Source organism: Scyliorhinus canicula, chromosome 13, assembly GCF_902713615.1.
Source record: "Scyliorhinus canicula chromosome 13, sScyCan1.1, whole genome shotgun sequence".
Lineage (NCBI taxonomy): Eukaryota > Metazoa > Chordata > Chondrichthyes > Carcharhiniformes > Scyliorhinidae > Scyliorhinus > Scyliorhinus canicula.
The window spans coordinates 70,904,461-71,041,070 of record NC_052158.1 but is presented as its reverse complement, the minus strand read 5'-3'; the positions used below and the strand labels follow the sequence as shown (position 1 = coordinate 71,041,070).

The 136,610-nt window shown below is 47.8% G+C and overlaps 1 protein-coding gene across 7 annotated transcripts; it reads left to right on the top strand.

The window, feature by feature from the left end:
* The first annotated feature begins 40,133 nt into the window (after window positions 1–40,133).
* LOC119976267 (vitamin K-dependent protein C-like) lies at window positions 40,134–120,784 on the top strand. 7 transcript variants are annotated; one of them, XM_038816637.1, is made up of 9 exons: window positions 40,134–40,211; window positions 82,319–82,416; window positions 83,461–83,621; window positions 87,204–87,228; window positions 90,650–90,769; window positions 94,949–95,089; window positions 103,664–103,818; window positions 116,549–116,666; window positions 119,807–120,784. In XM_038816637.1, exons 2-9 carry the CDS (start codon window positions 82,347–82,349, stop codon window positions 120,352–120,354), a joined length of 1,338 nt encoding a protein of 445 aa, XP_038672565.1. In that variant the 5' UTR covers window positions 40,134–40,211; window positions 82,319–82,346; the 3' UTR covers window positions 120,355–120,784. The 7 variants fall into 7 exon arrangements, with proteins under 7 accessions (XP_038672565.1, XP_038672567.1, XP_038672571.1 ...); XM_038816639.1 differs by lacking the exon at window positions 40,134–40,211 and adding an exon at window positions 40,231–40,400; XM_038816643.1 differs by lacking the exon at window positions 40,134–40,211 and adding an exon at window positions 40,460–40,628 and having other exon boundaries at window positions 90,650–90,763.
* Window positions 120,785–136,610: the final 15,826 nt, after the last annotated feature.

The window sequence follows — 136,610 nt, the reverse complement described above, 5'->3', positions numbered from 1 at the left end:
TTGAAATATTGATACTCATGTACTATTTCAAGACATTTCATATCTTGGTTATCCCAGATTATGTAAACCACACACATCACCAGCCATGGTCCAGAAGCTGTCATTAATAAATTTCTAATCCTCGAGTCCCATTAAACCCATTCAGTTAGAACTAACTCTCACTTACCTTAGGCCCACATTGCCTTAGTGCCAAACTCATATTCAGGTCAAGCACACACTTCCTTAACTTCTCCCAGCAGAAACATACTTTTTTTTAAAAGAAATATTTTTATTGAAGGCATTTTTCATATATACAAAAACCAAACCTCAGCAACAGAAACATGCTCTGTCAACATCACAGTCAGTCAGTCTTTTGGTTTGCAACCCTCACTATCCGACCTGCCTAAATCCAGGCAAGGCAGTTGGCGTGTGTAACTATTCCAACCAATGGGGCTAATAGCATAAATAAATTTGTCTTTACCTAATGATTATGTCATAAATTGGGCTGTCTCTTATTAATATACTGTTGTGATCAAAGTAAAAATTAGCTTTCATATGAAACCCATCATAATACATAGACTAAAACTTGACCACTTGTATGAAACAGGTGGGATAGCATTTCCACACGGCAGCAAATAGATTATTCTCCTGTTGTAGTTTTTGCTGCCACACCTATGGCCTACCCGATGTGAGTTTCACACCTTAGACCCCACCCTAGGAGACAATGTGTCTCAAGCTAAGGACTACCATTTGCCATCTTTCAAAAATTAAGTACAAAAGCAAGTATAAATTTGCAAATGAAATAAAAACATATACGTAAATTAATCATGAAACATCTTATCAAGAATCTTTTGAGAATCTGTTATATTGACAGTGTCCAGTCTCTCTGCAGTAACTCGCCATCTGATGATAGAATAGCAGGAACTGAACTGGAGGAGGGAAATTTGTTATATTTATCCCAGATTCAGACAGTTTCTGTCAATCAAAAATCAGAACAAAGACACAGTAGCATGAGATGTTTCACAATCCATGTCATCTCACTGTGTTTGCTATAGTTTAGGAGTTGCAGGTTCTGACAGTCTAGATGCACATACCCCCACCGACCTATTATCTTAATATATAATTCCATATTTTATCATCTAGCCTTAATACTCCCCCCTCCCCCCTCACTATCACCTTCTCAGCATATCAGCCGTTGCTACCTTTCTAATTTCTAACCATATCCTTCCCCTCACTGCCCACGTCCTCATGATATGCCTCTACACTACCTACTACCTCCAACATATCATTCCATCCTCTCTATCTACCTTCTGGCTCAAGTAACTTAATCTGTTTTCTCTTTGGAGACACATATCTCTGTTGACTCTATTTGTACTTAAAGTTCCAGTCCCATGACTTGGATGGAACAGTTTCTCTAATTCCCCTTCTTACTGCCAACTTCCATATTTTTCTAAAATCGACTGTGCCAACAATATCTGTGCCCCAGAAATGAAGCAGTGCATGTGTTCACCACCTTCATAAATCTTTGCGAGTCATTCATTCTGCTGCTCCTGAATATTTTCTACTGAATTGCCACATAAGTGACCTCTGCTGCTGTGCCATAATTGAAAACAAAACATCAATGGGGTAAGGATGTTTGAGTTTAAGATGTATTGATTTCATTCTCATTCCAGCTCCACACTGTAAATTCATCACTTTTATTTAAGAGGTAGGTAACTCTTGTATACATAGTGTGGTTTTTATAGCCTGATTCCATACTTGTAAAAAAACAAAATGCCATTTGAAGGATGGTTAAGGGTCAAATTATTTCTCGCATTGACGGGGAACCTATTTTGACTGTTTTGGGTAAAGAGTAAAGTCAAATTATTGAAGCAAGCACAAAAACATCACAGTCATAGAGAAGGAGAGACAGTATTCAAGAGAGAGACTATGTTAATGCAGTGTTAATATAGTGTTAGCAGAAAAATGGTGTATTGATGGGGAGACAGTGTTTTAAGAGGGAAAGTGACATGGTGCATTAATGGAGAGGCGGAGTGATAATGCAGAGTGATGATACATTCAGCGACACAGTGGGCTGGATTCTCTTTCATGATCCCAACTGAAATGAGGTGGGAGAGCAGCAGAGAATGACACAAAATCTGGTCCATCGCCACTCCATTGCTCTGATGTGGAGTTTCCATCCTTTGCACCAATGACTAACTATCCCCTCCTTGTCCACTGCATAGCCCATTTTCCTGGTGTCTTCCCCTCTTACCACAGCTTCCTGGTTGCGCCCCATGGAAGATGGTAGTAGTAAGACCAAGGAAACATTGGTAATCACCTTGGAGTCTACCAAAGCAAGGAGTAGGCCTTGTAGCAGTCTCCTCTACACCCATTCTGGATTCATTATCTTTGTTGTGGCTGGAATTCAATCAGAAGGCTGCCATTCATATCAGATGATCTGCCAAGCCAGGAAATGTTTTGGAGTTGGGCAAAATTGGAGAGGCTGGCAAGTTTCTAGCCCATCCATATCTGTGCCCCAGAGTGAAAAAAATAAATAACTGAATATAGCAACACTGCATTAACAGAGAAATAAATGGAATGATGAAGAAGCATGGTACTTAAACAGAGAGAAAGAGATGTTTGATTAACAGCCCTCTTGTTTTAAGAGAGGTTATATAATGATGCAATGGTCCGGGCAGTTATGCTTCTTGTTAGCAGTACCTGTTGGACATAAAATGCTTTTATAGCTTTTAATACTTCAATAAACAGTAACCATTTGACATTTATACAGACTGCTCCTCTGATCAGAGGGAGACCGGGTTTCTGTTGAATTGAGTCCATACCTTTGTTTATCAGGAGACTGTGGTTCTGCTTAATGGGAGATTGTGGTTGTATTTAAAGAAAGATTGCAGTCCTGTTTAAAGGGCGATCACAGCTCACTGCCCACAGGGAAGCCACTGCTCTATTTAAAGGTAGCTCCTCAGGACTGTTGATGTTTTTGTGTCTTGGTTAGCCAGCAAAAGAGCTGGCCTGAGACTCCAAGCTTGACACAGGTGAATGCAGGTTTCACTGCACCTCTGCCTTAACTCGCCAAGTGACAGAATCCTTGTTATTTACCTCACTCTCTGGAACACTGTTTTATTTAGAGACCCCAATGGATTGGGTTCTCTTGATTCTGTCTATCTTCTGCCTCTCCATGAGGTCTGCATGTTGTATTTATTCTTAATTTATATATAAATATGGTTGTGACTGTATTTTTTGTACATATTAATTGTCAATCGATGTATATATTTCCTGTAAATACAATGGGATTGAGTCCAGCTTCCAGTAAAATGTTTTTCTCAGTTTTCTGTTGCTCAGATTTCTGTGATTTGTTTTGAAAAATGTTCATTTATCTGGTGGTTCTAGTTCTTGATGTTTGGCAAATTTATTCACGTTCTTTGTGGATGTAACAATCAGGGTGGATAAAGAGCACCAGTACATATACTGGACACACAGGATGCAAATGGAATGTCGGTCTTTATTGTGTAGAGTATAAAAATAAGGAAGGCTTGCTGCAATTGTACAGGGTGTTGTTGGAACATCTGGAACACTGTTTTAGTCTTCTTATTTGAGGAGAAAATACTTGCATTTGGAAGCAGTTCAGAGAAGGTTCCCCACTTCGTTCGCAAGTTAACAGAGAAGGCTGGGACGTATCATCATTCTCGTCTGACCCTCAATTTGAGGATGATGACTACTCAGGATCTTGAGTTTCTACCACGGGTCTCCATGTGACTAAACTAGCCAGTTTTCAATTTGCAGCTCCATGGACACCTGAGGCAGCACATCACAGGAAGTAGTGGGACTTGTATCATTATTGCTTCATTCTGACTTGATCAAAACCCTGAAACCTCCTACCTAACAACTTTGGAGCATTCTTACATGGACTGCAGTGTCTTTAACTGCACAGCTTAGAGGGAATAATTGCCTTCTCAATGACAACTAAGTTTGGTGAATAAATGTTGACGTTGCTATTAATGCCCACATTCTGAGAAAATAAATCTCCATCGCACAGAATTTTCCCCCACAAGTATGAGAACCCTGTTATGATCCTGGACAGAGGACCCCAGGTTTTTGGTCCAACTCAGTTAGGGAACCGGTATCATTTTGTTTAAAGTAGACAAAGTTTGAGATCGAAGACACTTGCTAAGAGAATAAAGCCACTAGATTCCACGGTTTTTGAACAAACAAGCTTTTGTGAGGGCCCCTGAAGAATCCAGCACGAGTTTGTAGAGTCACAAGAAATTACTTTATTACAGCAGCAGTAGTAGTTCTTCACCACTGCTTCACTCTAGCTGGTACCACACTGGCCAGCTCTCTTTATGGAGGTGAAACTGCTAATGATTTCTCCATCCTCCTCATTGGGGGTGTTCATACTCACTAAGAGTTATGGGATACCCAATAGTCCCCAGCTAATAGTATTCAGGCAGGTTACAACACAAGCTTTACAAGGTCAGAATGATAATACAATTTACAATATCTGTCTTATACTTTTAACATTCAGGGTTAATGTTTAAAAAATTTTAAATGCCCAATTCTTTTTTTTTCCAATTAAGGGGCAATTTAGTGTGGCCAATCCACCTACCCAGCACACCTTCGGGTTGTGGGGGTGAGACCCACACAGACATGGGGAGAATGTGCAAAATCCACATGGACAGTGACCCAGGGCCAGGATCAAACCCAGATCCTCGGATCCATGAGGCAGCAGCGCTAACCACTGCGCCACCCATTCAGTTAATTTGAGGTAAATGTGAATTAACAGGCAGACTGTGGTCTAACAATCTACACTACACATTAAATAGCAAATGTGACCAAAACAGATCCCACGGATTTCTCAGCAGCCCACCCAGACTTAGTAAACGCTATGAGTCAGCCAGTCTTGAAACTCTGTCTCACTCACAAGGGATTTCAGTCTTCATCTTCAAAGATCTCTCCAAAAGTCGCTCCAACACAGACTGTCTCACAGAGTTTCAATATCATCTTCCGAGATTCCGTCCCCTAATTTCACAAGTCCACACTGCAGCACTGCTCTTTGGCTGTACTGAGCAGAATGCTATTACTCCAAAGGGGTACCTTTTCCCCAACATAGACCATGAAGTCACCAACCTTCTGCTGCCTTCTCAGTACTTCTGAGCCCCAAACATCTGCTGGGGCCAGTTTCTCTGCTTGTCTCTCTCTTAACGGGAACCTCTCGCGGAAATACTTGGGGTCAAAAATTTGGGTAATCCCCAAACAATACATTACTGTGGTGTCTCCATCCTTCCCTCCTCCTCTAACCAAAAAAAAGGCGAGAGAGTGATTAAGAGAGGCTGCTAGAAAATTTGTTGTAGCCCTGGAAGTACTGGGAATCTGACTACAGCTGCAAGGAAGACATCACATCCAGCAGGTAAGTGATTGGCTGATGACTGGTAAGTAGTTTTTAATGTTTTTTTTCTATTTTCTTTTCTCTTATTCTCTCGGTGTTGTAAAGTTAACTTGAGGGTTAAGTCATAGCAGGAGATCCCGGACCCGTGTCATGCTCATGTGCAATGTGGGAATGCAGGGGCCCTTCCAGTGACCCTGACTCCTTCACGTGCAGGAAGTGTGTCCAGCTGCAGATCCTGGCAGACCTCTTGATGGCTCAGCTGCAGGTTGATTTACTTTGGAGCATCCGCGATGTTGAGGAAACCGTGGATATCACGTTCAGTAAGTTGGTCACACCGCAGATAAACATTACTGAGAAAAATAGAGAATGGGTGACAACAGACAAAGGAAGGGTAAGAAGGCAGTGCAGGGGTCCCGTGCGATCATCTCCTTCCAAAACAGATATACCATTTTGGATAGTGTTGGGGGAGATGGCTCACCAGGGGAAGGCGGCAGCAGCCAGGTTCATAGCACCGGAGGGCTGTACAAGGGGGCAAGAAAAAAGAGTAGCAGAGCTATAGTGATAGGGATTCAATTGTAGGGGAATAGGCATTTCTCCGGCAGCAAACGAGACTCCAGGATGGTGTGTTGCCTTCAAGGATGTCTTGGAACGGCTTCAGGGCATTCTGGAGGGGGAGGGTGAAAAACAATAGGTAAAAAAAGGGAAGAGGTACTACAAGTTGAATTTAGGGAGCTAGGAGTTAGACTAAAAAGCAGGATCTCGAAAGTAGTAATCTCAGGATTGCTACCAGTGCCACGTGATAGTCAGCAAGGAATGGCAGGATAGCTAAGATTAATAATTGGCTTGAGGAATGGTGCAAGAGGGAGGGATTCAGATTCCTAGGACATTGGAACCGGTTCTGGGGGAGGTGGGACCAGTACAAACCGGACAGTCTGCACCTGAGCAGGACTGGAACCAATGTCTTAGGGGAGTGTTTGCCAGTGCTGTTGGGGAGGGTTTAAACTAATATGGCAGGGGGATAGACAGAAACAAAAGGCGGTAAAGGGGAAGGTGGAAGACAGAGAAACCAAAGACAAAAATCAAGTACATTACATCATAATTCAAAAAGGGCAATAAATGTCAAAAAAAAACAAACCTGAAGACTGTATTTCAATGCGAGGAGCATTTGCAATAAAGTTGATGAATTAACTGCGCTGACCATCATTAACGGATATGATGTAATTGGGATCATGGAGGGTGATCAAGAATGCGAACTCAACATCCAGGGGTATTCAATATCCAGGAAGGATAGAAGGAAAGGGAGGTGGGGTAGCGTTGCTGGTTAAAGAGGAGATTAACGCAATAGTAAGGAAGGACATTAGCCTGGGCAATATGGAACCTGTGGGTGGAACTGAGGAAAACCAAAGGGCAAAAAACATTCCTGGGAGTTGTGTTCAGACCACCAAACATTAGTTGTGAGGCTGGGGACGGCATCAAACAGGAAATTAGAGATGTGTGCAGTAAAGGTACAGCAATTATGACTTCAATCTGCATATTGATTGGGCTTATCAAACTGAAACAATGCAATGGGGAGGATTTCCTGGAATAAGGGATAGTTTTCTCGACCAATATGTCACGGAACCGAGAGAGCAGGCCACCCTCGATTGGGTATTATAAAGAACATTACAGCACAGGAACAGGACCTCCGGCCCTCCAAGCCTGCGCCAATCACATGACCTATCTAGACCAAATGCCTGTACCCTTCAATACCCCATCTGTTCATGTTTAAGACTCCAGATAAGTCTTAAATTCGCTAACGTATCTGCCTCAACCACCTCTCTTGGCAGTCCATTCCAGGCCACCACGACCCTCTGTGTAAAAAAAACTTCCCCCCGCACATTTCCACTGAACCTATTCCCCCTCACCTTGAACTTGTGCCCCCTTGTAATTATCAATTCCGCCCTGGGAAAAAGCCTCCAACTGTTCACCCTATCTAAACCTCTCATAATTTTATAAACTTCTATCAGGTCGCTCCTCAACCTTCGTCTTTCCAGGGAAAACAATCCCAATTAATGCAATCTCTCCTCTTGGCTAATACCATCCATACTAGGAAACATCCTGGTAAACCTTTTTTATACTCTCTCCAAAGTCTCCACGTTCTTCTGGTAGTGTGGTGACCAGAATTGGACACAGTATTCTAAATGTGGCCTCACCAATGTTCTATATAACTAACATAATTTACGAGCTTTTATACTCGATACCCCGTCCTATGCTTTCTTTGCCACCATTTCCAGCTGTGCTGCCACTTTTAAGGATCAGTGGACTTGCATGCCCAGATATCTCTGTGTGTCTACAATGAGAAGGGATTAATTAGCAACGTTGTGCGGGATCCTTTAGGGAAGAGTGACCATAATATCATAGAATTCTTCATTAACATGGAGAGTGACACAGTTACGTCTGAGACTAGGTCCTGAAAGCCAAGTTTGATGGTATGAGACGTGCATTGGCTAGGATAAGCTGGCAAAACATACGTAAGGGATTGACGGTGGATAGGCAATGGCAGACATTTAAAGAACTATGAATGAACTTCAGCAATTGTACATCCATGTCTGGCGCAAGAGTAAGACAGTGAAGGTGGCTCAACCATGGCTAACAAGGGAAATCAGGGATAGTGTTAAAGCCAAAGGGGAGGCGCATAAATTGGCCAGAAAAATCAGCAAGCCTGAGGAATGGGAGAACTTTCAAATTCAGCAAAAGAGGACAGAGGGTTTAATTCGGAAGGGAAAAAGAGAATACGAGAATAAACTTGCAGAAAACATAAAAACTGTCAGCAGAAGCTTCTATAGATATGTAAAGAGAAAACGACTGGTGAAGACAAATGTTAGAATCAAGTGAATTCATAATGGGCAACAATGAAATGACAGACCAGTTGAACAAATACTTTGGATCAGTCTTCACTAAGGAGGGCATAAATAACCTTCCGAAAATACTAGGGGACAAGAGAGTGTAGCATGAAGGAGGAACTGAAGGAAATCCTTATTAGTCAGGAAATTGTAGTGGGAAAATTGATGGGATTAAAATCCAATAAGTCCCCAATGCCTGATGCTCTGTATCCCAGTGTACTTAAGGAAGTGGCCCTAGAAATAGTGGATGCATTGGTGATCATTTTCCAGCATTCTATAGACTTTGGAAGAGTTCCAATGGATTGGAAGGTAGCTAATGTAACCCCACTTTTTAAAAAAGGAAGGAGAGAATTATAGACCAGTTAGCCTGACATCGGTGGTGGGGAAAATGCTGGAGTCAATTAGTTAAAATGAAATAACTGAGCATTTGGAAAGCGGGGACAGGATCGGTCCAAGTCAGCATGGATTCACTGAAGGGAAATTATGCTTCACAAATCTGGAATTTTTTGAGGATGCGACCTGTAGAGTGGCTAAGGTGAACCAGTGAGTTTTGTGTATCTGGCCTTTCAAAAGGCTTTTGACAAGGTCGCACGCAACAGATTAGTGAGCAAAATTAAAGCTCATGGTATTATTGGGGGAATGTATTGACCTGTTGGCAAACCAGAAGCAGAGAGTAAGAATAAACAGGTCCTTTTCAGAGTGGCAGGCAGTGACTAGTGTGGTACCCCAGGGTTCAGTGCTGGGAACCCAGCTGTTCACAATATACATTAATGATTTGGATGAAGAAATTGCATGCAATATCTCCAAATGTGCAGTCGACAGTAAGCTGGGTGGCAGTGTGTGCTGTGAGGAGGATGCAAAGAGGCTGCAGGGTGACTTGGACAGGCTGGCTGAATGGCCAAATACATGGCAAATGCAAAATAATGTGGGTAAATGTGCGGTTATCCACTTTGGTGGTAAAAACAGGAAGGCAGATTATTATCTGAATGGTGACGGTTTAGGTAAAGTGGAAGTGCAACTAGACATGATTTTCATGGTGGAACAGTCACTGAACGTTGGCATATGGGTATAACATGCAGTGAGGAAAGCAAATGGCATGCTGGCCTTCATAGCGAGAGGATTTGAGTACAGGAGTAGGGATGTCTTGCTGCAGTTATACAGGGCCTTGGTGAGGCCACACCTTGAGTATTGTGTGCAATTATGGTCTCCTAGTTTGAGGAATGGCATTACACTGAGGGTGTCCCGCGAAGGTTCACCAGACTAATTCCCTGGATGGCAGAACTGACACATGAAGAAGACTGGATCGACTGGGCTTCTACTCACTGCAACTTAGAAGACTGAGAGGGGATCTCATAGAAACATATAAAATCCTGATGGGACTGGACAGACTAGATGAGAGAAGGATGTTCCTGAGGTCCATCAGGAATTGGAGTTCCTACTCGAAGAGAAGGTAAGCTGGTTCTCATAGGCCCGAATTTTGCACATGTTTGGCACGACGTGACATCCATTCTCACCCGCTGTCGCAGCCCAATCCTAATTCCACACTGACGAGCCAATTATCACACTACCAGGGTGAAACGCTCGCTGATAAAGTCTGAGTACTAACAGAAAGGACGGGAAGATGGCAGGCACTGAGGAAAGGGAGGGTGCGGGCTGGTGCTTACCTTGGGCTCTCCCTCAAGATGGACAGCTGCTGCGGGAGCTGTCTCAAGAAGCCGCAGGTGTCTACAAATTTCAACTGATGAGAAAATGCGGCAAACTGTGTGTACACAACACAGCCCAACGCCTGACAGCAACATTCAGTCCACAGACCAGACACCAGGCAGGCAGCACCCCACCCCCATTTTATTTGACTCATTATTGGGCTTAATTGCCTACTTAAGTGTTGGCAGATCAGCTTTGGATGCCCAAGTGCCCGCTGAGCAGATTATCTCACAATTGCAGGATGATGTCTGGGAGAGCGCCCGATATCTTGCTTGATTTCGCTCTCTAGTTCAAACCACGTAACATTCTGGCCATATTATGATCGATTGCATTCAGTTGTTGTGTCCTTGTCCGCACCAAAACTATAGTGCAATTTGGAGCTAGGTGGCCCTTGTGAAACCAAGACTGCATCAATGAGCATGTTGACAATTCTTCCATCACTTTACTGATGGTTGGGAGTAGGACAGTAATTGAGTTGATTTGTCCTTTTTTTGTGAACGGGATACATTAGACACTTCATTGGATAGATGTCATTGTTTAGCTGCACCAGAACAGCTTGGATAGAGGGACTAGACATTATGGAATGCTAGTTAGTCTTCAGCATTACAAACAGAATGTCATTTAGATGCATAGCCTTTTCTCTGTTCAATACACTCATCCGTTTCATGGTATCACGTGAGTGAACCGAATTAGCTGATATCTGGCAACTGTGTTGGTGAGAACCTCCTGAGGAGACTGAGTAGATCAGCTGCGAAGCCTCGACTTTTGCTCCATCACATTGAAGGTGGAAATGTTCAAGGGAGCCACCTCCTTGCTTAATTATCCTTTCAAGGCTGGTGATGAGGGGGCTGCAGAGAGCACCTGTGACTATAGGATGCAGCTGTTGGAAATCGTGGATCTCTATATTGTACAGCTATAAAAGGGGTGGGAATGATGAGCACGCTCGTAGAAAGCTGACTCGAAGGAGGCTTTGGGCAGGCCAACCAAGGCTGGAGGGACTTGTCTTTAATAATCCTTATTGTCACAAGTAGGCTTACATTAACAGTGCAATGAAGTTACTGTGAAAAACCCCTAGTCGCCACACTCCAGCGCCTATTCGGGTACACGGAGGGAGAATTCAGAATGTCCGAATTACCTAACAGCACGTCTTTAGGTACTTGTGGGAGGAAACCGGAGCACCCGGAGGAAACCCATGCAAACACAGGGAGAGTGTGCAGACTCTGGACAGACAGTGACCCAAGCCAGGAATTGAACCTGGGACCCTGGCGCTGTTAAGCAACAGTGCTAACCACTGTGCTATCGTGCCGCTATTTAGGCCCTCAGGAGACTTTGTGTTTCTTGTCATTGTTTATATTGCCCCTCCCAGCTTTTATTGTTGGCACCACGCAGCTTGCCAGAAGAATCCTATGAACTGAAATGTTCGGAAAAGGGAGAGAGGCTGCAGTGAAATGCCAAACAGGTCAGGCAGTTTGAATGGGATGATATGTCTTCTAGTCAGTGTCCGCATTGTAATGATATGTAGACAGACATGTAACTAAAGGGTTAATCACAACACTTAGCTGTGACACGACCACGAGAGGGCACCACTATATAACTGAGCTCCCAAAGGCTCTTGGTCTCTTTCCACGCAGGAGTAGTTAGATAGCAGCCGTGTAGCAGAGTCAAGTCACAGCCTAGCCACCACGTGTAGTTCAGATGCAGTTTGTACAGTTATTTCTCATTACTTTATTTCTAGAGTTAGTTCAGTAGTGTCAAACTCATTTATTAGTTCTATCGTTGCTTAATCAATTTGTTTACTTTTCATCGAAGACTCGTGTATTCTTCAAGATCATTTGCAACCAGTAACGAAAATGAAATGAAAATCGCATATTGTCACGAGTAGGCTTCAATGAAGATACTGTGAAAAGCCCCTAGTAGCCACATTCCGGCACCTGTCCGGGGAGTCTGGTACGGGAATCGAACCGTGCTGCTGGCCTGCTTGGTCGGCTTTAAAAGCCAGCGATTTAGCCCAGTGAGCTAAACCAGCCCCTAAATACTTTAACCAAGTAATACAACATGCGACCAGGAGTAGCAATATAATATAACATGGTACCAAGGAGTGACTACTGAATCTACCTAATAAAATTTAGTAATTTTAGAGAGAAAATTAGATAGCTATTCGGCAACAGAAGCATCGCCTTCAGAACAAAACGTTAAATGATTCCCGGCACGATAGACAGAACACAAGCACCTTGTCACCTCCAGATCACCGGTACCTTAATGTTAACTGGCGGTTGTTTAGACAACAATTTCAACTGTATTTAGAAGCGTCTAACTTAACAAACGTGACAGGTGCTCGAAAAATAGCTCTTTTGCTGACTATGGCTGGTCCTCACGTGATAGAGATCGACAACTCTTTTAACTACACAGGTCAAGACAAGTATGAAACAATCCTTTAAAAATTTGATAGCCACTGTAAAGTACAGTCAAATGAAATACTTGAGCTCCACATCTTTACAAAGAGATTACAAGGGAAAGAGGAATCTTTCAACAGCTTTGCAACAGACCTTAAGCTGCTAGCACAATCCTGCAATTTTGTAATGCTGCATGATCCTAAGATTTGTGACCAAACAGTTTGGGGCATAAATGACGAGCACCTCAGAAAGAAATTACTGAGTGAACAGGATTTAACATTAGAAATCGCGATATAAAAATGCCTTGCTCAAGAACAATCAAAGAATCATTACCTAGAATATAAAATCCGTGAAAATGGCATGAACACTTACCACGAGGTAGAGGCAGTGTTGAAAGTGAAGATGGACGTTTTGAATGGCAGCCATTTTGTGCGCGTGCACTCTAACCAGTAGGCACATGTGCACATCCAGAAAAGATGCAAACCGGCAAAATACCGTTCTGCGCATGCACGAGACCCTGCGCATGCGCAGTTACAAAAAGCGCACTCTGGAAGAAAATAGATTTGCACATGCGCAATCGATTCCTACGCATTACATCACGAACATCATGACATCAGAAGACTCAGACCACGCCCACTTAAAGGGAAACTGCCTGAAAATTCAAAATAAGAATTTCAAAGCTACAAAACTCATTTTTATTACCTCGAAAGGCAGAACAATGCCTGAACTTCAACAAGCAGTTGAACAGAACTTTTGCAGCACCTCGGAATAAGCAATTTGCAGCATAAAATGTGAAGAGCACATTAACAAATCCAAAACCAAAGAAGATGATTTGTTAATAAAAAGTGATGAGCTCAATAACAAATCTGAAACCAAAGATGATTTGTTTATTGAAGAATAATACTCCGACATGGCTGAGTTATTCGGATATGATGATCATAGCATCAGCAACACGGTTGAAAAGCTCAATACGACTACTCATGGTAGATGAATCCAATACCATGATGGAATGGCAGATCGTTGATACATTGAATGACAGCAACCTGTCAAATAATCAAGAAAACAACATCACACAGAGAGTACTGACTGGCTCCGTTGAGAGAACACTGATCGACTCCACAGAGAGAACACTGCACGGCTCCACACAAAGAGCGATGAAAGACTCCACAGAGAGCGAAGGAAGCCTCCCAGAGAGGTCATTGACAAACTCCAGAATGGAAGCAAGTAAAGACTCCAGAGCGGCAACCATGCATGAAGAAGACTATGAAGGTCTGTCCACCTTATTTGAGACTAGAAGAAGACTATGAAAATCTACCCAGCTCATTTAATCAACAGCAAGAAGACAATGAAAGTTTACCCACTGTATGTGAGAATAGTGGCAATGTGATCACAATCAACATACAAGATGTACAAGATCACAGCGAGACTAGCAGATCTCAGCTCGACTATACAGAAGCACTCAACAATCAAAGTCAAACTACTCGAGTCCAGTGAGACTGCACAATTAAAACGTCATCTACTCTTGACACCTATAAGAACCTGAAATCTTGACGATGTTTGATGTGTTATCTGTGTTGGTCTAACATCGACTGCAACTGGATGCAGTAAAATGGGAAACAGGCTTCCGACACAGGAAATGATCCAACACTGTTTTATTGAACCTGTTGATTGCTGTAAATAATCTGCTGTGGTTTAACACTCTATTAACCTAACGGATAACCTCCTACTGACTTGACCAGACTAGCTCGCTGTCACATGGTGGTGATGTTCATTTTCCTGTGCACTGTGACTATCTCCCTAGCCGTGTCCTGTGAGAGAGGGAGAGCCTTAATGCCCTGTGAGCTTTATAGTAGTGGTGTCCTGTCTGGTGATTGGTTGTTCTGTGTCATGTGTGTTCATTGGTTATCCTGTGTGTCAATCACTGCCTGTCTGTATCTCATGATATACATGAGTGGATATTATGATCACGTCGTCCACAAAGACTCGCAGCCCCTAGATGCCCTCTATCATTTGCTCCATTATGCGATGAAATACTTCGGAAGCTGATATGATACCAAAAGGCATGTGGTTAACATAGAACAGTACAGCACAGAACAGGCCCTTCGGCCCTCGATGTTGTGCCGAGCAATGATCACCCTACTCAAACCCACGTATCCACCCTATACCCGTAACCCAACAACCCCCCCCCCCCCCCCCTTAACCTTTTTAGGACACTACGGGCAATTTAGAATGGCCAATCCACCTAACCCGCACATCTTTGGACTGTGGGAGGAAACCAGAGCACCCGGAGGAAACCCACGCACACACGGGGAGGACGTGCAGACTCTGCACAGACAGTGACCCAGCCGGGAACTGAACCTGGGATCCTGGAGCTGTGAAGTATTTATGCTAACCGCCATGCTACCGTGCTGCCCAAAGGTTGTAGCAATACCTGCCGAACGGAGTGTTAAACGTGCACAGCTTCCGACTGGACTCGTCCAGCTGTATCTGCCAGAACCCACGGGAGGCGTCCAGCTTGATAAAGAATTTGGCATGAGCCATCTCACAGGTTAACTCTTCACGCTTTGGGATCGGGTAGTGCTCGTGCATGATGTTGCGATTCAGATCTTTGGGATCAATGCAAATGCGGAGTTCACCAGAGGGGTTCTTGACGCAGACCACGGAGCTGACCCAGTCTGTTGGTTCCGTGACCTTTTAGATGATACCCTGGTCTTGGAGCTCTCCTAGCTGCGTTTTCAGACGATCCTTGAGAGGGGCCGGCACCCGGCGTGGTGCATGGATGACTGGGATGGCATTCGGTTTGAGCAATATCTTGTAACGATATGGGAGCGTGCCCATTCCATCAAACACGTTGTGGTATTGCATGAGAATGTCGTCTATCTCAGCCTGGAAATTTACATTGGGCAAGGCAGTCGCCGGTGTCGAGGACATGGCATGGACGCACTGGGTCAGATTTAGGAGTTTGCATGCGCGAGCACCGAGCAGCGATGCCTTGTCAAGCCGGACGCTCTGGAATCGTAATGTCACTTTGATTGCCTTGTGAGATACACCTAGCTGACATGATCCACTGGCAGCTATGGCATTGCCATTGTAGTCAAGGAGCTGGCAGGCTGGTGGAAGAATGCTAGGTTGGTCTCGGATGCTGTCGAGGTCCGACTGTGGTATGAGGTTTGCAGATGCGCCAGTGTCCAATTTAAATCGGATGCGAGACTGGTTAACCGTGACGACAGCACACGACTCGTCGTCAGGATCCACAGTGAGGATTGAAAGACGGTTTGCAGGCACGGTGGAGGCCAGCTCGCACGTGGTGATTATGCCCACCCAATATGGAGACTCGAGGCAGTCAGCATCAGGGTCCGTTGGGCTGTCGGGATCCGAATCCTGCATGCCTTGTACGCAACAGGCACGTCTGCGCTGCAGCTGGGATCACTGGCTGTTGGTTGGTGCAGCAGACCTGCATAAGGCTGTGTAATGCCCAAGCTTTCCACACTGTAGACATCGCCTTCCTTTGGCTGAACATTGCCACTTTAAATGGGCGGAGCCACAATTTGGACACGTCATGACGTTGACGTCAGCGCATTCCGTGCGCCATCGCGCATGCGCAGTGTGGTCAGCCGACTTTCGCACATGCGCATCAGGGTCTTCGGCCTTGTTGTCCACCCAGTCATGGCGCGCATGCGTAGGGACCCGGGAAAAGCGCGCAAAATGCCCACTCTCCTCGATGCTCAGGCCTTGCATTTTTGCGATGGCCTGCACCCTTTCTGCCTCGTGGGAGACTAGTTCTGCATTTTCTGCCGCCCTGATGCGGGAGTAACGATTCCTGGCATGCTCATGGACAACGCACGTTTCGATGGCAATGGATGCAGTAAAACGAGAAACGGGCTTCCGACACAGGAGATGGTCCATCACTGTTTTATTGAATCTGTTGATTGTTGTACATAATCTGCTGTGGGTTGACACACCATTAACCTAATGGATAACCTCCTACTGGCTTGACCAGGCTAGCTCTACATCACATGGTGATGATGTTCATTGATCTGTGCACTGTGTCTATCTCCCTGGCCGTGTCCTGTGCGAGAGGGAGAGCCTTAATGCCCTCTGGGCTTTATAGTGGTGGTGTCCTGTCTGGTAATTGGTTGTTCTGTGTCGTGTGTGTTCATTGGTTATCTTGTGTGTCAATCACTGCCTGTCTGCATCTCATGATATACATGAGTGGATATTATGACAACGTTGACTCCAGAAGAGGAGCACAAAGAGATCAAAGATGAAGCAGATCAACCGGAAATGACTCCAGAAGAGGAGCACCAAGAGATCAAAGATGAAGCAGATCAACCAGAAATGACTCCAGAAGAGGAGCACCAAGGATTCAAAAATGAATCGGATCTACCAGAAATGACTGATGTCACCAAGATCAGTGCAACATCAGATCATTCACACAAACCTCAAACTATAAACCTCCGTAAAACATCAGATATCACAAAGGATACTGGTACTGAAATGTTTGAGAATGACTCAAATTAACCATCAAGAACAGTCATTGAGCACAACAGCAAAAACAACAACGAAAACGACAACAGAAGCAACAGCCTGTACAACATGGTGCAACTCTACAACTACAGGACAATGCTACCGAACAGTCCAAAACAATGGCAAGAGTACAAATATAACATGGACATTGTTCAGACAAAACAAATGTCATGCCAATGAATTTCACAAATTCACATTTGCTCCAAGACAAAGTAACAAAACAATGTTTAAGGAAAATGACATACTGAATCGATACCACAAGCACAAGAAAAAGACCAGGTCAGAGAATAAAAGTGGTCCCGCCATTCGAATACCTGATGATGACTTGTTGGTACTTCAACATCAGCATCTCGTACACTGAAAGGGTCTTCACGAAGAAGAAGGCAACCCAGCAGACTGGACTTATGAACATTTTGTTTCTTATATTTCATGTGTATATAAGTCATACATATCATGTTCTTACCTTTCATATTATTATCCATTTTCCTTGTTACCAAGCAAGAAATGTAAAACAAAAATGGGATGTAATGATATGTAAACAGACATGTAACTAAAGGGTTAATCACAACACTTAGCTGTGACACGACCACGAGAGGGCACCACTATATAACTGAGCTCCCAAAGGCTCTTGGTTTCTTTCCATGCAGGAGTAGTTAGATAGCAGCCGTGTAGCAGAGTCAAGTCACAGCCTAGTTCAGATACAGTTTGTACAGTTATTTCTCATTACTTTATTTCTCAAGTTAGTTCAGTAGAGTGTCAAACTCATTTATTAGTTCTATCGTTACTTAATCAATTTGTTTACTTTTCATCGAAGACTTGTGCATTCTTCAAGATCATCTGCAAACAGTAACGACAGATATTACTTTAACCAGGTAATGCAACATGCTATTAGTAGTTGCAATATAACATAACACACACATCTTCAAAGATGGAGCATACCCTGTGATGAAGTTGTGTCAGCAGACCCTCCATGGTGTTACTGTGAGATGTAAATGCCTGCCTGCCCTACTCAAAGGCAGCCCATTCATAACGTGTCATGCATTGCCTGCTGCTGAAAACTTGCTTTTTAAAGCCCTTTTCCTAATCCCAAAATGTCTCAATGCTCTTCACAGTACTTTGAAACGTAACCACTATTCTCATGTACAAAGTAGAGCAGCTAGTTTGCACATAACAAGGTCCTACAAACAGAAATGAGATAATGACCAGACTCTCTCAGTGGCACTGGTTGAGGGATAAATAGCAGGACTCCCTTGTTCTTCGACATGGTGTCATGGCTTATTTCCCATTCAGCTGAGACTGCTGTAAAGCGAGCATTCAAGGGCAATCAGGAGCCAGCATTGTCTGCCTGTCCACATTTGTGAAGATTCACTAACCACTTACTCAGGCCCTGGCTAACCTACCTGGAAATAGCCATGGGGCTCTGTCTTATCATGTACGCAGATAGAGAGAAGCAAAAGCCAAGTAAACCTGCCAGGGAAAGCTGAAGCAGCCTTGCAGCATAGGACAGCGACTAATAGAACATAGAACAGTACAGCACAGAACAGGCCCTTCGGCCCTCGATGTTGTGCCGAGCCATGATCACCCTACTCAAACCCATGTATCCACCCTATACCCGTAACCCAACAACCCCCCCCCCCCCCCCCCCCCCTTAACCTTACTTTTTAGGACACTACGGGCAATTTAGCATGGTCAATCCACCTAACCCGCACATCTTTGGACTGTGGGAGGAAACCGGAGCACCCGGAGGAAACCCACGCACACACGGGGAGGACGTACAGACTCCGCACAGACAGTGACCCAGCCGGGAATCGAACCTGGGACCCTGGAGCTGTGAAGCATTTATGCTAACCACCATGCTACCGTGCTGCCCTTTAAAAAAAAAAAAATTGAGTACCCAATTATTTTTTTCCAATTAAGGGGCAATTTAGTGTGGCCAATCCACCTACCCTGCACATCTTTGGATTGTGGGGGCGAAACCCACGCAGACACAGGGAGAATGTGCAAACTCCACACCCACAGTGACCCAGAGCCGGGATCGAACCTGGGACCTCTGTGCCGTGAGGCAGCAGGGCTAACCCACTGCGCCACCGTGCTGCCCATAATGATCTGCCATGGTTGCGATGAGTTGAAATATCTTTTACAACGTCTCCAGAAATGTTCTGAATTTTTAGATTCTCTCCTTCGTCCATTACAACACTTGTCCCGTCCCTTTAAATCTGACGATCATGCAGTGCATCTCTCCGCCAAGTGGTGTCACCCCGAGTTTTACCTCCGAATTTGTGAACAATGTTGCCAATGTGTTTATCCAAGAGTGCACCTCGAGGACTGATCAGCAATCAAGGCAATAAATCTGCATTACATTTATCTATTGATCAAATTCCTTTTTTTTAATGTTACGTTTATTGAGATTTTCCAGACAGAAACATAAATTGTAAACAGGTTGCATTAGAAGACTCGTGATACAGAGAGGAGAGAGAACAGCATAAAGTCAGTGATCTTAGAGAAAAATCAACTTGTTTACAATGTCCCCTCCAAACAAATGCACATACTAGAAAAGAGAGGGACGGAACATGCATACTGGTCTGCTTGGTAAACTAACAAAAAAATATAATGGGAAATCGGACTAATGGAATTTTAATGAAAAACATACAGGCAATCCACTGTGGTGTGGGGGTGAGTTGTAATTTCTCTACATATACTAAGAACGGATACCAAATCTTGCCGGATTTTGTAATAGTCATACAGCGTGCACTTTATTTTTTCCAATATAATGAAATGTAACGTACCTTTATTCCGGTGGGAGAGGGATGGGGAGGACATGACTTCCATCTAAGTAAAATTAAATGCCTTGCTAGAATAGCCACAAAAGCGATGAAACCAGTCTTGTATTTGGCCAGTGGAAGGAAGGGTTGTTGGCATTTTGTCCATAATTGTTGGAATGATGCAAATTTATCATCAACATGTGGATCTTTAAGTGTTTTGATGCCATAAGTGGACCAGATATTCAAACCTCACCCAGGATAGAAGACAAAAAGAAGTGGGGAGGGCTTTGCTAATGTTTTTGCAAACCAAACTTGTGTCTGATTTAGAACCATAGAATCCGACAGTGCAGAAGGTGCCCATTTGGCCCATCCAGTCTGCACCAATCCTCTGAAAGAGCACCCGACCCAGGCCCACATCCCACCCTATTCCTGTAACTCCACCTTGTGTTATGCTTCCTCATGTAGCATAAGCTGCTTTCTTGATATATACTCTGACAAAGGAAGGTTTAGACGGAGATATTGAACAGTTAACAATTCTCCTACTTGAGTTTGACTCTCCTGCTGATCTTGCTATAGTAACTCAATCTAACTAACCTGTCTTCTCTAATCCATGCGGTGGGTGTGATGCTTCCTGATCTGCCCCTGTGTCTCTGACTGTCGCCTGTGGAAAGGGAAAGAGCATGTGTGCCCTGTCCTTTTATATGGTGATACCAATCAATCCAGTCGAAACGGTAGTTAACAAGAACTGTGGTTTTAATCAGCTAGAATGTGCCCACTAGTAGCTCCTCCCGCACTGAGAGGCTGTCCCGGATCGATGGGTTATATACCTTTTCAGAGGGGCGGAGCCAACAACAACATCAACACAGTAACAGTGAGTAAATACAATAATATATACAACAGCCATGAGTAAATACAATAATATATACAACAGCCAAACGTGGCTCACCACATTCACCCCCTGTTTAAAAAAAAGTCCAGCGGGGGTGAAGTAGACTCACAGGTTCAGTCTCACAGGAGGGTGTATTGTCCGCTGTGAACATCGCAGTGTAGGCTCTGGCGTCGAGACCTACGACTCCAGGAGCATGTCGTCCTCACAACAGGGTCCGTACAGGGAGACGGCGCAGGGGCGGTGCTAATGGACCCCGGATTAGTTGATGGTGTAGATGGGGAGGTAGAAGGAAGCGGTGAGGTGATGGTGGGCGCAGGGGTACCCACGGGGGCCAGGTCCCTGAGAGAGACTGTGTCCTGCCGCCCATCGCGGTGTGTCACATATGCATACTGAGGGTTCGCATGGAGGAGGTAAATCCTCTCAACCAAGGGGTCAGCTTTATGGCTCCTGACGTGCTTCCAGAGGAGTACCGGCCCAGGAGTCGTGAGCCAGGTAGGAAGCGAGACCCCGGAGTTCGATGTCCTGGGAAAGACAAATAGACGGTCGTGAGGGGTCTCATTAGTGGCAGTACACAACAGTGACCGGATGGAGTGGAGCGGGTCAGGGAGGGCCTCTTGCCAGCAGGCGACTGGTAGACTTCTAGACCATAGGGCCAGAAGCCCTGGTAACCAATAAAAATATTGGTTACCAGCAGACAAAGGGGGCCCACCCACAACTACAATGCTATCATTTAATTTTCATAACGAATAAATAAAATTTTCAAAAAATACATATGGAAAAAAGGGTACAATTAAAATTTTTGTGGAAAAAATGTGTATTTCTTAGTAATTACAGTGTACATGTACTGTACATATTACTGGCAGTAGATACCAAATGTAAATACAGAATGTTATAATTGAATTTTTAATTTTTTTTTTTAAATTTTAAGTAATTGGTTGATTTTTTAAATAGTTAACTGCACAATTTACACATTAACAGATAGTTCAAAAGCACAATAGAGCATTGCATGCAGTCCACTATATTAAGAGCAATCGTTTGTGTTCGCTAGATGATTGTGCAAATCTGCCAATAATTGCTTCTGCATCCAATTTATCTAACAATTCCTTTTCAATGGATAGCAACATGTATGATTCCAAATTCTCTTCAGACAGTGAATTTCTTAACCTTGTCTTTATGATCTTTAGCTTTGAAAATGTCCAGTCACATTGGACTTGAGTAACTGATAGTGTGCAGATGACTTTATAAAGTTCATAAAGGTTATCATATGCCTTGTCATGAAGTCTATTGGATGCCAGAATTTTTAGTACACACGATGGGCAAGTGCTGCAAATTTTACAATTGTTGCAACTGGAATCCATAGTCTCACCATCATTAAGCAATAGCTTTAATACATCAAAGTTTGAAGCAAAAGAAAACAATTCCAATATTACTTGATCTTTGCTGATTTGTGGAAACAGCTTAATAATACCTTCCAATGCTTCATCTTCAAGGCCCTTCTCTGCAATAGTTTTAAACTTTGCTGGGTCCAAGCAGGACAAATCTTTATACAACTGTTTGTGTTGTACAAAGCGTGATTCTAGTGACTGGACAATGCAATCCATTATTAGGTTAAACACATTTACTCGAAAATCAGCTAGAGAATCTGAGGAATTTCTTTCATCATCAATAAGCTCATCTGCCATTCTTTTTTTCTTCCTCTACCTCTTAACTGGCAATGCTGTTTCCAACGCATCAATTTCCAATGTTTGATTTTCATCCATATTCATCTGTGAAATCCTGTCATTACATTTATTTACAAATTCCAAAGCCTTGCTGTGAACGTTATCAAATGTTCTTGTCTGTTCCTTCAACTTTGTTGTAGCTGAATCTACCAAACTCCATGCAGTAAACATATCTAAACCACTTGTCTGTAGATAACTTGATAACGGGGTTGTAGTTTCAAATATATATAGTAAGTAAATGCTGTCAATATGGTTTCAAACTTTAGAAGACTTTGAAGTAAAACATTTGCTTCATGTTTTGTTTTTGCATCAAACTTTTCTGAATCTTGTAACATTGATAAGCATGTCAATAGATTTACGAAAGTACTGGCAGCGGCATCATCAAAATGTCCAAATATTGTTGTTGCTCCATTGGATTTTCCTGACCATCTGGTCTCACCAATTAGCTTTAATTGTTTCATTTTTTTCTTGTCCTAGATGTTTTCCAACAACTTCTATCCATACAGCCATTCTCTTGTATGATGCTTTCACAAAAGTTGCTATATTCTGGAGCAAATTGAAAAAAGAAACTGCAGGCACACAACATTTTGTTGTTTCAGTTATCACCAAATTCAAGACATGGGCATAGCACCATATATGAACATGTTGATCAGCCACATCAGCAATTTTACTTTGTAAACCATTATACTGGCCATGGTAGCTTGCTGCAGCGCCATCTGTGCTGTCAGATAAACATTTTTGGGGGTCAATTTTAAGATGCTGTAATGTTTCAATCAATAGATCAAAAAGTCCCTGTCCTGTACCATCATTACTTGGCATAACTGAAAGTAGTCGCTCACAGATAATACCTTTAATCACATACCGAATAATAATGCTAAACTGATCGATGGATGAATTATCTTGTGTTGAATCAACCTGAATAGAATAATATTTTGCTTGAGAAACTTCATGACTAATTCTTTCTTGTATCATATTCTTCATAATTTTGATTAACATGTTAATAGTTGTTTTACTCAGGTATGTAACAAGTCCACCACAGCCTTTACTTTGAGCCTTTCCTTGTTGCTCTAATCGTTTGATTATTTGTTTAGACTTGTTTTGCACTACAGAAACGTGAGCTGCCATAATGGGGTCATATTTTGCTATCAACTGCACTGTAGCTAAAAAATTGCCATGATTCAGAACCTCATTATCTAGAGTATAGGCCGATTCATTTCTGTGACCTCGAAAAGGAAGTGCTTGCTTGCCTAACATCTTTATGATGTCTATAATCCTCATGACAATACTTCTCTGCTTCAATACCTTCTTTCCTTTTAATTAGTGATGCTGCAAAAAATTTATCTAAGGTGCCATCATTAACCACACTGATATATTGCTGAGCATTTCTGACATGTGTTGTTGTCGATTCATGTAAAGTCAAGCTCTGGCTAACACGCCTGTAGTCACTAAAGCCACGTACAAAGAGTGATGGATTACAAGTGTTGGGAAACTCAAAGGCTAAGCAGTATGAACAATATAAGCATCTATTTTCTTTGTTATTTGTTAGCCATTTTCTTGGGACTGAGTCATTCATAATTTTCCTCTCATACAAACGAGCAGCAAATGGCAGATCATCAAGTGGCTGAAGTGGATGTTCAGCAAAAAACTGTTTTAGCTTTGCTCGCGATGGATATTTGAAGATTCCAGTAATTGATCTTTCATTTTCTTGCGTAGGTTCATTTACAGGATGTGCTTCAGAAACCAAGTCATTTATGCTTGAAGGAATATCTGATTCCCTGTCACTAGTTGAAGCTATGTGTTCAGATGTTGCAACTACAGGCAGTACAGATACCGGAACAAGGAAGCCAGAAGAAATATTGGGCCTGGGTTGATTAGTAATGGATGCACTTGTATTTGTCTCTACATTCAAAGTAGCTCTTCTCTGTTCTTGTAACTCGCATGTCATTGCATCATCACCATGAGCATTGTTTCTTGCTTCTTGATTATTTGTTACAGAACTGAATACTGATGTGGATTGTGCTTGTGGTATTATAAACTCTGTAATAGGCCTGCATTGTTTGGCTGATTCCTTCCTTTCTGCTTCTTTTTCTTCTTTGCGTTTTGGTGACCCAGATTTATGCTTTTTCTTTTCCATGCTGGTAGGGGTAATATTCCTGAAATAAAAACTTAATTAAAAATAGCCCACATTGGGAAAAATGAATATTGATGATTGCAAGAATAACTTGAAGGAACACCATATAAACCCCTACTTGATAAAAAATATAAAATAACTTACTTACACTTCAATAGGCTATGTTCATTAGTCAATACTACTGTGGCCTATGCAGCTTCAGAAGAGGAGACAATCCACTGTCCAGTGTTCACACCAGCAAACAACTGAGACAACTGTTGAAACTTCGAAGTTTGGTCCGACTATAGTAAGACATTAAGAATGGTCCCACGACCAAAGTTAGCATGTCCAGTTTGATACCAGTGTAGTGTTACAAGTCGCAACCCTTTGAGTTTACCGATCATGGCTTATCACTTCAATATCTTTGACCTCATGATTCACGGTCAAAGGTACCGCTTCTCCTTTTCGGTGACCTCACGACCCTATGTACTGCTTGATATCCTTTCAAGTTGCCGACCATCTCAAATCACGAACTGTAACTTTATCTTTAAATTCACACACTCTTGCTGAAAACGTGGATTTCCAACTATGTCCGACCCGGGTGAACCAGCCCGCTCCTTTTCGCATCCGTTTAACACTGCTTTGTTCCTTCATACACTGAGTGATTATTTGTTTGTTGCTTTATTGTATTTTTATTTGGTATTGCTCTTTTTAAAAACAATTATATTTTATTAAGTTAGAGTATAAATCTCAGGAAAGAAGTTGGAGATTTATTTATCTAATTAATTATAATTTTTAAGGGCCCTTCAGAGATTCACGGGCCCCTTCTTGGCTCTCCGGGCCCCGGACCGATGTACCGGCTGAACCAAGACTACTGCTTGATATCCTTTGAAGTTGCCGACCATCTCAAATCACGAATTGTAACTTTATCTTTAAATTCACACACTCTTGCTGAAAACATGGAATTTCCTTAATTATGCCCGACCCGGGCCCCCCTATTCCACATCCTTCCACTACCTCCCCTGCTTCGTTCCTTTTCATGCACTGCTTATTTGTGTCCTGTTCTCTTTTTTTTCTTATTCCTTTTGATTATTAAAACAGTTGTCTGTGTTTGTTTCTTTATTGCATTTTTATTTGATATAGGGGGCCCACTTCATCAGGGGCCCACTTGCCATCGGGCAAGCTGATACCCTGGCCAGTCCGCCACTGGCCAGAAGGACTGCCTACCAGACCGTAGCATTCTCCCTCTCCACCTGCCCGTTTCCCCAGGGGTTGTAGCTGGTAGTCCTGCTCAAGGCGATGCCCTTACTGAGCAGGTATGGACGCAGCTCATCGCTCATGAATGAGGATCCCCGATCGCTGTGAATATAAGTGGGAAAACCGAACAGGGTGAAGATGCTGCGCAGGGCCTTGATGACTGTGGCAGAGGTCGTGTCAGGGCATGGGATGGCGAAAGGTAAACGTGAGTACTCAACAACAACGGTGAGAAAGTACACGTTACGATCAGTGGAGGGGAGTGGCCCTTTGAAACCCATACTGAGGCATTCAAAAGGGCGGGAGGCCTTCACCAGGTGGGCCTTGTCTGGCCGATAGATGTGCGGCTTGCACTCCGCACAGACTTGGCAGTCCCTGGTCATGACCTTGACCTCCTCTGTGAAGTAGGGCAGGTTGCGGGCCTTGACAAAGTGGAGAAGCCGGGTGATGCCCTGGTGACAGAGATCATTGTGGATAGCCCGTAACCGGTCAGCCTGCGCGTTGGCGCAGGTGCCACGGGACAGGGCATCTGGGGGCTCATTGAGCTTCCCAGGACGATACAAGATGTCGTAGTTGTCGTTCTTAATTTTGCCCCGCTGCGTGTTGTTGAACATGAAGGCAACCGACCTTTGGTCAGTAAGGAGAGTGAATCTCCTGCCAGCCAGGTAATGTCTCCAGTGCCACACAGCTTCCACAATGGCTTGCGCCTCCTTTTCAATAGAGGAGTGTCGAATTTCGGAGGCATGGAGAGTACGGGAAAAAAGGCAACAGGCCTCCCTGCCTGGTTAAGAGTGGCTGCCAGGGCAAAGTCAGACGCATCGCTTTCCACCTGGAACGGGATGGATTTGTCCACGGCGTGCATCGTGGCCTTGGCGATTTCGGATCTGATGCGGTTGAAGGCCAGGCGGGCCTCAGCCGTCAGGGGAAAAGTGGTGGACTTAATGAGTGGGCGGGCTTTGTCCGTGTAGTTGGGGACTCACTGGGCATAGTAGGAGAAGAACCCCAAGCACCTTTTCAGGGCCTTGAGGCAGTGGGGGATGGGGAGTTGCAGGAGGGGGCGCATGCGTTCGGGGTCAGGCCCGAGAACTCCATTTTCCACGACATAGCCGAGGATGGCTAGCCAGGTTGTGCGGAAAATGCATTTCTCCTTATTATATGTCAAATTAAGGAGTCGGACGGTGCGGAGAAATTTTTGAAGATTGGCGCTGTGGTCCTGCATGTCATGGCCGGAGATGGTAACATTATACAAGTACGGGAACGTGGCCCGCAGCCCGTACTGGTCGACCATTCGGTCCATCATTCGTTGGAAGACCGAAACCCCGTTGGTGACGCCGAAGGGGACCCTGAGGAAATGGAAGAGACGTCCATCTGCCTCAAAGGCAGCGTATTGGCGGTCCTCCCGCTGGTTAGGGAGTTGGTGGTACGCGGACATCAAGTCTACCATCGAGAACACTCGATACTGCGCCATCTGATATGTCAGATATGCACGGGAGGGGGTACGCATCAAGCAGCGTGTAACGGTTGATCGTCTGAGTGTAGTCGACTACCATCCGGTTCTTCTCCCTGGTCCTGACGACCACCACTTGTGCTCTCCAGTGGCTATTACTGGCCTCAATGATCTCTTCCCTCAGGAGTCGCTGGACCTCTGACCTGATGAAGGCCTTGTCATGAGCACTGTACCGTCTGCTCTGGGTAGCGACGGGCTTACAGTCTGGGGTGAGGTTCGCAAAGAGCGAGGGAGGGGCGGCCTTCAGGGTCGCGAGGCTACAGCCGGTGAGAGGGGGCAGGGGTCCCCTGAACTTCAGGGTTAGACTACGGAGGTTGCACTGAAAGTCTAAACCCAGTAGGATAGGGGCGCAGAGATGGGGGAGGACGTAGAGTTTGAAATTGGTGTATTCGACGCCCTGTATTGCCAGGTTGGCGATGCAGTACCCCCGGATCTGCACAGAATGTGATCCGGAAGCTAGGGATATGACTTGTGAGACGGGGAGGACCCGGAGGGAAAAGCACCTCACCATGTCCAGGTGGACGAAGGCACAGGAATGAGGCACGCCTGGATCGGGTGATGGCTGCGCCTCCGAGGTCCCCGAGGATGCCGCTTGGTCGGATGGGAAGGCATTGAGGCTCTGGAAGGCCACTTCCAGCGAGGTAGCCAGCTTCACAGTCTCCTCGAGGGCCCCCTTTTCTAGAAGCCACTGCCGGATGTAGCTGGACCAGCCACCTGCCACATAGGTGTCCTGGACCATCAGCTCCGCGTGCTCGACCTCTTTGACAGTCCTGCAGTTACAACTGTGGACGTGCGCTGATAGTGCACGTGGGAGAAAACCGGAGCACCTGGAGGATACCCGCACAGACACGGGGGAGAAAGCACAAACGCCACACACTCACCCAAGGCCAGAATTGAACCCAGGTCCCTGGTGCTTTGAGGCAGCAGTGCTAACCGCTGTTCCACATGCTGCCTCAATTGTATCCAAATTCTGAGGGTCGCTGTAACAATGTTATTCCTGGTATAAAAAGAGGTTGCTGAAATAATGGGAGAGAAAATTAGAGCCACTAAGGAGGAAGGGGTGCAAGGTGAAGATTCTAAGTGCAACCATACTGGGGCAACAAGTTGAAAGTCTGTCTGTAGCCAATATGGGACAGCCCGAAAGCTGGCCACCCAGTAATAAAATTGGAAATTGGATAAACCCACTCCTCCCAAAGATGCTGGTCTTGGCAAATTTGCCCTGTAAAGTCTAGAGGCCTTCTTGTTCTAAATGAAACCTGAGGCAAGGTAATGGAGTTTATGAAAGAACGATTTAGGGATGAAAGCAGTTACACTGAGAAAGGTGTGAAAATTAGAGTAGGGAATTCATTTTGACAGCGCTAATGCGACCTGCTGGAAACAGTGGGAGGATGGACCAGCGCTTTAAACCTTGGTCAACGTGTACAAGGAAAGGGGAAAAGTTACATTTAAAGAGATGATCAAATTTGTTACATACACCCCAGATGGGTAAATTGATTAAAGGAGATCTTAACAGGTAGTGTATGCAGTGAAAATGATGCTGCGGGATTCTTCGTCGGCAGGATCCTCCGCTTCGCCGGCATCGCACCCAAGCCTGCGGGTTTCCCGACAGCATGGGGTGGCCACAATGGGAAATCCCATTTGCCAACCGCGGGAACGGAGATTCCGCTGCCGGCGGGGGTACGCCGCACCAGATAACAGGGCTGGCGGGACGGAGAATCATGCTCATGAGCTTCTCTATTCAAAGGAAAAACTTCACAGTTACTTAAATTGACTCTATAATCTTGGACTTGACCCCTCCCTGTGCAGCTGGATCCTTGACTTCCTCACCAACAGGCTGAAATCTGTCAGGATAGGCAACAGTACCTCCTCCACAATAGTCCTCAACATCGGGGCCCCGCAAGTATGTGTGCTCAGTCCTCTACTGTACTCCCTATACACACAAGTCTGTGTGGCAAGATTCAACTCCAATTTATAAGTTTGCGAATGATACAATTGTGGTGGGTCTTAACTCAAACAACGACAAATCAGAGTCCAGAAGGGAGATAGATCACTTGGTTGCATGGTGTACCAGGAACAACCTGTCTCTAAATGTCAGCAAGACAAAGGAACTGATCATCGACTTCAGGAAGCATAGCACGACACACACCCCCATCTACATTAATGGCTCCGAAGTGGCGATGGTCGATAGCTTTAAATTCCTGGGGGTCACCATCACCAACAATCTGCCCTGGTCCACTCGCATTGATTCAATAGTCAAGAAAGCCCAACAACGTCTCTACTTACTATGGAAGCTAAAGAAATTCGACATGTCTGCATCGACTTTCGCAAACTTCTACAGTTGTGCCATAGAGAGCATCCTATCTGACTGCATCACAGCTTGGTATGGCAACTGCTCGGCCCAAGATCGCAAGGATCTGCAGAATGTGATGAACTCAGCCCAACGCAAGCTTGCCATCCTCCCATTGATTCTGTATACACCTCACGCTGCCTCAGGAAGGCAGACAGCATTATCAGAGACCACTCCCACCCGGGCTATGCCCTCTTCCAGACCCTTCCATCAGGCAGAAGATACAGAAGTCTGAAGACCCGCACATCCAAACATAGGAACAGCTTCTACCCCACAGCGACTAGACTCCTCAACGACTCTCCCTCAGACTGATCTGTTCCTTGTAAGACACTATTTACCATGCCCAATGCTGTTCTTGCTCATGTGTTTGCTTTGTTTGGCGCTTGTTCCGCACTGTAACCAAACACTATTTGTCGATGTACTCTATTGATTATTCTTTTTGTCCACTGAGTATGTTCCCTTGGCCGCAGAAAAATACATCTCACTGTACTTCTGTACATGTGACAATAAATCAATCAATCAATTATAACATGAACTACGACCAAATTCAACTAGAATAGACAAAGCACTAGGCAGGGATTGTCATGTAAAGGAGAAGGTTGACTTCCGGTGGCGGCCATGGAGTGAGAGGTCGCTTATTTGGTGGCTCTCACTCATGGTGGACTTTTAGGACCTTTTCCCCTGATTTATGGGGGATTTGACTGGTAAAATTGGAGACTGGTGAGGCAGAGAAGAGGAATCACCCTCCAGTTTATGGTGTCGTGGACCAGCAGTGGTCTGCAAAGAAGAGATTGTTGGGCAAAGAAGAGTGTGGAGCCTGCAGCACAGGAAAACATGGTGGAGGTTGAGGAGCTGAGATTGCCGGCCCAGTGGTCCATGGAGCAGCTGGTGAAATTCCTCCAGGAGAGTTTCGGCAAGCAAAGGCAGGAGTACCTGCACCTGATTAAGATGGGGATTGATCGGGTGGAGCAAATGTTGGAAGCCCAGCGACTGGCGATCCAGAAGATGGAAGAGAATGTGGCTGAGCAAGAGGACCAGCTAACCGCGATGGCAATGGAGATGGATCTGATGAGGGACCATCAGAAAAGGCTGCTGGAGAAGGTGGAGGCTTTGGAGTATAGGTCACGCAGGCAGAATTTGAGGATCGTTGGCTTCCCGGAGGGCATCAAGGGATTGGACGCAGGGGCATACGTGGCAGGTATGTTTGAGAAGCTGCTTGGTGCAGGTGGATTTGCTCAACCCCTGGAAGTGGGCAGTGTACATAGAGCACTTGTGAGGAAGCCGTGAATGAATGGGCTGCCGAGGGCGATGGTGGTGCGAATGCACCGGTTCCTGGATAAGGAATAGATCTTGAGGTGGGCCCGGCAGACGAGGAGTTGCAAATAGGAAAACAGCGAACTGCACATTACCAGGACTTGGGTGTGGAACTTGCCAAAAGAAGAGCGAGCTTTAACAAGGTTAAATCAGCCCTCTTCAAGAAGGAGGTGAAGTTCGGCATGCCGTACCCAGCTCGTTTGCGGGTCACTTACGAAGGCCAAGAACATTATTTCGGATCGCTGGATGAGGCGATGAACTTTGCCAAGGACAGGAGACTGGCAGGTGATTGAGGACATTGAACTAGGGGGCGAGTAATTCTGTGCCTGTGCTGCTAAATTTATTTTCTTTTTGATCGGTGTATGTAGTGTTTTTGTACCAATATTTGGGTGGTTGCTCAGTTTTGTGTGTGGGTTAACTTTGTTCCTGTGGGGGGATGGTGGGTGGTATATTCTTTTTTATGTTTGTTGGGGATTGTGATGTTTTGTATATGTATGTTCAAGCGGAGGGAGGGAGATCAGTGGGGGGGTAGGATGCTGGCGCCATGGGCAGGGGCTACTAGGCAAGCTGGACGGGCTAGCTCACTGAAGCGCAGTAGGGGCGAGCAGGTGACTAGTTTGATATGGGTAGTTGGGATTGTTGTTTTGTTAATGGGAGGGAGGAGGGGAATTGTTCTGCTGACAGGGGAGGGACTGGCGTTTGGAGACAAATTGGAGACAAACACCACCATCCCCCACAACCCCCTACCCCACAACCCCAAAGCATCTCACCAAACAAGATGCATGTAATACCAACTCTTCTTTTTTTAAATATTTTTGAGAATTTTCCACTTTTAACAATTCAACTATTAGACATATAAAACAATAATATTTGCAGAATGAGATGGTTCTTATATACAATCTACATGTTTCATTTTTCATTTCATTTCATTTTTCAGTTCATTTCATTTTCATTTCATTTCTCTTTTATTGACCCTCTCCCCTCCTCCCCCATTGTTAATCAGGATCCACCTTGGCCCCATCTTCTGCCATGGGTGTTGTATTCTTTCTTTCATTTTGTAATTGTTGCTGTTGGCCCTGTAGCTTTGTTGGGGGGAGGGGAGGGTGCTCTCTGCAGGTCCCTTGCTCTTTTCCCATATCCCCACAAGGTGTTTCCCTGGGTTCCTTCCTTGCTGCAACCCCCACCCCCACCCCCCTCCTTGTTTCACCCCCTCCTCCAGCAGAGGGCAGCAGAGCAAAGCTACTGATCAGCTGTTCTGGGGGAATTTGCATACGTGCAGTGCGGTCAGCCTAAGTTGAAGGTGGTTTGTGGAAGGGCTGTTGGCAAGTGACAGTTAAACCTGAAACACTTTGTGAGTGTTTCCCACCCTACCTCCTCCTCTAACCAACCCCCCCACCCCACGGTGGTTGGGAAGCAGGAGCAGGGGCCTGTCGTGAAGGTTGAGTGAGTGCCTTTAAATTTGCTTAACTTTCAGCGGGAGCAGGGTTTGAGGTAATATCAGGTAAGCTCTTCCTTTCTTTTTCTTTTTCTTGTTTTTTTTTAAATCTAGAGGTGATGTCAGGGAAGGCAGTACAATGCTCCTCCTGCAGAATGTTTGAGGTGAGGGACGCCGTCAGTGTCCCTGCTGATTTCATCTGTGGGAAGTGCACCCAACTCCAGCTCCTCAAAAACCGTGTTAGGGACCTGGAGCTTGAGCTGGATGAACTTCGGATCATTCGGGAGGCAGAGGGGGTCATAAATAGGAGCTTCAGGGAAGTAGTTACACCAAAGACTGGAGATAGATGGGTAACTGTAAGAGGGACTGGGAAGAAGCAGTCAGTGCAGGGACCCCCTGCGGTCGTTCCCCTGAGTAACAAGTATACCGTTTTGGATACTTGTGGGGGGGGGACTTACCAGGGGTAAGCCATGGGGTACGGGCCTCTGGCACGGAGTCTGTCCCTGTTGCTCAGAAGGGAAGGGGGCAAAGGAGTAGAACATTAGTAATTGGGGACTCAATAGTCAGGGGCACAGATAGGAGATTTTGTGGGAGCGAGAGAGACTCACGTTTGGTATGTTGCCTCCCAGGTGCAAGGGTAAGTGATGTCTCGGATCGTGTTTTCCGGGTCCTTAAGGGGGAGGGGGAGCAGCCCCAAGTCGTAGTCCACATTGGCACTAACGACATAGGTAGGAAAGGGGACAAGGATGTCAGGCAGGCCTTTAGGGAGCTAGGATGGAAGCTCAGAGCGAGAACAAACAGAGTTGTTATCTCTGGGTTGTTGCCCGTGCCACGTGATAGTGAGATGAGGAATAGGGAGAGAGAGCAATTAAACACGTGGCTACAGGGATGGTGCAGGCGGGAGGGATTCAGATTTCTGGATAACTGGGGCTCTTTCTGGGGAAAGTGGGACCTCTATAGACAGGATGGTCTACATCTGAACCTGAGGGGCACCAATATCCTGGGGGGGAGATTTGTTAGTGCTCTTTGGGGGGGTTTAAACTAATTCAGCAGGGGCATGGGAACCTGGATTGTAGTTTTGGGGTACGGGAGATTGAGAGTATAGAGGTCAGGAGCACAGATTTGACTTCGCAGGAGGGTGCCAGTGTTCAGGGAGGTGGTTTGAAGTGTGTCTACTTCAATGCCAGGAGTATACGAAATAAGGTAGGGGAACTGGCAGCATGGGTGGGTACCTGGGACTTCGACGTTGTGGCCATTTCAGAGACATGGATAGAGCAGGGACAGGAATGGTTGTTGCAGGTTCCGGGGTTTAGGTGTTTTAGTCAGCTCAGAGAAGGGGGCAAAAGAGGGGGAGGTGTGGCGCTGCTAGTCAAGGACAGTATTACGGTGGCGGAAAGGATGCTAGATGGGGACTCTTCTTCTGAGGTAGTATGGGCTGAGGTTAGAAAGAGGAAAGGAGAGGTCACCCTGTTGGGAGTTTTCTATAGGCCACCTAATAGTTCTAGGGATGTAGAGGAAAGGATGGCGAAGATGATTCTGGAAAAGAGCGAAAGTAACAGGGTAGTTGTTATTGTTATGGGAGACTTTAACTTTCCAAATATTGACTGGAAAAGATATAGTTCGAGTACATTAGATGGGTCATTCTTTGTACAATGTGTGCAGGAGGGTTTCCTGACACAATATGTTGACAGGCCAACAAGAGGCGAGGCCACATTGGATTTGGTTTTGGGTAATGAACCAGGCCAGGTGTTAGATCTGGAGGTAGGTGAGCACTTTGGAAACAGTGACCACAATTCGGTGACCTTTACGTTAGTGATGGAAAGGGATAAGTATACCCCGCAGGGCAAGAGTTATAGCTGGGGGAAGGGCAATTATGATGCCATTAGACATGACTTAGGATGTGTTGGTTGGAGAAGTAGGCTGCAAGGGTTGGGCACACTGGATATGTGGAGCTTGTTCAAGGAACAGCTATTGCATGTTCTTGATAAGTACGTACCAGTCAGGCAGGGAGGAAGGGGTCGAGCGAGGGAACCGTGGTTTACCAAAGAAGTGGAATCTCTTGTTAAGAGGAAGAAGGAGGCCTATGTGAAGATGAGGCATGAAGTTTCAGTTGGGGGCGCTTGATAGTTACAAGGAAGCGAGGAAGGATCTAAAGAGAGAGCTGAGACGAGCAAGGAGGGGACATGAGAAGTCTTTGGCAGGTAGGATCAAGGAAAACCCAAAAGCTTTCTATAGGTATGTCAGGAATAAAAGAATGACTAGGGTAAGAGTAGGGCCAGTCAAGGACAGTGGTGGGAAGTTGTGTGTGGAGGCTGAGGAGATAAGCGAGATACTAAATGAATACTTTTCGTCAGTATTCACTCAAGAAAAAGATAATATTGTGGAGGAGAATGCTGAGACCCAGGCTATTAGAATAGATGGCATTGAGGTGCGTAGGGAAGAAGTGTTGGCAATTCTGGACAAGGTGAAAATAGATAAGTCCCCGGGGCCGGATGGGATTTATCCTAGGATTCTCTGGGAAGCCAGGGAAGAGATTGCTGAGCCTTTGGCTTTGATTTTTAGGTCATCATTGGCTACAGGAATAGTGCCAGAGGACTGGAGGATAGCAAATGTGGTCCCTTTGTTCAAGAAGGGGAGTAGAGATAACCCCGGTAACTATAGGCCGGTGAGCCTAACGTCTGTGGTGGGTAAGGTCTTGGAGAGGATTATAAAAGATACGATTTATAATCATCAAGATAGGAATAATATGATTAGGGATAGTCAGCATGGTTTTGTGAAGGGTAGGTCATGCCTCACAAACCTTATCGAGTTCTTTGAGAAGGTGACTGAACAGGTAGACGAGGGTAGAGCAGTTGATGTGGTGTATATGGATTTCAGTAAAGCGTTTGATAAGGTTCCCCACGGTCGTCTATTGCAGAAAATACGGAGGCTGGGGATTGAGGGTGATTTAGAGATGTGGATCAGAAATTGGCTAGTTGAAAGAAGACAGAGAGTGGTAGTTGATGGGAAATGTTCAGAATGGAGTTCAGTTACGAGTGGCGTACCACAAGGATCTGTTCTGGGGCCGTTGCTGTTTGTCATTTTTATAAATGACCTAGAGGAGGGCGCAGAAGGATGGGTGAGTAAATTTGCAGACGACACTAAAGTCGGTGGAGTTGTAGACAGTGCGGAAGGATGTTGCAGGTTACAGAGGGACATAGATAAGCTGCAGAGCTGGGCTGAGAGGTGGCAAATGGAGTTTAATGTGGAGAAGTGTGAGGTGATTCACTTTGGAAAGAATAACAGGAATGCGGAATATTTGGCTAATGGTAAAATTCTTGGTATTGTGGATGAGCAGAGGGATCTCGGTGTCCATGTACATAGATCCCTGAAAGTTGCCACCCAGGTTGATAGGGTTGTGAAGAAGGCCTATGGTGTGTTGGCCTTTATTGGTAGAGGGATTGAGTTCCGGAGCCATGAGGTCATGTTGCAGTTGTACAAAACTCTAGTACGGCCGCATTTGGAGTATTGCGTACAGTTCTGGTCGCCTCATTATAGGAAGGACGTGGAAGCTTTGGAACGGGTGCAGAGGAGATTTACCAGGATGTTGCCTGGTATGGAGGGAAAATCTTATGAGGAAAGGCTGATGGACTTGAGGTTGTTTTCGTTAGAGAGAAGAAGGTTAAGAGGTGACTTAATAGAGGCATACAAAATGATCAGAGGGTTAGATAGGGTGGACAGCGAGAGCCTTCTCCCGCGGATGGGGGTGGCTAGCACGAGGGGACATAGCCTTAAATTGAGGGGTAATAGATATAGGACAGAGGTCAGAGGTGGGTTTTTTACGCAAAGAGTGGTGAGGCCGTGGAATGCCCTACCTGCAACAGTAGTGAACTCGCCAACATTGAGGGCATTTAAAAGTTTATTGGATAAGCATATGGATGATAAGGGCATAGTGTAGGTTAGATGGGCTTTAGTTGTTTTTTCCATGTTGGTGCAACATCGAGGGCCGAAGGGCCTGTACTGTGCTGTATCGTTCTATGTTCTATGTTCTATGTGTTCCTGTCTGCCCTCACTGATCCCTCCCCTTTGTTCCTAATCGCTATTGGCTTTGAACAGGTCTTGGAACAGGCTGATGAATAGCCCCACGCTTTGTGGAAGCCCTCATCCGACCCTTGGATGGTAGTATTTGATCTTGGCCAGGTGGAGAAATTCCGACATGTGCCAGCCAGTCAGCAGCTGTGGGTGGTGCTGCTGATCGTCAGTTGAGCAGGATTCTCCGGCGTGCGATTATGGATACAAAAGCAAGGGCATCGGCTTTTTCCCCATCTGTAGCTCTGGCTGGTCCGACACCCCGAAGATTGCCACACTCAGACATGGCTCCACCCTCACCCCCACAACCTTGGACATTGACTCGAAGAAGGCCATCCAGAACCCGACAAGTCGCGGGTATGTCCAGAACATGTGGATGTGGTTGGTCGGGCCTCCCTGGCACCGTTCACATTTGTCCTCCACTTCCAGGAAGAACCTGTTCATTCATGTTCTGATTAGGTACGTTTTGTGTACCACTTTAAACTGCATGAGGCTTAGCCTTACACAGGAGGAAGTGGAGTTGGCCCTGCTCAGTGCTTTGCTCCTGAGTCCCAACCCTACTTCTGTCCCAAGATCGTCTTCCCATTTCTATCTTGCTCCTTTCTTAAAGTCGTCCCTAAATGTTCTCGCAGTTCCCTTTCTCCATCCTGCCCAAGACCAGCAGTTCCTCCAGCATTGTGTCTCTCGGGGCCCTCGGGTACCTTGCGGAGAAAGTTTTTGATTTGTAAATGACGGAGTTCCGGTCTGTTCAGTAGCTCCAGTCTCTCTGTCAGCTTGTCCAGGGTTGCGAGTCTGTCCCACATGTAAAAGTCCCTGAGCGCTAGCATCCCCCCGTCCTGTCTACACTTCTTAAAAGTGGCTTCTAGCATGGCTGGTGGGAATTTGTGGTTGCCACCGATAAGGGCCATAGTGGACACCTCGGTTAAGCCAAAGTGTTGTCTCATCTGGTTCCATGTTGTTAACGTAGCTACCACCACAAGGCTGGACGTGTATTTAGCTGGTGGGGGTGGGAGCAGTGCCATGGTGAGGGCTTGGAGGGTTGTGTCGTGATATGTATATCTGTTGGTATGTAAGGGGTTAACATCTAAGTAACTGCCAGACAACCACTAGATGGCAGCACCAGATCTATGTATATAAGCTACACTCAGAGGAGATTCCCGCCTCTTCGTATCAGGAGTGACTAGTGAGCAGTGTGCACAGTAAGAAGTCTTACAACACCAGGTTAAAGTCCAACATGTTTGTTTCAAACACTAGCTTTCGGACCACTGCTCCTTCCTCAGGTGAATGAAGAGGTATGTTCCAGAAACATATATATAGACAAATTCAAAGATGCCAGACAATGCTTAGAATGCGAGCATTAGCAGGTAATTCAGTCTTTACCGATCCAGAGATAGGGGTAACCCCAGGTTAAAGAGGTGTGAATTGTCTCAAGCCAGGACAGTTGGTAGGATTTTGCAAGCCCAGGCCAGATGGGGGGGGGGGGGGGGGGGTGGTGAATGTAATGCGACATGAATCCCAGGTCCTGGTTGAGGCCGCACTTGTGTGCGGAACTTGGCTGTAAGTTTCTGCTTGGCTATTCTGCGTTGTCATGCGTCCTGAAGGCCGCCTTGGAAAACACTTACCCGGAGATCAGAGGCTGAATGCCCTTGACTGCTGAAGTATTCCCCGACTGGAAGGGAACATTCCTGCCTGGTGATTGTCGCGCAATGTCCGTTCATTCGTTGTCGCAGCGTCTGCACGGTCTCACGAATGTACCACGCTTCAGGACATCCTTTCCTGCAGCGTATGAGGTAGACAACGTTGGCCGAGTCGCACAAGTATGTACCGCGTATCTGGTGGGTGGTGTTCTCACGTGTAACGGTGGTATCCATGTCGATGGAGCAGTGCTCCGAAAGCTAGTGTTTGAAATAAACATATTGGACTTTAACCTGGTGTTGCAAGACTTCTGACTCTGCTCACCCCAGTCCAATGGCAGCTTCTCCACATCATAATGAGCAGTGTGTTAGAGATATAGCTTAGTTATTCTTATTTGTCTAATCTTCAGTTATAGTTGTAGAAGAGTGAACAAACTCATAGTTATTCATAATCGTTACTCAAGAAACAATATTTGCTTAATTTGAAGACTGAGAGTTTTACTAAACATCAACCACTAGACTGTTCTGGAAGTAAGCAAAAGAGCAACAAGATATTACCATAACGTAATATAACAGGTTGTTGCATTACAAGAGGACTCCTCCAGCCTCACCCATTCCATGCTCGGTTCCCTTCCCCATCCCTTCACTCTCTCGTACCAACTCTTCTTAACTTCTAAGTAACACTCCTCAGGAAACATAGCTTATCTGCTAAGTCTCTTTGCTAACCGAGGTTGAGTGGCATTAATAAATCAAACAGGAAAAGGCATAATAACAGTAACTGGAGCTTAACAAAATCCTAACCGACATTGCGAGTGCACACAATGAAGATAAATGCATTTATAAAAAAACTCGTATCTTCTTCAGGGAACAGCCTGTTGCTCCGTATCTTTGGAATGAGCATCCAACTTTATTAAACGGCAGCAAACGGTTCTTCAAACGAATGCTCGGCTCCTCTTGGGAGGTATGATTCTCAATCGGGCAGGCAAGTAGAGGACAAACTTGATTCAGGGCAGAGGTACATGAGGTGCTTCACACTGCCAAAGGCAGCTCTTTTTGTGACTACAGCAGGAGTAAAGTCTGGACAGTCTCTTGTCCCGGTAGAGTAAGGGAACAGATTTTCCGACTTGGCGGGGGATCTGCTCGTGAACATAGTAGAGTGAACCCGGAAAGCGAAGGGGTCTGGATTCCTGCCATTCTTAGGTCTCGCAGTGACCTGTGGGCACGGTCCAATAGAAGCCTGTTCTCCAGTTTTACTACGTCCTGCAATAACTGTGTGCCAAACTCCGTAGAATGAGGGCTGTCTGCCCGCTCATCCACACCAAATAGACAAATCATGTTGAGTCGCTGATGCCCTGACAAATCGTCATGTTTCAACTTCAATGATTTGAATTCAACTGAGAGCTGAGTTACTGCAGTCTGAAGGTCCACGACGGTATTGCCACAGAACACTGCTGAGCCCTCAAGTTTCTCAAATAGTTTTCCTGAGATTTAGAGGCTGCTTGCAGTGTTGTTATGGAGAACTCCAATTCTTTCCGACAGAGCCAAACTTGGAATGGAGGCTTCTGGCCAGCATGTCGATTTTCCCACAAATACCACTGTTGAGCGACTCCAATGCATCAGTAAACAGGCCCCGTTATATGTGTGATTTATTTATTTATTTCTCAGCTTGCAGAGTAGCGTCAGCATAGCCCGAGGCTTCATGGCCTACTATCACAGTGTCCTTCTGAGATCTGGTTCCTGGCATTCCTCAAAGTTTTGTGAGCAAAATGAAATGCATTTGCACTTACAAACAAAAGATGGTGGTTGAGAGATAGCAAAATAATGAAACTACACCTAAAATAGTATAATTCAAGCACTATTTCATGGAGCATAGGGAAATCCGTTTTATATTGTCAGTGACATATATTTTCTGATCAACAATTCAATGAATCAAGCGACCTGACACTTACAAATTCATGCTAACTCTCCGATAAATCCAAACCTTCCTCCGTGTCCTGTCCCATATTATACAATCTAGACTTCACAAATGAGGTAAAACTGAAGTGGCCTTTAGCTTCCCGGCTTCTCCCTTTCCTCTCTTGAACAATTATGTGATACTTGCACCTTCCCATTCTCTTTTGAATTGATATTTGGAGAATTATTATGGATAATGCCTTTGCTGAATCCTCCCGACACTCATTCGGTGTGAGGCAAGAGGTTGTGTGGGGGGGAAGGGGGCTGCAGGGGGCGGTGTCGGGAATCAGAGATTGCGTAGTAAACAGTGGACACAAGATCGTGGTCGGCTGTGGTGCACTTTGAGGTACGCGCTGTGAGAAAATGCTGCTGTCACTGCTCTTAAGTTTAGACTGCTTCCCCCAGCACTTTCGCCATACTGCTGCCTGAGCAGCTCACTGTTAAATCAGAATAAGAAACCCAGATACTGGGTCCTCAAACTGCAATGGGGATATGTCAGCCATCAGATATTTACCCATGGATGCAACCCGTTCTGGTACGGATGCTCTGAGTAAATATTTGAAGTTAGTCATTAACAGAGATTTTTCAGGCATTGGCAGTCTTCGCCAATGTAAATAGGTAATGCCTGTGTGATGTAAAATGTTACCTCTGCTTTTTTGTGGATAAATTATTTTTAAAGGTGCAACACCATAGCTAATTCCAGAGTCTGATTCAATTCGATTTAAGAAAAGAATCTGGATTATGTCCTCGGCCTGTGCGGTGGGTAAGTGATGTACCTCGGCCTGTGCGGTGGGTCAGTGATGTACCTCACCATGTGCGGTGGGTCAGTGATGTACCTCAGCCTGTGTGGTGGGTCAGTGATGTACCTCACCATGTGCGGTGGGTCAGTGATGTACCTCGGCCTGTGCGGTGGGTCAGTGATGTACCTCGCCATGTGCGGTGGGTCAGTGATGTACCTCGGCCTGTGCGGTGGGTCAGTGATGTACCTCGCCATGTGTGGTGGTAGTTGATGTACCTCGGTCTGTGCAGTGGGTCAGTGATGTACCACGGCCTGTGCGGTGGGTCAGTGATGTATTTCGGTCTGTGCGGTGGGTCAGTGATGTATCCCGGCCTGTACGGTGGGTTAGTGATGTATCCCGGCCTGTGCGGTGGGTCAGTGACATACCCCGGCCTGTGCGGTGGGTCAGTGATGTACCTCGGCCTGTGCGGTGGGTCAGTGATGTACCTCGGCCTGTGCGGTGGGTCAGTGATGTACCTCGGCCTGTGCGGTGGGTCAGTGATGAACCTCGGCCTGTGCGGTGGGTCAGTGATGTACCTCGCCATGTGCGGTGGGTCAGTGATGTACCTCGGCCTTTGCAGTGAGTCAGTGATGTACTTCGGTCTGTGCGGTGGGTCAGTGATGTACCTCGGCCTGTGCGGTGGGTCAGTGATGTACCTCGGCCTTTGCAGTGAGTCAGTGATGGACTTCGGTCTGTGCGGTGGGTCAGTGATGTACCTCGCCATGTGCAGTGGGTCAGTGATGTACCTCGGCCTTTGCAGTGAGTCAGCGATGTACTTCGGTCTGTGCGGTGGGTCCGTGATGAATCTCGGCCTGTGCGCTGTGTCAATAATGGATCTCGGTCTGTGTGATGGGTCAGTGATGTATCCCGGCCTATGCGGTGGGTCAATTACGTATTTCAGCCTGTGCGTTGTGTCAGTGATGCATCACAGCCTCTGCAGTGGGTCAGTGATATATGCTGACATATGTGTGGATCAGTGTGGATCGCGGTGGGTCAGTGTGGATCGCGGTGGGTCAGTGTGGATCGCGGTGGATCAGTGATGTATCATGGCCTGTACGGTGGGTCAGTGATGTATTATAGCCTGTGCGGTGAATCAGTGATGTATCCCATCCTGTGCGGTGAATCAGTGATGTATTGCAGCCTGTGCGGTGGGTCAGTGATGTATCCCAGCCTGTGCGGTGGGTTAGTGATGTATCCCGGCCTGTACGATGGGTTAGTGATGTATCCCATCCTGTGCGGTGGGTCAGTGATGTATCCCAGACTGTGCGGTGGATCTGTAATGTATCCCGGCCTGTACGATAGGTTAGTGATGTATCCCGGCCTGTGCGATGGGTCAGTGATGTATCCCAGCCTGTGCGGTGGGTTAGTGATGTATCCCGGCCTGTGCGGTGGGTCAGTGATGTATCCCGGCCTGTACGGTGGGTCAGTGACGTATCCCGGCCTGTGCGGTGGGTCAGTGACATACCCCGGCCTGTGCGGTGGGTCAGTGATGTACCCCGGCCTGTGCGGTGAATCATTGATGTACCTCGGCCTGTACGGTGAATCAGTGATGTACCTCTGCCTGTGCGGTGGGTCAGTGATATACAACGGCCTGTGCGGTGGGTCAGTGATGTATCCCATCCTGTGCGGTGGATTAGTGATGTATCCCAGCCTGTACAGTGGGTCAGTGATGTACAACGGCCTGTACGGTGGGTCAGTGATGTACAAACGGCCTGTACGGTGGGTCAGTGATGTATTAAGGCCTGTCCTGTGGGTCAGTGATGTATCCCGGCCTGTGAGGTGGGACAGTGATGTATCCCGGCCTGTACGGTGGGTGAGTGATGTATCCCGGCCTGTGCGGTCAGTCAGTGATGTATCCCAGCCTGTGCGGTGGATCGGTGATGTATCCCGGCCTGTACGGTGGGTCAGTGAAGTATCCCGGCCTGTGCGGTGGGTCAGTGATGTATCCCGGCCTCTATGGTGGGTCAGTAATGTATTACAGCCTCTGCACGGGTGAGTGATGTATTATGGCCTGTGCAGTGAATCAGTGATGTATCCAGTCCTGTACAGTGGGTCAGTGTTGTATCCAGTCCTGTGCGGTGGGTCAGTGATGTATCCCAGACTGTGCGGTGGATCAGTGATGTATCCCGGCCTGTACGATGGGTCAGTGATGTATCCCAGACTGTGCGGTGGGTCAGTGATGTATCCCAGCCTGTGCGGTGGGTCAGTCATGTATCCCAGCCTGTGTGGTGTGTCAGTTAGGCATTACGGCTTGGATGGTGGGTCAGTGATGTATCCCGGCCTGTACGGTGGGTCAGTGATGTATCCCGGCCTGTACGATGGGTCAGTGATGTATCCCAGACTGTGCGGTGGGTCAGTGATGTATCCCAGACTGTGCGGTGGGTCAGTGATGTATCCCAGCCTGTGCGATGGGTCAGTGATGTATCCCAGACTGTGCGGTGGGTCAGTGATGTATCCCAGCCTGTGCGGTGGGTCAGTGATGTATCCCAGCCTGTGCGGTGGGTCAGTCATGTATCCCAGCCTGTGCGGTGGGTCAGTGATGTATCCCAGCCTGTGTGGTGTGTCAGTTAGGCATTATGGCCTGGATGGTGGGTCAGTGATGTATCCCAGACTGTGCGGTGGATCAGTGATGTATCCCAGCCTGTGCGGTGGGTCAGTGAAGTATCCCAGCCTGTGTGGTGTGTCAGATAGGCATTACAGCCTGGATGGTGGGTCAGTGATGTATACCGGCCTCTATGGTAGGTCAGTGATGTATTATGGCCTGTGCGGTGAATCAGTGATGTATTATAGCCTGTGCGGTGGGTCAGTGATGTACCTCGGCCTGTGCGGTGGGTCAGTGATGTACCTTGGCCTGTGCGGTGGGTCAGTGATGCACCTCGGCTTGTGCGGTGGGTCAGTGATGTACAACGGCCTGTGCGTTGTGTCAGTGATGTATCCCGCCTGTGCGTTGTGTCAGTGATGCATCACAGCCTCTGCAGTGGGTCAGTGATATATGCTGACAGATGTGTGGATCAGTGTGGATCGCGGTGGGTCAGTGTGGATCGCGGTGGGTCAGTGTGGATCGCGGTGGGTCAGTGTGGATCGCGGTGGATCAGTGATGTATCATGGCCTGTACTGTGGGTCAGTGATGTATTATAGCCTGTGCGGTGAATCAGTGATGTATCATGGCCTGTACTGTGGGTCAGTGATGTATTATAGCCTGTGCGGTGAATCAGTGATGTATCATGGCCTGTACTGTGGGTCAGTGATGTATTATAGCCTGTGCGGTGAATCAGTGATGTATCATGGCCTGTACTGTGGGTCAGTGATGTATTATAGCCTGTGCGGTGAATCAGTGATGTATCCCAGCCTGTGCGGTGGGTCAGTGATGTATCCCGGCCTGTACGATGGGTCAGTGATGTATCCCAGCCTGTGCGGTGGGTCAGTTCTGTATTACAGCCTGTGCGGTGGGTCAGTGATGTATTACAGACTGTGCGGTGGGTCAGTGATCTATTACAGACTGTGCGGTGGGTCAGTAATGTATCCCAGCCTGTGCGGTGGGTCAGTGATGTATCCCAGCCTGTACGGTGGGTCAGTGATGTATCCCAGCCTGTGCGGTGGGTCAGTGATTTATCCCAGCCTGTGCGGTGGGTCAGTGATGTATCCCAGCCTGTGCGGTGGGTCAGTGATTTATCCCAGCCTGTGCGGTGGGTCAGTGATTTATCCCAGCCTGTGCGGTGGGTCAGTGATGTATCCCAGCCTGTGTGGTGTGTCAGTTAGGCATTACGGCCTGGATGGTGGGTCAGTGATGTATCCCGGCCTGTGCGGTGTGTCAGTTAGGCATTACGGCCTGGATGGTGGGTCAGCGATGTATCCCGGCATGTGCGGTGTGTCAGTTAGGCATTACGGCCTGGATGGTGGGTCAGTGATGTATACCGGCCTCTATGGTAGGTCAGTGATGTATTATGGCCTGTGCGGTGAATCAGTGATGTATCCCATCCTGTGCGGTGGGTCAGTGACGTATCCCGGCCTGTGCGGTGGGTCAGTGATATACCCCAGCCTGTGCGGTGGGTCAGTGATGTACCCCGGCCTGTGCGGTGAATCAGTGATGTACCGCGGCCTATGCGGTGGGTCAGTGATATACAACGGCCTGTGCGGTGCGTCAGTGATGTATTAAGGCCTGTACGGTGGGTCAGTGATGTACAACGGCCTGTACGGTGGGTCAGTGATGTACAACGGCCTGTACGGTGGGTCAGTGATGTACAACGGCCTGTACGGTGGGTCAGTGATGTATTAAGGCCTGTCCTGTGGGTCAGTGATGTATCCCGGCCTGTGAGGTGGGTCAGTGATGTATCCCGGCCTGTACGGTGGGTCAGTGATGTATCCCGGCCTGTGCGGTGGGTCAGTGATGTATCCCGGCCTGTACGGTGGGTCAGTGATGTATCCCGGCCTGTGCGGTGGATCAGTGATGTATCCCGGCCTGTACGGTGGGTCAGTGAAGTATCCCGGCCTGTGCGGTGGGTCAGTGATGTATCCTGGCCTCTATGGTGGGTCAGTAATGTATTACAGCCTCTGCATGGGTGAGTGATGTATTATGGCCTGTGCAGTGTATCAGTGATGTATCCAGTCCTGTACAGTGGGTCAGTGTTGTATCCAGTCCTGTGCGGTGGGTCAGTGATGTATCCCAGACTGTGCGGTGGATCAGTGATGTATCCCGGCCTGTACGATGGGACAGTGATGTATCCCAGACTGTGCGGTGGGTCACTGATGTATCCCCGCCTGTACGGTGGGTCAGTGATGTATCCCAGACTGTGCGGTGGGTCAGTGATGTATCCCGGCCTGTACGGTGGGTCAGTGATGTATCCCAGACTGTGCGGTGGATCAGTGATGTATCCCGGCCTGCACGATGGGTCAGTGATGTATCCCCGACTGTGCGGTGGGTCAGTGATGTATCCCAGCCTGTACGGTGGGTCAGTGATGTATCCCAGCCTGTGCGGTGGGTCAGTAATGTATCCCAGCCTGTGCGGTGGGTCAGTCATGTATCCCAGCCTGTGTGGTGTGTCAGTTAGGCATTACGGCCTGGATGGTGGGTCAGTGATGTATCCCGGCCTGTGCGGTGGGTCAGTGATGTACCCCGGCCTGTACGATGGGTCAGTGATGTATCCCAGACTGTGCGGTGGGTCAGTGATGTATCCCAGCCTGTACGGTGGGTCAGTGATGTATCCCAGCCTGTGTGGTGGGTCAGTGATGTATCCCAGCCTGTGCGGTGGGTCAGTCATGTATCCCAGCCTGTGTGGTGTGTCAGTTAGGCATTACGGCCTGGATGGTGGGTCAGTGATGTATCCCGGCCTGTGTGGTGGGTCAGTGATGTATCCCAGCCTGTGTGGTGTGTCAGATAGGCATTACAGCCTGGATGGTGGGTCAGTGATGTATACCGGCCTCTATGGTAGGTCAGTGATGTATTATGGCCTGTGCGGTGAATCAGTGATGTATTAAGGCCTGTGCGGTGGGTCAGTGATGTATCCCGGCCTGTGCGGTGAATCAGTGATGTACCCCGGCCTGTGCGGTGGGTCAGTGATGTACCGCGGCCTATGCGGTGGGTCAGTGATATACAACGGCCTGTGCGGTGCGTCAGTGATGTATTAAGGCCTGTACGGTGGGTCAGTGATGTACAACGGCCTGTACGGTGGGTCAGTGATGTACAACGGCCTGTACGGTGGGTCAGTGATGTACAACGGCCTGTACGGTGGGTCAGTGATGTATTAAGGCCTGTCCTGTGGGTCAGTGATGTATCCCGGCCTGTGAGGTGGGTCAGTGATGTATCCCGGCCTGTACGGTGGGTCAGTGATGTATCCCGGCCTGTGCGGTGGATCAGTGATGTATCCCGGCCTGTACGGTGGGTCAGTGAAGTATCCCGGCCTGTGCGGTGGGTCAGTGATGTATCCCGGCCTCTATGGTGGGTCAATGATGTATTACAGCCTCTGCGTGGGTGAGTGATGTATTATGGCCTGTGCAGTGAATCAGTGATGTATCCAGTCCTGTACAGTGGGTCAGTGTTGTATCCAGTCCTGTGCGGTGGGTCAGTGATGTATCCCAGACTGTGCGGTGGGTCAGTGATGTATCCCAGCCTGTACGGTGGGTCAGTGATGTATCCCAGACTGTGCGGTGCGTCAGTGATGTATCCCGGCCTGTACGGTGGGTCAGTGATGTATCCCAGACTGTGCGGTGGATCAGTGATGTATCCCGGCCTGTACGATGGGTCAGTGATGTATCCCAGACTGTACGGTGGGTCAGTGATGTATCCCAGCCTGTACGGTGGGTCAGTGATGTATCCCAGACTGTGTGGTGGGTCAGTGATGTATCCCGGCCTGTACGGTGGGTCAGTGATGTATCCCAGACTGTGCGGTGGATCAGTGATGTATCCCGGCCTGTACGATGGGTCAGTGATGTATCCCCGACTGTGCGGTGGGTCAGTGATGTATCCCAGCCTGTACGGTGGGTCAGTGATGTATCCCAGCCTGTGCGGTGGGTCAGTGATGTATCCCAGCCTGTGCGGTGGGTCAGTCATGTATCCCAGCCTGTGTGGTGTGTCAGTTAGGCATTACGGCCTGGATGGTGGGTCAGTGATGTATCCCGGCCTGTGTGGTGGGTCAGTGATGTATCCCAGCCTGTGTGGTGTGTCAGATAGGCATTACAGCCTGGATGGTGGGTCAGTGATGTATCCCAGACTGTGCGGTGGATCAGTGATGTATCCCAGCCTGTGCGGTGGGTCAGTGAAGTATCCCAGCCTGTGTGGTGTGTCAGATAGGCATTACAGCCTGGATGGTGGGTCAGTGATGTATACCGGCCTCTATGGTAGGTCAGTGATGTATTATGGCCTGTGCGGTGAATCAGTGATGTATTATAGCCTGTGCGGTGGGTCAGTGATGTACCTCGGCCTGTGCGGTGGGTCAGTGATGTACCTTGGCCTGTGCGGTGGGTCAGTGATGCACCTCGGCTTGTGCGGTGGGTCAGTGATGTACAACGGCCTGTGCGTTGTGTCAGTGATGTATCCCGCCTGTGCGTTGTGTCAGTGATGCATCACAGCCTCTGCAGTGGGTCAGTGATATATGCTGACAGATGTGTGGATCAGTGTGGATCGCGGTGGGTCAGTGTGGATCGCGGTGGGTCAGTGTGGATCGCGGTGGGTCAGTGTGGATCGCGGTGGATCAGTGATGTATCATGGCCTGTACTGTGGGTCAGTGATGTATTATAGCCTGTGCGGTGAATCAGTGATGTATCATGGCCTGTACTGTGGGTCAGTGATGTATTATAGCCTGTGCGGTGAATCAGTGATGTATCATGGCCTGTACTGTGGGTCAGTGATGTATTATAGCCTGTGCGGTGAATCAGTGATGTATCATGGCCTGTACTGTGGGTCAGTGATGTATTATAGCCTGTGCGGTGAGTCAGTGATGTATCCCAGCCTGTGCGGTGGGTCAGTGATGTATCCCGGCCTGTACGATGGGTCAGTGATGTATCCCAGCCTGTGCGGTGGGTCAGTTCTGTATTACAGCCTGTGCGGTGGGTCAGTGATGTATTACAGACTGTGCGGTGGGTCAGTGATCTATTACAGACTGTGCGGTGGGTCAGTAATGTATCCCAGCCTGTGCGGTGGGTCAGTGATGTATCCCAGCCTGTACGGTGGGTCAGTGATGTATCCCAGCCTGTGCGGTGGGTCAGTGATTTATCCCAGCCTGTGCGGTGGGTCAGTGATGTATCCCAGCCTGTGCGGTGGGTCAGTGATTTATCCCAGCCTGTGCGGTGGGTCAGTGATGTATCCCAGCCTGTGTGGTGTGTCAGTTAGGCATTACAGCCTGGATGGTGGGTCAGTGATGTATCCCGGCCTGTGCGGTGTGTCAGTTAGGCATTACGGCCTGGATGGTGGGTCAGCGATGTATCCCGGCCTGTGCGGTGTGTCAGTTAGGCATTACGGCCTGGATGGTGGGTCAGTGATGTATACCGGCCTCTATGGTAGGTCAGTGATGTATTATGGCCTGTGCGGTGAATCAGTGATGTATCCCATCCTGTGCGGTGGGTCAGTGACGTATCCCGGCCTGTGCGGTGGGTCAGTGATATACCCCAGCCTGTGCGGTGGGTCAGTGATGTACCCCGGCCTGTGCGGTGAATCAGTGATGTACCGCGGCCTATGCGGTGGGTCAGTGATATACAACGGCCTGTGCGGTGCGTCAGTGATGTATTAAGGCCTGTACGGTGGGTCAGTGATGTACAACGGCCTGTACGGTGGGTCAGTGATGTACAACGGCCTGTACGGTGGGTCAGTGATGTACAACGGCCTGTACGGTGGGTCAGTGATGTATTAAGGCCTGTCCTGTGGGTCAGTGATGTATCCCGGCCTGTGAGGTGGGTCAGTGATGTATCCCGGCCTGTACGGTGGGTCAGTGATGTATCCCGGCCTGTGCAGTGGGTCAGTGATGTATCCCGGCCTGTACGGTGGGTCAGTGATGTATCCCGGCCTGTGCGGTGGATCAGTGATGTATCCTGGCCTGTACGGTGGGTCAGTGAAGTATCCCGGCCTGTGCGGTGGGTCAGTGATGTATCCTGGCCTCTATGGTGGGTCAGTAATGTATTACAGCCTCTGCATGGGTGAGTGATGTATTATGACCTGTGCAGTGTATCAGTGATGTATCCAGTCCTGTACAGTGGGTCAGTGTTGTATCCAGTCCTGTGCGGTGGGTCAGTGATGTATCCCAGACTGTGCGGTGGATCAGTGATGTATCCCGGCCTGTACGATGGGACAGTGATGTATCCCAGACTGTGCGGTGGGTCAGTGATGTATCCCAGACTGTGCAGTGGGTCAGTGATGTATCCCAGACTGTGCGGTGGGTCACTGATGTATCCCCGCCTGTACGGTGGGTCAGTGATGTATCCCAGACTGTGCGGTGGGTCAGTGATGTATCCCGGCCTGTACGGTGGGTCAGTGATGTATCCCAGACTGTGCGGTGGATCAGTGATGTATCCCGGCCTGCACGATGGGTCAGTGATGTATCCCCGACTGTGCGGTGGGTCAGTGATGTATCCCAGCCTGTACGGTGGGTCAGTGATGTATCCCAGCCTGTGCGGTGGGTCAGTAATGTATCCCAGCCTGTGCGGTGGGTCAGTCATGTATCCCAGCCTGTGTGGTGTGTCAGTTAGGCATTACGGCCTGGATGGTGGGTCAGTGATGTATCCCGGCCTGTGCGGTGGGTCAGTGATGTACCCCGGCCTGTACGATGGGTCAGTGATGTATCCCAGACTGTGCGGTGGGTCAGTGATGTATCCCAGCCTGTACGGTGGGTCAGTGATGTATCCCAGCCTGTGCGGTGGGTCAGTCATGTATCCCAGCCTGTGTGGTGTGTCAGTTAGGCATTACGGCCTGGATGGTGGGTCAGTGATGTATCCCGGCCTGTGTGGTGGGTCAGTGATGTATCCCAGCCTGTGTGGTGTGTCAGATAGGCATTACAGCCTGGATGGTGGGTCAGTGATGTATCCCAGACTGTGTGGTGTGTCAGATAGGCATTACAGCCTGGATGGTGGGTCAGTGATGTATACCGGCCTCTATGGTAGGTCAGTGATGTATTATGGCCTGTGCGGTGAATCAGTGATGTATTAAGGCCTGTGCAGTGGGTCAGTGATGTATCCCGGCCTGTGCGGTGAATCAGTGATGTACCCCGGCCTGTGCGGTGGGTCAGTGATGTACCGCGGCCTATGCGGTGGGTCAGTGATATACAACGGCCTGTGCGGTGCGTCAGTGATGTATTAAGGCCTGTACGGTGGGTCAGTGATGTACAACGGCCTGTACGGTGGGTCAGTGATGTACAACGGCCTGTACGGTGGGTCAGTGATGTACAACGGCCTGTACGGTGGGTCAGTGATGTATTAAGGCCTGTCCTGTGGGTCAGTGATGTATCCCGGCCTGTGAGGTGGGTCAGTGATGTATCCCGGCCTGTACGGTGGGTCAGTGATGTATCCCGGCCTGTGCAGTGGGTCAGTGATGTATCCCGGCCTGTAAGGTGGGTCAGTGATGTATCCCGGCCTGTGCGGTGGATCAGTGATGTATCCCGGCCTGTACGGTGGGTCAGTGATGTATCCCGGCCTGTGCGGTGGATCAGTGATGTATCCCGGCCTGTACGGTGGGTCAGTGAAGTATCCCGGCCTGTGCGGTGGGTCAGTGATGTATCCCGGCCTCTATGGTGGGTCAATGATGTATTACAGCCTCTGCATGGGTGAGTGATGTATTATGGCCTGTGCAGTGAATCAGTGATGTATCCAGTCCTGTACAGTGGGTCAGTGTTGTATCCAGTCCTGTGCGGTGGGTCAGTGATGTATCCCAGACTGTGCGGTGGGTCAGTGATGTATCCCAGCCTGTACGGTGGGTCAGTGATGTATCCCAGACTGTGCGGTGCGTCAGTGATGTATCCCGGCCTGTACGGTGGGTCAGTGATGTATCCCAGACTGTGCGGTGGATCAGTGATGTATCCCGGCCTGTACGATGGGTCAGTGATGTATCCCAGACTGTGCGGTGGGTCAGTGATGTATCCCAGCCTGTACGGTGGGTCAGTGATGTATCCCAGACTGTGTGGTGGGTCAGTGATGTATCCCGGCCTGTACGGTGGGTCAGTGATGTATCCCAGACTGTGCGGTGGATCAGTGATGTATCCCGGCCTGTACGATGGGTCAGTGATGTATCCCCGACTGTGCGGTGGGTCAGTGATGTATCCCAGCCTGTACGGTGGGTCAGTGATGTATCCCAGCCTGTGCGGTGGGTCAGTAATGTATCCCAGCCTGTGCGGTGGGTCAGTCATGTATCCCAGCCTGTGTGGTGTGTCAGTTAGGCATTACGGCCTGGATGGTGGGTCAGTGATGTATCCCGGCCTGTGTGGTGGGTCAGTGATGTATCCCAGCCTGTGTGGTGTGTCAGATAGGCATTACAGCCTGGATGGTGGGTCAGTGATGTATCCCAGACTGTGCGGTGGATCAGTGATGTATCCCAGCCTGTGCGGTGGGTCAGTGAAGTATCCCAGCCTGTGTGGTGTGTCAGATAGGCATTACAGCCTGGATGGTGGGTCAGTGATGTATACCGGCCTCTATGGTAGGTCAGTGATGTATTATGGCCTGTGCGGTGAATCAGTGATGTATTATAGCCTGTGCGGTGGGTCAGTGATGTACCTCGGCCTGTGCGGTGGGTCAGTGATGTACCTTGGCCTGTGCGGTGGGTCAGTGATGCACCTCGGCTTGTGCGGTGGGTCAGTGATGTACAACGGCCTGTGCGTTGTGTCAGTGATGTATCCCGCCTGTGCGTTGTGTCAGTGATGCATCACAGCCTCTGCAGTGGGTCAGTGATATATGCTGACAGATGTGTGGATCAGTGTGGATCGCGGTGGGTCAGTGTGGATCGCGGTGGGTCAGTGTGGATCGCGGTGGGTCAGTGTGGATCGCGGTGGATCAGTGATGTATCATGGCCTGTACTGTGGGTCAGTGATGTATTATAGCCTGTGCGGTGAATCAGTGATGTATCATGGCCTGTACTGTGGGTCAGTGATGTATTATAGCCTGTGCGGTGAATCAGTGATGTATCATGGCCTGTACTGTGGGTCAGTGATGTATTATAGCCTGTGCGGTGAATCAGTGATGTATCATGGCCTGTACTGTGGGTCAGTGATGTATTATAGCCTGTGCGGTGAATCAGTGATGTATCCCAGCCTGTGCGGTGGGTCAGTGATGTATCCCGGCCTGTACGATGGGTCAGTGATGTATCCCAGCCTGTGCGGTGGGTCAGTTCTGTATTACAGCCTGTGCGGTGGGTCAGTGATGTATTACAGACTGTGCGGTGGGTCAGTGATCTATTACAGACTGTGCGGTGGGTCAGTAATGTATCCCAGCCTGTGCGGTGGGTCAGTGATGTATCCCAGCCTGTACGGTGGGTCAGTGATGTATCCCAGCCTGTGCGGTGGGTCAGTGATGTATCCCAGCCTGTGCGGTGGGTCAGTGATGTATCCCAGCCTGTGCGGTGGGTCAGTGATTTATCCCAGCCTGTGCGGTGGGTCAGTGATGTATCCCAGCCTGTGTGGTGTGTCAGTTAGGCATTACGGCCTGGATGGTGGGTCAGTGATGTATCCCGGCCTGTGCGGTGTGTCAGTTAGGCATTACGGCCTGGATGGTGGGTCAGCGATGTATCCCGGCCTGTGCGGTGTGTCAGTTAGGCATTACGGCCTGGATGGTGGGTCAGTGATGTATACCGGCCTCTATGGTAGGTCAGTGATGTATTATGGCCTGTGCGGTGAATCAGTGATGTATCCCATCCTGTGCGGTGGGTCAGTGACGTATCCCGGCCTGTGCGGTGGGTCAGTGATATACCCCAGCCTGTGCGGTGGGTCAGTGATGTACCCCGGCCTGTGCGGTGAATCAGTGATGTACCGCGGCCTATGCGGTGGGTCAGTGATATACAACGGCCTGTGCGGTGCGTCAGTGATGTATTAAGGCCTGTACGGTGGGTCAGTGATGTACAACGGCCTGTACGGTGGGTCAGTGATGTACAACGGCCTGTACGGTGGGTCAGTGATGTACAACGGCCTGTACGGTGGGTCAGTGATGTATTAAGGCCTGTCCTGTGGGTCAGTGATGTATCCCGGCCTGTGAGGTGGGTCAGTGATGTATCCCGGCCTGTACGGTGGGTCAGTGATGTATCCCGGCCTGTGCAGTGGGTCAGTGATGTATCCCGGCCTGTACGGTGGGTCAGTGATGTATCCCGGCCTGTGCGGTGGATCAGTGATGTATCCCGGCCTGTACGGTGGGTCAGTGAAGTATCCCGGCCTGTGCGGTGGGTCAGTGATGTATCCTGGCCTCTATGGTGGGTCAGTAATGTATTACAGCCTCTGCATGGGTGAGTGATGTATTATGACCTGTGCAGTGTATCAGTGATGTATCCAGTCCTGTACAGTGGGTCAGTGTTGTATCCAGTCCTGTGCGGTGGGTCAGTGATGTATCCCAGACTGTGCGGTGGATCAGTGATGTATCCCGGCCTGTACGATGGGACAGTGATGTATCCCAGACTGTGCGGTGGGTCACTGATGTATCCCCGCCTGTACGGTGGGTCAGTGATGTATCCCAGACTGTGCGGTGGGTCAGTGATGTATCCCGGCCTGTACGGTGGGTCAGTGATGTATCCCAGACTGTGCGGTGGATCAGTGATGTATCCCGGCCTGCACGATGGGTCAGTGATGTATCCCCGACTGTGCGGTGGGTCAGTGATGTATCCCAGCCTGTACGGTGGGTCAGTGATGTATCCCAGCCTGTGCGGTGGGTCAGTAATGTATCCCAGCCTGTGCGGTGGGTCAGTCATGTATCCCAGCCTGTGTGGTGTGTCAGTTAGGCATTACGGCCTGGATGGTGGGTCAGTGATGTATCCCGGCCTGTGCGGTGGGTCAGTGATGTACCCCGGCCTGTACGATGGGTCAGTGATGTATCCCAGACTGTGCGGTGGGTCAGTGATGTATCCCAGCCTGTACGGTGGGCCAGTGATGTATCCCAGCCTGTGTGGTGGGTCAGTGATGTATCCCAGCCTGTGCGGTGGGTCAGTCATGTATCCCAGCCTGTGTGGTGTGTCAGTTAGGCATTACGGCCTGGATGGTGGGTCAGTGATGTATCCCGGCCTGTGTGGTGGGTCAGTGATGTATCCCAGCCTGTGTGGTGTGTCAGATAGGCATTACAGCCTGGATGGTGGGTCAGTGATGTATACCGGCCTCTATGGTAGGTCAGTGATGTATTATGGCCTGTGCGGTGAATCAGTGATGTATTAAGGCCTGTGCGGTGGGTCAGTGATGTATCCCGGCCTGTGCGGTGAATCAGTGATGTACCCCGGCCTGTGCGGTGGGTCAGTGATGTACCGCGGCCTATGCGGTGGGTCAGTGATATACAACGGCCTGTGCGGTGCGTCAGTGATGTATTAAGGCCTGTACGGTGGGTCAGTGATGTACAACGGCCTGTACGGTGGGTCAGTGATGTACAACGGCCTGTACGGTGGGTCAGTGATGTACAACGGCCTGTACGGTGGGTCAGTGATGTATTAAGGCCTGTCCTGTGGGTCAGTGATGTATCCCGGCCTGTGAGGTGGGTCAGTGATGTATCCCGGCCTGTACGGTGGGTCAGTGATGTATCCCGGCCTGTGCAGTGGGTCAGTGATGTATCCCGGCCTGTACGGTGGGTCAGTGATGTATCCCGGCCTGTGCGGTGGATCAGTGATGTATCCCGGCCTGTACGGTGGGTCAGTGAAGTATCCCGGCCTGTGCGGTGGGTCAGTGATGTATCCCGGCCTCTATGGTGGGTCAATGATGTATTACAGCCTCTGCATGGGTGAGTGATGTATTATGGCCTGTGCAGTGAATCAGTGATGTATCCAGTCCTGTACAGTGGGTCAGTGTTGTATCCAGTCCTGTGCGGTGGGTCAGTGATGTATCCCAGACTGTGCGGTGGGTCAGTGATGTATCCCAGCCTGTACGGTGGGTCAGTGATGTATCCCAGACTGTGCGGTGCGTCAGTGATGTATCCCGGCCTGTACGGTGGGTCAGTGATGTATCCCAGACTGTGCGGTGGATCAGTGATGTATCCCGGCCTGTACGATGGGTCAGTGATGTATCCCAGACTGTGCGGTGGGTCAGTGATGTATCCCAGCCTGTACGGTGGGTCAGTGATGTATCCCAGACTGTGCGGTGGGTCAGTGATGTATCCCGGCCTGTACGGTGGGTCAGTGATGTATCCCAGACTGTGCGGTGGATCAGTGATGTATCCCGGCCTGTACGATGGGTCAGTGATGTATCCCCGACTGTGCGGTGGGTCAGTGATGTATCCCAGCCTGTACGGTGGGTCAGTGATGTATCCCAGCCTGTGCGGTGGGTCAGTAATGTATCCCAGCCTGTGCGGTGGGTCAGTCATGTATCCCAGCCTGTGTGGTGTGTCAGTTAGGCATTACGGCCTGGATGGTGGGTCAGTGATGTATCCCGGCCTGTGTGGTGGGTCAGTGATGTATCCCAGCCTGTGTGGTGTGTCAGATAGGCATTACAGCCTGGATGGTGGGTCAGTGATGTATACCGGCCTCTATGGTAGGTCAGTGATGTATTATGGCCTGTGCGGTGAATCAGTGATGTATTAAGGCCTGTGCGGTGGGTCAGTGATGTATCCCGGCCTGTGCGGTGAATCAGTGATGTACCTCGGCCTGTGTGGTGGGTTAGTGATGTATCCCAGCCTGTGCGGTGGGTCAGTGATGTATCCCATCCTGTGCGGTGGGTTAGTGATGTATCCCGGCCTGTGCAGTGGGTCACATGATGTATTAAGGCCTGTGCGGTGGTTCAGTGATGTACAACAGCCTGTACGGTGGGTCAGTGATGTATCCCGGACTGTGCGGTGGGTCAGTGATGTATCCCGGCCTGTACGGTGGGTTAGTGATGTATCCTGGCCTATGCGGTGGGTCAGTGATGTATCCCGGCCTGTGAGGTGGGTCTGTGATGTATCCCGGCCTGTAAGGTGGGTCTGTGATATATTCCAGCCTATTCGGTGAAGCAGTGATGTATCACGGCCTGTGAGGTGGGTCAGTGATGTATTATGGCCTGTGCAGTGAATCAGTGATGTATCCCTTCCTTTGCGGTGGGTCAGTGATGTATCCCAGCCTGTGAGGTGGGTCAGTAATGTATCCCAGCCTATGTGGTGGGTCAGTAATGTATCCCAGCCTGTGCGGTGGGTCAGTAATGTATCCCGACCTGTGCGGTGGGTCAGTAATGTATTACGGCCTGTGCGATGGGTCAGTAATGAATTAAGGCCTGTGCGTTGGTCAGTGATGTATTATAGCCTGTGCGGTGGGTCAGTGATGTATCCCGACCTGTGCGGTGGGTCAGTAATGTATTACGGCCTGTGCGGTGGGTCAGTAATGAATTAAGGCCTGTGCGTTGCTCAGTGATGTATTATAGCCTGTGCGGTGGGTCAGTGATGTATCCCGGCCTGTGCGGTGGGTCAGTGATGTATTATAGCCTGTGAGGTGAATCAGTGATGTATCCCATCCTGTGCAGTGGGTTAGTGATGTATTACGGCCTGTGCGGTGGGTCAGTGATGTATTATAGCCTGTGAGGTGAATCAGTGATGTATCCCATCCTGTGCAGTGGGTTAGTGATGTATTAAGGCCTGTGCAGTGGGTCAGTGATGTATTACGGTCTGTGCGGTGGGTTAGTGATGTATCCCATCCTGTGCGGTGGGTTAGTGATGTATCCCAGCCTGTGCGGTGGGTTAGTGATGTATCCCAGCCTGTGCGGTGTGTCATAATATACGCCAGTATATCATGGTGCAGACACACACACACTGATGGACATACAATAGGATCAATCAACATGCATAACACCGCAGCCAATTACCAGTTTGAGCACACTCACTATAAAGACAGAGGGCATCACTTTTCCTGCTCATTCGGGATACAGCCTTTCAGAAGCACAAGAGCGTATAGTTTACAACACAGATTCTCACCACGTGCTGAGTGATTCGAATGGTTAGGACAGGCACAGGTCTTTAGTTAACCCACAGTAATATTCTGTTCAACAGTTTATAGTTTAATAAAATAGTGTTGTACTATTTTAAGTGTTGGTGGCCTGTATGTGGTTCACGGATCCAGAGCACCCAACACATCACGGTGGGTCAGTGATGTATCCCAGCCTGTGCGGTGGGTCAGTGATGTATCCCAGCCTGTGCGGTGGGTCAGTGATGTATCCCGGCCTGTGCGGTGAATCAGTGATGTATCCCGGCCTGTACGGTGGGTCAGTGATGTATCCCGGCCTGTAAGATGGGTCAGTGATGTATCCCGGCCTGTGCGGTGGGTCAGTGATGTATCCCGGCCTCTACGGTGGGTCAGTGATGTATCCCAGCCTGTGCGGTGTGTCAGTTAGGCATTACGGCCTGGATGGTGGGTCAGTGATGTATACCGGCCTCTATGGTAGGTCAGTGATGTATTATGGCCTGTGCGGTGAATCAGTGATGTATCCCATCCTGTGCGGTGGGTCAGTGATGTATTAAGGCCTGTGCGGTGGGTCAGTGACGTATCCCGGCCTGTGCGGTGGGTCAGTGATATACCCCGGCCTGTGCGGTGGGTCAGTGATGTACCCCGGCCTGTGCGGTGAATCAGTGATGTACCTCGGCCTGTGCGGTGAATCAGTGATGTACCTCGGCCTGTGCGGTGGGTCAGTGATATACAACGGCCTGTGCGGTGCGTCAGTGATGTATCCCATCCTGTGCGGTGGGTTAGTGATGTATCCCAGCCTGTGCGGTGGGTTAGTGATGTATCCCAGCCTGTGCGGTGGGTCAGTGATGTATCCCGGCCTGTACGGTGGGTCAGTGAAGTATCCCGGCTTGTGCGGTGGGTCAGTGATGTATCCTGGCCTCTATGGTGGGTCAGTGATGTATTACAGCCTTTGCATGGGTGAGTGATGTATTATGGCCTGTGCAGTGAATCAGTGATGTATCCAGTCCTGTACAGTGGGTCAGTGTTGTATCCAGTCCTGTGCGGTGGGTCAGTGATGTTTCCCAGACTGTGCGGTGGATCAGTGATGTATCCCGGCCTGTACGATGGATCAGTGATGTATCCCAGCCTGTGTGGTGTGTCAGTTAGGCATTACGGCCTGGATGGTGGGTCAGTGATGTATCCCGGCCTGTGCGGTGGGTCAGTGATGTATCCCAGCCTGTGTGGTGTGTCCGATAGGCATTACAGCCTGGATGGTGGGTCAGTGATGTATACCGGCCTCTATGGTAGGTCAGTGGTGTATTATGGCCTGTGCGGTGAATCAGTGATGTACCTCGGCCTGTGTGGTCGGTCAGTGATGTACAACGGCCTGTGCGGTGGGTCAGTGATGTATCCCATCCTGTGCGGTGGGTTAGTGATGTATCCCAGCCTGTGCGGTGGGTCAGTGATGTACAACGGCCTGTATGGTGGGTCAGTGATGTATCCCGGACTGTGCGTTGGGTCAGTGATGTATCCCGGCCTGTACGGTGGGTTAGTGATGTATCCCGGCCTGTGCGGTGGGTCAGTGATGTATTCCGGCCTGTGAGGTGGGTCTGTGATGTATCCCGGCCTGTAAGGTGGGTCTGTGATATATTCCAGCCTATTCGGTGAAGCAGTGATGTATCATGGCCTGTGAGGTGGGTCAGTGCTGTATCATGGCCTGTGCGACGGGCCAGTGATGCTTCACAGCCTGTGCGATGGGTCAGTGATATGTGCCGGCCTCTATGGTGGGTCAGTGATGTATTATGGCCTGTGCAGTGAATCAGTGATGTATCCCTTCCTGTGCGGTGGGTCAGTGATGTATCCCAGCCTGTGCGGTGGTTTAGTGATGTATCCCAGCCTATGTGGTGTGTCAGTAATGTATTACAGTCTGTGCGGTGGGTCAGTAATGTATTACGGCCTGTGCGGTGGGTCAGTAATGAATTAAGGCCTGTGCGGTGGGTCAGTGATGTATCCCAGCTTGTGTGGTGGGTCAGTTAGGTATTACGGCCTGTGCGGTGGGTCAGTGATGTATCCCGGCCTGTGCGGTGGGTCAGTGATGTATTATAGCCTGTGAGGTGAATCAGTGATGTATCCCATCCTGTGCAGTGGGTTAGTGATGTATTACGGCCTGTGCAGTGGGTTAGTGATGTATCCCATCCTGTGCGGTGGGTTAGTGATGTATCCCAGCCTGTGCGGTGTGTCATAATATACGCCAGTATATCATGGTGCAGACACACACACACTGATGGACATACAATAGGATCAATCAACATGCATAACACCGCAGCCAATTACCAGCTTGAGGACACTCACTATAAAGACAGAGGGCATCACTTTTCCTGCTCATTCGGGATACAGCCTTTCAGAAGCACAAGAGCTTATAGTTTGCAACACAGATTCTCACCACGTGCTGAGTGATTCGAATGGTTAGGACAGGCACAGGTCTTTAGTTAACCCACAGTAATATTATGTTCAACAGTTTATAGTTTAATAAAATAGTGTTGTACTATTTTAAGTGTTGGTTGCCTGTATGTGGTTCACGGATCCAGAGCACCCAACACATCACGGTGGGTCAGTGATGTATCCCGTCCTGTGCGGTGGGTCAGTGATGTATCCCGGCCTGTGCGGTGGGTCAGTGATGTATCCCGGCCTGTGCGGTGAATCAGTGATGTATCCCGGCCTGTACTGTGGGTCAGTGATGTATCAGGGCCTGTAAGGTGGGTCTGTGATATATCACAGCCCGTTCGGTGAGGCAGTGATGTATCAGCCTGTGAGGTGGGCCAGTGCTGTATCATGGCCTGTGAGGTGGGCCGGTGCTTTATCATGGCCTGTGCGACAGGTCAGTGATGCATCACGGCCTGTGCAATGGGTCAGTGATGCATCATGGCCTGTGCAATGGGTCAGTGATGTATCACAGCCTGTGCGGTGAGTCAGTGATGCATCATGGCCTGTGCAATGGGTCAGTGATGCATCATGGCCTGTGCAATGGGTCAGTGATGTATCACAGCCTGTGCGGTGAGTCAGTGTTGCATCTTGGCCTGTGCGGTGGATAGGTTACATAATCACGGCCTGTGCAGTGGTTCAATGATGCAGCATGTCCTCTGCGGTGGGTCAGTGATGTATCACGGCCTTTGCTGTGTGTCAGTGATGTATTCCGGCCTATGCTTTCGGTCAGTGATGTATCATGGCGAGTACGTTGGGCCAGTGATGTATCATAGTTCATTGATGCATCATGATGCATCATTGATGCAGCACTTTGGAAACAGTGACCATAATTCGGTGGCCTTTACATTAGTGATGGAAAGGGATAAGTATACCCCGCAGGGCAAGAGTTATAGCTGGGGGAAGGGCAATTATGATGCCATTAGACATGACTTAGGATGTGTAGGTTGGAGAAGTAGGATGCAAGGGTTGGGCACACTGGATATGTGGAGCTTGTTCAAGGAACAGCTATTGCATGTTCTTGATAAGTACGTACCAGTCAGGCAGGGAGGAATGGGTAGAGCGAGGGAACCGTGGTTTACCAAAGAAGTGGAATCTCTTGTTAAGAGGAAGAAGGAGGCCTATGTGAAGATGAGGCGTGAAGTTTCAGTTGGGGCGCTTGATAGTTACAAGGAAGCGAGGAAGGATCTAAAGAGAGAGCTAAGACGAGCAAGGAGGGGACATGAGAAGTCTTTGGCAGGTAGGATCAAGGAAAACCCAAAAGCTTTCTATAGGTATGTCAGGAATAAAAGAATGACTAGGGTAAGAGTAGGGCCAGTCAAGGACAGTGGTGGGAAGTTGTGTGTGGAGGCTGAGGAGATAAGCGAGATACTAAATGAATACTTTTCGTCAGTATTCACTCAGGAAAAAGATAATGTTGTGGAGGAGAATGCTGAGACCCAGGCTATTAGAATGGATGGCATTGAGGTGCGTAGGGAAGAAGTGTTGGCAATTCTGGACAAGGTGAAAATAGATAAGTCCCCGGGGCCTGATGGGATTTATCCTAGGATTCTCTGGGAAGCCAGGGAAGAGATTGCTGAGCCTTTGGCTTTGATTTTTATGTCATCATTGGCTACAGGAATAGTGCCAGAGGATTGGAGGGTAGCAAATGTGGTCCCTTTGTTGAAGAAGGGGAGTAGAGATAACCCCGGTAACTATAGGCCGGTGAGCCTCACGTCTGTTGTGGGTAAAGTCTTGGAGAGGATTATAAAAGATACGATTTATAATCATCTAGATAGGAATAATATGATTAGGGATAGTCAGCATGGTTTTGTGAAGGGTAGGTCATGCCTCACAAACCTTATCGAGTTCTTTGAGAAGGTGACTGAACAGGTAGACGAGGGTAGAGCAGTTGATGTGGTGTATATGGATTTCAGTAAAGCGTTTGATAAGGTTCCCCACGGTCGGCTATTGCAGAAAATACGGAGGCTGGGGATCGAGGGTGATTTAGAGATGTGGATCAGAAATTGGCTAGTTGAAAGAAGACAGAGGGTGGTGGTTGATGGCAAATGTTCAGAATGGAGTTCAGTTACGAGTGGCGTACCACAAGGATCTGTTCTGGGGCCGTTGCTGTTTGTCATTTTTATAAATGACCTAGAGGAGGGCACAGAAGGTTGGGTGAGTAAATTTGCAGACGACACTAAAGTCGGTGGAGTTGTAGACAGTGTGGAAGGATGTTGCAGGTTACAGAGGGACATAGATAAGCTGCAGAGCTGGGCTGAGAGGTGGCAAATGGAGTTTATTGTAGAGAAGTGTGAGGTGATTCACTTTGGAAAGAAAACCAGGAATGTGGAATATTTGGCTAATGGTAAAATTCTTGGCAGTGTGGATGAGCAGAGGGATCTCGGTGTCCATGTACATAGATCCCTGAAAGTTGCCACCCAGGTTGATAGGGTTGTGAAGAAGGCCTATGGTGTGTTGGCCTTTATTGGTAGAGGGATTGAGTTCTGGAGCCATGAGGTCATGTTGCAGCTGTACAAAACTCTGGTATGGCCGCATTTGGAGTATTGCGTACAGTTCTGGTCGCCTCATTATAGGAAGAACGTGGAAGCTTTGGAACGGGTGCAGAGGAGATTTACCAGGATGTTGCCTGGTATGGAGGGAAAATCTTATGAGGAAAGGCTGATGGACTTGAGGTTGTTCTCGTTAGAGAGAAGAAGGTTAAGAGGTGACTTAATAGAGGCATACAAAATGATCAGAGGGTTAGATAGGGTGGACAGTGAGAGCCTTCTCCCGCGGATGGAGGTGGCTAGCACGAGGGGACATAGCTTTAAATTGAGGGGTAATAGATATAGGACAGAGGTCAGAGGTGGTTTTTTTACGCAAAGAGTGGTGAGGCCGTGGAATGCCCTACCTGGAACAGTAGTGACCTCGCCAACATTGAGGGCATTTAAAAGTTTATTGGATAAGCATATGGATGATAATGGCATAGTGTAGGTTAGATGGCCTTTAGTTTTTGACTTCCCATGTCGGTGCAACATCGTGGGCCGAAGGGCCTGTACTGCGCTGTATCGTTCTATGTTCTATGTCCTCTGCAGTGGGTCAGTGATGTACCTCGACCTGTGCAATTGGCCAGTGATGGATCATGGCCTGTGCATTGGGTCAGTGATGTATCACAACCTGTGCAGTTGGCCAGTGATGGATCATGGCCTGTGCATTGGGTCAGTGATGTATCACAGCCTGTGCAGTTGGCCAGTGATGGATCATGGCCTGAGCGGTGGGTCAGTCTTGCATTATGGCCTGTGCAGTGCGTCAGTGATGTATCCCGGCGCGTCAGCGATGTATCGCGGCCTGTGCGTTTGAGTCAGTGATGGACCACAGCCAGTATGGAGTGTCGGTGACGTATCACAGCCTGTGCGGTGGGTCAGTGATGCATCATGGCCTGTGTGGTGGGTTAGTGATGGACCACGACCTGAACGGTGGTTCAGTGATGGATCTCGGCCAGTGTGGCCTGCCAGTGATGTATCCCGGACTGGGGGGGGTGGGTTAGTGATGTATGTTGGTCAGTGTTGCATTATGGCCTGTGCAGTGCGTCAGTGATTTATCCCGGCCTGTGTGGCGCGTCAGCGATGTATCACGGCCTGATTGGGGAGTTCAGTAATGTAGCATGACCTCTGCGGTGGGTCAGTGATGTATGTCGGCCTATGCGGTGGTTCAGTGATGGATGTCGGCCTGTGTGGTGGATCAATGATGCACCTAGGCTTCTACGGTGTGTCAGTGATGTACCTTGGCCACTGCAGTGGGTTAGTGTTGTATCCCGGTTGTGTGGCGCAATTTGAACTCTTCTCCAAATCCACAACCAGAACAGGCAGCTATCTTTACCTTTCAGATGGTTAAAGACAAGGACAAAGTCGAGGAGAGGACCAGACACAGCCAAACCTATATTATCAGCATGTCTCCCACAGAAGAAGTAAAATGAGAGCTAGGACCAAGAACAAGGAACTGAGTTTCCTTAACTCCATCTCCCAGGCCCAGATCCAATGACAAAACAAATCATCGAATTACCAGCACTTCTGTTAAAAGGGCATTAGGATATGGTGGGGGGAAGAATCAAAAGAAATATAGTCTGGTCCCCGTTGAAAAAACAGTGGGGGAAGCCCCCTCTCCAGGATAGGAGGACATCAGAGCATCCCCAAAACTGAGGAATTAGGAGGGAGTGCCGATTTGCCCCGTCCTCAGAACCGCAGAACCCCCTACTCCCAAAACAGCCAAGACCATCCAAAAAGAGGGAGAGTCTGACCCGCCAAAAGCCAACCTGAATCAGTATCTGTTTGACCGTGCCACCAAGGCCAGAACACTATCACAACTAGCCAGCGAGGGCACCAATACAAAGAGAAATAAAAGCCCCACCCCAACACCTCTCGGAGTCAGAAGAAGAGCAAGAACTGTCAGAACTAACCCCTCAGATGTCCAATATTACTTCCAGATGACAACCGGCCACCCAACATCTACATCCAACTCCCAATGGTGAACACTGGGCACTATCCTTGGACTTAGCCCAATTCTTCAACACTCCACATCGGATTCCCCCGCGGCACCCCCAAGTCAGGGGCCTCTGCCTGAGGGGCAACACCATACCTGCCCAACACTGCCACAGGAGAAGAGAAAATTGGAGAACTGGCCCCAAGGACACCCATGGCACCCCTACCCTTACACCTCTCCAGAGCTGAACTAGTCTAGTCCAGTACAAGCCGCAGCACCTGAAGAAACACTCTTGATAGGGACCACACAGCAAAAATAAAGGTATTTAAACCAGCCTCACTCTCAAAAACTCTGACAGCAGTAGAACAGTCAAAGAGGGAGACTAAATCACCCCCCCCCCCCCCCCCCCCCCCCCGCCGCCGCCGCTCTGGCTCTGCTCATCTTCCCACCAAGATAAAGATAAAGAAGTTTTGCATTAATCCACAATCAATATTCAGCATAACGTGATAAAACCTTATTAAATCCAGGATAACTAACGGTGCAGGACATCGTCTCCGAAATATTTATTCACGGGCAGCACGGTAGCATTGTGGATAGCACAATCGCTTCACAGCTCCAGGGTCCCAGGTTCGATTCCGGCTTGGGTCACTGTCTGTGCGGAGTCTGCACATCCTCCCCGTGTGTGCGTGGGTTTCCTCCGGGTGCTCCGGTTTCCTCCCACAGTCCAAAGATGTGCAGGTTAGGTGGATTGGCCATGATAAATTGCCCTTAGAGTCCAAAATTGCCCTTAGTGTTGGGTGGGGTTACTGGGTTATGGGGATAGGGTGGAGTTGTTGACCTTGGGTAGGGTGCTCTTTCCAAGAGCCGGTGCAGACTCGATGGGCTGAATGGCCTACTTCTGCACTGTAAATTATATGATTCCCTGCATGGAGATAAAATGACAACAGTAACAGACAACAACATGATTATCAGTGAGTGACTTTCGATGGTAGCCATGAGTTAAACGGTCACACTTAAGATGGTTCCTGCTTGAGGATTCGGTTTTTGGCCCTCTTTTTTGCTTTATTAATGGGTACTGTTTGGGGAGAAAAGTGATGTAAGTTGAAAGCTTTGGTTCCTCCGCTGGCTTGTGATGCCTGAAGGTCATAATACGAGGAACAAATCCAATAAAGGATCCTCATCTGACTTGCAAGGCCCTCGTATCATAGGAGGGAGTTCCCATCTCAGTGGACAACTGAGAGACTGGTGGAATTCCTTACACGGGCATTTAAGAAACAGACAAGCGGTCTCTGTTTACCTGCCGAAGGTGATTAGGTGGCACCCATTCGTGTAACTTTGGACAGGGTTGAACATCGGCTAGAGGCACAGGGCTCGACGATTTGGAAGGTGGAGGAGTCAAGAGGATAGTGATCGGATTGCCTCTTTGGAGGCAGAGGCGACGATGTTGTTGGATATTGAAGGCCAAGGCCGATGGCCTGGAGGCTCCAAAATTTGAAGATGGTCAGGCTGCCAGAAGGCAGAGAAGATTTGAGTGCCACGGAATAGAGATGCTTGGGAAACTGGTGGGGGAGAGGGTCTTTGGCGAGCCTAAGTAGACCGGGCCCACCAGTCATTGAGACGGGTCTGGGGAGCCGCCATGGACGGTTATATTCCAACTCAATGGATACCTGGATAAGGAGAGGATCCTGAGGTGGGCGAAGAACATTCGAGAATGTAGTTGGGAGGGTCATCCCATCAGAATTTATTAAGATGTTGGGGCAGAACTGGCAAAAAGGTGTGCAGGGTTCAACAAGGCCACGGCGGCTCTTTACAGGAGCAAGGTGCGTTTTGGAGTGGTGTACCTGGCTTGCCTTCAGGTCATGTTCAAAGATCGAGACTGGTATTTCGACACATCGGAGGAGGAAAATGACTTTGTAAAGAAGCATGAACGGGGGAGATTTGAATGATGTGTTTTGCTATTTCTTTGCCTTTTTTTCAACATTGGTGGTTCTTTTACTTTTTCTTTTGCTGTATTGGTGGAAACATTTGGGGGGAGGGGTTAGGTGTGGATATATTGTTTTTCTTTCCTAAACTGTTTGATATTAAAGATGGATTCAGGTCGGGGTCCGTTTGCTGATCCATTGTGTGTATAACTTTGATGTTTCCCCAGTTTGGTAACTAGCTATGCTAGTTAATGGGAGCGAGATGTGGGAGAGAACTATGGCTTGGTAGACCTGGAGCTAGGGCCCTTGCGGACTTCCCGGTGTTCCCACTGTTTAAAAAAGGAGGTAGACAGAAAGCAGGAAATTATAGGCCAGTGAGCTTAACTTCGGTAGTAGGGAAGATGCTGGAATCTATCATCAAGGAAGAAATTGCGAGGCATCTGGATAGAAATTGTCCCATTGGGCAGACGCAGCATGGGTTTGTAAAGGGCAGGTCATGCCTAACTAATTTAGTGGAATTTTTTGAGGACATTACCAGTGCAGTAGATAACGGGGAGCCGATGGATGTGGTATATCTGGATTTCCAGAAAGCCTTTAACAAGGTGCAACACAAAAGGTTGCTGCATAAGATAAAGATGCATGGCATTAAGGGTAAAGTAGTAGCATGGATAGAGGATTGGTTAATTAATAGAAAGCAAAGAGTTGGGATTAATGAGTGTTTCTCTGGTTGGCAATCAGTAGCTAGTGGTGTCCCTCAGGGATCCGTGTTGGGCCCACAATTGTTCATAATTTACATAGATGATTTGGAGTTGGGGACCAAGGGCAATGTGTCCAAGTTTGCAGATGACACTAAGATGAGTGGTAAAGCGAAAAGTGCAGAGGATACTGGAAGTCTGCAGAGGGATTTGGATAGGTTAAGTGAATGGGCTAGGGTCTGGCAGATGGAATACAATGTTGACAAATGTGAGGTTATCCATTTTGGTAGGAATAACAGCAAACGGGATTATTATTTAAACGATAAAATATTAAAGCATGCCGCTGTTCAGAGAGACTTGGGTGTGCTAGTGCATGAGTCACAGAAGGTTGGTTTACAAGTGCAACAGGTGATTAAGAAGGCAAATGGAATTTTGACCTTCATTGCTAGAGGGATGAAGTTTAAGACTAGGGAGGTTATGTTGCAATTGTATAAGGTGTTAGTGAGGCCACACCTGGAGTATTGTGTTCAGTTTTGGTCTCCTTACTTGAGAAAGGACGTACTGGCGCTGGAGGGTGTGCAGAGGAGATTCACTAGGTTAATCCCAGAGCTGAAGGGGTTGGATTATGAGGAGAGGTTGAGTAGACTGGGACTGTACTCATTGGAATTTAGAAGGATGAGGGGGGATCTTATAGAAACATTAAAATTATGAAGGGATTAGATAGGATAGATGCGGGCAGGTTGTTTCCACTGGCGGGTGACAGCAGAACTAGGGGACATAGCCTCAAAATAAGGGGAAGTAGATTTAGGACTGAGTTTAGGAGGAACTTCTTCACCCAAAGGATTGTGAATCTATGGAATTCCTTGCCCAGTGAAGCAGTTGAGGCTCCTTCATTACATGTTTTTAAGGTAAAGATAGATAGTTTTTTGAAGAATAAAGGGATTAAGGGTTATGGTGTTCGGGCCGGAAAGTGGAGCTGAGTCCACAAAAGATCAGCCATGATCTAATTGAATGGCGGAGCAGGCTCGAGGGGCCAGATGGCCTACTCCTGCTCCTAGTTCTTATGTTCTTATGTTCTTACGGGTGGGATATGGCTGATTGTAGGAGTGGAGAGGGGGTGGGGGGGGGGGGGGGGGGGGGGGCAGAGGCCCCCAATCATGTTGGCTACATGGACCATGAGGGGATTAAATGAGCCACTAAAAAGGTCCTGGGTGTTTGCCCATCTAAAGAGTTTGAAGGCAGGTATTGTTTTCTTGCAGGAGACACATCTTAGGGTTGGAGACCAGACAAGACTGTGGATTGGGGAGGTGGGGCAAGGCCTTCGAACTTTGATGGGAGGACGAGAGGGACTACAATGCTGACCAATAGGAGGGTGACCATTGTGGTGGCTAATATTCTGGTGAACTCAGGGGGGAGATATGTGATAGTGAGTGGGGAGTTGGCAACTGCTCCAGTGGTTTTAGTGAATGTATATGCAGCAAATTGGGATGACATGGACTTCATTAAAGTGGAGGTGGTCATCCCCGAGCTTGACTCGCATCAGTTGATTTGAGGGGGGTTCTTTAATTGTGTGATAGACCCTGGGCCAGACAGGCCACGCCCCAAATTCTTTAGAACATTGGGGGAGGCAAAGGAACTGCTAGTATCCATGGAACAGAAATAGTGGTGTGGGGTGGATGGTGATCTATTCCTGTAGTGACCTCTTTGTAGTGGGGAAGTTGTTGCTCGACGGTTGTAATAAAAATCATGCCCCGCACTATGTGGATATGTGGTTGGAGATGGGCTGCGCTCAACAACCACCCCCCGCCCCGTGGATAGCTTCTGCTATTTGAAATCTTGTGGATTTTAATATTCTGGGAAGCAGTAAAGGCGGTCATCAGGGGAGCCATAATTTTGTTTAAAGTTCATAGAGATAGGTCTGGATAAGAGCAGAGAGGCAGCGGTTGGTGGATTCCATCCTTGATGTGGATTGGATTTGTTCATTGTCACGTGTACCGAGGTACAGTGAAAAGTATTTTTCTGCGAGCAGCTCAAACAGGTCATTAAATACATGAAAATAAAATAAAATAAAAAGGAAATACATAATAGGGCAACACAAGGTACACAATGTAAATACATTGACACCGGCATCGGGTGAAACAGACAGGACCATCAATACTCTGCTGCACCAATGGCAGAGCTGTTAGCGAAGAGGAAGAAGCTTGAGATAGAGTTTGAGTTGGTGTTGACGGGAAGGCGATGAACCAGCTTCAACGTGCGAGAGGACGTTTTATAAATTTGGGGAGAAGACCAGATGTTTATTGGCTCACCAACTGTGGCAGCAGGTGGCATCCTGGAAGATTACACAGGTTAAGGACACGGGAGGAGTGGCTGCTGCAAAGACGGTCAATTTGAGACCATTTATTGGGGGCTAGACAAGTCCGGAAGAGGACTCAACTATGGTACAGTTTCTAGATGGATAGGTCTTCCCAGTGGTGGGAAGGGAAAGCGGGAAACTGGAGGCACCCATATGTTCCGTGCAGCCGAGGAAGATGCCAGCCCCGGATAGGTTGACTGTATTGGCCACATATGTTGAACATGTTTAATGATTCTCTGTCCCAGAAGGTGTTGCCTGCCACATGGCACAGGTTTTGATGTCTTTGATCTTGAAAAAAGGATGAATATCCTATGGGGTATGGGTCATATAGGCCCATCTCTCTGTTGAAAGACGATACAAAGGTGTTGGACAAGGTGTTGGCAATCCGTTAGGTGTGGTGCCTGCCAGGGGTAATTTCAGAGGCTCAGACAGGTTTTGTTAAGGGCTGGACGTTGTCACCCAAATTAGGACATTTCTGAATGTGGCTTTGGGCCTAAATTTGTTTAGGCTTTTGTACAGGGCCTTCACTGTGAGAGTTCCCCCTCAAATCAACTGATGTGAGTCAAGCTCGGGGATGGCCACCTCCACTTTAATGAAGTCCATGTCATCCCAATTTGCTGCATATACATTCACTAAAACCACCGGAGCAGCATTGAGTTTGGGGTACTTTCAATTATATAGAGGTGCAAGGTAGGGGTGTCCACTTTCCCGGTTACTGTTTGCTTTGGCAATTGAGCCGTTGGCCATCGCATTTAGCTCGTCGGCACAGTGAAAGGGAGCATAGTTGTCCCTGTATGCGGATGATTTATCGCTGCATATCACGGACCCTCTCTATTGTGGGAAAGATTATGGAGGTGCTTAGAAAGTTGGTTCCTTCTCAGGATTTAGACTGAACGTGGACAAGAATGCAGTTTTTCTGGTGAATCCTCTGGGGAAGGGAGCTGATCTGGAGAGGATCCGTTTTGACTGGCCAGGACTAGTTTTAGGTACTTGGGAACATGGGTGGCTCATGACTGGCCCTCATTACATAAGTTGACCCTGACCAGTCTGGAAGCGGGAATGAAGGCAGACTCGAAGAGATGGGATGTCCTTGGCGGGAATGTTTCAGACGGTTCGAGGGGCTTTCTAGTAGAGAGATAGGAGGTAGGAGGGTTGGCATTATCTAATTTGATATATTATTACGGGGTGGAAAACGTTGAGAATGTGCAGGGTGGGTTGAGGATCTGGGGTCAGTTTGGTAGCAGATGGAGGAGGCTTCTTGTATAGGTTCAAGTTTGAGGACACTTGTTACTGCTCCTCTTCTGCTGTCTCCAACCAGGTTCCCTTTGAAACCAGTGGCAATAGCCTCTCTGAGAGTATGGAACCAATCAGATAGCACTTTAAATTAGGGCCTATGCTACTGGCAGCAACCTGTGGGAACCATAGGTTTATTACCAGCTGGGATGGATTCATCGTATAAGATCTAGGGCTAGGATGTTGAGAGACTTGTTCATGGAGGGTATGTTTGCTGGACTGGAGGAGTTGGTGGAGAAGGAACCAAACTTTCTAATAACCACCGAGAAGTTAACATGTAAAGCATCACAAAGAAAAATGGTGATTTCCATCCCTTCTGGGTCACCCAGGTCTGCAAATCTGAGTGTAATTTCTTCTAAATTACTTTCTTTAATGTTTTATTTGCTTCAGTACATTTCAGTATGGTGCTCAATTCCCTTTAACAAATGGCTCATGATGATATCATAGAAATCACAGAATCCCTTGCAGCACGATAGCACAGTGGTTAGCACTGTGGCTTTACAGCGCCAGGGTCCCAGGTTTGATTCCCCGCTGGGTCACTGTCTGTGCGGAGTCTACACATTCTCCGCGTGGGTTTCCTCCGGGTGCTCCGGTTTCCTCCCACAGTCCAAAGACGTGCAGGTTAGGTGGATTGGCCATGCTAAATTGCCCTTAGTGACCAAAAAGGTTAGGAGGGATTGTTGGGTTCTGGGGTTAGAGTGGAAGTGAGGGCTTAAAGTGGGTCGGTGCAGACTCGATGGGCTGAAAGGCCTCCTTCTACGCTGTATGTTCTATAAATCCTGGAATCCAGTGCAGGAGGAGGCCAATCGGCACACAGCTCTATATAGACTCTCTGAAGGAGCACCCTACCCAGGCCCCCACCTATCCCCTGCAACTCCATCTAACCCACACATCCCCGAGTACACTCAATGGATATTTAGCATGGCCAATACACCTAACCTATATATCTTTGGACTGTGGGAGGAAACCGGAGCACCCAGAGGAAATCAAGGCAGACATGGGGAGAGCGCGCAAACTCCACACCGGCAGTCACCCAAGGCCAGAACTGAACTTGGGTCGCTGGCACTGTTAAGGCAGCAATGCTAACCACTGTTCCACCCCTAATTCATCATAGCACACAACTGGTCTAGTTTGTCTGCAAAATCTTTTTAATTGCCTAATTGAGCATCTCGATTGATCTACTCCCTTGGTTGTAAAGTCTGTAAGGCTCTGGCTTGATTTATTGGGATCCTATTAACATTCTCGAGGTAAGATGTTGAGTCAGGGTTGTTCCCATTGTAGTCTGCCTGATATCCAGCCCTATGAACTGTAAAGCTCCTTTCGTTTCATCGATCAGAAGTTTCTCAAATGCCACAGACCCTTCACCCCCCCCCCCCCCCCCCCCCCCAAAAGAAATCACCTCAGAACATTAAGAAAATAACTATTGGCTTTCCTTCATTGTAGCAATAAAACCAGCTTTCAGTACTTAAAAATACCAGACCCTGGTTTAGCCCGGTGACACACTTATTAATTCTATAATCTCCCCTCAACATCTCCAGCTTCTTTTGGAGGCTTTAAAAAATCTTCTCTTTGAAATGCTGCTTTGATGTCAATGGATTTACATTCCCATGAGTATGGTGCTAAAAATGCTAGTTAAAATCCTCAAACCTATTTTTTCTGCTGTTGATGAGTCAACTCAAACTTCCTAGTTGCTCAAATCCCCAAGCTGCAAGCCTGGTCTTCGCTTCATACAAACCGTTCGTGAAGCACTTTCTCCGTACAATATTCATCTCTGGGACAATGCTAGCTGCCCTTTGTCTCGAACCTCCATGTAAATGCCAAACTCTCTCCAACTGTTAAGTTCTTTTTGTTTTGTCTTCACCAATTTTACTATCTAACGTGTTAGTGGCTGCTAGGGCTTCTCAATCGTAGGGACTCCTACTTCTGTCATTCCTTTCCTCTTCTTTGTCCTCTCTCTTGTCAAACCATGTCCCCTACTAGATCTCCCATCCATATCTGGACTATAATACTTAACCTGTCCAGCCTGTGACTAGACTTCCTCCACAAGTTCTTGATCTTTTTCTTGGGCTGTGATCACCATTAGGCACACTGCCTGAACTCACATTATGTTTCCTGGCTTTCCACATTTTTACTTCCTTCTGTCAATCTATAGATCTGATAGTCTTCCCCTTGTCTTTTATAGATCTATCAATCACTTTATCGTGCTCCATGTTCAACTTCATTTGAGCCTTTTTCATTGAAGGCTTACTTAACAGTAAAGGTATATCACTCGATACCACATCAGTAGTGTTATTTTACACAAAATTAATATTCATTTTAGTGATTTCAACATGTTTCCATCACCAAACCTGAAATGAGTGTCTTAATCTTTGACTTTACTTCAGTCTTCCTTGCATAAAGAATTCACGTAACATTCTAGTTGGTCCACTCTACATACTGTGGATGACACCTACTATCTTGGACTGCGCAATTGAACAGAACTGCAGCTAGGATACCATTACCGGTCTGATGCATCTGGTGACCAATATGTTTCTTTCGGATTTGTCGGTATCGTCCTCCTCGCCTTCTGTACTTTCCATGTCATGTGTTGTATCATAAATCCTGTTTTTTATTTTTGGAGCAATTCAACACAATGATACTCAGAGTCGCATTTGAAGCATCTGTTGACCACCCCTTTGTTATTCATCCTTACATAATTACCCAAGTCCTGCTGCCTGTTGAAGCTCCCTAAAGGGTCTCTGTCCTCATACTTCTGTTCATAATTGTTCTTTTGTGCAAATGTTTGGACCCTATATTCGAATGGTCTTGAAATGCTGCTAGCATTCTATCCTCCATCTTTGGTTTCACTGTTGAAGAACCCACTTGCTGTCGGAAATGAATACTTTCCAAAAAGATTGCTAAGGTTTCGGACATTTGATCCTAAAATGTATCTCCCTCCTTGAATCTAACTCCAGGTAAAACCAAAAGCCTGTCCACATTTGATATCATAGCACATCCAATTAGGAATTTCCAGGTGGAATTGCTGCAATCATCAGTTAAACTCCAGGATGTCTTCTTCTATGGGAGAATCTTACTTTTTTAAAAAAATATAAAAGTCCGACTAAGCTTCATAACCATTCAATAAGTCATCTTTCATATAAATGTTTTCTTTCAATCACAAGAGAATGTCCAAACGGTCTTTTTTGTCCAGTTCATGAGTGTTTAGTTCCGAGAACGCTGTGCAGCACTGGAGTCTGCACATTCTCCCTGTGCATGCGTGGGTTTCTTCCGGGTGCTCCAGTTTACTCCCATAGTCCAAAGATGCGCAGGTTAGATGGATTGGCCATGCTATAATTGCCCCTTAGGGTCCAGGGATGTGCAGGTTAGATGGGGTAGATGGGGTTAAGGGAATAAGGCAGGGGTGTGGGCCTAGGTAGGGTATTCTTTCAGAAGGTCGGTGCAGACTCAATGAGCTGAATGACCTCCTTTTGTACTGTATGGATTCCATGATTATGTGATTCTATGATCTGTTCACTTTATTATCTGAAGCTACTAAGTATTTAACAACCATCAACAGAATCTATTGGATACCAATGCTGGAGAACACATATTTAAGGGAATTGACTAAACAATCAACATTGAAATTAGGAAAAATTTCATTATGCAGCAAGTAGGATGTGGAATGCACTGCCTGAGAGTATGGGAAAGGCAGATCTAATTGGGGCTTTCAAGCAGGAATTGGATATGCACCTGAAGAGAAAACATTTTCAAGCTACAGGAAATAGGTGGAGGTGTAGCCGTAGCGGAGTTGCTGTTACAGAATGCTGGCATGGACACAGTAGGCCAAGTGGCCTTCTCGGTGCTGTAAGGATTCAGTGATTCCATGAACTTTAAATTGCCTCACAATTCTGCAACATCCTACTTCTACAACAATCTCCAGCCCTTTATGTTTCGGCCTTCCTTTGCCACAATTAGAGGTAGAACTTTCAGTTGCCTTAGCATTATTCTCCAGAACTCCTCAACCCTTACCCTCTTTACTTCATCATACTTCCTAAACATCCTTCAACCCATCTTCAGTCTACTCCTCTAAACACTGCGGGGTTTGCATCCATTTCCCACATTTTTGCTTTGCAAAGCATAATAGTATATCTCCTTTGGTTTTTTTTCTTTTAATGTATAAATGTTATTTGTGTTGTATTCAATAGAATGTCCAGCACAGAAATAAGTCATGCCGGTAATTATGCTGCCCATAGGTGTAATGTTGTAACAGGCTGTTAAGCAGTATATGACAGGATATCACGCAGGAAATCAAGCTATAGTCTAAGATTATGCAGAATATTTGGTTTATTATAAGGCCTATCTGGAAAGAAAACTTTGATACAAAACCACACATAACGTTGGGTCATAATGCAACCTCTAGGGAATTCTACTCCACCATTGGCCCCTTTTCTGGGTCCTCTGGTGAAGACTCCTCCACTGCCTGCTTTCCAATTTGGAAATAATCAAGGATCCATGAACGGCAAGGATCACTTAGCAACAAAATATTGGAATAATAATAATAGTAGTAATCGCTTATTGTCACAAGTAGGCTTCAATGAAGTTACTGTGAAAATCCCTAGTCTCCACATTCCAGCGCCTGTTTGGGGGGGCCAGTACGGGAATCGAATCCGCGCTGCTAGTCTTGTTCTGCATATTGGGGACAGTAAAAGAGTGACTGAATGAGGAGCTATCCAAATCAGAATTCAAGAAACGAAATGAGGGACGATCATGCTGTGTTAAGTCTTTCAAATGATGCAAACTCTTAGTGGACGGGGTAAATTGAAGAAGGAGACGGTGGAATTGAAAGGAGGTCTCAGTGCAACATGGGCTGAGGCAAAATCAAACGCAAATCACCAAAGATCCAAACCTCGGTAAATAGGTGCCACAGCTGTTTAGCAATCAAAGAGAACAAAATACATTCATATGCATAACAAGCAGGAGATGGCTTAGTAAAATGTGGTGCCAAAATCGAAGGACAGTGCAGAGTAATGAGGCAGGGATGTGTTATAATTAATGAGGCCTTGAGTAATGCAGTTGAAATGAGAAAGTATTTTAGTGATCTTAGAGTAGGAACTCTATCTATATCATCGATTTTTTTAATTTATTTTTTTGTCCCGTGCTTTGCAGCCAAGTTTTTGGAACAATGATCCTGGCATTGATGTCTGAAGTCATCTCCTCTTATAGCCTTCTGAGTAGAGGCCCCAAAACCTTTGTACAGGAGGTTGACTAGAAAACGGGATTTAGTGGAAGTCTTGAGAAAACAAGGAGGCATATGCTTATGAATCCAGCCAAAAATGAATGGATGATGGATTTAAAGGTGAGCAGAAGAGATGAAAAAGTGAATTGAGGGAACATGGTGGCTCAGTGGTTAGCACTGCTGCCTCACGGTGCCGATGTCCCAGGTTCAATCCCGGCTCTGGGTCACTACCGTTGTGGAGTTTGCTAATTCTCTCTGTGTTTGCGTGGGTTTTGCTCCCACAACCCAAAGATGTGTCGGGTAGATGGATTGGCCACACTAAATTGGCCCTTAATTGGAAAAAATGAATTGGGTACTCTAAATTTATTTCTAAAAAAAGAACAAGTGAATTGGAGATCATGTGGTCTGCTTACAATGAGATTATCCTGAAAGAAAAAGGCAGGTTTAATCAGTGAGTTAAGAAACGTGAAAATTCTCAATGACCAATAAATGGAAACTCAGGATTTGTGATTTTAGGGAAGAAACCAGAACATTCAGGGAACAGTGCTAAGTGATTGAGGGCAAATGGATAGTATTAAACTTGCTGAGGAAGTCACTGCACATCAGTCAAATGTTCCCACCATTGCTACACCACCATGTAAACCATGAAGGATGCGAGCATGGATGCCCAGAGTTCCCATGTTTCAGCGACGAGTGCTGAGAGAAGCCAAGAAAATGAAAATGTTGGATGGATTACCAATAACATAACTCTGATTTATGAAGTACCTTGAACACAGGAAAACTATCAAAACAAAAGGACAACAAATCAAAGGAGATGTTCGGAAAGCAATAAAATCAATGGACAGAATTTTACCTCCTTCCTCACCCTCACAACTGGTGGGTTGGCAGGGAGGGGGCATAAAATTGAGCACCATGGCAGTGTTGTGAAGCAGCCAAATATACAAAATAATCTCGGGAGACCCAGGTACAGAATGGTCAGTTATTCGGCAGTACGTTGGGAGGGTGGGAGAGCACAACCTCAGAGCTGACTCTGCCCCTTTGAGAAATCAAGCAATGCTTATATATTGTAGGTCATATAAACATAGACATAGAATTACCAATGCCGAAGGAGGCCATTCGGCCCATCGAGTCTGCACCGGCTCTTGGAAAGAGCACCCTACCCCTACCAAGGTCAACACCTCCACCCTATCCCCATAACTCAGTAACCCCACCCAACACTAAGGGCAATTTTGGACACTAAGGGCAATCTATCATGGCCAATCCACCTAACCTGCACATCTTTGGTCTGTGGGAGGAAACCTGAGCACCCGGAGGAATCCCACGCACACACGGGGAGGATGTGCAGACTCCACACAGACAGTGACCCAAGCCGGAATCGAACCTGGGACCCTGGAGCTGTGAAGCGATTGTGCTATCCACAATGCTACCGTGCTGCCCATGTAGGCAAGGCATTATTTATATTTGAACATTATAGGGTTCAGACTTTTCCATTAAATAAGTTGCAGATGTTCACAAGGCAGAGTTAAGTATTTTTCACCTTTATCCTTCGATGGCTCCTCTCTAATCCCCTCCCTTGTTTCTAACTATTAGCTGTGTCTGCTACTGTAACAAGTTACAGACGGTAAAAAACAAGTTACTGATATGGACCTTGCAGATGTCGGTGTCCTTTGCCACGTCAGCTTGTTGCTGGGTGATATTTTTACCCTGGGTGTGGAATTCTCTTTAACCTTTTGAAAACACTATGTATCTTTTAAATTTAAAGTGCCAAATTCTTTTTTCCATTTCGGGGACAATTTAGTGCCTCATGGATATCCAGTTTTGAGTTGTTAGATCTGTTTGAAATCTATCCAATTAGCACGGTGATAGTGCCACGCAACAGGATTGATAGTATCCTCAATCTGAAGACAGGATTTTCATTTTCTATTCCATTTTCATCCATATGTCTATCCAGTGACCAATTAAATGCCCTTAAATTTGGCGAGTCTACTACTGTTGCAGGCAGGGCGTTCCACACCCCTACTACTCTCTGAGTAAAGAAACTGCCTCTGACATCTGTCCTATATCTACCACCCCTCAATTTAAAGCTATGTCCCCTCGTGTTGGTCATCACCATCCGAGGAAAAAGACTCTCACTGTCCACCCTATCTAACCCTCTGACTATCTTATATGTCTCTATTAAGTCACCTCTCAGCCTTCTCCTCTCTAACGAAAGCAACAAGTCCCTGAGCCTTTCCTTGTAAGACCTTCCCTCCATACCAGGCAACATCCTAGTAAATCTCCTCTGAACCCTTTCCAAAGCTTCCACATCCTTCCTATAATGTGGTGACCAGAACTGCACGCAGTACTCCAGGTGCAGCCGCACCAGAGTTTTGTACAGCTGCAGCATGACCTCATGGCTCCGAAACTCAATCCCCCTACTGTTAAAGGCTAGCACACCATATGCCTTCTTAACAGCCCTATTAACCTGGGTGGCAACTTTCAGGGATTTATGTACCTGGATGCTGAGATCTCTCTGTTCATCTACACTACTAAGAATCTTGCCATTACCCCAGTACTCTGCATTCCTGTTACTCCTTCCAAAGTGACCCACCTCACACTTTTCAGCATTAAACTCCATCTGCCACCTCTCAGCCCAGCTCTGCAGCTTATCTATGTCCCTCTGTAACCTATAACATCCTTCAGCACTATCCACAACTCCACCGACCTTCGTGTCATCTGCAAATTTACTAACCCATCCTTCTACACCCTCTTCCAGGTGATTTATAAAAATGACAAACAGCAGTGGCCCCAAAACAGATCCTTGCAGTACACTACTAGTAACTGAACTCCAGGATGAACATTTGCCATCAACCACCACCGTCTGTCTTCTTTCAGCTAGCCAATTACTGATCCAAACCGCTAAACCACCTTCAATCCCATACTTCTGTATTTTCTGCAATAGCCTACCGTGGGGCACCTTATCAAACGCCTTACTGAAATCGACAAAGACGACATAAAGATCAAGGACAAAGGCTCTGCAATCTCCTCCCTGGCTTCCCAGAGAATCCTAGGATAAATCCCATCTGGCCCAGAGGACTTATCTATTTTTACACTTTTCAAAATTGCTAACACCTCCTCCTTGTGAACCTCAATCCCGTCTAGCCTGGTCGACTGTACCTGAGTATTCTCCTCGACAACATTGTCTTTCTCCAGTGTAAACACTGACGAAAAATATCCATTTAACGCTTCCCCTATCTCCTCTGATTCCACACACAGCTTTCCACTACTATCCTTGATTGGCCCTAATCTTACTCTAGTCATTCTTTTGTTCCTGATATACCTATAGAAAGCCTTAGGATTTTCCTTGATCCTATCCGCCAACGACTTTTCGTGTCCTCTCCTCGCTCTTCTTAACTCTCCCTTTAGGTCCTTCCTGGCTAACTTGTAACTCTCAAGTGCCCTAACCAAGCCTTCATGTCTCATCCTAACATAAGCCTTCTTCTTCCTTTGACAAGTGCTTCAACTTCCTTAGTAAACTACGGTTCCCTTGCTCGACACCTTCCTCCCTGCCTGACAGGTACATACTTATCAAGGACACGCAGTAGCTGTTCCTTGAAAAAGCTCCACATTTTGATTGTACCCATCCCCTGCAGTTTCCTTCCCCATCCTATGCATCCTAAATCTTTCCGAATAGCATCATAATTGCCTTTCCCCCAGCTATAATTCTTGCCTTGCGGTATATACCTATCCCTGCCCATTGCTAAAGTAAACATAACCGAATTGTGATCACTATCACCAAAGTGCTCACCTACATTCTAAATCTAACAGCTGGCCGGGTTCATTACCCAGTACCAAATCCAATGTGGCATCGCCCCTTGTTGGCCTGTCTACATACTGTGTCAGAAAACTCTCCTGCACACACTGCACAAAAACTGACCCATCTATAGTACTCGAACTATAGTATTTCCAGTCAATATTTTTGTCTTGTTAATTCCCTCAGCATCTGCCGAGACCTAGTCTAGCAGTTATGTTCTTTAGAACTCAGCCAACTGGGTCCGTAGTGGAGGTTGCCACTGTTGGGTTGGTGATGAACATTGAGGTCCCCACCCAGAGTACATTCTGTGCCCTTGCCTCCCACAGTGCTTCCTCCAATTGGTGTTCAACATGGAGGAGTGCTGATTCATCTACTGAGGGGCAGTGGTGTGTGGTAATCAGCAGGAGGTTACCTTGCCAATGTTTGGCCTGATGCCATGTGACTTGATGGGTACAGAGTCAATGTTGTGGACTCCCAGGGCAACTCCCTCCTTACTGTATACCACTGTTCTGCCATCTCTGCTGGGTCTTTGGTGCCAGTGGGTCAGTGCGTACCGAGGGATGGTGATGGTAGCGTCTGGAACGTTGTCTATAAGGTATGATTCTGTGAGTATGACTATGTCAAGCTGTTGCTTGACTAGTCTTCGAGGCAGCTCTCCCAATTTTGGCACAAGCCCCCAGATGTTAGTAAGGAGGACTTTGCAGGGTTGACAGAGCTGAGTTTGCCATGTGGTATCTGGTGCCTAGGTCGATGCCAGGTGGTCTGTCTGGTTTCATTCCTTCTTATGGATTTCATAGCGGTTTTGATACAAGTGGCTTGCTAGGCCATTTCAGAGGGCATTTAAAAGTCAACCCGATTAGTGTGGGTCTGGATTCACACGTCAGACAAACAAGATTTCCTGTCCATAAAATACGTTACTGAACCAGATGGGTTTTTACGGGAGTCAGCAATGGTTTCATGCTCAACTTAGCGAGACCAGCGGTTTAATTTCAGATTTACTAACTCAATTTAAATTCCACTAGCGGCAGGGTAGAACAGTGGTTAGCACTGCTGTCTCAGTGTCTGGGTCTCGGATTCTATTCCAACTTTGGGTCACTGCCTATGTGGACTTTGCACTTTCTCCCCATGTCTGCATGGGTTTCCAAAGGCTACTCCGGTTTCCTGCCACAGTCTAAAGATGTGCAGGTTAGGTGAATTGGCCATGCTAAATTGCCCCTTAGTCTCCAAATGGTAGGTGGCGTTACAGGGATAGGGTGAGGGCATGGGCCTACATAGGCTGCTCTTTCAGAGGGCCGGTGCAGACTCGATGGTTGCCTACTGCACTGTAGGTATTCTATGATTCTAGCTGCCATGGTAGGATTCAAACCCAGAGCGTGTCCCCAGAGCACTAGCCTGGGCCTCGGAATTACTAGTCCAGTGACATTACCCCACAATTAAATTTGAGATGAACATCTTCTTGTAGCCACCTGGGGTGGCCACTGCCAAACACAAATGGAAGATTTCAAAGAATGCAGGGAAAATGGACATGTTGCAAAAGCAAGCAGCTTGCAAAAGTGCTTGTGTATTCTGACTGCTGCAGAAACCAGACAGCACTGTGAAAAAAAACAAGTTAGCATACTAATGAGGCGATACCCGGTGATTCCCAGGTACAATGGAAACAAGTTAACTCAAATCGCTACATTGACTAGAAGGCCAGACTTCTCGGCGCCAAGGGAAGTCCAAAACAATACGCCCTAAGAACCGCCCAGTGATCGAAGGACTGCCCCGTTATTGGGGAAATTCCCAATCGATTGTGAGTGTATAGAGGGTCCACCCAGGTGGGTGCGAGACCCTGGGAGAGGCATAAGACCGAGACCCCGACCCCAGCTCGCTCTCTTGGCCAGCTCCTCTTAGCCAGCGCTCTCCTTGACCACCGTTGCAGCAGAAGACCTTGAGAAGGGGAGGCCTGGTCAGCAGCCGCCATCAAGTAAGTGTCATACAACGCACGCTATGAGAGTAGACACTCCTGACCCCTTTAGTCCACACCGACTGGAAGCCTGCGGATCCAGGACAAAGCTAGAGGCCGTTGTTCCCTGATCCGGCAGTTCCCTTATTCCAGATAAGTATTGGCCTGTTAGTGGTAGGATTAGCCTAGTCTTGTAGTTTTATATGCATAATTAGTAGATAACTATTATAATAAACGTTTCTTGTTTGAACTTACTAACTGGTGTATGGAGTTATTGGTCTGAACTTGAACTTGAAACTTGTGGCGGTATCTTAACGATACCTGGCGCATCTAGAGCTAAGGAACGAAACAGAGCCAAATTGAGTGTAAAGCACACTCACCGAGAACGAGCAACATTCTTGGCTCCATTTTGTTACTCTCAATGTCACTTTGCTTATTTTGGTGTATTGTGATTTTATACACAAACTATACAGATCAAAAATTGAATTAGTATCGGAGGTGTGAGTATGTCACCATCATGCTGAGTGGTGGACTGTGATGTACCTGAGTTCTCATAGCGAATCATGAGCTCAATAAAGACTCGTATACATATTGGAACATATTGTGTCATGTACCTGAGTCCTAATTCATTCAATATTGTCGCAAGCTGCTGCCATGGGAGCTCAGCTCATGGCTGCCATCTTGTCTTTCGCAGCCACTATTGAAAGGGAATTCAGCGGTGACGTATCATTCCACCACTTGGTTCTGAGGCATCGCTCAGGGCAGTGGCCTTGGCTCCATGCCCCCTCTCAGCATGTTATTCTTGCAGGTGCTTGGAAGAGATGGATACATCTAATAATAATAATAATCGCTTATTGTCACAAGTAGGCTTCAATGAAGTTACTGTGGAAAGCCCTTGGTCGCCACGTTCCGGTGTCTGCTGAAATGTTGAAGAAAATAGATAGAAATCTGCAAAGTTTTTACCTGATTAGTTGGTATCCCGTAACATCGTAACATTTTACATATTTCTTTCCCATTGCAGGCTAGTGTTTGAAGATCCAGATTGTACAATGATGAAGGCTCGCGGTTGTTTAATGCTTCTCCTGGCGATGTGTTTTACAGGTGTCTCCAGCTACTCAGGTCAGCATGAGATCTAAATACCTATTGTATTGTAGACACAGCACATACCCTTGACATAGATGGCAAATTGTCCTGGTACAGATGGGGCATTCCCTAGTATGGATGGCACACTGTCCTTGTACAAATACAGTAGTGCATAGGAACATTGGCCCCTTTAGCCTGGTCCGCCATTCAACTGGCTAATCTTTGACCTCAACATAATTTTCCCATACTATTCCCGAAACAATTTTATTAACTAGAAATCCAACCACTTCTGTCTTTAACATGCTCAATGATTGAGCCTCCCCAACTCTCTTGGGTAGGATTCAGCCAGCAACTCCTTCATCCCTTAAATTAATTTTTAAAGAAGAATTCCAAAGATTGACTACCCTCGGAGTGAAGGAATTCCTCCTCATCTCGGTCCTAAATGGCCTTCCTTTTTTTTGAGAATATTAAATGTCTGACGAGAAAGCACATTTCCTTGTACGGTTGAAACATTGCAGTATTTTCTTGGGCATATTGTCCTTGTACAAATAACATACTGGTGCAGATGGTGATCTGTCTTGGTACCATTCACAATCATGTTACCATATCCGAGATAAGCTTCCAACATATGTCTGTTCCATGACCTAGACCACTTACTCTCACCTCTGTAACATCATCCGACCCTTTCCCTCATCTGCTGCTGAAAGCCCACATCCATGCCTTGATATCTCTAAAATTGACTATTCCAATATTCCCCTGGCTGGCCTCCCATGTTACACCCTACATAAACTTTAATATATCCAAAACTCTGCTGCCCGTATCTTAACTCACATAAAGTCCTGTTCACCCATCACATCTATGGTTGCTGATCTACAATTTTACTTCCATTTTCCCCTATCTCTGTAATCCCCCCTGGCCTCTTGTGCATTGACATTTTTAATCACTTTACCATTGGCAATCATTCATTCATCTGCCTGGACCCTAAGCTCCATTCTGGTACAGATTCAATACTCCCTGGGGTGATGGTGCACTATTCAACAGACAACAGTTTTGAAGACAACTCCTCATTTTACTTTGCAGTATTTTTACCAGAAAGAGATGCCAGTGATGTCTTAAGAATTAGGAAACGAGCTAATTACCTCTTTGAAGAGCTTAGACCTGGAAATTTGGAAAGGGAGTGTTACGAAGAAAAGTGTGATTTCGAAGAAGTTAAAGAGGTTCACAATTCGTTAGATGAAGCTGTGAGTATCCTGCAGTCAATCACCTCAGCATCCAGATTGTTACAACACCAACACTCTTAATCTTATTAACAATTTTCTGATATATTATTGCTTTAATCTTGAAATTTGATGGCCACAGAAGACCGAGGGCAAGATGCATCTCTCTTTTCAATCCTAATTTAATATACAGCAAAACAATGGTGTAAAATCAAAGCATTGGCAAAGTTGGCAGTGTTGTCAATGCCACAGTGCTTTCCTGAGAATGGGTTTGACTAATTGTTTTCCTTTTCGGGAGAAAGGAAAAGACCAGCATAGCAAACTGCACTTTCCATTGATAGTAATGTGTATTAATGGTGTAATTTATAGCTAACATCAAATGTGTATTAATAATTGGAGAAAGCTGCTTAAAATGATCAGTATCAGGGTAGTCAGAGGTTCCTTCTATTGCTCACTCCCGCCACACCACTCCTGTCTCAACAGCTCTGTACTGAATTACATGATCTTCATCAGGCAACAATCCGTCTACTACAGTTAGCTTCAGGTTAGATCATAGGACATAGGAGCAGAAGTAGGCCATTCGGCCCATTGAGTCTGCTCCTCCATTCACCGAGATTGTGACTGATCTGATATGATAAGCCTCATCTCCACTTTCCCTTACTGATTAAAAATCTGTCTATTTCAGCCTTGAACACAACCCAGCCTCTACAGCTCTCTGCGGTAAAGAACTCCACGGATTCACTACCCTCTGAGAGAAGAAATTCCTCCTCATCTCTCTCTTAAATGGGCACCCCAATATTCTGAGTTAAGTCCTCTGGTCCTAGACTCTCCCACAAAGGGAAGCAACCTCTCAGCATCTACCCTGTCAAGCCCCTTGAGAATCTTATATTTATCAAAAAGGTTACCTCTCATTCTTCTAAACTCTAGTGAGTACAGGACCAACCTATTCAATCTCTCCTCATAAGAAAATCCTTCCATACCTGGGATCAGCCTGGTAAACCTTCTCTAGACTGTCTCCAATGCTTGTACATCTTGCATAAGAGGACCAATACAGTTCACAGTATTCCAGGTATGCTCTAACTAGTGCCTTGTATAGTTTTAGCAAGACTTCCTATTTTATATTCCATTCCCTTTGAAATAAAAGCCAACAGGGGAAAGGATGGAGTGACTTGGTTTCTGCTATCCAGTGGCCTCTGTTACTAGTTGAATATAGCTAGACTGCGGGGGTCAGATGCTGTTACCTTGGGTTTACTTCAGGCACATTGTTTATATTGAGAATGCCCAAATTTTACGTATTTGTGGCTCCAGTGAGCAGGTACCTTGGAGTTTGGGTGCATACTAGGGTGCCTGATTCATACAGTGGGTTAAACAGAATGGACTGGGCTTCATTACACTCTCCCACTGGGAGAAGTTGTTCTGGTGAGCCACTGCTATTTATGATCCTCAACTTAAATTTTCCTTCAAACCGTAACAATATGATTTCCAGTGAGAATGCAAGTTTTGTTCAAAGAAAAGAACTGGATATCTGTGAAGTCTCTCAGGTGCTGAGTTGAGATCGCTGCATTCTGCAAAGCTGCAAACTCCAGTTACCTTCAGGCGCTGCAGAGGACACAAGAAAATGGTGCTTTGCAACAAAATGCCAGAGCAAGAAAGTGGAGATAGTGCAGCTTTAATGAGTACAGGAAGAATATAATTTAGTAATATTTTAGATTTCTAACACCCGCAGTATTTTACTTTAATTTGAGCCAGGGACGTCTGTTCAGAGTATACTTCAAGCTTGTCCTTTTATCAATTATGTATCCTTTTTTTTACATTTCAAGTCATGCATATAATAGACATGTGTTTAGTTGATGTAAATTAGCTGCTTATGACAAGAGCCGAGTCAGGTGAAATTTTTTTACAGACATGCAAAGAGTGAATTATGACTGCTCACTTACTTGCCAATAGTTTAATTCATGTATAAAGCACAGATTAGATAATGATTGATGAGGTGGCACAGTGGATGGCACTGCTGCCACACAGCACCAGATACCCGATTTTGATTCCAACATTGGGTGACTGTCCGTATGGAGTTTGCGTTTTCTCCCCGTGTCTGCGTCAGTTTCCTCCGGGTTCTCCAGTTTCTTTGCACAGTCCAAAGAAATGAAATGAAATGAAAATCGCTTATTGTCACGAGTAGACTTCAACGAAGTTACTGTGAAAAGCCCCTAGTCGCCACATTCCGGATCCTGTCCGGGGAGGCTGGTACGGGAATCGAACCATGCTGCTGGCCTGCTTGGTCTGCTTTAAAAGCCAGCGATTTAGCCAAGTGAGCTAAATCACTGCCGTGAGGCAGCAGTGCTCACCCATTGCGCCACCGTGCTGCCCCTTTTTTAAAAAAAATTTAGAGTACCCAATTCATATTTTACAATTAAGGAGCAATTTAGCATGGCCAGTCCACCTACCCAGCACAGTTTTGGGTTATGGGGGGCGAAACCCACGCAAACACGGGGAGAATGTGCAAACTCCACACGGAAAGTGACACAGAGCCGGGATCGAACCTGGGAACTCAGCGCCGTGAGACAGCCGTGCTAACCACTGTGCCACCGTGCTGCCCCCTAGGGAACATAACTTGACAGATATGGTAAGAATGTATATAGGATGGGTGGTGCGGTGGCGCAGTGGTTAGCATTGCTATCTCACGATGCTGAGGATCTGGGTTCGATCCCGGCCCCAGGTTACTGTCCATGTGGAATTTGCACATTCTCCTCGTGTCTGCATGGGTCTCACCCCCACAACCTAAATATCTGCAGGGTAGGTGGATTGGTCATGCTAAATTGCCCCATAATTGGAAAAAAAAAATGTTTTAAGGTTTATAGGTATAATCGAGGGATATGCTGGACAGGTGATATTGATGGATATGGAGAAAAAGTGTGGGATGTAGTGAAATGTGAGGAGGTGGACATAATCCACCATAAAATGGACAGGCTTAGGAACCACAGAAAAGTTACAGCACGGAAGGAGGCCATTCGGCCTATCTTGTCCATACCAGCCCAAGGCCAGCTCTTTCTAATCCCACCTTCTTGCACCCGGTTCATCACCCTGTAGCTTACAGCACTTATGGTTCAGATCCAGGTAACTTTTTAACAGAGTTTAGTGTCTCTGCCTCCACCACCAACTGGGGCAGTGAATTCCAGACTCCTACTACCCACAGCATAAAAAGGTTCTTCCTGTCCTGTCTAACTTTCTGCCATTTATCTTTAATCTATGTCCCCTGGTTCTAGAATTCTCTTACTTCATCTACCCCTCTTAGTGTATTCCCATTTATTGTGTACTCCCAATAACTGTTTGACTTCCCTCAATGCATGACCTCACACTTCTGTGTTGAATTTCATCTGCCACTTTATCGACCACTCCACCAACCCATCTACATAATTTTGGAGATTACAGCTATCCTCTACATTATCCTCTATTATAGCTTCTTGCGTCTGATAGGCTATTTTCCTATTCTTTTGTAAGGCGTGCACAATAGAAGTTATTCAATTTCATTGTATGATTATCACACATGAGATTCCCAGTCTCTTACTGTTGATGCATCTAATCAACTATGTACATTTTTTTTTACAGTTAATATTTTGGAACCTGCATGTTGGTAAGTAAACTGTTCTTTGTCAAATTGGATGAGAAAGAATAAGGAGGGAAGAACAAATGATAGCAAAAAGAATCCCTCAATATATGTGCACCCGCGAACTCTGATCTTAGAAGAAAAGCAGGCAAATGATAATTTACAGCTGGCTTTGTCACCACAGATGTTCTTCCCCTCATCATCCCATATTCCGCAAGCTGTCAGTAATGCATTTGTACAACCAGGCTAGGAGAGCTGAACAGGCTCCACTCTTTATCCCACTCCTGGGTTGGTTATAACAGCGTTTGAATTTGTGACCAATATAATTTGTTCATATTTACCATGTTCCTCAGAGCTATTGTCTTCATAAGTCATTTCAAAGGCCCTACCTCTTTGCTCTGGGCAGTTCTCCACGTAATGATATTTCAAGTCACACTTGAAGCATCTAGTTATTTGCGCTTGGGTATTCTTGGGATTCGCTTCTGATATAACCGGATTTTGCGTCACCTGTGTCTTTAATCCTTTCGTTGACAACTGTGTCATGTTTCTGCACTATTTCAAAATCTGGCAATCAACAAATTTTCTATTTCTTTGTGTCACAGTAGAAGGCTGCAGGGATTGACAGTGTCCCCGGCAAACTTAGGACAGCATACATTTGATCCAACAGTCTCCTCCAAGAACTGGGTGCCTGTTAGAACTAGCTGCCTGTCCTTATGAGACACCTTGGAACAACACTAGTAATTTTAACATTACCGCCAATCCAGTAGTCGCCACATTGAACCTGGTCAACCTTCTGTACAGTTTACTGAAGTCCATGGCGTATTCTTCCATGGCATAACTGTCCATCTTCCAAAATCTATCAAATTCTGACTAGGCCTCATAGGTGTTCGACTGGTCATCCTTCTTGTAGACTCCGTACAGGAATTTCCTTATATAGTCAAAGTCGTCAGCACTATCGAACTGAAAAGTTACTTGCTTCTGATTTTACTTTGTGTCAGACGTCACTCAGTTCGAGGACAGTTACGGATGGACCACAAATGTCCCTGCATTGATGCCCACTTCTGATGAGAGAATAAATAAAAACTAGTTGCCATACTTGTGCTGAAGTAAGGGGGAAAAAACTAAAGCAGCCAGCCTGATAAATGACAGAGAAGTGTTGAAAGGCCCCACCGCAGTTCCTAGAGGGGAGATGATGATGTAGTGGTATTGTCACTGGACTAGTAATCCAGAGACCCAGGGCAATGCTCTGGGGACCTGGGTTTGAATCTCCCGACAGCAGATGTTAAAATAAAATTTGAATTCAATAAAAAGATGGAATTGAAAGTCTCAGGATGACCATGAAACCATTGTCGAAATGTCCTTTAGACCTGGCCTTGCTGGACTCCAGATCCACAGCAGTGTGGTTGACCCTTAAATACACTCTGAAATGGACTAGCGAGCCTCTCAGTTCAAGGATGGACAATAAATGCTGGCCCAGCCACCGGTGCCCCACATCCCATGATTGAATAAAAAAAGGTATACAGTTCCTCTGCCACAAAAGCAGGTCACACCTAAAGATGGAGTAAGTTAAACAATAGAGCTTTCTGATTACATATGCTCCAGAACAGAGTTAAAGCACGGTCGTAACATAGTTAAAGCACAGCTGTAACAGAGTTAAAGCACGGTTATAAGCAGAAACTAAACACAATCTATTCAGATTAATTTATTGGTAATATTAAATGCTGCTCTATATTTATTGAATCTGTATGTTTATCTATAAATGTGATCAAGGGTGATTTTTTTGAAGATATTTTTATTGAGTTTTTAACATTTTATACATGAATAACAGTCAAACAAATAATGCATGTACCAACAACTTCAACAAACCATCCCAACCAAAAACAAACTGACTGAACAATTATAAGCTCCCTCCTCCTCATTAGAACCCATCCACTCCAGCAGCTAACAGTGACCAGATCTCTGAAATGCAATATAAATGGACGCCATCTGTGACAGAACCTGTCAATCACTCTCCTCATTGTAAATTTAACTTTCTCGTGAGGAAAAAACTCCATTAGGTCCCCCATAACGTAGGATGACGTAGAATTCACCCTACGGAGAGCCACACTCCACACCTCTTCCTCCAAAATGGAACCCAGCTCCTCCTCCCACCTAGCCTTCACCTCCTCCACTGAGACCTGCTCCTCCCCATGATCCATCCGTATATTCCGGATGTGCTGTTCGCCTCCGACCCTGCACAGGAAACAATCCTTTTATTTTTCTTCTTTATAAAAAATTTTTTTAGAGTACCCAGTTAATTTTTTTTCCAATTAAGGGACAATTTAGCATGGCCATTCCTGCACATCTTTTGGGTTCTGGGGGTGAGACCAACACAGACGCGGGGAGAATGTGCAAACTCCACACGGACAATGACTCAGGGTCAGTCATAATATACATCTATGTATATAATGGAGTGCAGACAGGCAGTGATTGACACACAGGATGACCAGTAAGCACACAGAACAGAGCAGCCAATCACCAGACAGGACACGACCACTATAAAGCCAGAGGGCACCAGTTTTCCCACTCTCTCGGGACCAAGCCTCTGAGACAAGCACAGCTCGTGAGTTAGCCAGTGCAAACACCATGTGGTAGCTAGTAAGTCTGGTCAGGCAGTGTCAGGTCTCCATTCAAGTCAGCATAGTGTCAACCCACAGTTGAATATGTATAATAGTTTAGATGTTCAATAAAATCGTGTTGCAACCCATCAAGTGTTGGAAGTCTGTCTCTCGCCACACTGCATCAAGCGCAGTCCACATCGACCCAGCCTGCCCAACACATCAAGGTCGGCATTGAACCTGGGTCTTCGGCGGTGTGAGGCAGCAGTGCTAACCACTGCACCACCATACTGCCCCTACAAGAAACAATCCTTTCCAGCAAAGTGGATAGGGACGCCACCAGGAATGTCGAGCACACTTGCCGGGCACAATCACGCACCTAAAAGTACCTGAACACATCCCCTCACCAAGGCCTGCATTCTCCCTCAGCTCCTCCCATTCAGCAAACTGTCCCGCCAAAAATAAATCCTTTACCCGCCCCAGCCCTTTACCTTTCCAACGCCCAAAAGCGGCATCAAGTTTTCCCGGCTGAAACAAATGATTCCCACAGATAAGCGACCACCTTGACACCCCCTCCAGCCTGAAATGCTGGCGGTGCTGGCACTGTATCTTTAACGTGGAGATAACATGGAGATTTGATGAATACTTCGCCGGAACAAACAGCAGAATAGCTATTGTCAACGCCTCCAGACATGACCCCTTACATGATCTCAGGTCTACTTTACCCAGGCAACATCCTGGTACCACCTTGTGATCAAGAATTATGTCTGTGTACAAGTTCCTGGGAACTGATTAATGCCGTCTATTAGACATCAAAGAGTTCAGTCTTTCATTAAATGTATCTGTCATAGATGGTGATCAGTGTGCGCCTGATCCATGTACCAATAATGCAACCTGCCAGGATTTGATTGGTGGCTACCGCTGCCACTGTGCTGAAGGATTTGATGGACGCCGATGCCAGTATGGTAAAGGTTACTTCTTTTTTTACTTGAATTATAGTTATTCTTCAATATTTTCAGATAATATCAGAAACAGTATTTGTTCTCAGTAACTCAGTAAAACAAAAGGGTGATCATTCTGTATCTCATGAAAGCATCAAAGAATGCAAGACCAGCTACAGTATAGCGCTCCCATCAATGCTCTCCCAATTCACCTTGCATTGAACTGTAATCTGCAATGCAACACAGCCACTTCACAGTTTCAGTTTGTGTTGTTTTAGATGATCACTATCAATCAAAAGATAGTGGTCCACGAAAATGTGACCCTGTTATTTATCAGGCGTGGGTAAGGTGGTGGGTATGGAAGCTGGAAATGTGGGTGCCACAGAAGCCCAGCCAAATTTAATGGCAAAATCTTAATTAAATCAAAGTTTACATCCCCTTTTTCTAGCCGGCGGCCAGCCGGTTTGAGCTGGCTTGGTATCGAGTGGGAAGGCTTCCTTCACCAGTATGCAGATGTGGAATAGAGAGTACGAGCGGTGGGCAACCTGTGGCCCAGGGACCACATGCAGTCTATCTGGGTTCTGTGTGTGGCCTATGAGACATTTTGTTAACCATTGCCCGTGCAGGGTTGTCACATTCCGCTGATTTCCATCCACATAGTTGTTTTCCTACCGGTATGAGTGAAGTGATACGCATACAAAGTAAAGGGCAAGTTAAATGAGGTGCATGCTGATTGCTCACAACATTGACTGTGACAACCGTGTTCTCCCTCTGTGCCCAAAGTGCAAATATTCATTTAATTTTTACTATTTGAAGTTATCACGGTTCTATTAATATCTAAGTATAAACGCATTTTCTTGGGGCGGCATGGTGGCACTGTGGTTAGCACTGCTGCCCACGCGTTGAGGACCCGGGTTTGATCCCGGCCCCAGGTCACTGTCCGTGTGGAGTTTGCACATTCTCCCCGTGTTTGCGTTGGTTTCATCCCCACAACCCAAAGATGTGCAAGTTAGGTGCATTGACCACAGTAAATTGCCCCTTAATTGGAAGAAAAATAATTGGGTACTCTAAATTTATAATAAAAAATATTATGCACTTTCTATAACCTGTTATGAAATATTCATAGAATCATAGAATCCCTACAGAGCAGAAGGAGACCATTCAGCCTATCGAGTTTGCATGGATGCTCTGAAAGAGCACTCTAACCAGGTCCACTCCCTCACCCACCTCATGCTATCCGCTGTAACCTAACCTGCACATCCCAAGACGCCAAGGGGCAATTTGGCATCCACCTAACATGCACATTTCTGGACTATGGGAGGAAAATGGAGCACCCGGAGGAAACCCATTCAAACACAAGGAAAACGTGCTGACTCCACACAGTCACCCAAGTCCAGAATTTAAACCAGGTCCTGCCGCTGTGAAGCAACAGTGCTTTTTTTTCATAAATTTAAGGTACCCAATGCTTTTTTTTTCAAATTAAGGGGCAATTTAACTTGGTCAATCCACCTACCCTGCACATTTTTGGGTTGTGGGGGTGAGACCCACGCAGACATGGGGAGAATATGCAAACTCCACACGGACAGTGACCTGGGGCCAAGACCTAATCCAGGTCCTCGGCGCCGTGAGACAGCAGTGGTAACCACTGCAACACCATGCTGACCCGTGAGGCAGCAATGCTAACCACTGTGCCACCACATGAGGCAACAGTGCTTACCACTGTGCCAACTTGCTGACCATTCAGGATGTATTAGATGTATTTAATCTTATTCATGGGGTCATGGTTGGCGAACAAGCCTGATTTCAATCTTGCCGCCCACTGAAACAGCGGAACAGGGTGGCGAGAAGATGACAGGCTTCTTGAGAACTTCAGGTGTGGTGTTGGCATAACATCAGGTCACTGGGAAGAACACCCCTGTTGCAAAGGCAGATGCTTGAAGAACCTGGCCCTTCTCATCTCCCTTCAGCTACCAGATTTGTTAAAAGTAAAACAGTTTTTAAATTTGAGGCACACAGCTTCAGTAAAATATTTAAATGATGAATAAACCTCTCAAGGTTGCCTGCCCTCCAGGTTGCCTCTGTTAAAATCAAGTTTCAGATTTTGAAATTTAAAAAAAATAAACTTAGAGTACCCAATTAATTTTTTTCCAATTAAGGGGGAATTTAGGCAATCCACCTATCCTACACATCTTTGGGTCTGGGCGCGAAACCCACACAAACACAGGGAGAATGTGTGAACTCCAAATGGACAGTGACTCAGATCCGGGATCAAACCTGGGACCTCGGCACCGTGAGGCAGCAGTGCTAACCACTGCGCCACTGTGCTGCCCAGATTTTGGAATTTCCCTTTTCTGCCTATCCTGGGGGGAGGTGGTTAAAATTCCTTTGATTATCACCCATTAAGGCCTATAGCAAAACTACTGTCCTTTTTTTAAAAAAAAATTAAATAATTTTAGAGTACCCAATTCATTTTTCCAATTAAGGGCCAATTTAGCGTGGCCAATCCACCTAGCCTACACATCTTTGGGTTGTGGGGGCAAAACCCATGCAAACACGGGGAGAGTGTGCAAATTCCACACGGACAGTGACCTAGATACAGGATCGAACCTGGGACCTCAGCGCCGTGAGGCAACAGTGCTAACCACTGCACCATCGTGCTGCCAAAGAAACTACTGCCCTAAACTCATCAATAATTATTGATCTAGAATGACACTGATCTAAATTCAATGCCAGTCTTTGGAAGCCTAGAATGAGATTGCTTTAAACTCATTTGAAAGCAAAACCTCATGTTCCCTCTCACAAATGTGCCAAAGCCAAGCATGATTCACCTGTACTACCAAGCACATGACTGACCCATTCAACCCCATTCTCTCTACCCAAGGCTGCTAAATATCAGGGCCTGAAAATGGCAGAGGTCCCATTATAATATTGGACAAGACAGGATTTCAATCTGCTACTCCAGCCATCCCAAATCGTGAGGTTATTTCAATGTAAACCTGCTCTTCTGCAATGCTTCCCCATAGATTCACCAATGTTTCCGGTGAGGGCACAAGAGATCTGGCCAAAGATATGAAGTGGTCAAAATTTCTCCCACTCCAGTGGGCGCCCGAAGCCAGTGGCAGTCAATTTACTTTGGATTGATTGCTGTTGGATATACAGCATTATGAGGACTACATTTTACCCCATCAACCTTCCATGTATGTGTATCTTACATACATATAATATAGAATGGCAGGAATTCTTAGAGAGTTAATTTGATCTGGCCATTCATTGTAAAACACTGCCCCTGATGTTATCCCTTTCATGATACAAAGACTCTTACAGTATCACAGGATTTCCCTTGATGCACCATGGTCAATACAATATAGTAATAATACAATGTAGAGACGTTTGTGGTTAGGTCATAATTGTGTTCCTCTGGGCAGCACGGTGGTCTAGTGGTTAGCACAACCGCCTCACGGCGCTGAGGTCCTAGGTTCGATCCCGGCTCTGGGTCACTGTCCGTGTGGAGTTTGCACATTCTCCCCGTGTTTTCGTGGGTTTCGCCCCCACAACCCAAAAATGTGCAAAGTAGGTGGATTGGCCACGCTAAATTGCCCCTTAATTGGAAAAAATAATTGGGTAATCTAAAAAAAAAATTTTAAATAATAATAATTGTGTTCCTCTCATGCAAATTTCTGTGCATTACTTCAACAAAATATACTTACATATTTTTTAAAATATAGCAGTCCTCTGATTTAAAAAAATAATTAAATTTAGATTTAATCCAATTTTTTTTCCAATTAAGGGGCAATTTAGCATGGCCAATCCACCTAACCTGCACATCTTTGGGTCGTGGGGGTGAAACCCACGCAGACACGTGGAGAATGTGCAAACTTTACACGGACAGTGTCCAGGGCCGGGATCGAAACTGGGTCCTCAGCGCTGTAGACAGCAGTGCTAACCACTGTGCCACCATGTTGCCTGGTCCTCCTCTGATCTGAGGATCAACTGAGGCCTAATAGCTTCTAACTAAGCAAGATGCAATTAATTTCCCTTGTGGTCCTTAATACGATGCAAAGTCATACAATGTACATTATATGGTATAATGCTATCAAAAACAGTGGTTGCACTGCCTGCCACGTGCAGAGGGTTTTGCGTTTTGTTTAATACCATTTACTTGCAGCAGAAGTTTTAAAAAAGCATTCATCTCACCTCTTTATATTTCAGTATTGGTGGCAACAAACTGCTCTGACAATTATGGATATTGTGCCCACTTCTGCCAAGAAATTCCGGAGATAAATAGACGGAAATGCTCATGTGCAAGTGGCTATACCCTAAGTGATAATGGACTCCTCTGCAATGCAACAGGTGAGGAGCTGCCAATGTAAATGTAAATTTGTGGTAATTTAGTTTCTGGTGTTTGACATAGAAGTGACACCAGATTGTGTTAACAAACGGATAATGACCAAAAGGTTCCTTTGCTGTTTAAATGGAGGTGATGCCCTGGATGCTTAGAGTTTGCAGGAATATCTGGTGTTACTTGGCGTATTGACGTTCTTGGAACATTTTGGGTCACTGAGAAACCCAGTCTTTCGAGAGTATCTGCATTTCCTCGATATGGGGATTATTTATCTCTATGCACCTCGCAACTCAAACAGGGCCAGTTAACCTCAGTGAATCTGTGCTCCATCTCTATGCTGCAGACTGCTGCTGCAGAGGTGAAAGACCAGTTCTGTGAGGAACTTTACACTGTTAGAAACGGAATCCATACATCAGCAAGTCTTTCCCTATTGAGGGATTCTAATGCAAGAATAGATGTGGATTGTCATGCATGGCTCAGACATCATGGCTTGGGAAAGATATGTAAAAATGGACAGAGACTACTTGAGCAGGGCTGCTACCATGAGCTTTGTTCAACGAACATCTTCTTGTAGAGCAAACCATGTCTTGAATATATTCAATGACTCAACCTCTACTCGTCTTTGTGGAAGAGAATTTCAAAGATTCATAGCCTTCTGAGAAAAGAAATTCCTCTTCATCTCCATCTTAAATGGAGGACCCCTTATTCGGAAACTGTGCCCCTTTGTTCTGTATGTCCCGTCCCCCCCACCCCCCCCCTTTATGGGGAAATGTCCTCTCAACATCTACTCTGTCAAGCCACCTCAGAATCCCATATGTTTCAGTAAGTTCTCCAATGAGTTTCGGCACAACCTGCTCAACCTTTCCTCACAGTAAAACCACTTCATCCCAGGAATCAGCCGAGTGAAGTTTCTCTGACCTGCCTCCCGTGCAGGTATATCTCACCATAAATAAGAAAATCAAGGCTACACAGTGCTCCTGGTGCCATCTCACCAATGCTCTGTACAGTTGTAACAAGTCCACCCTACATTTATACCCCATCCCCCTTGTAAGAAAGGCCCACTTTCCATTCGCTCTCCTAATTACCTACAGGTTAATCAACTGTGATTCATGTAAAAGGACACCCAGATTCCTCTGTACCGCATTCTGCCATGTCTCTCCATTTAAATAATATTCTGCTTTTCTGTTCTTCTCACCAGAATGGAGAAGCTCACCTTTTCCCAAATTCAGCTACCAGATTTCTACCCACTCAACTTTTTTTCCAAATATTTTTATTCAATTCTTCAACATTTTAGTATTTTTACACAGAGACAAAACACAAACCCAACACAAACCTGCTACCGTTTGACTGCAACCAGATCACCAAAGTGTAAGATAAATAAACCCCATCTCTGGTGGAAGCCCTCAGCTGCCCCTCTCAGAGCAAATTTCACCTTCTCCAAATATGGGAATTCCATTAGATCCCCCAGCCATGCCGAGGCACAGGACCCGCCTGCGAGTGATCAACGAGGCGGAGGCTAAGACATCCTCCCCCGCACCTGTCTGCAACTCTGGCAGGTCTAACACCCCGAATATGGTTTCCACGGGACCAGGCTCCAAATCTATGTGTAGGATCTTTGACATGGTGCTAGAAAATGACCCCCAAAATTTCTCCAACTTCAGGCAGGACCAGAACATATGAACATGATTAGCTGGGCCCCTCCTGCACCCCTCACAGCTATCCTCCACCCCTTAAACAGTCGGCTCATCCTTGCCTTTGTTAATGTGGCCTGTGCACCACTTTTAATTGAATCAACCTCAGCTTCACACATCAGATTGAGGCATTAACCCTCTGTAGCACCTCACACCATAATCCCTCTAATGCCATCCCCAGCTGCTCCTCCCACTTAGCCTTAATCTCTTCCATGGACATCTAATCCTATTCCATGATCCTACCATAAATCTCCAAAATGACCCCACCCTCCAGCCCCATCACCGACAGTGTGTCCTCCAGCAACAAAGAGAACGGTGCCACTGGAACGTTCAGGAAGATCTTTCTCGCAAAGTTCCACACCTGTATGTATCTGAAGCCGTCCTCACGCTGGAGGCCAAACTTCATCCCAACTCCTCCAAGCCTGCGAACAACCCCTCCAACAACAAATCCTTCATCTCCTTCACCACTCTCTCCTCCCATCCCCAGAACCTCGCATCCATCCTCCCTAGCTCAAACTCATGATTCCCTCTTATCGGCATCACCCACCCAGGGGCTGGTTTAGCACAGGGCTAAATAGCTGGCTTTTAAAGCGGACCAAGGCAGGCCAGCAGCGTGGTTCAATTCCCATACCAGCCTCACCGAACAGGCGCCGGAATGTGGCGACTTGGGGCTTTTCGCAGTAACTTCATTTGAAGCCTACTTGTGACAATAAGCGATTTTCATTTTCATTTCGATCCTGCCCTCAACTTAAATTGCTGCCAGAATTGCCTCCAAATCTTCAGCACAGGATTCCCCAGATACTTCCCTGGGGCACACAGTGGCAGCGCCATTGCCAGAGCCCGCAACCCCGACCACTTGCGGGAATTTACCTCCATTCGCACCCATAAGGCCTCCTTCACCCTACTCCAGCCCCACACCTTCTCTGCATTCACTGCCTCATAATGGTATAGCATGTTCAGAAGGACCAACCCCCAGACTGCCACCCCCTTTGGAGCACTGCTTTACTTATTGTAGCCACCTTCCCTGCCCACACAAATGGTGAGGCCAGCCTATCCACCCCCCCCAAAAAATGTCTTTGGTTAAAATACCGGCAGACATTGAAGCAGAAACAAAAAACACTGCAGAATGTTCATCTTCACTGCCTGCACCTGGCCTGCCAACGACCATGGGAGACTATCCCACCGCAACAAGTCCTCCTTCACCCTCCCAACCAAGCTCGTGAAATTGAGCTTATGAAGCTGTGCCCAATTCCACGCTACCTGCACCCCCAGATGCATTGAATGAGTTGTTGCCACCCAGAATGGCTCCCCCCCCCACAACACTCAATCTCTCTCCCCCCCCCCCCCTCCCCACATGCGCCTGGAGAAGACACAACAAAATATTTGCTTTTCCCTGAATTTAATTTGTAGCCCAAAAACACCACGGATCTCCTTAGTAACCCCATTATATACCTCACCGAAGATCTCGGGGCGGAGATGTACAATAGCAGATCGTCAGCGCATAGAGACACCCAATGCCCCGCCCCCCCCCCCCCCCCCACCCTCACTATCCCCTTCTTTACGTCCAAACCCCTCAGTGCAATGGCCAAGGGCTCTATCCCCAGCGTGAACAGAATGGAGGACATGGGGCATCCCTGCCTTGTTCCCCGAAACAATGGATAAACAGTGGAAAGTACCCCAAATTCATATTGTTCACTTGTACACACGCTGGGGATCCTACTGCAACAATTTCACCCATGCCACAAACTTAGGGCCAATCCCAAATTTCTCCAACACTGCCAACAGATAGCTCCACTCCACCCTGTCAAACGCCTTCTCCGCCTCTAGTACCATCACCACCTCCAACTCTCTTCCTTCTGCTGGAAAAAGTACCACATTCAGCAGCCACCACACATTCGACGACAGCTGCCTGCGCTTAATGAAGCCCGTCTGATCCTCCCCAACCACCTTTGGGAGGCACTCCTCCAACCTAAGTGGCAACACCTTCGCCAATATCTTGGCACCTTCATTCAGTAGAGAAATTGGCGTGTACGACCCACACTCTATCGGATCCTTCTCCTTTTTAAATAATAGTGAGATGGATTAAATGGATGGATTAAATTTTTTATAAAATTCCACCGGGACCCCATCCTGCCCTGGTGCCTTACCCGACTGCATCATCCCTATCCTGCCTGCACTTCTTCCACCCCCATTGATTCTTCCAGTCCCGCCTGCTCCTCCTCCCTACCTCTGGACACTCCAGTCTCTCCAAGAACTCCCTCATATCCGACAAATGCTCCTGCGGCTCCGACTTATACAAATCCCTCTGAAAGTCTTCAAGCGCCTTATACACTTGCTCCGATGGGACTACCAGTCTTCCCATCCCATCTCTAATCCGCACAATCTCCCTCACTGTCACCTGCCAACGGAGCTGGCCCACCACCAAACGACTGGCCTTCTCTCCAAACTCATAACCGTCCCCCCTCAGCTGCCGAACCACCCTTCCCATAGATAGAATGGGCCAGCGAGTGTGGCCGGGACCTATCCATCTTTGGGTCCAACAATGTATGCCAGTCCATCCCCAGTATCCAAATCCGTAATGGCAGCGACCATTTTCTTCACCAACCCAGCATCGTCACAGTTATATACGCTAACTAGCACCAACAGCCTCCCTTCCAATGCACTTACCCCCCCCCCCCCCCCCCCCCCCCCCCCCAGTCCGCCACCACCTTTTCCATCTGGAAACTCACTTGTTTGCCCACCAATATCATCACTCCCCCAGGCCCTGCTGTCAAAATCCAAATGAAGCACCAAACTCCATAAGACCTTCACCCTCAGATGGGTCTCCTGTAAGAGCACCACATCCGTTTTCAGGCCCTTCAACTGAGAGACAACTTGCGCTCTATTCACCGTTCCCCCCAATCCACGCATATTCCACTTCATCATTCTGACTGGGGGTCTCTCAACCCCCGTCCTGCCCTTCCTATCTGTCATGACCATCCCCCCCCCAGGCCCTGCCGAGCTGGCGAGACCCAGCCTGAGCCCTACCCACTCACTTAACCCATCTACGTCTCTTTGCAAATCCTCCGGGGTCGCGACGTTGGCCAGAAATGCGTGTCAGCAACACACGTGGGTGGCCAGCCCGATCTGTTGCTCCTGATTTTAAAGGCGGTAGACGATCAAGTTCTGCTGACAAGGTTCCTGTCCTGATCTGGATGACAGCCCACCCCTGAGAGCTACTGGCCCACTCAGAGGGCTGGCAACTTAGCAGCAGCAACCAGGAGCAGTGGCCACTGTCGGTACTGTCAGTGTTAGGAGGCTTCGGGGGGGCAGAGGGATGAAAATAAAATATAAATGCTCAAGTGATGGAGGTGAAACCCCTCTGTGGAAATCGGTGGGGTAGGGGGAACTCCCATCCTGGCCTATGTCACCATCTAGAAAACATGCAGTTGGTGGCCTCACCTTGCAGCGAGGGATTGATCCACTGTCGGAAAAACAGATGGTAAAATGGTCCTCATTGCATAATCAAATTAGCATCCTGCCTCTTTAAAGTCAGAAGCCAATCCTCCTCACCATCGGTAAAATTCTCTAACAGCAGAATATGCTCAGGGAGTTGATCTGCCATGGCTCCCATATGTACATAGATACATAGAAGCTAGGAGCAGGAGGAGGCCTTTTGGCCCTTCGAGCCTGCTCCACCATTTATCACGATCATGGCTGATCATCCAACTCAATAGCCTAATCCTGCTTTCTCCCCATAACCTTTGATCCCATTCACCCAAGTGCTATATCTAGCCGCCTCTTGAATATATTCAATGTTTTAGCATCAACTACTTCCCGTTGTCATGAATTCCACAGGCTCACCGCTCTTTGGGTGAAGAAATGTCTCCTCATCTCTGTCTGAAATGGTTTACCCTGAATCCTCAGACTGTGACCTCTGGTTCTGGACATACCGACCATCGGGAACATCTTCCCTGCATCTACCCTGTCCAGTAATGTTAGAATTTTATGTCTCTATGAGATCCAGCCTCGTTCTTCTGAACTCCAGCGAGAGCAATCCTACCTAGTCAATCTCTCCTCATATGACAGTCCCATGATGTGAAGAATAAATAAAATACATAAGCATGTGGGTGTTGCTTCGCAACTGGGGCCTTGTAAAATGGAGAAAATTTAAGTTTTAATTCAGTTAATTTGTTTGTAATTGGAGGCAGGACCTCGGGGAGTGAATATCTCTCAACTATGTCAGAAGAAAGACTAGACAGGATGGGAGCTGCAAAGAGACAAGCTTCCTAAAGTACAGGTCATAGTCCAGATAACCAGAAGTTCGAGCAGAAAGAATGGTTAAGATGAATGAAGTGAACAGAGAACAAGATATTGTTCAGATGAATTCAAGGAAGTGTAAGCAAAGTGTTCTGAGTTAAAGAACCAATTGCAGTAACCTGCAGCCTTTAAAGTTAAATCAAACATCTGATACGATTTAAATACATTCTGGGAATCGAGAGTTAAAGCAATTGTGAGCAGTTTGCATTGCAGTTAATACAAATAAATTCTAAAGGTTTAAAATCCTGGATTGGATTCGCTGTTAAAAGGGAAGTAGAAGCTTTGTTTGAAAGTGCCATTTGTAAAACCTGGACTGGATTTCATAATGCCAAGGGAAAGTACTATTATGAGCGAAGATTTTAAAAGGGTTTTGGCAGTGGAGTTTGGAAACTCTCATGTGACAATCATATGGTAGGATTCTGAGGAGGAACCACAGACATTAATTTAAATTCGGAATATAATGTGTATTTGATGACAGTCATCTTGTGTGCTTAAAAGGGACTTTTTGTGTTAATGAGACTATTACAGCTTATGGAGTACGTTTTAATCCATGTCAATCTTTAAATCTGTGTGTATTTGTTAAACTAAGAGGTGGGGGTAAAGGAATATAGTATTATAATCCAATTGCTTCATGATCAATAAATGTTTTTTCGTTGTTAAAACTAATTGAGTGGCCCTCTGACTCTTTTCCTCCACATTTTATTTTTTAAAAGTTAGTCTTTTGAGCCAGGGTTCCATTCTGGGATCTTCCCATCCAGTTATAACATTAACTGGGATCATAACACATGTAGTAACTCAAAATGCATTCCTCATATTTTTTATTTTTTGTAATTTAGCCCCTAGCTGTTCATAGGCACCAAGCAGAAGCTATTTCTTAGTCCTAACTATCATGCTGACACCTACATGGACCACAACAATTGGACCTTTCCCCTCCCATTTCATGTTTTTCTCCAGCTGCCTGGAGTAATCCTTTACCCTGGCAGGCAATACAGCTTTCTCTATGACTCACACTATTGGCTGCAGAGTTCAGTGTCTATCCCTCTAACTATACTGTCTCCTAATTCTATATTCCATTTTCCCCCCGAATTAAAAGTCGTCATCCCCCAACCCCCTCCCCCACTCAAATTGATTGAACACTGCTATGATCAATTTTCTCATTCTTTCTGCTATCCCATCCACATAGGCCACAATAACTTCATTATACCGTTGGACACTTGAATGGACTGAGGCTGTTCCAGTGTTACCTTCTGGATCCCTGTACCTGCCTCACTCAAGATCACACTCTCCTGTCCCTGGACCAACTCTGAAGTATCTAACCTAAAGGGTGTGACTGTCTTCTGGATTAAAAATGTCCAGGCACCTTTCTCCCTCCCTGATGCATCACTCTGGTCTCCGTCATAATGACAATGAAGAATAGTGAGCATTTTTAGCAAGAGAAGAGGACACAGCAGTGCTTTCCCTGGTGTTGCGACCTTTGCTGGGGCCAGGTCCCTCATTTTGCTATGATTCGGGCGAGGAGAAATAAACTGCCTCCCCTTTATTCAATCACTCAGCTGGTCACAACAAGGTTAATTTAAAAATGGTCCTCCCCTTGCAGATATACTTTTTCAGTCCAAATGTTTTAAAAGGAGCCAATTTGACCAGGTTGTCTTGAATTAAATAATAAGTTGATTAGTTACTAAAACACAAGAAGAAAGTAATGAAATGCAACACACATACACATAGATTAGAAAGGAGAAGCAAGTCCAGAATAAAGGTTTAAAAATTATATACAATTTAATCTTTGGCTTGCACCTGGAGAGTAGATAGTAACTGCCGTGGCCGTTAAGTTGAGTGATTCCGTTAGCACTGAGTTAAGCAGTTGGTTTGGAGATTCTTGATTCTGCAGGTTAGCTGAAAGAGGTAGTCCTGCTTCCTTTTCGACTGTTGCTTTGATGACTTGGTTGCTTCCTGCAGTCAGAGAGGGAGACTTTACTTGCCAGTACAGGGGTACCTTGTCAGTATTGCTCAGCTGTGATCTTCACAGCACACACTAACACAGTAGAACCTGAACACCCAACTATCACACAGAGACCAGGGTTAAAGTTGCTTTTTAACTTATTTTCTTGTGTATTCCTGAAGGGGAGAAACACATACATGACTTTTGCCCAAAAACTGCTTTCTATAAACACTCATTATGTACACAGCCTTGGATACAATTCAGAGGAGATGGTCTCTGTTGAGATGGTAATCAGCGTCTATTATCTCTACAGGAGATTACTGGTCATGTTGCATTGAATTTTCTCCTTTGACATGTCTCTGTCTGAAAATAGGCATGACATTGCATTGTCTCTCCCAGGTCTGCATATAACCCACATAGGATTTCCAGAAAGTGGTTACTTTGCAGTCTCAGCCAGCTTTTGCTTGTATATCATTTTCTCAAAAAACAAATGTCTTATTTAAATGTTCAATTTGTCCGTACGTAATTAGGGGCTATGACTGGTTGTTGTGTCAGTGATCCAGCCAAATCTGACAGTGAATGGCTAAACCCATTGTCTGCCATATCTGTTCACGTCCGTGTCACATTGCTGAGTATTGCTTTGTACGTTACAGGTGAATTTGCTTGTGGGATGCTCAAAGGGATTCGCATGTTACGTAACACTAAACCCCATATTGGAAAGGGAGCGGCATTAGACGATTTTGAATTTCTGCTGGACCCTCGAATCACAAAAGGGAGGGTAATGCCAAAAGGAGGCAGCCCATGGCAAGTAAGATATAATTCCTGTAGTGACCCTGGTAGACTCAGCGGGTAAATGCTATGGCTTCTATTTTATTTAAATTTTAGCTGATTTCACTTTCATTGGTCACCCTTCCCGTGGAAAAAGCACTTAGTACAAAACATTGATTTTGCCTCGTCAGTGATCTAACATTCATTTTCAAATTGCGTTCCTCTTCAGTGTTGGCTCAGTGTTTTGTTCTGTCACCTCTGGAGTTGCAAAGGATCAGGCCATTCTCCAGTATTTGAGCTGGTGCTTTAACTTAGTATTGTGGGGGGAGGAACCGATTTTTGGATGTGCTGTCAATCTGAGGCTCCATCCGTCGGTTCAGATGAAAAATGAATGAAAATGAAAATCGCTTATTGTCACGAGTAGGCTTCAATTAAGTTACTGTGAAAAGCCCCAAGTCGCCACATTCCGGCGCCTGTCCGGGGAGGCTGGTACGGGAATCGAACCGTGCTGCTGGCCTGCTTGGTCTGCTTTAAAAGCCAGCGATTTAGCCGAGTGAGCTAAACCAGCCCCAGGTGGACGTAAAGATTCCTGATGCTTTTCTTTGTAGAAAAGCAAATCATTTCCCCCTGGCCTACCTTTGTCCCTCATCCAGTATTGCCAAATGCAGATTGATGGGTCATCCACCTTATTGCTGTTTGCCCGACCTTTTTGTGTGCAATCTAATTAGATTTCAGCAATTATTCACATCCAAAATAATTAACTGTGAAGCGCTTTGGGAAGTGTCAAGGACATACAAGGCGCTGACAGCAACCCAGGCAGACTTTTTCTCTCAGTGACTCAGCTGAGCTAGAGGGAGGCAGTCAGTATTGTAAAGGAGCTGATGCCACTGCAGTTGGAGACACCTGGAACAAGAGTATTGTGACAGGAAGCTGGAGTTGATAAGGATGGCATGCCACTGCCATAGGAGCAGTTGGTTCTGACCATATCCGAGCTGCCTGAAGATTGCAGACTGCTCACTCATCTCTTCATACTTTATTTCCTTCCTTCTCTCTTCCAGTATCCTGTGGAACAATTGGTTATTTTTCAACTTCACTGGTCGCTGACTCTAATCAAACAAAGTGGATTTCCTTCACATCATACAACCCACCCCAGTGGCACACAGAAAGGTCACATGAGCAATAATGCAGATAACTTTTTTCTAGTAATGTTCGTTGGGGAATAAATTTTGACCAGGGCTCTGTGCAGAATTTCCCTTCTCTTCTTCAGGATAGTGCCTTGAGATCTTTTATGGGGACTGGATTTACTGAGAGAATATCTTGTGAAAGTAACTAAATAAAAGTTTTTGAGGAGGTATTGGAGTGGGTTGATGAGAGCAATGCTGGTGATGTGAACTGCATAGACTTCCAAAAGGTATTTGATACAGTGCCAAACAACAAACCAAATTAGAACTCATGGGGAACAAAGGGAAAGTAGCAACATGAATATGAAATTGCCTGGGTGACAGGAAACAGAGAGTAGTGGTTAATGGATGTTTTACAGGCTGGAGGAAGGTTTGCAGTTTAGTTCCTCAGCTGTCAGTGTTAGTCCCTCAGGAGGATTTAAGCTAGTGTGGCAAGGGGGGGTGGGAACCAGAATGTTAGCTCAGAAGGTGTAATAACTGAAGGCGAAATAGAGAACCAAAATAAGAGAACAACACCACCCTCAGGCAGTGCAAAAACGGTGACAAGTGTGAGAAGGGAGGTGGTCAATGCAGGATTAAGGGTGTTGTACCTAAATGCGCGCAGTAGACGGAACAAGTAAATGAGCTTGTTGCGCACATTGAAATTGGCCAGTATGATTTTGTGGACATCACAAAGACATAGCTGCAAGGGGAGCAGGGCTGAGATCTAAATATCCAAGGATATGTGTCCTAGCGAAAGGACAGGCAGATGGGCAAAGGGGGCGGGGTTGAATTGTTAGTAAGGAATGAAGTTAAATCGATAGCAAGGAGTGATATAGAATCAGAAGGCATAGAATCTCTGTGGATAGAGTTGAGGAATCACAAAGACCCTGACGGGAGTTATGTACAGGCCCCCTAGCAGTAGTCAGAATGTGGGGCAGAAAATAAATCAGGAGATAGAAAAGGCAATATTACAATAATCATGGGGGATGACAATATGCAGGTGGACTGGCAAAATCAGGTTGGTAGTGGATCCCAAGAAAAGGAATCCCAAGAGATTTTTTTGGAGCAGCTTGTGACAGAGCCTATTAGGGAACAGGCAATTCTGGATTTGGTAATGTGTACTGAGGTAGACTTGATTAGGGAACTAAAGGAGAAGGAACCCTTAGGAAGCAGTGACCACAATATGATAGAATTTACCTTGCAGTTTGAGAGGGAGAAGCTGCAATTAGATGTAACGGTATCATAAATTAAATAAGGGTAACTACAAATACAGGGGCAGCACGGTAGCATTGTGGATAGCACAACTGCTTCACAGCTCCAGGGTCCCAGGTTTGATTCTGGCTTGGGTCACTGTCTGAGCGGAGTCTGCACATCCTCCCCCTGTGTGCGTGGGTTTCCTCCGGGTGCTCCGGTTTCCTCCCACAGTCCAAAGATGTGCAGGTTAGGTGGATTGGCCATGATAAATTGCCCTTAGTGTCCAAAATTGCCCTTAGAGTTGGGTGGGGTTACTGGGTTATGGGGATGGGGTGGAGGTGTTGACCTTGGGTAGGGTGCTCTTTCCAAGAGCCGGTGCAGACTCGATGGGCCGAATGGCCTCCTTCTGCTCTGTAAATTCTATGAACTATGTCTATAAAGACATGAGGGAGGAGCTGGCCAGAGTTGATTGAAAAAGGAGCCAAGCAGGCAAGACAGTGGAACAGCAATGGCAGGAGTTTTGAGGGGTTATTCGGGAGGCACAACAGAAATTCATCCCAAGGAGGAGGAAACAGGCTAAGGGGAGGACACAAGTACACAATGTGGTGAGGATTAATGCGAAGCCAGAGGATTGGGAAGCCCTTAAAAGCGAGCAGAGAACTGCAGAGGGCAAGAGGGGTGCAATATAAGTATGGGGAGAAGGTGAGCCACAAGCTGGCGCACCAGGGAAATATTGAAGATACGGACTAGGGCTGGGGATGTGGTGTCAGAGCCAGGGAAGATAAATGAGGCATTAAGGGATTACTACCAGGGACTTTACGAGGCGGGCCCAGGGGGAGAGGAGGGGGACATGGGGCGGTTTCTGGATGAGCTGGAATTTCCCATGGTGGAGGAAGCAAAGAGGCAGGCGTTCGTGGAGCCCCTGGGGCTGAGGAAGGTGCTGGATAGTATCAAGAGTATGAAGTCGGGGAAGGCCCCTGGGACTGATGGGTACCCAGCGGAACTATGAGGAATTTGCGACGGAAACCCCATCTGTTGGGAGCAATTAATGAAGCATTGGAGAAAGGGAAGTTGCTGGAGATGATGACGCAGGCAGTAATCATACCAATCCCCAGAAAAGGGAAGGATCCGGTGGAATGTGGGTCATATATGCCCATATCACTATTGAACACGGATGTGAAAGTATTGGCTAAGTTGTTGGCGGGGATGGGCAGCACGGTGGCCTAGTGGTTAGCACAACTGCCTCACGGCGCCGAGGTCCCAGGTTCGATCCCGGCTCTGGGTCACTGTCCGTGTGGAGTTTGCACATTCTCCCCGTGTCTGCGTGGGTTTCACCCCCACAACCCAAAAATGTGTAGAGTAGGTGGATTGGCCACGCTAAATTGCCCCTTAATTGGAAAAAATAATTGGGTAATCTAAATTAATAAAAAAAAAAAAAAAAAAAAGTTGTTGGCGGGGAGGATGGAGGACTGTGTCCCGGGGGTGGTTGCGGAAGATCAAACAGGCTTCGTGAAGGGCAGGCAGCTCGCAAGTAATATAAGACAGCTGTTGAATGTGGCGATGAATCCATCGGGGGCTCTGGTAGTGGTGGTGGTGTCCGTGGACGTGGAGAAGGCATTTGATCGGGTGGAGTGGCTGTACTCATTCGAAGTTTTGGGAAGGTTTGGGTTTGGGCCAGGATTTGTGGCATGGGTGCAGTTGCTCTGTGTGGTGCCAAGAGTGAGGGTGAGGACAAATGATTTGAGTTCACAAAGCTTTGACTTACACAGGGGTACGAGTCAGGGGTGCCCACTGTCGCCGTTGCTGTTTGTGCTGGCTGAGAGCCGTTGGCGTTGGCTCTCAGGGGGTCGGCGGAGTGGTGGGGGGTTATGAGGGGACAGAGGGAGCATCAGGTGTCGCCCTATGCCAATGACCTCTTAGCTGTGTGTTTCGGATCCATTGGAGATAATGGGAGGGATTATGGCCAGCTGGAGAGGTTTGGAGCGTTCAAGGTGTACAAATTGAATGTAGGGAAAAGCGAGGTATTCCCGGTGAATGAGCTGGGACAGCGGGTTAATTTAGGGGGGATACCATTTACGGTAACGAGGGATAGGTTTAGGCATTTGGGGATTGAGTTAGTGAGGGAATGGACGGGGCTCCATAAGTAGAACTTAACAAAGGAGGCCAGGGAGGATCTTAGGAGGTGGGACACACTGCACTTAACATTGGCCGGAGGGTCCAACTGGTGAAAATGAATATTCTGCGAGGTTCTTGTTATCCTTACAAGCTCTCCCGATCTTTACTCCAAAGGCCTTTTTTTGGAAAGTAGACACGATCATCTCGGACTTTGTATGCGAGGGGGGGAAGGTGCCGAGGGTGGGGAGGACCCTGCTACAGAGGCAGCAGGGGGTTTGGCATAGCCAAATTTGCTTCATTATTATTGGGTAGCGAATGTGGACAAGTTGCGGCGGTGGAGTGGGTTAGGATGGAGGAGGAATCTTGTAAGGGGTCTAGTTTGAGGGCTATGGTGACGACAGCGTGGCTAATGGCTCCGAGTAGGTATTCAGGGAGCCCAGTGGTGCAGTCCACGGTGAAGATATGGAATCAGCTGGGGAGGCATTTTAGGATGCAAGGGATATCGGTGCTAATGCCGCTGTGTGAGAATTATGTTTTTGAGCAGGGGGGATGGATAGTGTATAAAGGAGGTGGGAGGGAAGTGGGGCTGGTCAAGGTGAGGGATTTGTATTTGGAGGAAGGGTTCGCCAGTCTGAAGGAGCTAAGGGAGAGGGTAGAGCTGCCGAGGAGGAGTGAGTTCGGGTACCTGCAGGTTAGGGACTTTGAGCGAAAGGTCTGGACGGGGTTCCCTAGGTTGCCGGGATACACCCTGCTGGAGCGACTGCTGCTTCCAGATGTGGGAGGGGAGGGAAGAATTGGGGTTATATAAAAGTGGCTGGGGGAGTAGGGAGGTAAGCGGGTGGTGAAGATCAAGGAGAAATGGGAAGAGGAGAGGGGAGACCAATTGGGGAGTATGGAGTGAGGCACTGCGAAGGGTAAACGGCACCTCCTCTTGTGCAAGGATGAGCCTGATACAGTTTAAGGTGGTGCACAGGATGTATATGACTCAGGTGAGAATGAGTGGTTTCTTTCAGGGGGTAGATGATGAGTGTGAGAGGTATGGGTGGGGGCTAGTGAATCATGCGAACATGTTTTGGGGTTGCGAAAAATTGGGAGGATTCTGAGCTGGAGTGTTCCGGTCTTGCCAGGGTAGTGGAGGAGGAGGTAGACCCGGACCCTTTGGTGGCGATATTTGGGGTTTCAGAGAAGCTGGAGCTCATGGATAGGAGGAAGGCCGATCTCGTGGTCTTCGCTTCTCTGATTGCATCAGATCAAAACCTGTTTTGATACATGTTTGTAATAAAATACATTTTTTAAAAAAGCGAGCAGAAGACAACTAAAAAAACAATAATGGGGGAGAAGATGAAATATGAGTGCAAGCTAGCTAGTAATATAAAGGAAGATCAGAAGAGTTTTTTTCAATATATAAAAGGTAATAAAGAGGCAAAAATAGACATTGGACCATTGGAAAATGTGGCTGGAAAAGTAATAATAGGAAACAAAGAAATGGCAGAGGAACTGAATAGTTACTTTGCATCAGTCTTCACGGTGGAAGACACCAGTGGGATGCCAGAGCTCCAGGCGAATCAGGGAGCAGAAGTGAGTGCAGTGACCATCACTAAGGAGAAGGTTCTGGGGAAACTGGAAGGTCTGAAGGTGGATAAATCACCTGGACTGGATGGACTACACCCCAGGGTCCGAAAAGAGATAGCTGAGGAGATTGTGGAGGCATTGGTGGTGATCTTTCAGGAATCACTGGAGGCAGGAAGGGTCCCAGAGGACTTGAAAGTGGCTAATGTAACACCGCTGTTTAAGAAGGGAGGGAGGCCGAAGACGGGAAATTATAGGCTGGTAAGTCTGACTTCGGTCATTGGTAAGATTTTAGAGTCCATTATTAGAGATGAAATCGTGGAATACTTGGAAGTCCATGATAAAATAGGACTGAGTCAGCACGGCTTCGTCAAGGGGAGGTCATGTCTGACAATCCGTTAGAGTTCTTTGAGAAAGTAGCATGGACGTTAGACAAAGGAGAACCAGTGGACGTGATTTATTTAAATTTCCAGATGGCCTTTGACAAGATGCCGCTGTGGTGATATAACCACTGTAGTGATGTGTACTTGCAGTAGGGGGATGTATGCTTGTACCTGTAATACAGGTTCCTCCGGTAAGCCCCTGCCGGCTAGCTCCGCCCACAGGAAGCTTGTGTATAAATATGCGTGTGAGTCACTCAGACCCTAGTCTACAGTTGCAGATGGAGGAATAGCATCGCACAACAATAAAGCCTCTATTGTACTTGCCTCTCGTCTTTGAGTATAATTGTTAGCACCACAATTTATTGCTGTGTGATTTTCCGTTCACCATGGACATCAGAATCAAGCCTGACCGTCTGCAGCTGGATCCGCAGTCGCCTCACGCAAGAAAAGACTTTGTTCACTGGCTGGCAGTCTTCGAGGCCTACATCTCTTCAGAGGATCCTCCCCCGACGGAGGCTCAGAAAAAGCAACTCCTGTACTCCAGACTTAGCTCCAGTGTCTTTCCGCTAATTCGAGATGCGACTGACTACACCACAGCTATGGAACTGCTCAAGGAGAACTATGCACAGTCGACGAACACCCTGTTTGTGAGGCATCAACTCTCTACTCATGTCCAGCAGCCGGGTGAGTCGATTGAGGACTTCTGAAGGGCCCTTATACCTCTGGTACGAGACTGCGACTGCTGGGCCCTCACAGCCACGGAACACTCTGACTTACTCATGCGCGATGCCTTTCTTACAGGCATTGCATCGGACCCCATCCGGCAACGACTGCTGGAAGGGGCCGCCCCCGACCTAGCGGCCGCAAAGGCCCTGGCGCTTTCCATGACGGCCGCCTCCCGTAGTGCGCGATCTTACTCTGCTAGCCACTCGGCCCACCCGTCCTACCCCTCGTGGACCCCGCAAACGGCCCCTCAGGCCCCTCAGGCCTGCCCTTCATGGACTCCGCAAACGTCCCACCAGCAGCCGCCCCCGCGCACTACGCCTGCGCTGCTCGCCGCATCGCGCTCCCTGGGGGTCCCCACTGTTACTTCTGCGGTCAGCAGAAGCACCCCGCCAGCGCTGCCCGGCCCGCACCGTGACCTGCAAAGCTTGTGGCCAAGAAAGGCTACTTTGCAGCGGTGTGTCAGTCCCGGACGGTTGCCGCTATTGCGCCCCCGGTCCCCTCGCCTCAGCCGCTCGCTCAATGGGCCCCGCCGTCCGCTTCCCCCGACCCCACGTGCGATCAGTGGGCGCCGCCCCCGCCACGTGTGCTTCATGGGCGCCGCCATCTTCATCCACCGCCGCCATCTTCATCCACCACCGCCATGTGCGTTCCAAGGGCGCCGCCATTTTGTCCTGACCCCACAACGTGCGCTCCATGGGCGCCACCATTTTACCCACAGGTACTCCAGACGCCGCCATTTTGTCCTCCCCGGGACGGGGACACGGGTCGCTACCGCTCCTCGCCGGACTCATTTGACTCGACCACCGATTGCCCGCTACTCGCCTCCGTTACGCTCGACCAGTCGCGTCCTCGCAACCTGGCACCCTCTTCCACATCGGTGCTGGTCAACGGCCACGTGACCTCCTGCCTCATCGACTACGGGAGCACCGAGCGCTTCGTCCACCCGGATACGGTAAGGCGCTATTCCCTTGCGGTCCATCCCGCCAACCGGCAGATCTCTCTCGCCTCCGGGTCCCACTCTGTCCCGATCCGGGGTTTCTGCCTGGTTAAACTTACTGTGCAGGGCGTGGAATTCGACCGTTTCCGACCTGTACATTCTCCCCAACCTCTGTGCATCACTCTTACTAGGCCTGTATTTCCAGTGCAATCTCCAGAGCCTCACCCCCAAATTCGGCAGATCCCTACCTCCCCTCACCGTTTGCGGCCTCGCGACCCTCAAGGTCGAGCCTCCCTCACTCTTTGCCAATCTGACCGCAGACTGCAAGCCCATCGCCACCAGGAGCAGACGGTACAGCACCCAGGACAAGGCCTTCATCGGGTCCGAAGTCCAGCGGCTGCTTCGGGAGGGTATCATCGAGGCCAGCAACAGCCCTTGGAGAGCCCAGGTAGTAGTGGTTAAGACCGGGGAGAAGCACAGGATGGTCGTGGACTACAGCCAGACCATCAACCGGTACACGCAGCTCGACGCGTACCCCCTCCCCCGCATTTCTGATATGGTCAATCAGATTGCACAGTACCGGGTCTTCTCTACTATTGACCTGAAATCCGCCCACCACCAGCTCCCTATCCGTAAATCGGACCGTCCCTACACTGCCTTCGAGGCAGACGGTCTCTTAGGGTTCCCTTCGGCGTCACGAATGGAGTCTCGGTATTTCAACGAGAAATGGACCGAATGGTTGACCGGTACGGACTGCAGGCCACCTTCCCGTACCTCAACAATGTCACCATCTGCGGCCATGACCAGCAGGACCATGATGCCAACCTTTCTAAATTCCTCCACACCGCATCGCTCCTTAATGGAACCCTTAATGGAACCCTTAATGGAACCCTTAATGGAACCCTTAATGGAACGCGGAACCCCTGGTGGACAAAGTACGCCTTCTCCACGCCAACCCTCAGTATGCCTACGTGGAGTTCCCCGACGGCCGCCAGGACACAGTCTCGCTCCGGGACCTGGCTCCCTCAGGTGCCGATCCCATGCCCACGCCCCCTTTCCCCCCTGAGCCACCCTCCTTTTCCCCAGCGCCCCCCATTCGTCCCCACCAGGTCCATCCCTCGTCCCCCTGCCCACACTGGAGGACACGGAAGATTTCGGCTCGCTCTCGGAAGATTTCGGCTCGCTCTCGGAAGATTTCGGCTCGCTCTCGGAGTCATCCCGCCAGTAGCCAGCACCAATACCGCCAGCTCCTGCACCGGTTGCTGCTGCTATTGACCAAGCTACCTATCTCTGAGCCAGGAAGTCTAGAAAAGGCTGCCATCGTTTATAGAACCCTTGTATTGATCCTCTCAGGGCAAATTTGACCTTTTCCAATTTTATAAATCCCGCCATGTCACTGATCCAGGTCTCCACACTTGGGGGCCTTGCATCCTTCCATTGTAACAGAATCCTTCGACGGGCTACTAGGGACGCAAAGGCCAGGACACCGGCCTCTTTCGCCTCCTGCACTCCCGGCTCTACCGCAACTCCAAAAATCGCGAGTCCCCACCCTGGTTTGACCCTGGATCCAACCACCCTCGACACCGTCCCTGCCACCCCCTTCCAGAATTCTTCCAGTGCTGGGCATGCCCAGAACATATGGGCGTGGTTCGCTGGACTCCCCGAACATCTGGTGCACCTGTCCACACCCCCAAAGAACCTACTCATCCTAGTCCCGGACATGTGGTGCACCTGTCCACACCCCCAAAGAACCTACTCATCCTAGTCCCGGACATGTGGGCCCGGTGCAGCACCTTAAATTGGATGAGACTAAGCCTCGCACATGAGGAGGAAGAGTTGACTCTCTCCAAGGCCTCAATGTAGGACTATTCTAACAGCCACTGGGCTTGTGAAAGGAGCGATGTCGCAATGATGCCACTCAGAGTGAGAAGAATAATAAGAATCTACGAGAGGAGCAATGGCTCTGTCCTGATGTTCTGTAATCCTTAACAAAGTCAATTATGTAAATAGAAGTTACTTCGAGGAAAGGATCTTTGCCTCCAAATCTCTAAGAGGAAGACACCTATCATCTCCCAACGTAACCCAACAATAACAGATGTGACATGAGTATAACGTTTTTGTGCAGTGAGTGGCTAAGGTCTGGAACTCGCTGCCTGAGAGTGTACAGGGACAGGATCAGTTGGAGCATTCAAAATGAAATTACACTGCTATCTGAAAAAGAAGAATATGCAGGGTTATGGGAAGAAGGCTGGAGAATGGAATTTGGTGAAGTGCTCATTTGGAGAGCCGGTGCAGACATGATGGGCTGAATAGCCTCTTTCTGCACTGCAATATTACAGGGAAAGAAATTCCTAATGCTGTATCTGTAAAACCTCAGATACTTTTGACCAGTTTACTTACGCAAAGGTGTACCCCGGTGCCCTTATTTGCGAGATGAACAAAGGACAAAACAGGTTCACAGTTTAACGCAATTTTATTCACAATTCTATAACTCAACAAAATATGACTCAGACACACGCTGAGCTTTGGATTTTACCCACACTTAGTAAAGGGGGCTGGCAGGCTACGATCACTCGATGTGGATGTCTTCTCTCGGTTCGAAATCGAGGGTCCTTTCTTCTTGCGATGGTTGTGCCTAGGGGGCTCGCAGTTTATCACTGAAGATCTGTTCTGTTGTTCCTTTCTTTATGCTGGTTTACTAGCATTGAGTCAAAGGTATTCACCCACAACTGCCCCCATCCAGACCCCAACAGGAAACTCCTGTTTATCCACGGTGATTCAGTTAAGACCCATTGTCCTCTGAAACACCCTTTTCTGACCAGCCATCAGCTCATTATAGAGTCTGATGGCTTCTTTTCTCTGTTCTTCACCCTGCTGCAAAGTTGATCACCTGTGCCTGGAAGATTGTTACATACTCATGTGATGGTCTTGTTCTTTTGTCGAAATGTGAGTGGGTAATCACAAAATCTATATAGCGATAACAAGTTTATGCGGTGACTTGAGTGCTCTTGCAGATGGCCAGTATCAATTCCAGCCAGTGCCTCACGTGCCTTTCACATATTTTGTTCTCTCTGGGGACTGCCGTTAGCACTCTTTCCCCTTGGTTTCTGTGGCTATTAGCACCCGATTACCCTGGGTTTCTGTGGCTATGGTTCATCTTTTATTCTCACTCTGCAGTATAAATATTTCCCACTTTCTCTGTCTGTTAGCTTTGACAAAGAGTCATTGGGCTCGAAACGTTAGCTCTTTTCTCGCCCTACAGGTGCTGTCAGACCTGCTGAGATTTTCCAGTATTTTCTCTTTCGCCTCATGCAACATTTTCTGTTCCTGGCCTATGTGTATCACCTCAGCCTGTTTTCAGTACAACACTGTCAAATGGCAATTTTCTGACATTTGGGTTTTGGCAATCCACCATTTGATTCTTAAGACTGGCTTTTAAAAATAAATTGAGCTATTAGTTTCTCCGCGTTGATTCTGACCTTTGGGCAGTTTTTTGAGTTTCCAGCCTGCTTTAAAAAAAGCTGGAACTGATTCCGTAGTTACCCACCCCTAATTGTCCTCAAGAAGGTGGTGCTGAGCTAAAATTGGAAAATAGTCTGCAAAGCACTGCCATAGTCCTTTACTTCATTTCACATGTACATAACCCAGCAAAGCCACATTCTGAGTGAACTTCATTCTGTATTAGATGCACGAACTGCATTGAATGCTAAAATGCTGAGGATAACTTGGTCCACAGTCTTGACGGTAATAGAAGGGAAAATCTGAGGTCTCAAAATTCCACCCATTTGAAGTGACCTGGAAGCATTTGCTACAGATCATAAATTGTTCTATAATTACAGGATTCCCGCCCTTTTGGAGTTTGCACATTCTCCTCTGCGTGGGTCTCACCCCCACAAACCAAAGATGTGCTGGGTAGGTGGACTGGCCATGCTAAATTGCCCCTTAATTGGAAAAAAAATAATTGGGTACTTTAAATTTCTATTTAAACAAATTATAGGACTCCTTGCCACAAAATAATTTCAGATCTTTTTGACTTCGGCACTCATTTTCAGTCTTCTTTGACTCCAGCCACTCTCACTTCTGTGATTCTGAGAAAGCAGGTGAGGCCTCGGTTTAACATCCAAAAGACTGCACCTCTGACGGTACAGCACTCCCTCGGAAGTGCAATGGGAATATCAGTGTTTGGAGAGGGGCTTGAATCCACAATGTTTTGATTGAGAGGCAAGGATGCTCCCACAGGCCAAATTGTGAAATGAATTGGGAAAATCATAATTCACTAAAGCTATATCTGTGTCTGAAAATGGGTGCAAATGGGATATACGTGACAATACCAACAACACCATCTCCCCCCTTTTCCAATCAATAATCAGTCAGTAACAGAGCAAAAGTCAACCTCTGATACAAGCTATGTTCCTCAGGATAATGGAACGCGATGATGAGTACATCCTTCAATCTTTTAACTGCCAATCTCAACGTGGGGTGGTGCTTTTACTGACTCTGGGGGGGCGGGGTGGTTGGGGAGGGGCGGGACTGCTTTTTAGTAGGAGTGTCAGGGGCGGAGGGAGCTGCTTTTATTAGACTCCAGAGGAAGAACTTTTTGTTGTTGAATTTCTTGAATGATCCTTAATTGTGTTTGGGGTTTGTGTTTAATATTCATACGGCCACTGTGCCTGTTGCCAACAGGTCCTCCTTATGAATGCAGAGGGAATCTTCATCTGCGGAGGAGTACTCATTCATCAGTTTTGGGTGCTGACTGCTGCTCATTGTGTACTTGAAGGAGAACGATTTAAAGTTAAACTTGGTACGTAAAATTGTCCATTACATTGGATATAGCTCCTCCAATTGCCAAGGCTCTGAAATAAGATGCACTGCTCACTGGGTGAAACTCAGATGTTTAACATCTTTCAGTTGTCCAGTGTTGTGGAATTGCCCTTACCGTTCTTCCACACGGATAGTGCCCCAACTCCTCTTCCTCAACTGCATATTTACCTTAGGCAACATCATTGAAGGACAGGAGATGAAGTTTCCCCACATACCCTTGTGACACCCAGTTCTATATAATAATCTTTATTGTCACAGGTAGGCTACATTAACACTGCAATTAAGTTACTGTGAAAAGCCCCTAGTCGCTGCATTCCGGCGCCTGTTCAGGTACACAGACGGGGAGTTCAGAATGTCCGATTCACATAACAGCAAGTCTTTCGGGACTTGTGGGAGGAAACCGGAGCACCCGGAGGAAACCCACGCAGACACACGGAGAACATGCAGACTCCGCACAGACAGTGACCCAAGCAAGGAATCGAACTTCGGACCCTGGCGCTGTGAAGCAACTGTGCTAACCACTATTTAATCGTGCCGCTAGTCTACCTTTCCATCTGCTCTGCTGCCTCTGGGCTGTCAGAATGCTTGTCTTGGATAAATAACTATTTCTTCCGGTTAAACCTTGGGAAGATTAAAGCCAACATCTCCAGTTGAAGTTACACTCTTTGTTCCATCCTTCCCGATTCCCTGACCTCCCTGACTATACCTCAAATTGAACCTGGATGTTAGCAACCTTGGTGTCCTTTTTTAAAATAAATTTGAGTACCCAATTATTATTTTTTTCCCAGTTAAGGGGCAATTTAGCGTGGCCAATCCGCCTAATCACATCTTTGGATTGTTGGGGTAATACCCACACAGACATGGGGAGAATACAGTGTCTTTTTTGAGCTTCTCATAATTTTCCCCCTCACTCTCTGAGGCCACATTTTTCCATCTTTAACATCAATCACCTCCGCCCCAGCCTAAACCCATCTGATGATGAAATCCTTGTCTAAATCTTTGCCGCCTCCAGTCTTGAATATCCTCCTACCCAGCCTCCAGCTCCCTGCACTTTATAAACTTCACCTCATCCGAAACTCAGTGGCCTGTTGTTGTTCAGTTACCAAATCCCATGCACCCAACAGCCTTGCCCTTGATGATTTAGCTATACTTCAGGTTTCTAATCCCTCATAAAATTATCATCCTCTTGTTTTATGTCCCTTCTGGTGATTCCCTGTACATGTAACCTCCTCCAGCCCCACAACTCATCCAAAGTTTATCCTCCCACACATGCTGGCCTCTTAGACATTACTCACTTTTCCCCCATCCCATTATTGATGATCATGGATGGGATTCTCCGATCCAGCGGCAGAGTGTTGATGCCGTCGTAAATGCCGGAGTCGCGCATGAGCGCCATGGGCAGTGCGAGTCCGCGCATGCGCGTGGGTTGCCTTCTCTGCGCTGGCCCTGATTTAACATGGCAGAGGCCTACAGGGGCCCGGCGCGGAGGAACATGGCCTCTCACAGAACCAGCCTGCCCGCCGGTCTGTAGGCCCCGATCGCAGGCCAGGCCACCGTGGAGGCCCCCACCTGGAGTCGGATCCCCCCCCCCCCCCCACCCTCCATAGCCAAGGACCCGCCAGGTAGGACCACAAGAGAATGACGGCGGCGGGACTTGGCTGAAATCGGCAGGCACTCGGCCCATCGTGCAGGGAGAATCGCTGGGGTCGCCGTGTTGAGCGACCCCCGACCAGCGCCACGGCGACCACGCCGGTGCCATTGCCGCCGATTCTCCAGTTGCCGGAGAATCGGCGGACCGGTGTCGGGCGGCATCGGGGATTCGCTACCCCCCCTCAGCGATTCTCCGATCTGACGTGGGATCTGAGAATGCCTCCCCCTGTCTTGCAGCTATCTGTACTTTCAAATTTGTTTTGAAATGGACCCTCTCCATTTCATTTCCACCTCTAATACATTCAGTAAAACTTCTCTTTTTGAGGGCAGCACGGTGGCACAGTGGTTAGCACTGCTGCCTCACAGCGCCAAGGTCCCAGGTTCGATCCCGGCTCTGAGTCATTGTCCGTGTGGAGTTTGCACATTCTCCCCTTGTTTGCGTGGGTTTTTCCCCCACAACCCAAAGATGTGCAGGGTAGGTGGATTGGCCACGCTATATTGTCCCTTAATTGGAAAAAATGAATTGGGTACTCTAAAATTATATTTTTAAAAACTTACCTTTTTGGTCACCCCTCTTGATATTTCTTCCTTTGATTCGGTTTCCAAATTTTGCCTGATCACATGGGAATTTCCTGCATTTTAAATATGACCTTTAAATGCATATTTGATTACGGTTCTCATAGGGTAAAGCTCATAATTCCTATTTCCTGGAGTTATTTGCCTCTCACTGACTGAGTGCAGAGTCAGTAACCTCACAACTCTGCTCTGGGATTTCCTGGCTGGCCTGGTAGGGGGTCTGAGTTCATTTTTCTTGTCATTATGATCTGTCAACATTCAGTTTCTTGGTGCAGTAAAGAGGAAATTGGGGCAGAGACCTTTTGAGATCGGCCCCAACCCCTCAATGCTGCCCTGGGATTCCCTCGTATCCCTGGATCAATGTCACTGAATCTGTGCTTTGCATTAAAAAGTGCAATGAGTTTAGAGTAGTACATTCCTGACCTCCTACCTTCTTCTGACTTCACTGGGTGTTTAATGGAAGGGAGGCTCCATGAAAACTGTCAGTGGGTTTAGTGTGGCCTGTGGTCTGTGTGTCCTCGGAGCACTCCAGAGAAGCGAAGACGCACATGATCAATCCAGGTATTTACCACCACCCTATCCCAACCCTCCACTCCTGACCTCAGAAGACCTTCTGGCCTTGTAGCTTGCTGTTTGCTCGTCTCCACTCGGAATAATAATCCTGCTGCTTGGTTGTTGGTGACAGGGTGCACCCAGGTTATACAAATCAGACCACACCGTTCTGCTCGGAGCACTGCACCAAAAGGGGGACTGGAGAGAAACTTTGTCCCATCAGTAAAGTACTTGTTCTTTTCTATGTGCTGCTACAATCGCTGAAGAAGGCAGCAGCCCATCACCGCTATACATTGCTTGTGTAATGCAAGGTATTTGATCTTGTGCGTATCTGCTTTACAGGTGAGCATAACCGAACAGTAGATGAAAAAACTGAGGACACTATTCCTACAGAAAATAAGTACATCCACCCTAACTTCAGTCGTGAAAAGATGGACAGCGACATTGCTCTCCTCCGGCTATCTGTAGCTGCCAAGTTCAGTGACTACATTCTACCAGTGTGTCTGCCCACCAAAGCGATGGCAGAGGTAAAGCTGCTTGTTCCAGGTAAAAATGTGTTGGTCACAGGATGGGGTGCTATGGATGAAAACGATGATCGCATCCGACCTAGTACCCTATTGTTCATCCAGATCACATTGACCTCCTACAAGCTGTGTAAGGACACTCTAGGAGATAAAATCACAAGCAACATGATCTGCGCTGGAAACCCAAGTTCTGGAAAAGATGCCTGCAAAGGAGACAGTGGGGGACCTATGGTCACTTTAATCAACGGCACATGGTTTCTGCTAGGGCTGGTCAGTTGGGGGGAAGGTTGTGGTCGCTTCCAAACATTTGGTGTTTATACAAAAGTGACCAATTACCTAGACTGGATACATTCAGTGATTAATTGATCACTTGTCCAAATGGACTCTGTGCTAAGCTAATTGATCTGAAGCAGAAAGTGATCATTCTAATGTGCCTAAAATTGTATTAAATTGATTTGGAGATCTATTTCAAGCTCTGTAAATGTGAGATGCTGTATAAATTACATTAATTAGGTGACAATGTACCATGCTGAAAAGCAAGGTGACTTATACTGAAAAATACATCTTGTGTATTATATCTTATGGTAATTGATTACTATGATCTGGAACTCGTTCTTTCCTTAAAAAACAGGCAGTCAGACCCTATCATATCCATTTTCACCTGGTTGTCGTCTTAACATTATTAATGTACTCTCCCATGCTACAAATAGGGATTCTCCTCTACATTGCAAAATTGATGTATGTTGAAAGCAATGTATCCTGATTGAAACATTAAAATGTATCATTCTTCACATCATTGCTCTTAGCACTCTGGTATTATGGTGCCATAATACACTGGCAATATAATATTCACCTGATAAACCCACGACCGCTATCATAGAATTCCCGTACCAGCCTCCCCGAACAGGCGCCGGAATGGGGTGACTAGGGGCTTTTCACAGTAATTTCATTTGAAGCCTACTTGTGATAATAAGCGATTTTAATTTCATTTCATTTCAGTGCACCGACCTTCCGAAAGAGCACTCTACAGAGGTCCACTCTACCGCCCTATCCCTGTAACCCTAGCTAACCTGTACCTCTTTGGACACTAAGGGGCCCATTAAGCATGTCCAATCCGATAAATACAATAACTATCATTACTGAAAATGTACTAAGGAAACTAATGGAGCTAAAGGCCGATAAAGAATTCTAATAAATGTGTTAGGCATGATTTTCCCTTCATGAGGCCTGCTGACTCTGCTTGATTATATTATTTATTGCTAAATGCTCTGCTATAAGATAGTTTATAATGGACCCTAACATTTCCCCAATGATAGATGTTAAGCTAACTGACCTATAGCTAGCTTTTTTTTGTCTCCCTCCCTTTTTGAATAAAGGTGATGCATTGGCAGTTTTCCAATCCTTTGGGACTTTTCCAGAATTTAAGGATTCTTGGAAGACTACCACCAGTGCATCTGCTATCGTTGTAGCTACTTCCTTTAATATCCGAGGACGCAAACAATCAGGTTCAACCTTTAGCCCCATTTGTTTCCCTGAGCAGGTTTTCGCTAATGATAGTTATTGTATTTATTTCCTCCCCCTCCTCTTGTCCCCAGATTGTTTGGTATTTTTGGAATGACATTAGTGTCTTCCAACGTGGAGATTGACACAAAGTATATTTTTTATGCCTCTTCCATTTCTTGGTTCCCCGTTATTATTTTCCCAGTCTCATTCTCTATCGGGCCTATGATCACCTTGGTATCTCTCTTCTGTTTATATATTTAAAGAAGTTCTTACTGTCCAGTTTTATATTACCTGCTAGTTTACCCTCATGGTTTATCTTCTCCCTCTTTTTTTGGTCATGTTTTGGTGTTTTTTAAAACTTCCCCAATCTTCTAGCTTGCCGCTAATCTTTGACACATTGTATTTGCTTCTTTCAGTTTAATAATATCTTTAACTACCTTGGTTAACCATGGATGATTCATGCCCTTTCTAGAATCCTCCTTCCTCACTGGAATATGGCTTTGTTGCAAATCATTAATTATTTTCATAAATGTCAGCCATTGCTGACCAACTGCCTTTTCTGTTAAACTCCTTTCCTAGTCCACACCAGTCAGCTCTGCCCTCGTTCCTTTGTAATTGCCCTTATTTAAGTTTAGCACAGTTGCTTCTGACCCAAGTTTCACATACTCAAACTGAATGCTAAATTCTACCATGTTATGGTCACAATTTCCTAGGTGATCTTTTACTCTGAGATTGTTGACTAAATCTGCCTCATTAAACAGATACAAAATAGCCTCATCCCTGGTTGGATCCATAGCATATTGTTCTAAGAAACTGTCCCAAATGCTCCATGAATTCTTCCTCATGGCCACCTTTTGATTTTCACAATCCACATGAAGATTAAAGTCACCCATGGTTAATGTATTGCCTTTTTCAAATGTCCTCTGTCTGCTGATTTATTCACTGTCCTGCTTCACAGCTACTGTGAGGGGGCCTATAGACCACTACCACCTGAGTCTTTCATTTGTTATTTCTCATCTCCGTCCATGTGGATTCTGCATTTTCCAATCCAAGATCACTGTTTGCTATCGTACTTATTGAACTCACACTAACAAAGCTACCCCTTCACCCTTTCCTTCCTGACTGTCCTTACAAAAAGTTGCATACCCCAGAATATTTATTTCCCAGTGTTGATCTCCTTGTAACCACGTCTCTGTGATGGTTATGAGATCATACCTATTAACCTGAATTCATGCCGTTAATTAATTTCTTTTGTGCCAAATACTACATGCACTTAAGTAAAGAACCATTATTTTGCCTTTTTACCAATTTTTCCTCTTTTGATCCAATTTGCTAGTTTTTAAAAAAATGTTTGTGCACTCTATCCCTTCCTCTCTCACTCTGGGTACCATTAGCTAAATAGCTGCCTTGTAATGCTGGCACACCCTTGTGCTTTGTAAGTAGATATTCCCTCTCCAGAATCATCCCCCCTCTATTTAATTTAAAGCCCTCTCTATTTCCCTAGTTATGTGGTTTGCAAGAACACTAGTCCCAGCACAATTAAGATGGGCGCCATCTTAAGGTACAGCCCCATTTTCCCCAGTACTGATGCCAGTGACTCACAAACCAAAACCCACTTCTCCCACACCAGACTTTGAGCCACGTATTCATCGCTTTAATTTTAAGTACGCTATGCCAATTTGCACGCGACTCAGGTAATAATCCAGAGATTAAAACCTTGGAGGCACTGTTATTTAATTTTGCACCTAGCTTCTCAAACTCTCTATGCAGATTGTCTTCTCTCGTTCTACCTATCTCATTGGTACCTATATGGACCAAGGTACTGGGATCCTCCCTCTCCCACTGCAGCAGTACAAGATGAAAGCTAACCACCATCTTCTTGAGGGTAATTAGGGATGGGCAATAAAGCCAGCGATACCCACATGCCATGAATGCATATAGAAAACGAATAGTGATTATTGAAAGGTGTGTGGCTCAGTGTCCTATTCTGTTTTGTAATGTTCCCGTGAAGCATCTAGGGATGCTTTATCGATTTAAAGGAGGTACATAATGACAAGTTGCTACTGTTGCAGTACATGGCTTTGGCCTTTACCTTTTCATATTGAATTGCTAATATTAGCTCTGCCTGTGAGATAGAGGCTCTTACTTAAAACCAGGCAAGTCCCAAAATGGAGGGAAGGAAAACATGTTTATCTTTAACATGTTCACTAAGAGCTTCAGTGCAAGAAAGGACTTGGCAAGAGTGCAGGAACCATGAATGTTTCAGGAGAACTTTTATTTCTAAAATGGAGGAATACAGAACCTGAAGGTCAAACAGTCAGACGTGCCAAGATTAAACAGGACACAGCATGTAAATGTAAGGATGCCAACCGTAATTAAATGCATTCCTGGAGGTTTCATCACATGATTTATCTACACACTTCAGCCATTAGTGGCGGACACATCCATCCTTATGACACCAAGCCTTCCAACGCAGCAAAAAAGATGAATCCAGATGGATGATGCTTGACTGTGAGCCAAATGCCCATTTTTCCCATTTTCAATTTTATATTTGATAAAGAGAAAAGTACAAACAAACCGTCTTCTTTTAATGTCCCGCTGTTTTTTCCCCAGGGTTGCACACGGCAGTGCCCTGGAGATTGATCGTCAATTCCTGGAGGCTCCAGGCCAACAATGGAGGGTCGGCAACCTTAGGTAAAAGTTAAATACGGCCAAACCTTTGGCTGTTCCCGCTGGCGCGATCTTCCCCGCCTGCCGATGGCGAGCCCCTGCCGTGGGTTGCCCGGTGGTGGAGGGCACAAACAATAAGACCCGTTGACGATGGTGGGACCGGAAGATCCCATTGCCAGACAATGCCTGGCTGCCTCCACTGCTGTAAAAACCCGCCGCTGAGGGTGGGGAAAGGGGGTGCGGAACATCCCACCCGTGATGGTTACACAGGGTCAGACATGAAAAGATTACACAGAACCGCCTGAAGACCAGGTGGGCTAGATTGGGTTGTTCTTCAGAGAAATTTCTGAAACTATCGTGCAATGTTAGCTCTGACACTGATTCTTTGGGATCTACAGAATAAAAATCATCATTCTATATTCTGACCGTGGTGTATGGGTCTATTTTCTGCCTCTCGCAAATTGCAAAGATGTGTGAGCTGTGAAAGGTGAATAGATCTCCTGTGATGAACAAGTCACACTGTGATGGTTACCTGTCCTGCGCGGAGCCAGGGGCTATGAGAAGTGTCATTGGCCACCGAAGATAAACAAAATAAAATGGTACTGTATACTTGGCACTGAGGAAAAAAACACTTCCATTTTCCCCACCTTAAAACCAATTCGCCCAAGTTCTTTACACTAAAGTTGCATAGAGTGACACCACAGATACCAGCCATAATGGAGATGTTTGGGTGATTCTTCCATCAATCCTGCCTTGAGACCACACTGTCCTCGAACAGCTCCATGAGGACCACCTGGGAGTGGAGAAATGCCACCGACGGGCCCGTGAGGCAGTGTACTGGCCTGGAATTAACGAGGACATAGCTAATGCCGTGCTCAACTGCCCAACATGTCAGCGATTCCAGCCTGCGCAACCAAGGGAAACCTTGCAACCCCATGAGTTGGTCACGTCTCCCTGGACCAAGATGGGCATCGACGTGTTCAATGCGCTTGGCCGGGACTACGTCCTCATTGTGGACTATTTCTTGAACTACCCGGAGGTGGTAAGGTTGCACGACCTCACCTCAGCTGCTGTCATTCGTACGTGTAAGGAAACCTTCGCTCGGCAAGGCATCCCGCTCACGGTCATGTCCGACAATGGCCCCTGTTTTGCCAGTCAGGAGTGGTCCAACTTTGCCAGACGGTATAATTTCACACATGTCACGACCAGTCCCCTTTACCCCCAATACAATGGTAAAGCAGAGAAGGGAGTGCATATAGTAAAAAGGCTCCTGTGAAAGGCGGCCGATGCTGCTTCTGATTTTTACCTTGCCTTGCTTGCCTACCACTCCACCCATTTGTCCACTGGCCTGTCACCGGCTCAACTACTCATGAATCGCACGCTGCGGACGACGGTGCCATCCATTCATGTCCCGGACCTGGACCACGTTCTGGTCCTTCGCCGGATGCAGCTGACTGGGGCCCAGCACAAATCGGCCTACGACTCCCGTGCCACGGATCTCCGTGCTCTGGCTCCCAATGCCAACATCCGTGTCCAGCTTCCAGATGGTGGCTGGTCCGCCACTGCTATGGTCCTCAGACAAGTGCCCCCCCCCCCCCGGTTCATTCTTGGTTTGTCTACCAGAGGGCTCTCTTCTGCACTGAAATAGGTGGGCACTGCGACTCTTTCCACGCTCGCCATGTGATCTTCAGGTCCTGGCCCGCCATCACGCTGACCCCATCACGGACTTTGCAGATCTCCCTGTCGGTCTGCCACCCTCTGACTCTGACACAGTCCAGCCCATTCCAGAACCGGCGGCTCTTGACTCACCCTTGAGGCGGCCAACCAGAATTCGTCGCCCACCTCAAAGACTAAACTTATGAACTTTCTAAATTCATGGACTTTCTGAATTGTTTCGTTGCTCTGTTTAATCAACTCATTGGTTTGTACATATTGTTGTTCTAGTTACTATTTTGTTGCACACTATCCATCTTCACTCGACACCTTCCAATGTAAATAGCTTAGTTTATGTACATAGTCTTGTAAATTTGCTTGTATATGCCACACGTAGTTAGGAACACTCTCATCATTCATTATTTATTGCCATTAACACACATCTTTTTTTAAAAAGGGGTATGTCATAATATACACATCAGTATATAATGGTGCAGAGGCACACACTGACTGACACACTGCAAGACCAATCAACACACACAACACAGCAACCAATCACAAGTTAGGGCACGCTCACTATAAATCCAGTGGGCACTAGTTTTCCCGCTCATTCTGCTGCCTCTGAGACGGACAGAGCTCACAGCTAGCAGCACAGACTCTCACCATGGTGAGGCCTGGGTACATTCACTGAAGTCAGTTTAAAACCGGCTTCGGCATGCACCGTTTGGTCCTGTCCCAGGGCAGGATTCAGACTCCGACGCCTCGTGGGACTTGAGTGAATCCCACAAGGCGTTAAGACTTCTGGGAAGCCAGCAAGAGGGCTCTCCCGGGATTCATCGGACACACCACGTTCACTCGATCACGGTGGGGCCGGTGGATCGTGCTCAGTGTCTTTAAGGTTTATTATTAGATGCAGGAAGCACCCGCCATCTATAGTGGTGAATGCAGTTATTGTGCAAAAAAGAATTACGGAAGTATTCAGAATTATGAATAGTTCTAATAAAGTAAATGAGAGAAATCATTTCAACTGGTCAGGAAGCCAGTAATCAGAGGTCAGAGATTCATACGGATCAACAGGGGAAGTTTTTAATACATAATGTTACTGGAAACAGTGGTGGGAACAGAATCCATAATATTTTTAAAAAGGAAAGCACCTAAGTGTTTGGCATTAAATCGGATATGTGCAAATGACAAGGACATGGGGCTGAAAGTTAGCGGTTTCAGAAAGCAGATACCGGCATGATGGGGCTAAACAGTTGCTTTCTTTGTGACTGCTACTAACCCTTTTTTTAAACAATCTTTTTATTTTTATAAATTTAGAGTACCCAATTCATTTTTCCCAATTAAGGGGCAATTTAGCGTGGCCAATCCACCTAACCACATCTTTGGGTTGTGGGGGCGATACCCACGCAAACAGGGGGAGAATGTGCAAACTCCACATGGACAGTGACCTAGAGTCAGGTTCGAACCTGGGACCTCGGCGCGTTGAGGCAGCAGTCCTAACCACTGCACCACCGTGCTGCCTTAGTAACCTTAATGTCACAAAACCCAGAAGGGGACGCATGCTCAAACTCTCAGCAGACAGCATTGACAGGAAAAGGGAGGGGTAGTATTCATTTTTCTCCCCGGTGTACAAGGTGTCTGAAGGATTGACTTTTCATGGTGGGGAAAGCACTGTTGACTGGAGTATTCGGCAATTGTGATCTCGGATCACGTTCTTCACTGGATGGATGTGATACTGGAGAAGGGACTGGCCCAGAGGTTGAGGTGGAGGATGTGTGTGGATATCTTTTAAATTTAGAATACCCAATTTTTTTTTTTCTCAATTAAGGGGCAATTGTGCGAGGCCAATCCACCTACCCTGCACATTTTGGGATTGTGGGGGTGAAACCCACGCAGACACTGGGAGAATATACAAACACCACATGAACAATGACCCAGTATGTAGGGTTGTTGGCTGATTGGAGTTTCTGTGACAAGATAGGGAAGGTGATCGAGGAGTATGTGGGGTTCAATTGTACATGGGAGGTCATGCCTTTGGTGGTTTGGGAGGCTCTGAAGGCATGGTGAGGGGGAGGTGACCTCATCTAAGGTGAAGGTGGGGAGGGAGGAATGGCAACGGTGGATAGAACGGTGGAGGTTGATGAGAGGTACGCGGGGGTATTGGATCAAGGCAAAGCAGAAAGAGTTACAGGCAAGGCTCAAACTGCTGTCCATGGGGAAAGGGGTACGTCAGCTCAGAAGGACAAGCGGGGCTGTGTATGAGTGTGGGAAGAAAGCGTGTCGTATGTTGACAGGTCAACTTTGCAAGCAGGCCGCAGCGAGGAAGATAGTTTGGGTCCGGGATACGACTTGGGAGTTGGCGGTGATGCTGCAAATGGTATTTGGGGAGTTTTATAAGGATGTATATAAGTCAGAGCCACCAGATGACACGCGGAAGATGAGAGAGTTTTTGAGGGGTTTGAGTTCCCAAGTTTGTGTAAAGCAGAGAAGGCGGGGCTGGGGTAGCCTGTGGGGTAGAGGAATTGAAAGCGGCAATCAGAAAGATACAGCCAGGAAAGCAGTATGGTGGGGTATTCTCCAATGGGTACCTGCCATTCTTTCTGGCAGCGTCTCACTTTAGGTATCTGGGGGTGCAGGTGGCCCGGGATTGGCCAGGTATTCGGAAGTTCAATTTCTCTACCTTGGTGGGGAAGGTGAAGGCTAATTTGTTGAGGTGGGATAATCTTCTTCTGTCGTTGGCAGGCCGGGCACTGGCAGTGAAGATGAATATTTTACTGCAATTCTTGTTTTTGTTTTAGTGCCTGCCGGTCTTTTTGCATGAGGTGATTTTCAAGCGAGTGGATAGGCTGATCTCTTTGTTTGGTTGGGTGAGGAAGGTGGCCAGGATAAGGTGATACAGCAGAGGGGCCTCCTGAATCTGATGTATTATTATTGGGCAGCAAATTCAGAGAAGGTTGAAGGATGGAATAGGGAGGTGGGAGTTTTGTGGGTGATGATGTAGGGGGTTGCGAGCGCTGGCAATGGCACTGCTCCCGTTGGCCCACAGGAAAATATTCGGTGAGTCCAGTGGTGGTAGGATTTGGAGCAGTTTCGGCAGCATTTTACGTTGGGGGTGCCACTGCCGATCAGGGAAAATCACGGGTTTGAGCTGAATATGCAAAGTTTGAGGGATGGGAGGAGAAGGTGATTAGGGAGATGACGGATCTGTTTCTGGGAGGATGGTTTGTGGGCTTGGAGGAGCTGAATGAGAAGTTTGGATTGGCGTGGAGGAATAGTTTCCATTCTATGCCCCCAGGTGCTCGCATTCCGGGCATCTCTGACTGTGTCTATATAAACATTTCTGGAACAAGCCTTTCCATTCACCTGAAGAAGGAGCCGTGCTCCGAAAGCTCGTGTTTGAAACAAACCTGTTGGACTTTAACCTGGTGTTGTAAGACTTCTTACTTTAAAAATAGTGAAGACCGATGCAAAGTACTCATCCAGTATTTTCACAGTACCTGGTGAGTCCTTTGCAAATTATACTCAAACACCCTTCAATGACCCAAATAAAAGCAATATACTGTGGATGCTGGAAATATGAAACTAAACTAGAAAATGTTGGATAAACATTGGGGTGGCAGCATCTGTGGAGGGAGAAGCAAATTTAGCATTTCTAGTCCGCCTGGCTCTTCAATGACAACGCAACTTTTTTTGAAAATATTTTATTCATGTTTTTGATATCTTAATATTTTAATCACACGACATAGCAAAGAAAAAACAGCACAGACCCCCCCCCCCCCGCCCCATAACCTCAACCAAGCACCCCACTTTTCCCTTCCCTCTTAACAGCTGACGGTAACCAGCTCTTTGAAATGCCGTACAAACAAACCCCGTCTCTTGTGGAACCTCTCAATTACGCCCCCCCCCAAGCAAATATGACCCCTAGGGGGATTGGGCTGCAAATCCATCTGCAAGTTGGCAACATGGTGCTGAAGAATGACCTCCAAAATGTCTCCAACTTCGGGCAGGACCAAAACATATGCGTGTGAATGGGACGGGCGGGGGTGGGGGCGGGCCCCTCCCACACTGCTCACAAGTATCATCCACGCTTTCAAACACCCGACTCATCCTCAACTTCGTCAGGTATGCTCTGTGTACTACCTTTAGCTTTTTGAACTCCAGCCTCGCACATGAGGTTGAGGCATTCACCTCCGCAGCACCTCGCACCACATCTCCTCCTCCTTTTCCATTCCTAGCTCCTCCTCCCACTTGACCTTTACTCCCTCCAGAGACCAGATCGCCGAGATGACCATAAGACATAGGAGCAGAATTAGGCCACTCGGCCCATCGAGTATGCTCCGCCATTCAATCATGGCTGATATTTCCTCATCCCCATTCTCCTGTCTTCTCCCCATAACCCCTGATCACCCCTTTCAGCCCCATCACCGACAACACCCCGGGCAAGTTTTGCCACCGGGCAAGTCAAAAAGACCTTTTTCGCACAATCCCACACTTGCATATACCTGAAATCTCTCCCTGCGGAATCCCAAACTTCTCCACCCACCTCCTTCAAACTCACAAGCTGCTCGTCTAAAAGTAGTCCTTCACCCCTCGCTCCTCTCATCCCAGAAGCCTAGCATCAATCCTCGATGGCTCAAACCCATGGAATCCACTTTTACCCCACCCCAAACCGCAAGTGCTGCTGAAATTGCCTCCATAATTTTACCACCATCAAACTCCTCAAATATTTCCCTGGGGCAAACGGGAGCAGTGCCGTTGCCAGTGCCCATAATCCTGACCCCTTCTAAGAGCCTGCCTCCACCCTCACCCGCAAAACCTCCGGCTCCTGCTCCAGCCCCGCACCTTCTCTGTGTTTGCAGCCCAACAATATTATATCAGGTTTGGAAGGGGCTGGCGCCCTGAATGTCACGCTCTCTGAAGCACAATTTCTTAATCCTTGCCATTTTACCTACCCGCACAAATGAAGCAACTCCTCCAAAACTACTCCACTTCCGGTGAAGACACCACAAAACACACTTTTCCAAATTAAACATATAGCCTGAAAATGCCCCAAATCTCCTGAGCAGTCCCATTAGATCCCCCACTGTGGTATTATCATAAATGTAAGAACTGCAAGGGTTAATGAAGTGTCTAGAGTAGCCACTAGAGGGAGCTACAGTTATAAGTATATAAGGCATTGATGCTATTGGCCTCAGGCCTTGTGGGAGTTAAGCTAAGTGTACAGGAGTTAGCTAGAGCAGGCGTTGTCAAACTCGGGGGCGCGACCCATGGGTGGATTGCGGGCAGGTATCGGGAGGGTCACGGAGTCGTCTGTCGCAGCGCTCCCGATCACGCAAATCTGTGCACGACAGACGCAGCAGCTGGCTGTTAATAACGCCGGCTGCAAGCGGCCTTCAAAATGGCCACAAACATGTAAAAAAAAAAGCAGCCGCACTGCGCATGCGTGCCCGATCATCGGTGTGCATGCGTAAAACTATACGCATGTGCACCGATGATCTGCGCACTATACGCATGCGCAGTGCGGCCTCTTTTTTTTTAAACGGTCGCAGCTTTTTGTTTTACAAGTTCAGGGGGATTTTATTCATTTTTTTTTTTCATTTATTTTATTCATTTTATTTTTATTTTTTTACAAGTTCGGGGGGGGCTTATTTGATTAAATTGTACAGGAAAAAAATTCAGAACTTTGGACAGATGGAGACTCCATATTTTCCGTCACCGTAAGACTTCACGTTCATCCAACAGGTTCCATTAGAGGAGCATGCCTTGTTCCTCTATGTAAGGAAAGTACCCCAAGTTCACCTCATTTGTGCGCACACTTGCCTTAGGTGCTTTTTCCAGCAATTTAACACAAGCCACAAACTTAGGCCCAATTCCAAATCTCTCCAATATCGCAAATAAATAGCTCCACTCCACACGATCAGACGCCTTCTCTGCATCCAGCACCACCACCACCTCCAACTCCATCCATTCTGCCGGAGAAAACACCATGAGATACCCTCAATTACGACACAGGAGAGAAGATTGGTAATTCAAAGGCTTTAATTCCCAGAGAACCAGACAGCTGCCGAGAAGTGTGCACACTGCACGCTGCCCACTAAACGTTACCTTATATACAGTTTCCTGGGGGCGGAGCCAGAGGCAGAGTCCCCCAGGGTTCCAAGCCCGGTCTTAAAGGGGCTATCGCATTAAAGGTAAGGTAAGCTGTACAGTTATCATTCATCACACATTCAACAGATGCAGCACGTTCGACGACAATTGGCTACCCTTTGTGAACCCCATCTGATCCTCCCCAATCACCTTCAGGAGGCACTCTCCAACCTAAGTGCCAGCACCTTAGCCAAAATCTTGGCATCCACATTCCGCAGAGATATTGGTCGATACAACCCACACTCTACCGTGTCATTATCCTTTTTTAGCAGCAATGATATGGTTGCCTGTCCCATTGTCTCTGGCAGCACATCCTCACCGCATCCTCAAACATCTCCACCAACAGCCGTGTCAGCTTATCCAAAAACTTTTTATAAACCTCCACCGGAAACCATCCGGCCCCAGTGCCTTACCCGTCTGCATCCTCCCTCTCTCCACCCACACCTCTTCCATCCCCAATGGCTCCTCCAACTCTGCCCTCTACTCCTCTCATACCTCTCCAACTGCCCCAAAAACTCCCTCATGTCTGACTCATTCTCCAGAGTCTCCTACCTATGCAAGGTTTTATAAAGCTCCTCGAATGTCTTGTTCACCAATTCCCCTGCCCCCTTCCGAACCTGAGCAATCTGGGGGCCAGCAAGTGACTGGCCTTCTCCCCATACTCGTTCAGCCCCCTTCACCCGCCTCAACTGCCGAACCTCCATTCCTGTGGACAGAAGGTCAGACCTTGCCTGTAATTCCTTTCTCCCCACCAGAAGATCCAGAGTAGGATCCTCCACATACTTTCCATCCACCTCCAAACTTTCCTCTACCAGCTGCTGCCACTCCTCTCTTGCCTTTCTGTTCACCTGAGCCTTAAACGAGATGATCTCATTCCTTACAACGCCTCCCACACCACTGACGGCGAAACCTCCCCATTCCTATTAAACTCCTCATAATTCTCCGAGGGTGTGGCGAACGCCGCTTGGACCCATCCATCTTCAGATTCAGGACTGTATTCAAGTTTCTGACCCCCCCCCCCGCAAGTATTAACTGGTGCATATCCAAATTTGGTATGGTCGCCAACATCTTCTTCAGAAATCTTACGTCATCATTTGGGGCAGCACGGTAGCATGGTGGTTAGCATAAATGCTTCACAGCTCCGGGGTCCCAGGTTCGATTCCCGGCTGGGTCACTGTCTGTGTGGAGTCTGCACGTCCTCCCCGTGTGTGCGTGGGTTTCCTCCGGGTGCTCCGGTTTCCTCCCACAGTCCAAAGATGTGCGGGTTAGGTGGATTGGCCGTGATAAATTGCCCGTAGTGTCCTATAAAGTAAGGTTAAGGGGGGGGTTGTTGGGTTACGGGTATAGGGTGGATACGTGGGTTTGAGTAGGGTGATCATTGCTCGGCACAACATCGAGGGCCGAAGGGCCTGTTCTGTGCTGTACTGTTCTATGTTCTATCCCAATTCGGGGCACACACACGAACCAGCACCACCAACCTCCCCTCCAAAATGCCCACTACGATAACCTATGTGCCTCCCCATCAGCCATCACCTTTTCCATCTGAAACCTCACTCTCTTACCCACCAATATAGCACTACTATCAAAGCCAGAGTGGAACACCTGACTCACCCAGCTGCCAACACAACCTTTGACATTTTTCACAGTCTCTGATAGATACAAAACCCAGGGGGCCATTTGTATTTTCAAGCCTTTTCCACTTCTGTTTATTTACAGATTAAGTTTTTAGTTGTTCTACTTGCGTGTTCCATTTGAAGTCATGCCAATGGAATTGAGACATTCTGGAGGCACCCAATCCATCCTGATCATACGTTGTTGACATACTATCTGATGGGGTGGGTACCGGGCGGATGTTTCCTCTAGAAGTAGGGTACAGAGTTTAAAAATAAGAGGTCTCCCTTTTAAGATGGAGATGAGGATTTATTTTTTTTTCCTCAGTGTTATTAGTCTGTGGATTTCTTCTAGGCTGAGTTAGCTGGATGTTAACACAATTAGTGTGGATTGTCACTCCATGCCCATTTTCTTACATTCATTTTTTAAAAAATTTTGGGCGGTATTCTCAACCCGGCACTCCCCCACCCTCAACCCGGCACTCGTGCCCTCACCCTGGCACTCGCCCCCCTCACCCTGGTAGTCGCCCCCCTCACCCCGGCACTCGCCCCCCCCTCTCGCCGGCACTCGCCCCCTCACCCCGGCACCACTCCTCACACCCCCCTCATCCCGGCACTTGCCCCCACTCCTGCACTCCCCTCCACCACTCCTCACACCCCCTCATCCCGGCACTGGCCCCCACCCCGGCACTCACCCCCGCACCCCGGCATTCATCCTCTCCCCCCTCCCCGGCACTTGTCCCCCCCTCCCCGGCACTCGTCCCCCCCTCCCCGGCACTCGTCCCCCCCTCCCCGGCACTCGTCCCCCCCTCCCCGGCGCTCGTCCCCCCCTCCCCGGCGCTCGCCACCCCCTCCCCGGCGCTCGCCACCCCCTCCCCGGCGCTCGCCCCCCCCTCCCCGGCACTCGCCACCCCCTCCCCGGCGCTCGCCACCCCCCTCCCCGGCGCTCGCCACGCCCTCCCCGGCGCTCGCCACCCCCTCCCTGGCGCTCGCCACCCCCTCCCCGGCGCTCGCCACCCCCTCCCCGGCGCTCGCCACCCCCTCCCCGGCGCTCGCCACCCCCCTCCCCGGCGCTCGCCACCCCCCCCCCCGGCGCTCGCCACCCCCTCCCCGGCGCTCGCCACCCCCTCCCCGGCGCTCGCCACCCCCTCCCCGGCGCTCGCCACCCCCTCCCCGGCGCCCGCCACCACCTCCCCGGCGCTCGCCACCCCCTCCCCGGCGCTCGCCACCCCCCTCCCCGGCGCTTGCCCCCCTCCCCGGCACTCGTCCCCCCCTCCCCGGCTATTGCCCCCCCTCCCCGGCGCTCGCCGCCCCCTCCCCGGCGCTCACCACCCCCCTCCCCGGCACTCGCCACCCCCTCCCCGGCACTCGCCGCCCCCTCCCCGGCGCTCGCCACCCCCTCCCCGACGCTCGCCCCCCCTCCCCGGCACGCGCTCGCCACCCCCTCCCCGGCACTCGCCACCCCCTCCCCGGCACTCGCCACCCCCTCACCGGCACTCGCCACCCCCTCCCCGACACTCGCCACCCCCTCCCCGACACTCGCCACCCCCTCACCGGCACTCGCCCACTCCCTCCCCGGCACTCGCCACCCCCCCCACCCCGGCACTCGCCACCCCCCCTCACCCCGGCACTCGCCACCCCCCTCACCCCGGCACTCGCCCCTCACCCCGGCACTCGCCCCTCACCCTGGCACTCACCCCCTCACCCTGGCACTCACCCCCCCACCCCGGCATTCGCCCCACCCACCCCGGCATTTGCCCCCCACCCCGGGAATTCGCCCCTCACCCCCGGCACTTCGCCCCCTCACCATGGCACTCGCCCCCTCACCCCGCACTCCCCCCCCCCACCCCGGCACTCGCCCCCTCACCCCGGCACTCACCCCATCACCCCGGCACTCGCCCCCTCACCCCGGCACTCGCCCCCTCACCCCGGCACTCGCCCCCTCACCCCGGCACCCGCCCCCTCACCCCGGCACTCGCCCCCTCACACCGGCACTCGCCCCCTCACCCCGGCACTCACCCCCTCACCCCGGTACTCACCCTCTCACCCTGGCACTCGCCCCCCCCCCTCAACCCGGCATTCGCCCCCTCACCCCGGCACTTGCCCCCTCAGCCCGGCACTCCCCCCCCCCCTCCTCCCCAACCCAGCACACCCCGCCCCTCAACCCGGCACTCGCCCCCTCACCCCGGCACTCGCCCCCTCACCCCGGCACTCGCCCCCTCACCCCGACACTCGCCCCCTCACCCCGGCACTCGCCCCCTCACCCCGGCACTCGACCCCCCTCCCCGGCACTCACACCCCCTCCCCGGCACTCACACCCTCCCCGGCACCCCCCCCCCCTCAACCCGGCACCCCCCCCCCCTCAACCTGGCACTCCCCGCCCCTCAGCCCGGCACTTGCCGCCTCCCGGCACTCGCCCCCTCACCCCGGCACTCGACCCCCCTCCCCGGCACTCCCGCCCCCCCCCCCCCCCCGCCCGGCACTCGCCCCCTCCCCGGCACTCGCCCCCTGGGTCTGTCCGTGGAAGGATGGCGGGTGGGGTGTAAGAGTCCCCATGGTGGTATGGGAATCCAGTGGGTTGGGAAGTTACTATCAGGGTTGTGACCCCTTGGGCGTAGTGGGTGTCCCATAGGGGAGGGTAATCAGGATGGGGTGGAGGAGTGCCCTGGGGGTCAGCAAGTTGGCAGATTCCTGTCTGGGTTTACTCAGGGGCTCGGGTGGAGTTCCCTGGGTCTGTACAATAGTTACCCAGAAATTAGAAGTGGTTTTAATCTTTTTACCTTTCTCTGGGTAACTATTGGTGTAACCCAGTCTTGACTATCCCACATTTGTGATTTAAATCACATTTTCGCATGGCTCCCAGTGCAGAGCCATTGCCCAGGGGAAGTTTGCCTTTCTGGGCAATTGCCGTGCAAACTTTACCTGGGAGCTTCCAAAGTGGATTCCCAAATGCATTTCTGGGGTGTTTCCCCCCCCCCCCCTCCCCCCCAATATGACTGGGGGCCTCGGGTTTTCATGAGGAGTAATTTGCCGCCT

What these genes read in the sequence shown, in the direction of transcription:
- LOC119976267 (XM_038816637.1), top strand. Translation starts at nt 82,347, where the DNA reads ATGATGAAGGCTCGCGGTTGTTTAATGCTTCTCCTGGCGATGTGTTTT. An exon ending in AGGTGTCTCCAGCTACTCAG is followed by an intron (nt 82,417 to 83,460) that starts GTCAGCATGAGA and finishes TTTACTTTGCAG; the next exon opens with TATTTTTACCAGAAAGAGAT. An exon ending in ATTTTGGAACCTGCATGTTG is followed by an intron (nt 87,229 to 90,649) that starts GTAAGTAAACTG and finishes TATCTGTCATAG; the next exon opens with ATGGTGATCAGTGTGCGCCT.